The 141,021-nt window shown below is 44.7% G+C and overlaps 6 protein-coding genes across 10 annotated transcripts in view; 4 read left to right on the top strand and 2 right to left on the bottom strand.

Moving 5' to 3' along the window:
• Positions 1 to 2,415: 2,415 nt before the first annotated feature.
• Positions 2,416 to 12,939, top strand: METTL22 (methyltransferase like 22). Its single transcript, XM_039732435.1, has 11 exons — positions 2,416 to 2,546; positions 3,872 to 4,193; positions 6,495 to 6,845; positions 7,218 to 7,258; positions 7,344 to 7,488; positions 7,948 to 8,019; positions 8,115 to 8,168; positions 8,704 to 8,784; positions 9,313 to 9,415; positions 10,171 to 10,339; positions 12,044 to 12,939. Exons 2-11 carry the CDS (start codon positions 3,986 to 3,988, stop codon positions 12,077 to 12,079), a joined length of 1,260 nt encoding a protein of 419 aa, XP_039588369.1. The 5' UTR covers positions 2,416 to 2,546; positions 3,872 to 3,985; the 3' UTR covers positions 12,080 to 12,939.
• An 11,876-nt stretch (positions 12,940 to 24,815) lies between these two features.
• ABAT (4-aminobutyrate aminotransferase) lies at positions 24,816 to 68,289 on the top strand. Of its 2 annotated transcripts, none has more exons than XM_039731944.1 (16): positions 24,816 to 24,839; positions 39,147 to 39,270; positions 47,954 to 48,051; positions 48,883 to 48,912; positions 49,498 to 49,615; positions 53,943 to 53,992; positions 57,085 to 57,165; positions 57,279 to 57,371; positions 57,754 to 57,816; positions 58,327 to 58,390; positions 59,011 to 59,159; positions 60,425 to 60,562; positions 61,811 to 61,978; positions 63,646 to 63,792; positions 64,800 to 64,911; positions 66,170 to 68,289. In XM_039731944.1, the coding sequence occupies exons 2-16, from the start codon at positions 39,201 to 39,203 to the stop codon at positions 66,289 to 66,291; spliced, it is 1,503 nt and encodes a 500-aa protein (XP_039587878.1). In that variant the 5' UTR covers positions 24,816 to 24,839; positions 39,147 to 39,200; the 3' UTR covers positions 66,292 to 68,289. The 2 variants fall into 2 exon arrangements, with proteins under 2 accessions (XP_039587878.1, XP_039587877.1); XM_039731943.1 differs by lacking the exon at positions 24,816 to 24,839 and adding an exon at positions 30,958 to 31,579.
• Positions 68,290 to 68,659: 370 nt separating this feature from the next.
• TMEM186 (transmembrane protein 186) lies at positions 68,660 to 72,871 on the bottom strand. Of its 2 annotated transcripts, none has more exons than XM_039731946.1 (2): positions 72,396 to 72,871; positions 68,660 to 70,307 (listed from the first exon to the last, which is right to left on the bottom strand). In XM_039731946.1, exons 1-2 carry the CDS (start codon positions 72,426 to 72,428, stop codon positions 69,570 to 69,572), a joined length of 771 nt encoding a protein of 256 aa, XP_039587880.1. In that variant the 5' UTR covers positions 72,429 to 72,871; the 3' UTR covers positions 68,660 to 69,569. The 2 variants fall into 2 exon arrangements, with proteins under 2 accessions (XP_039587880.1, XP_039587879.1); XM_039731945.1 differs by lacking the exon at positions 72,396 to 72,871 and adding an exon at positions 70,540 to 70,791.
• PMM2 (phosphomannomutase 2) lies at positions 70,796 to 77,698 on the top strand. Of its 2 annotated transcripts, none has more exons than XM_039731947.1 (8): positions 70,796 to 70,874; positions 71,277 to 71,388; positions 72,232 to 72,308; positions 72,883 to 72,974; positions 73,636 to 73,735; positions 74,186 to 74,261; positions 75,404 to 75,519; positions 76,544 to 77,698. In XM_039731947.1, exons 1-8 carry the CDS (start codon positions 70,809 to 70,811, stop codon positions 76,646 to 76,648), a joined length of 744 nt encoding a protein of 247 aa, XP_039587881.1. In that variant the 5' UTR covers positions 70,796 to 70,808; the 3' UTR covers positions 76,649 to 77,698. The 2 variants fall into 2 exon arrangements, with proteins under 2 accessions (XP_039587881.1, XP_039587882.1); XM_039731948.1 differs by lacking the exon at positions 70,796 to 70,874 and adding an exon at positions 71,012 to 71,028.
• Positions 77,699 to 78,627: 929 nt separating this feature from the next.
• On the bottom strand, positions 78,628 to 112,748 carry CARHSP1 (calcium regulated heat stable protein 1). 2 transcript variants are annotated; one of them, XM_039732274.1, is made up of 4 exons: positions 112,619 to 112,748; positions 95,133 to 95,325; positions 92,017 to 92,139; positions 78,628 to 79,839 (listed from the first exon to the last, which is right to left on the bottom strand). In XM_039732274.1, exons 2-4 carry the CDS (start codon positions 95,303 to 95,305, stop codon positions 79,677 to 79,679), a joined length of 459 nt encoding a protein of 152 aa, XP_039588208.1. In that variant the 5' UTR covers positions 95,306 to 95,325; positions 112,619 to 112,748; the 3' UTR covers positions 78,628 to 79,676. The 2 variants fall into 2 exon arrangements, with proteins under 2 accessions (XP_039588208.1, XP_039588209.1); XM_039732275.1 differs by lacking the exon at positions 112,619 to 112,748 and adding an exon at positions 97,877 to 98,306.
• A 20,972-nt stretch (positions 112,749 to 133,720) lies between these two features.
• Positions 133,721 to 141,021, top strand: part of LITAFD (LITAF domain containing) — a 10,248-nt gene continuing 2,947 nt past the window's right edge. The window contains exons 1-2 of the mRNA XM_039732434.1: positions 133,721 to 133,913; positions 139,934 to 140,037. Coding sequence (XP_039588368.1) covers positions 139,947 to 140,037 — 91 coding nt within the window. The 5' untranslated portion in view covers positions 133,721 to 133,913; positions 139,934 to 139,946. The remainder of the gene's footprint in view (positions 133,914 to 139,933; positions 140,038 to 141,021) is intronic.

The raw sequence follows: 141,021 nt of genomic DNA, 5'->3' as shown, positions 1-141,021 counted from the left end.
AACAAACACACTCAACACATCTAATTTCATTCACAATCCTCTTCCAGGAAATATCACATTTTTTTTTTCTCCTGTTTTTTGTTTTGTTTTGGTTTGGTTTGGTTTTGTTGTTTTTGTTCTTTTTGTTGAAGAATTAAATTCAAAGGCAGTTTTACCATTCAGCCTTCCAGTAAAGCTAATGGGATTCTGGAGTTTATTGTTCTTTTAAACTTACCACAACAACTTCCCCTGTGGCTCAAAAGAGAAAAGCTGTTAGACAATATACACTATTACAATTTTCAGATTCAATGCCCTTGGAAATTAGTAACTATTGCTGGTTGATCTGAGGTTTGGCTATTCCTTCTCAGATTTAATATTTTCATCGTGCACTTGTACACATCCAGTTTTGAAGAGTCACAACCCACAATGAATTTAAAAAAGGACTGACCAGTCATAATTTATCTCTGATGAGAGACTACAAGACATACAATGTCCTGCCTCTTATTCAGTATTACCTGATCTGCCAAAAAAACCCCATGGAGTGTCAGCTCATGACACTGAATTCAAAGGGGGATTGCAGGAGGGACACGCCTGAAGCAATCAGCACAGCCAACTTCTTAGTACTTGGTCAGCGGATTAAACTGGCCCAATTCATCATTCCAAACAAGCAATTAAACCTTGGTAAAGTTGTCTGGCATGTGAGGTAAATTTAAACAAATTTCTAGGTCACATGGCTGTGAGGAAGACAGGAAATGCAACTTAGGTGCATCCTTAAAAAAGAGGTGAATCTTAGGAATTTGCTGCCGAAGCCCTCTTGTGTGTAGTACAGAAACTGCAGCTCCCTAAACAATTTTCATTATCACCCACGTTATAACATCTGTAGCCACAGATCTTCTGCAGCCACGAGATATTCCTGTTTTGCCCAAATATTATGCATATGTGAAATGAGGTATCATTTTTCTCTACTTTTCTTAGAAAAGCAATTGCAGTAGCTCCATTTCTCACGTAATGAAACTTTGTGTTTTAAAGTCCCCATATAATGGACATTTTTAGCTACTCCTCTAATGACACTAAGCCTGTGTACCAGTAAGTGCCTCTTGCTGCAGACCAGTGAGATTTTGTGACAATCACAATCTGCTTTGCCTGCTTAGTACTCCACAGCAGTGAGGAGCATGCCAGCAGAGAGAGACACTGCAGTAATAATTTATGTGGCAGTATATCACCACAGGAAGTAAAATAATGTTCTGCTCTTTCACAGGAGACAGATAAAAGGAGGACAAATCTCCAAAGTATTTTTGTCAGATATCCATCCAATAAAATTCCCTGCAGAAACTGCAATGAGATATTTGGATGGCTTCTGTGTTTTCCATTTCATTGCCACTCAAAACACTTGACCGTAAAAATAGGGAAAGATTATTTAATTATTTTAATAATTATTTAGTAATTCTTAGCCTTTGTTGAGGGAGGCAGATGATGAGACATCTAGAATTAGATACAGACTATGCTACTACATTCCAAGGTTTTTAATCATTGACTAATACTTCCTACTCCTCAAGAAAAATACAAGGATCATCTATAGCAATTGACATTAGCATCGTATTTTAATGAAGTAATTAATGTGTGAATACCCACTGTTGAACAAGATTCTCCTGCTGAAAGATAAAACAACTTCAGCAGCGCCAGCAGACTTGCCAAGGAGGTGAACTAGAACACAGATGGGAGTTTGGAGCACAGCTCTGTCTGTGATTTTGCAGAGGGCTGCTCAGTGTCCAGCTGCTGAGCTGCCCTGTGCCCCCACACCATTGACCACACAGCCCAGGGCCAGACCAGCTGCCAGCTCCCACCGCAGACGAGCTCAGCTGGGAAAAAAAACCTAAACGACCTAAAACACCATGGTCCAAAACGCAGATACTAAAATCTGGTGGTCTAATCCTGTTAGGCAAACTCCTGTTGTTAAAGCCTCCCAAAGACTCTGGTTATGATGTTTCCACTCAATTATTAACTCAGTCTTGTTTATTTCACCTGGTTTATACATAATTAAAAACTCTTCAGAGTTAAGCAACTAAACTCCCTAAACAAGTGAACAGCTGTGCTCCAGCTGATCTTACAGCGGTACTGGAATACTGACATCTCGACTGAGGAAGAAACGCCTATTTGCCTCCGCAGCGGTTTTCCCACTTTGTTTTCAAGCCGTTTGTAGATTTTGCATGGCATTACAGACGAACCGAGAGAGGGCAGTGATGCTAGAATCACTTAACAAGTGAACACGCGAGTAGGAAAGGCGTGTGTAACTCCGAGCAAGTCCCGCGGGTGCCCCAGCGCAAGGCCGGCGCTGCCCTGGCCGCCTCCCCGGCAGGCTCTGAGCGGGGTTTGGAGCCGGGCAGCTCTCTCACACACACACACAGGAGAGCCCCGAGCACCGCGGGCACCGCACGACCCGCAGCCACCGCGGGCGCCGGGCAGCGGCGTCAGCGGAAGGAGCCGGGAGGAGCCGAGCCGGGAGAGCGACACCGGCAGGGCCGGAGCGGCCGGGAGAGGCGGGACCCGAGCCGGGAGCAGCGGGAGAGGTGGGATCTGAGCCGGGGAAGGGGGAGAGCCGCCGGGGGAACGCGGGACCTGAGCGGGGAGAAGCGGGACGGGCATGGTCCGGGCGGGAAGACGCGGATCCTGCCGGGGGACGTGGGTCCTGCCGGGGGACGCGGGACAAGCGTGTCTCACCGTGGGGACACGGGACAGGCAGTGTCCGGAGGGATGCGGGACAGGCGGGTCCCACCATGGGATCAGGAGGGTCCCACCGTGAGGACAGGCGGGTGCCACTGTGGGGACAGGCGGGTGTCCCCCCCGCGCTCCCGCGGCCGCACTGAGCCCCGCGGAGCCCGGCCCGGCCTTGCTGAGCCCCGCGGAGCCCGGCCCGGCCGCGCCGAGCCCCGTGAGGCTCCGGCGGGCCCCGCGGCCCTCCCACAGCGCCGGGCACTGCCGGCAGGGCTCCGCTGGCTCCCGTGCCCAGCCCCGCCGGGACAAGGTGGGTTTGGAGCGGGCAGAGCTCACAGACTGCCCAGCCACAGATGCAGACTGCCTCTGCAGCATGGAGTGTTGTCAGTGTGGGTGGGTGTGATGGTCCGGCAGGCTACTGAGTTACCGCGGGTCTGGAGCGTCTCTCTTAGGAGGAAAGGCTGAAGTTGAGGAGAGATTACTGAGGGGGGCCTTTTTAATGTGTGTAAACATCAAAGGGAGGGCTCAGAGCCGAGGCCGGGCTCTGCTCCCTGGGGCCCAGCAATGGGGCAGGAGCAAAGGGCAGGAGCTGATGCCCAGGAAGCTCCACCTGAACGTGAAAAAGAACTTCCCTGTGAGACACCGAGCCCTGGGACAGATTGCCCACAGAGAGTGTGGAGTCTCCCTCGCTGGAGACACTCCAGAACCATCTGGAGATGATACTGTGCTCCAGAATGACCTGCCTGAGGAGGGAGGTGGGAGCAGATGAGCCACTGTGGTCCCTTCCAGCCTTCTGAACCATTCAGTGATCTTGTTCAAGCACAACTGCACAATAGCAAATTTAGCATAACCATTCAAGACGTTAAGGCTAACATAAGTGGCCTTATTCCCTTTGAAGACCTTGATTAGGCATTGTAATTCTGTGCAGTCATGGTAACATTTGGTTTTTTTCAGGAGAGGTTGTTTGTAACACAAGCAAATGAGAAGCTCTTCCTAAAATACACAGTGGCTGCCACTGAACTACTAACAGTTATGTATTTGAGGATTGTGTAAAAGAGAGCCTTGGAGCATTGCTACTTTATTGAACAGTGTCATCTGACTTTTGTCTTCTGAAATGCTGCTGGAGCAATGTTCAGACAGTGTCAGGCTACCACCAAAGCCTGCCTGTGTTTGGTTTTAGGTTGAATGTCCTGATGTTGTCTTGGAGCGTGGTGGAGCTTGCACGACCACACCTTCTCAGAAATGATATCCTGAGTTTCCCTTGGTGAGCAGAACTGTTACTGGACGCCTGTAAATGGGAGAGAATGGAATCCCTTTGTGGCAGCATCAGGGGCTGTTTGAACACTGCAGGTGTTCCTCTCACCAGCTCCCCATGGTAGATTTAGCAGAGAAGGAGATGGATAACCCCACGTTCAGAAGTGACACTGTGCTGTCTGATGTCCACTTGCACTGCCCAAGCAAAAGACACCTCATGGTACGACTGAATGCAGTTGGACAGCCAGGTAATGGATGCTGCCTGATGGAGGGAGCTGTGTTTTAACTGTACTCAGATCTTTGGGAGGCTGAATCCTCCTCTAAGTGGTTGATATTAATGGTTACATATTTTATGCCAGTTATAAGCAGAATCACCTCCTACTCAGTCTTTAGGAAGAGGGCTAGCTGTGTTCTCCTCCTGAAATTAACTCCAGCAATGAAATCTTGTAGACAGCTTGTCCTAAAAATTAAACAAAAGTAACAAAAAGTAACCAAATTTACTCACTTGCAGGTTTAATTTAAGGGTTCATTGAGCAATATTGTCAATACAGCACATTGGGAATCATGATTTAAAATAAGGTTGTGATGTTTCTTACACACAAAAGGTGAGAACTCAGGGGTTTTAAATAGTGTAACTTCAGCAATTAATGTATCAAGTTTAATTAAATGTTTATGTGATGATTTACTATCAATTCCAGAGGAGCATAACAGCTTGCTTTCTTTAGGCTATGTGGTGGGGTTTCTTTGGTTTTGATTCTTTTCTGTTGGTGGGGTTGATTTTTATTTTTTTTTTGTGGCGCTTCAAAAAAAAATGTCAACAAGAAAACTCAATACAGCAATGGCTTTAACTGACACAGAATTTGAAGAGTCAAGGCTATAGAGGAAATGAGTTGGCAAATGCCCCTGGCTGATTGCCAGCTTGTAGGTTGCTATAAAGTTGTCAAGGGAACTGACCTTGAGGCTGCCAGCAAAATGTTCTGTACAAAAGTCCTGCTGTGACAGAAGTGTTAATTGTTTTTTCAAATCCACTCGTGACATCAAAAGAGTAACTTCTGCAGCTGTTCTGCTGTATGATAATGTGAAAAATTATCAAAGTAGGCCTGACAAGGAAATGAATAATAATTTTGACCCTGTTCAGGTCAAAACGCAGGTAATTAATGCTGTGGTGGGTCTTCATGCTGTTTGATATGTGCTTTCTGTGATTGTGCTTGGTGCAAAGAACCTTTCAGCAGAAGGAAGTGCAGTGTGTTCTGCCTACTTCAGTGAGCTCTGCCTGGGACACTCCTCTGGCTATTGAGACAAGAATTGCATTGTAGCATGACAGCCTTCAATGCCATAACAATCTACTAGGGCCACTTTGCTGTGTTTTGGGGAAGTTTATGAGGATTTAGTCTCTTCCCCTTTAAGTCAGTTTGACTTTCCACCTTTAGAATGCTGTAGAAGTGCAGAGGATCAGAATGGACTTGGAGAACAAAGCATGTCATTCACTGATGGCATCCTCTGTTCCAATTAGTTTCATTTGGTCATTATGCAAACAGCAGAGACCTTAAAAATTTCTCATGCTAGGACAGGCATCGAAGATTTTTTTAGATCTAGCTAAAAATGGTCTCACTAGAGAGGAGCCTCTGTCAGATTTCAGTGGTCCACCTTGGAACATCTAGCCTACTAAAGAAACTGGAATAGAGCTCCATAAATTGTGAAATTGTTGAAAGCAGTGGTGGCAAGCACTTTATCTCTTCCCTTTTCTTGGGAATGAACATAGATGGAAGGACTATGGAATGTCTGTTCTTCCTTATGTGTGGTATTCAGGCAGTACAGATTCTTGTAATTAAAATTGCAAGGTCCATGTTATAATAATTTAAAATTTTAATAGATGCTGATGTCACTGAGTGGTTGTTGTAAAAGATTTTTAATTAATCGGTCATTAAGAATAGCTTCAGTCATTTAATCCCTTTGAATAGTCAGTGTGAACACTTTAAAAAAATTACAGAAGTGTCAGCTTTGCCTCCTGTGCACTTATTTCTGTTCTTATATGCTGAGCCAATTTCAAGGCTTGAAGTTGCTTGAACTCCTAAAGACTTTCAAAGCAACAAACAAAAATTCAACTTGCATTTTACTGGAACATGCTTCTTTCTTGCAAGATAGGAATCTTAACCAAAATAAACAAATTCTAACTTATATTAAATCTGCTTTCAACTTAGTTTGAACTTCTGTGAACAGAACTTTTGGAGGGTGTAAGAAAGCATCCCCTCTGCCAAGAGTTAAAATAAATGTGACTAAATCAGACGAACGTGCCCGTTGTGGCTGTGCAGATGCTGAGTCAGCCAGTGGACTGTGAAAGTGCTTTGTTAGTTTCTGCTGCCAGAACTTAATAACAGAAGTATTTCTTCATAGCAAATAAAACTGTGTCTCAAGTTACTTGTATCATGTTTTACTCTATAGATTTTTCATACATATAATGAATACCAAAATCTCATGCATGTGGAAGTTGTGCACAGGTTCTGCCTCATCTGGTGTTTGACCTTTCCCCCCACACTGTGTTCTTACAGTATTCCTGTCATATTTCAAACTCCTTTGGAGCACAGAAGATTTGGCATCTGGGAAACACGTGAGAGAAATTACCACAGGAAGAGAACATCAGAGCAGAAGTGGAGATCAACTGTGTGACAAGGACAGGAGTAACGTGAAAGAAGAAGGAGAATTAAATAGTGAAGGAGTAGAAGCTCTGCTAGATGATGATGGAGACTTGGAAGTGGTCAGAAGGCCTCGAAGTGCCTCTGATTTGCAAGCAGAGGATCTTTTGAGGGATATAGTGTGCCCTGTAATTCTGATGAAAGGGAAAGAAGATGCTTTTGAAGATGAAGAGCAGGAGTGCACTTGCAGTGATGTTGTTAAAATAGGTAAATAATAAGTTTTCAGCCAGGGAGAAATGTGGCAGATACGTTTCAGTAAAACAAAAGAAAAATAGGTTTGCTTTCAAAATGGAACAGCAGTTTGCTAAGTGAAAGAAAATAATGATCACAATACTGTGATACTGCAAATAAAAATTTACATTTTTTCTCTGGAAGTGATTTGGGCAGTTGTATACCACAGAGAACTCAGTGTTCCTTAGTTAGAGTGGGTGTTTGGCATTAGCCAGCATTCAATAGAATGAAGAGTGTTTAGTTCTGTATTTGAAAGGGAAGCAAAGCCTTAGTTTCAAACCTGCCACTATGGAACTTGATTTGAGCAATTTTGAGATAATTGTTTTCTGTTCTCTCTCATTTCCACAGAACACACCATGGCAACCCCCTTGGAAGACGTTGGTAAACAAGTACGTGTTCTGCCTTGTAGTATCTTGATTTTCATGGAATGTGCTTCAGAGCTGATTCAGTTTTAAGTGCTTCCCTTGTCCCCAGGTCTGGCGTGCTGCCTTCCTTCTGGCTGATTACATTCTCTTTCAAAGGGACACGTTCAGGGGTTGCTCTGTGCTGGAGCTTGGAGGTGGCACTGGAATTACCAGCATTATCATGGGAACAGCTGCCAAGAGAGTTTATTGCACAGGTAAGGCAGTGGCAGTTTTTTCAGTTAAATATTTTCATGAAACTTTACAAAGTCATGCTTTCATCCTGGTATTTTCAGACTCATTTGTTCAGTTATAGTTAATAATTTTTATTAATGCATATCAATTTGTGTTATTTACTGAAAAATAACAGGAACTTTCTCAAGGGGCTGAGAAAGCTCAAGAGTTTAAAAGCAAGATATGTTGCAGTGAAGTCATGATAGTGTGTTCTGATTAAAATAGGTAGTGTATGACTAGATCTTCTTTTTTCAAGGGTTGCTCAGAGAACTGAAAGAGAAAAGGAAGAAGGATACTAGGGGAGCAATCGTCAGTGGACAGAGTTGCTCTGAATTTTCCTGTATCTCATGGGCTTGAGAGAAACTTTGAGTATTAGTCTGAGACGCATACATGGCCCATACAAAATATTCTTGGTTTTAATATCATTATCACTTCTTTTCCAGATGTTGGTGAAGATCTCCTGGCCATGTGTGAGCAAAATGTTGCATTAAACAAACATCTGATGGAGCCAGGAGGTAGGTGTTGTATGGTCAGATTTTGACTCTCTGCTTTAGCCCAGGTGCTGTCTGAAAGGCCATTTGTGACTGATGTAATCTTTGTTCACTCCCAGGAGGGGAAATTAAAGTGAAAGAACTGGATTGGCTGAAAGATGAATTCTGCACTGGTAGGTGCCTATAATGGCTTCTTTTAGGTTGGGTTGGTGTTTGGTGTTACATATTCAAAAGCCTCTCTTGGGCCTCAAAGAAAATTCTGGTTAATGACAATATTTGATACTGCCAGTTGAAAAGGTTTTATGTTTATTAGACTTTCAAATAAAGATTCTTTTAATGAAGAATAAATTTTTTAAAGCATGATAAAAAGGAAGATTAATCAAAACTTATGTAAGGATATAGCTGGGGTTTTGTTTAAAGGTGTGCTTGCTTTAATGTTTTTAAACCTGTGATCTTGCCACAGGATTGTAAATTCTGAAGTGGAAGAAAGCTTTTGCTTGTCAGTCAGCCTTGGGAGGGTTGGACATAACACAAAGAAAGCAGAGGACTGAGACAACTTCAGAAAATGAACAGGGAAAGTTTTGATTTCCGTTGAGTGGTGTGCTCTGTTTATGGAGCAGCAGCTGCCCGCAGGAGCTAGGAAGTTCCTTTTCTCCAGTCATTTGAGACATTTAATCATGTACACCCAATCCATATTCTTTCTTCCAGATCCTGAAGCTCCTTATAGCTGGTCTGAAGAAGAGATTGCTGATTTGCTTGATCACTGTTCTGTGATAATGGCAGCTGATGGTAGGGAAATACAAACAGTAAGCTTTTAAATCAAACACTCAAGCATTGTGAGTAATAATTTAAACATAGCTAGTTTGCTTTTAAAATCTCATAGGTCAGATCATTACCTAATTTGCCAAAACTCTGCCTTAAGTGTTCCTGCCTGTATTTTTCTTTTCTAAACACTTATATTTACATTCTGAATTAGCAATTATGAGAACAGATGTTGCAAGCTGTAGCTCTTCCTTTTCTTTGATGTGTCCTGCTTTCAAAGGAGATCTGGTTATAATGGTAAATTAATTATAGCCTGGTGTGGGTTTTTGAAAGGAAAGAGGCTCTCTACTCTCTATTATCCTGGTTTTTTTAGCTTTGTAGTAAGATTATTTCCAGGCTGAGAGAATTCTTGTCAAAGCTTGTAAATTGTCTGACAAATGATTCCCATTCTGATGAGAGAAAGCTTAAAGAAAGCCTGGCATAAATAGCAGCGGTGGACACTTCAGTAAATTATATCCTTAATTATACATATGCTCCTAATCTTGTTTTTAACAGTGTTCTATGATGATGACCTGACAGATGCCTTGTTCAGAACTCTGTATAGAATCACACACAACTTGAGAAATTCTTGCACAGTTTACTTAGCACTGGAAAAGAGGTGAGTATTACCAAGAACTTAGTATAAAAAGCACTAAAACTTTGTGTGTTTTAATTGAAGGTTGGCTTCTGATTTTCATTGTATCAGATGATCACAGGCTGCAGTATATGCTCAGGATAAGCTCTTATTTTTTTTTACTACATGCTTAATTTTTATCAGTTCAGGATTTGAGTTTAACAGGAGTTTGCCTTTGGTTGTTCTACCTTTGCCTCACCTGAGATACCCTCTGTGCAAACAAGGATAAATAGGTGGCTAGATTGGTATAATGCCTGATAACATTTGCTGTATATTTTTGAGGTCACAGAATGGAATTAAGAGGTTTAGAATTTGGGTATTTATTTCTTAGCTTGAGCAACTCCAGACCAGTTTCTCTTGTTTGCTTTTAAGGAATCAATGAATGTTTCTAAGTAATTGTGTGTTGGAGTCCATTCATAAGCTGATACACAAATAGGCTTTGCTTAAATCTCTAGAGATATGTAAGCAATAACTCTTCCTGTGGTTTGCTGCCAGGTGCTTGTCCAGGAAGCCAAGCCAATGATTCTGTTGTGGCAAAGTGCCCTAAGATCAATGGAAAGGTTCATCCAAGAGTTATTGTGTACTGATGCTGATATAACATCTTTTCTGCTTTTCAGGAATGGGGGGTGTATATTTTTTTGGCTGCTGAAGGGAATGAATTATGCTGAGAAGGGAAGTTACACACCTATATAAGAGGCCAGTATAGGAGAGATGTTCTAAATGAATTACTCTTTTGCCAGGCTGAACTTCACTTTAAGACATATGGATATTACATGTGAAGCTTACAGTCACTTTAGAAATACTCTAAATGATCTAGAGAACCTCCAAGATGGAAAAATGAAATATACAGTGGAGCCCATTAAGCTTGATTTCTGCCAGTTCCTCGTTTATGAACGGATTGAGCAGTTGGTAAGTGGCATTCATGAAAATAAATGTAATGTGTCAGGCTAATCATCTCAAATTAGTTATCAGCTGTTTATGGAACATGAAGGAAGAACAGGAGAATAAGCATTATCTTTCATTTCCACTTAGTTTTTTTTGATTTAAAATGATCCTTGTTTGTGCTTACATAATCTGTACTAGATTGACATGTCCTGGCTTTGGCTGGGACAGAATTGATTTTCTAACAGCAGTAGAGTGGCTGAGATTGCCCTCAGTTCCTCAAAGGATAAGAGACCTTTACTTTGTAAAATGCCATTTTTTGTGACTGTACTGGAAAATGGGACCAATAGCTCTTCTCATTTATTTTCTTGTAGAAGAGCTTTCATTTCACACTTTCAGCAATTCCTTTCCCAGTTCAGAGTTTAGGACATAATGTTCTAATATCTATGAAGAAGTCAATTAGCTGTAAACTTCTGTTATTGAGAAACATGTCAGATATGATATTTCTGGTTATCTAATTACCTCTCAAGAACTTATGGTTCTCATTCTCCATTTTTTTTCCAAATTATCTGCTCTTAGCATTATTATGCAGGATGACTAACAGCTAACAGGCTCCTAGAACAATCCAGTCTAATTAATCTTTTTAGAGGAGATGCAAATCTTGCACTGGATTGCAAATCTGGTACCAAGAAATTGTGTTGTTGTAGTGAACATACTGTGTGTATGTATAGTGAGATGACAGGGGCCACAGTTACTTCATGAGATTGATTTATTTTACTTAATGCTGATACCTTCAGACATAAAACGTGTGTAAAACTTGTTTAAAAGTTTTAAAAGTACACAAAAGTAACCTGGATAATAGATAAATATGTAAACTCATTCCCTGGCTGCTTTGAGGAAAGCTGCTGACCCTTGAAATCTATGCATTTTTAAAATGCTTATGTTTTTATTTATCATTAGGTCTATTGCCACAATTCAACAATGACACGGTGAAGAGTATGTGGTAGTGTGCTTAATCATCCTCTGTGGAGCAGACAAAGCATATGTTAATATATTCTAAAGAAATGAAGTGATTAAGAATTTTTCATCCTTGTTGTCTTTAGGATTGAGAAGGGGGTTTGTGTTTATATAAGCCATGCATTTGTTAGACTTTGATTCCCTAGTAAATTATTTCTTCAGTTGTTTTGGTTTTTTTTTTTACCAGCATTATTGAAACCATTTTTCAACACAGGCTAAGAAAAAGAGCAGGATTATCAGTCAAAATACTTAGGATTAGCAGGATTATCAGTCATGATCATGCAGATCAGTGAAATGACAGAATAACAGAACATTCTGAGTTGGAAGGGGCCCACAAGGACAATTGAATCCAACTCTTAAATTAATGGCCTGATACAGGAATCCAACCCACAACCTTGGCATTATTAGCACCATGCTCTGGCTAACTGAGCTAATTTAAAACTATTTTAAAACAAACCACTTTATACTAAACACACATGATTTTTTTAATCATGCTACAAGAATGAAGCAATCAGCTATAGTGCTCTGTTTCAAATAATTGTTCCAGGAAATTACAGACATGGGTTTGGTATCCATCCACAGATGGATACTATCTATAGATGGAGGTATAGGGTGTGTCTTAAGACTTGTCTTACAGTGAGCATGTGGAATTTTTTCTTATTGCAGCCTACTGGTGTGAGAAAATAGCTGTATGGTTTTTTTCTGCTCCTACAGGAATTGTGGAAGATCATGGCTAACCACCTAACATGACAGACCCACGAGGGAAGAGAAGATCTTTACCTAAGGAGAAGGGCTGTTTTGATGTTCTGTTAAGATAAGGATTTTCATCCCGAGAAAAGCATCTTCCTGGTGGAATTGTGTTCTCAGAAAGTATTGCAATGCAGTTTTGCTTTACTTTTTGTGTTTGGCACCTCATTGCTTGGACTTGTGCACTTGGACATGATTTCTTTGATGTTTCCAAGTACCTGCTGGATGCCAGGTAGTGGCAGTGACTTGCTTTTTGGGATGATGACTTCACTCTTAGAGTTTGGCAAAGAAGAAGAAGAGGTTTGGAAGGTTTGGAAGAACCTTTCCCATGTGGCTGATTTGCATTTCCCTTTTTAGTTTACACAACATGGACACTGTTCTCAGTCTTATCCCAGTTCCACGCATTATTTATATTTATGGACATTTGTGAAACAATGTTCTGGTCAAGGCTTGTTTGTCATTAATGAAATTTGCTTTAAGAAATTTGTTTATGAAACTTGGCCCTTAATTCTCAGTTTGTCCTATACAAATCACTCTAATTTTGGGCCACTGTCTGACTTGAAAGGAAACAAGATGCATTTTGTCTGAGCCTCTAAAAATACTCCACAGAGGTTTTGGAGTACAGGAAGTCAACCCTTTCTTGTCCTGCAGGAATTTTAAGCAATTCTGTCCTGGGCAGGTTGAGGGTGAGAAGGTACCACATGAAGGGAGATGTTGTAGCTTTTGAAATACTTGGAGTTCTACCCTCAGCATATACATGTGAGGCTGAGGGCAGGGAGCTGGCCAAGAATATCTTGCCCAAACAAAAGTGAGCCTCTAATATCTTTCTTCTGGATTAAAATAAAACATATTTATTAAATCTCTCCTGTGTTATTAATGAATCCAAAAATCTGCTTGCACTTTTATAAATGTTATGTGCACTGTTGTTTTTATATCACTTTGCCATATGTACACTGCCATGGGGATCCTTGTGCCCCCTGCATTCCTCAGCACCAGGAGAGTTCAGTGATGGAGCTCTTCCAGCCTGGGACTTGTGGGAGTGTGCAAGAGGTTCATTAGAAGCATCTCATGGACTTCTTGAGAGCCTGTTTCACATTGGTGTAGGTCAGTTATTTCATAACCTGCTTATGTGTCTGAAGACCTATTTTTTGTGTTCTTTAATAGGATGAAAGGTTATTAGATGATGATGGCCATTCCCTGTGAGTACAAAGTAAAAATTACATTATGTTAGCACATATCTGCCTAGATTAATACAAAACTTCTCTCTCAGAACCCTAATTTGAACTTCAAAGATAAAAAACTGTGTTTTAATCCAAAGATTCCCAAACTAATATTTGTTGGTTTGTTATGTAATATTATTAACTTTGGTAGATTCAATTGTTTTTGAATGTAGCTGCTTATTTCAGTAGTGATTTTTGGAAGGCTGTACAAGAATGTACAAGGCTGATGTGAAACAGTGTGATTAGTTAGGGAATCCTGTGGCTTTTTCTCACACAGGATTTCTCAAAGTTTTTGGAATTATCAACAGAAACTCACCTGTAAGTCCTTCATTCCTGTGAAGGAAGAGAAAGTAGGCACTTAATTTAAAACCTATGAATATTTCTGCTCGGCTGGGGAGATTAAATTTTTATTTGGAAAACTGACTTTCATTTTTGCTAAATAAAGTCATCAGGCAATTGGGAGCATTTCTGGATCTCGCTGGCAAATCCAGCAGTCATCCAGATGGATATTTTCTGGAGACAGGAACATAGAGGAAGTGAAGGGGAACCTGTGGAACCCTTGCAGTGCTTAGCTCGGATAAAAGGGAGAAGTGTCCAAATCATGGGAAGTATGGTAATGGATAGACACATGATCTTCCAGTAGGAATCTGGTTTGAAACAAATTATTTTCACTTTTGTCACTGCCACATGATGAAACAAATACCTTTTCTCATTCCCCACCCCTCTCCTGTTTTTATCTCTCTTAAGAGAAACAAAGGTGACACAACTATAGATATTGTTCAGGAGAAGAACTTGAACTTTATATGGCACCCAAATAAGCATTGCAAACTAATTACATTTATTTCTTCTAAATCTTTGTTGATGTCAGACTTGGAGGGTTGCTTCATTTGTTGTGAATGTCTGTGTGTCGTTTTGCAGTAGAAAAAAGTTGAAGACACTCCCTTGATGAGATAGATTCTGTATATTTATCATTGTTGGGTGTTCTCAAGTGTAGGTGGCTATTTGTAGGCCATCCTTGTAGCTCCATCTGCTGTACAACACTTTGAGTCAAAACATTTTACAGTTTGTTCAACACCCTGTTCCCTTCTAGTTTGACAATATTGTATTTTGGAGTAACAGTTTAGGTGGCATGTGTGGTTCTGCACTTCTCACCTAGATTTTCAGATGAAGTTACAGTGGAAATAATCCTGAAAAGAAGGTGGTGTTTAATTGCCTACCTTTTGACAGTAGCTTTGCCTTCAGCAGTTTGGGGTTTTCAGGAGACATTCTGGGAAAAAGTGGATGTACTTTGTGTGTGTGTGTGGTAGGAACTTCTCATTCCTTAGAAGATGAGGACTTAAATTGCATCTCAAAGTTTTATAGCAGATAACTATCATGAGATTGTCTGTTCATTAACTTGACCGTTTGTGGACTTCTACATCCACCACTAGTGCTAGTCCTTTTCCCTTTTAACAGAGAATTAAGGGCTGTGTCCCTGGCAGTTGCATTTCTGGGTTTTGTTTTGTTTGCTTTGTTTTTTCATTCTGATAGACAACATTTTAAAACTTAGAGAAATAATTTTGTCTGAGATTTCTACTTACTGAGCTTATTTTATGTTCCAGTTGTATACTTCCCCCTTTCATAGTGTTGGTTATAGCAATTTTGCAATCTGGATTCTGATGTTTTTGGTTCCCAGGAAACCTAATTGTAAGTGTAGTTTTCCATTGGATCAATGAAACCTAATCCAGCTGACTCCTGTGATCCAGACAGGGCCATCAGTGGGGATCTGCTGCTGGGGCTATAAAGGAGGAGCAGACCAGCTATTTTGATGGCAGTGGATATCTGTATTCACATTGGAGTTTCCCAGGAAACCTAATTGTAAGTGTAGTTTTCCATTGGATCAATGAAACCTAATCCAGCTGACTCCTGTGATCCAGACAGGGGATCTGCTGCTGGGGGTATAAAGGAGGAGCAGACCAGCTATTTAGATGGCAGTGGATATCTGTATTCACATTGGAGTTATGTGTAACTGTGCTCCAATGTGCAGGGCAGGGTGTGTTAGCAAAGCTGACTTTCCTCAGTCCTGTGCCTGAAACCACATTACCCAGAGTCAGACTGCCACGAGTGTGACAGCCAAATGCTGCTGGTGGATTTAAAGACAGTTACTGGTGCTGACTGTTGGGTACAGGAAACTGAAGACTTTCTGAAAAGTGGGTGCTGCATTCCTGTCTGCTTGTTATGGCACGGCAAGGAAAGCTGCCTGTCTCATAAGACAGGCAGAGATTTTTCAATCTGCAAGTAAATTGAGAATTATTCACTTAATGCTCAGTAACTTGTCTTTAAAATGCATTTCACCTCCTGAGTGTTATCATGGCATTTGTAAGCTGAACCCTTTGGAGGTTCAAGTGAAGCAGGATTTGAAAATGAGCCACTTCTTGCTGCCAGGCTGTCATGCATAGGTCAAGAGGTTTGTGGTTTTTACAGACTCATCTTGACCCCGACCTTCTGTGTGTCCTTTGCATCTGTGCTGGAAGTTGATGCATTAACAGAATAAAGCTTCCTCTTGAGAAATAACTGGCTCCTCATGCTGCCAGCAGTGCAGTCAGCTGTGTCAGTACAGCACATCGCCACATTGCCTTGGAGAAAGTTTCCCCCAGCAGATGGCACATGGAATGTCTTTAACAATACCAACACCTAAAAACCGTAACAAAATATCTATATATATATATGTGTGTGTGTGTGTGTGTGTGTGTTTATTAACACATTGCCCAGGCCAGCCCCACTGGTGTGAGCAAGAAGAGATGCAAAGGAACATCTTGTGAACAGCTTGTGAGCAAGCTGAGTGCATTCTTTAAGCTTTTTGAGCAAATATTCAAAAGGGATACTCGTTGGATAGTAAGATAGGAAAGATGTTAGTAATTAGAAGTAACATAATTTCTGCCTCAAAGTTAAGTAAAGATACATATAATAAATTAGGCAAGAAAGTTGATGGGGAGTTGGGCAGAAGATAGCATGAAAAAAGTAAAGTTTACTGCTCTGTTCTTGTCCTGTGGGATATCAGTAGCAGGTTTTTACATTGTAGGATGATCAGAAGGGGCACCAAGAAATTATCTGTTCTGTATTCCTCTCAAAGCAGAATCATATTAATCTGAGAATCTTGATAAGTGTTTACTATCAAAGGCTCTCTTCATAGAGATCCTGTAATCTGTTCTAGTGCTTCCTTGTCCTTTATGATACAAGTGGCTTACTGCCATCTGAACAGCTCAACTGCCGCCTCTCTTGTGATTTTAGACCATTAAATCTTTCTTACTGGAACAGACTGACAGACATAAGGGTTCTGGGCAGGGTAAGTGGAAATGAGGAGGCGTAGATGGCCTAGCCTCCAGTGGTGTGTGCAGGGACAGAAGGATCCTGTAACACCCTCTGCAAACTGATGGTGCTGCGGCACATAAGAGCAGCTCTGGCCTCTGGGAGCCTGCAGCATTCCTGCCTTGCTTGGGTCCTCTCCATCTCTCCTGTCTGATGGCCTTCAGCCACAAAAGCTGCTTCAGGATAGTCCCTGGAGCCTCCCACGGAGGTCCTGGAGGGCTGGGCAGGCTCTGACAGCTCCCCTCTCTGGTGTGCATCCCTGATGGGTCCCAGCTCTGAGAAGTCCCTGGATGGGAAGAGGGTGCCCGTGTGCTGCTCGCAGGAGAGGGACGGAGGTGTGCATTTCTCTCATTGGCCTTCTGTAGCCAGGTCTGAGGTTCTGAAGAAAACCAAGGCTGTGAATGAGACATGAGTTCCGTAAGATGAGAGTCCAGACAGGGTTCAACATTCTTGCCATAGATTCTGTGGATGAGATAGATAATAACCTTTATTATGGGCTGGAGATTCAAGGGCAGCTTTGTGCCTGCAAATACCACCTTGCTGTAGCAGAACCAAGCAGCAGCTGAGCAGAATGTCTCGTATAGGATTTGAGCTGCTTCAGTCCACTACTGTCCACAACAAAAACGGGTTTTTTCTAGGTCAGGCTTAAATGCTGGCAAAAATTTGGTTTTAAATTTGGAATTTGACATCACGCTAGGTTTAATTTGAACTTCTAATCAGAGCTAGAAGACCAAAAGACTTTCTCAATTGCTGCCTTTCCTAAATTACGTATGTCCCAAGTGGCAGCAGGTAAACACGAGGCAATAAGGGCAGGACAGTGGGTCTTTGTGGAGCTGTAACAGTGCAGGCAGGGATTGGCTTCGCGGGTAGGAAAGAGGCTCGGGTGCACGATGGATGGAGGAAACAGGCACTGCTGCCCTTGCCGCGGTGGCCACGGAGCAGGGGCGCGGGGCAGGCTGAGAAGAGGCGGCGGGCAGGCGGGGGGCAGGCGGACAGTCGGAGGGGAGGCGGAGAGGCGGGTGGCAGGCAGAGGGCAAGTGGGCAGGCGGAGGGGAAGCGGGCAGGCGGGCGGCAGGCGAGGGGGAGGCGGAGGGCAGGCAGAGAGCAGGCGGGCAGCCCTTGCTGAGGGGCACGGCCACCCCGGCCCGCCCCGCCGGACCCGACTCCCCGGGGACGCTGGGGACCGCGGAGCGCTGCGGGGTTCGTCGTTCCCCGCGCGTTGGGAGGCGGGTTTGGGATGCTCAGTGTGTGCCCCACGGCGCCGGGTGGGCCCGGCACGGAGCCCGTGAGGGGAGCCGCGCACCGCGGGGAGAGCGGCGCGGCCCCGGCCGAGGTGCTGACGGCAGCTGGGTAATGGTGTTGGGGGAGGCCTGGTGCTGCACCTCAGCTGGGCTTCTCGGCTTCCTGTGCTCCGGCTGGTGATGCAAAACCCAAGCCAGTGCCTCATGCTTTGGTTTGATCCATCCTTAGCATCGCTTCCCTTACAGCGCTGAAAGTAGCGCGGGGCTCTTCACCCTGAGCTCTGCCTGGCTTGGCTTTTGCCTCTGTGGTTCTCCATTTCTGTTTATGAAATAAACAAACAAGGAGATGATATGCAGAGAAACTGAACTACTGTGGGAGGTTTCCAAGTGACCTTGTAATCAGTAATGAATGTTCAGCCTTACAAATACTGGATTTTGCCCTACAGATCAAAGGCACACTTGATGGGTATGGGCTCTTAAAAGGGTCTTTGCTGTTACAGTTTGAAGCAAGGAATTTGGTAAAGGTTGAAAGCCAACTGGTACAAAAGAAGGGTAATAGCAGGGTTACCTTCTGTAAGCTCTGCAGTAAGGAAATTACCAATTGAATCCTGTTATAATCTGGTTATTGTGTTATTAATTCAATTAGCGATTTTGCAGTGCTTGTTGCATTGGTTTTTTTTGTTGTAATTGTCTTTTCTGTAGTGTGAGTATTGTGCAAATTCTGTCTGGGGGCAGTTTGTCTTCTCTGACTGGAGCTGTAAATGCAGATTTGGAGGTCAGTGATTCAAATGCAGGATCACCATACTGAATCACAGCATATGCAAAGAGGGGTAATATCAGGATTTTGAAGTGTTTCTCATCCATGGTGTATAAAGCACTCATCAGACATCCCTGGTCTGACTGTATAGATGGGAAAGCTGTTATTGTCAGCTACGTGCTGGGTAGCCTTGTGGGCTGGGAATCAGTGTTCAGGTCTTCTGTGTCTGCAGTCTGTGTGTGGCTCCTCCTGGACACCCCAAGTGCAGAGGACAGTGATTCAGAGATCTGCAGATAAATGGAGACCTGAGTCAGTACGTGTGTGGTGCTATTAGACAAGCTGACCTCTTGCAAATTATGTGTGGGAAAATGTGATAGAACTGTTTTATTAGTCTTTCATTAGGCCTTTAGTCTCCTGAGGGATGACAGCCTTGGAGGCATACTGTACAGTGAGGTGTCTTGTGCATCCAAACACAAAGTAAAGTCAAATAAGTGGACAAAATTGGATATTTATACCCAGAGGCAGTAAGCAAGCACAGCATGCAAATAAACACCAAGCAAATCAGTAGGTGTCTTGCTGGCAGCTGTGCTGTCATTGGGAAAGGAGAACATCCTGATCTGGATTTTTTCAGAAGCAGGGAGGAATTCAGATTCTTGCCTGCCATGTGTATGTTCATTCAAACCAGCTCTTGCTGCCCCTGCCAGCTCCTTGGGGGTCTCCAGGTGGTTCCCCTTGCCCTGTCTGCCTGGTGTGCTGTGTAACAGCCAGGTTTGAGAGCAATTTATCCAATGCCTTCCTTGCCCAGGGGCACACTGGGCAGCAGCCCGGCTGTAGCTGCCTGTGTGGGCAGGGGCAGCTGTAAGTCTTCCTCTGGGTTTGTGTTCTGAGGGTTGGGCCTGAATTAAAACAGCTCAGTGATGTCATGATGTACCTGTGCTGCTGCTTAGCCTCATAATTTCAGGAATTATTAGGGTTCACAGGATTAGAGTTCACAGCTGCTCTAAGGCAAATTGGATCTGGTTCTTGGCTTACAAGCTTTGTTTCATGAATTCTAGGATTGAGAGTCCCTTCCAGAAACACTGCTGTAATTTTTTTTGTCTGTTTCAATTACAAATGAAATTCCCTTCCTTTCTTACCCAAATGAAAACAGCTTGTGGAAGTGTCTCAGGATTGAGTGGCAGTATGTGTAGGTGCTGTATGAACAGGGTGGCACTCACTGCCGTATCTTTGTTGTAAAGATACAACCCAGTTGTATCTTTAAATCTTGCTGAATTGGCTGTCTACCAGAAACTTTAAATCAAATGGGGACTCTGAACTTGGATGAATCTCCTTTGCTTTTGGCTTTGCCTTTGTCAGAGGGAGCAGGGAGAAGAAAGGAATAGATCTTGAGTAATTCTCAGATTTCATGTAAGACATTTCTCATCATTATTGTTTTCAAATAGGTTTTTGTTCCTCCTTGTATGTTACACCTTGTCCATCTGTGTGCACCACTTTTGTTCCAGCAGGCTTTTCCAGTAGTGCCTGTTCTTCTTTTGCAGTTCTTTTTAAGCTCTTAAGAGTTTTTCAGGTATAGTGATAAGTCTGAATCAAATAGTGAGGTGTCTTATCCCATCTGAAAGAGCTGGGCTCCATCAGAAGGAAAGCTGCTGGTGCTGGTGTGTAGGGAGCTGTGAAAGTACAGGTAGGTAATGCAAAAATGACACATCAGGAGCAGTGAAGCTTAAAGACCAAGAATCCACCACACAGACAATTATTACTGTGGGCCCATTGCCTGTGGAAGGATGGATATGCTTTAAAAGTTATGTAACAGATTTATCTTTCCAGAGGCTGAAAACACCCTATTCTTTTTACAGATGGATCTGCTTTCAAATTTCTCTTCTTTATGTACAGAAGAGGTTGCCTTAGGGGTCAGAGCTGCTACCAACTAAAAGTAGATAATTCTTCCAGCCACTGTTTTGTGGCTTGAAAACCACCTCTGTTCCCTCTTAGTTCTCTGAATGTTGTGATCTGTTTTATCAGATCATGGTCCTGTTGCCTGAAATGACAGCTATGGTCCAGGAAAACAGAGAAAGTTATATTTTCATAGCCATATGGTGTTTGTGCAAAAATAACAGTATTCTGGGGGTTTTCCAAAGCAAGCAAAATGTTTTAAATAGAGAATATTGTTGTAAACTATTTCTGTGGCTTTCAGACTCTCTTCTATCTGTGGGAGTAAGGTTCTGTAGTGTATCCTCGTACTAGATTTTTTTTTTCTTTCACAAATTATTGTACTCTTCATTTTCCACATTTAGCCAGTACTAGAAATTCAGCAGAAGAATGAATTAGGATCCTTGCTTATGTATGGCAGCTCTTGGCTGTGTGGAAGAAGCAGCTTGTCTTTCTTACTGCTCCCTACTTGCAGCAGGGAGAATATTTTTTGGAGGGTATGATTTTCTTGTTGAAAAGAAATCCCACTTTTTGCAGCATGAAGTTTAGTTTCCTTTTCTTAGTTTGTGCATTTGGGGTATTATGAATTTTTTGTGTGACAGCTTCTACAGCCATAAATTCTGTTGTGGAAATGCATGCATGTCCTAGCAAGGGCTGGAATGACTTTATGGCAGCAGCAAGGAGCTGATGTCATTAAGTGCCTTTGTGAAGGGTTAGGGCACCTGCAGTGTCCAGGACACAGGTCTGACCTGCAAATGATAAATTATATCATTTCATAAAATGATAAAGCTGTGCTGTCCTGTTTGGTGTGAGAAAGCACTGAAGTCACACAGCTAAAAGTACTGCCTTCAGTAAGTGAATGCTGTCAGCTTGAAGAAATGTGAACTTCATTTTTCACATTTAAATCCCCTTTGTAATGTTTTCTGCCATTATTTCAGTGAACCTCTCTCAGTTTTTATGCAGGAGATAAAGTATTTGTGTTGTGAGTGCTTGTGTTGTACCAGTCTCCTCCTTGGGGCTCTGGCTGAAAGGCAGAGTACTATAAAACTTCTGTGGCAAGGTGCAAGGCACTTGGAAGGCAATAAAGCTTCAGACTTGGTGAGTTTCCCATTTACATTTTGTAATTTTCCTGAAATGCAACTTGGCATTGCCAGAGAGTGTTTACCTTCTTGTGACTCTTGGGAAACCTGGCAGTTTAAACACTAACATCTAGTTCTGCTGGTGTTCCTGGGGGATGTTCTGCAGCTTGCTAAAGAATTCATGTAAAAAGTCAGTATGTCTCAAATACACTCCAGGTGACAGGATGAAGTGCCAAACTTACTGGTTTAGCTGTAATTCTGAGAGTAGAAAAAACTAAACTTATCTCCAGCTTTCCCTTATCTCAAAAATATATCTTATTCCAGCAGGAATTTCCCTTGCTGTCTCCAAACAAAGCTCAGTTTTAATTTTACAAATGGAAATGCATTGCTTTGCAGCTGTTGTGCCCATATGTACAGTTATGTTTTACTAAGGAATTTTTTAGCAATGGCCTCAAAATGCCTGAAGTTTGAAACCTTGCGAGTTCAAATACCTTGAAAATTGGCTGGATAACAGCAAAGAAATTGGGCAATCCTGACCTGGCACTGCTGGAATACACAAATCAATTTAACCCTGGCCTGCCTGGCAGGTGACAATGTGCCTTTCCCAAGGTGTGGGCAGCGGGTGGAACCCAGACTGTTCTGGGAGTGCGTCCCTGGGATGTCCCCCCAGGCAGAAAGCTGTTCCTTTGCCTCGGGAGGGGGCTGCTGTTGTGGGAGAAGCCCGTACATGCTTCCTTTGGTTTCTGGAGCCTTTGTGTTCTGTGCTGGCTGCCTTAGGGTGCCTTTGCTGGCTCAGTGCAGAGGTTTGGGTTCAGGTTCCTGTCAGTCTGCTCTCTGCTCCCCACAGTCCGTGTCGCTGTCCCAGCTGTATGGGCCGTGTTTGGGACCATGGGTGATCCTGGAATCGGGATCAGAGCTTCTCTCATGCATTTCCTTTCATCTCTTCTGCTGTCTGCATGTCAGGAGCACCACATTTCCTCTCCTGGAGCCTTCCAGCCTGCCAGGGTGTCAGGGTGATGTGCTCTCCATTTGCACTGCTCTTCCCACAGTTTCCAGCCCTTGTGTTTATGGTGTCTCAGATCTGTTTTAAGAGCTCTTAGTCCTACCTGTCAGCTGTAAAAACAGATGCTTCTGCCTAGAGGACCATTACAGCTCTGCAGGAGGCACGGCAGAACATCCTCTGTCCTGCTGGGTGTGGAGAGGAGGCTGGCAGGGGATGGGGTGAACTGAGGGAAGCAGTGGGAGAGGTGCTGCCCTGCCTGTCCACCTTGAGTGTCAATGGACAGCCTGGACCACACAGCCTACCTGGGGGTGGAATGTTTACAGGAAACATGGAAAAATGTTACCCAAGAGTGTGGCTTGCCAGCACAAGGTTTTCTTTCTAGTTGTTTGTTTGGGTATTGGGTTGTATTCAGGGCTTTTTTTTTTCCTCCCCTTGTAACCTTGGTTTCATCACTGGTTTCTCACAGAACAGAACAGTGGGTGTTGGGAAGACACATAAATTAGTGATGATGTTTTTGTGGTGTCCTATTTTTGATGTTTGGCTCAATTTTAAAGCATCCAGACTCCATCAGTAAACCTTGCACTGGGCAAAGCACAGGGCAGCAAGTTCCTCATAGAAATTTCTAACCCAGTGCTGGCTGATTTCATGGTGGCTTTGTTGTCTGTACTCTCAATATAAATCACCCCTTCCTCTTCCTCTTCCTCTTTCCTCTCAGCAAATGAAGAACCCTACAGATTTTTTTTTTTTCACAAGAGATACCACCTCTTGCCCTTCCAGGCCTTTTCCTTTCTGAATTAGTTAGTGCAGGAATACAGGCTTCAAGTGCCACTGAGGAAAACAGGAAAAGAAAATTAGTTTGCAGGGAAAGGAAAGAAGAATATCCCTCAATTGTATTTGTAACTCATCAAGCTCAATTTTGATTAAAGACTTTGAACATCACCACAGCATGCTAATTTTGGCTTCCTCTTTTAGTGAAGGATTGAAGTGCGGAGGTTCTTGGCAGCATCTCTTGACAACAAACTCAACTGAAATCAACTCATATCTTTTAATTGGTCTGGCAATACTACAGAAACATGCATAAGTAACATAAATATAATGAAAATTAAGTATTTTAAATAAACTTGGTGTAACCTAATAGCAGTAATATTTTCTGTTTGTATTATGTTTCCTCCCAGTTTGTCTGTCAGGTTCCTTCTCAAATAATGGGAATCAACCATCTTGTTCTTCTCTGTTATATCTCTGTCCACAACTGTCATGAATCACACCATTTTTTGCAAGGTTCTTGCTTCATATTGATGTTGTGATGTTCACAAAAAAAATAGGACACTGGGAGCAAGATGGAGGTATTAAGTTTGTGCTGAAGCATTATTGACAGCTCTCATTGTATATATCTGATTATATAAATGATTGCCTCAGTGGGAATTAGAGAACATGACAGGTAAAAAAGCTGTTAGAAACAAAAACTGCTTGGAAAGATTTCAGGCATGAGATGCTTTATGGCAACAGGCCAGAGGGTAATCCTGCCACAGAGTGCTGTGGCCAGGCTAAAAGCCATGACTTCTCCATCCTTATCAGCTGCATCACTTCAGGCAAAGCTGAGCACACTGACACTGATGGGCCCCCATGGCAGGTGTGCGGGATGGGATTTACCTGTATGGACCATTATGAGGGTGTGAGGGATGGGATTTACCTGTATGGACCATTATGAGGGTGTGAGGGATGGGATTTACCTGTATGGACCATTATGAGGGTGTGAGGGATGGGATTTACCTGTATGGACCATTATGAGGGTGTGAGGGATGGGATTTACCTGTATGGACCATTATGAGGGTGTGAGGGATGGGATTTACCTGTATGGACCATTATGAGGGTGTGAGGGATGGGATTTACCTGTATGGACCATTATGAGGGTGTGAGGGATGGGATTTACCTGTATGGACCATTATGAGGGTGTGAGGGATGGGATTTACCTGTATGGACTGAGCTGCCATTCCCTATCATGTTCTCCCCTCTCAGCTCCAGTATAAAGCAAGCCTTGTTTTTTGCTCTACAGCTATTGCTGCAATGCAGCTTCCTGGAGAGAGAAATAGGATTACACAATCAGAGTGTGCTGGTGGAGGTAGGAAAGCAGAGGATGAGCTGGGCTCGGATGAACTCCACATTTCTTGTTTGCAGGGTGGTTTTACCAGGTAATGGATCTACAGGGGAGCAGATCTTTGTTTGTTCTGTGGTTTGGGCACTGGGTGTTGGAAGGGGCTGCTGGAACGAGATGCTTCTGCCTTGGCTGTTGTGAAAAGCAGCTGAGGCAAAGCATGGAAGGAGCTGGTTAGTGTCACAAAGGGAGGGAGTAGGGGCAAGTGGAGACAATGACAAGCAGTGCAAGGGGCTGGATTCATGTTATAGGGCCTTTGACTGGGAAGGACTTTACTGATTGCAGCAGCAATCTGTGCATTGCAGTAACTAGCACTGAAAAACCTTGTGATTTTCTTCTTGTAATAGTGAAATTCAAATGCCATTTCCTTTTAGCAGTAACAGGAGACTGCTTGCCTAATTTCTCATCAGTAATTTTTTTCCCTTTGGCCAAGAACGTGATTGGAAAACACCTCTTGTTTCTGATGCAGGCTGTAGGATTCCTGCTGTTCATTTATTCATAAAAATTGGACCATTACCTGATTGTGTATGAGTTTAGAGTTTGTTGTTTTGCTTCTCTGTAGATTTTGGTGTAGTAGGATTTGGTTCAATCAAAAGGGTAGGACTGACTATGGCCATGGGTTCCATGGGTAGGTGATGTTTCAACAGGGAGTCAGCTGTGGTGGCTTCTCAGGGTGGCCTTCTTGTCTTGCTCCTCACATTGCTTAGTTGTTTCCTTGCACTGGTTTGCTCTGAGCTGAACTCGTGAATCCACTGGGCACCAGAAGGGTTTGGTGATTTTTCTTCCTCAGATTAGGAATCTCTCTGGTGTGGATGGGAGCCTGAGTGATGGGAGCAGGTGGCAGGAAAGCCAGCTTAAAGTGGGGTTCTTCAGAAAAGAAGCTCAGAAGGTGCTACTACCCTGCAAACCCAAGGCTGGTTGCATCATTTTGGGATACAACACTTGCATAAAGCATCTTTTTTTCCCAGAAAATATGTAGAGAAAATGAGTTTCCAGAGTGATCTGATAAATGGTAGGAAATGGCTCACAGCTTCTCTTTTGTTGTTCCAAATGGCAAAGAGAGGAGAAAGGAACTGTTTGTTATATCTGGTCAAAATCCACATGCAGCCTTGCATAACTGATCCTCTGCTCTGGCTGGTGGAGCACGATTAGCAGGCTTGCAGCCACATTTCTCTCATCTCTTGTGAAACTCCAGCCTCTGAATATCATTTATTTATTGTCACTAGTTAACAGCAGAGAGGGAAAAGGGGCAGCTTAAGATGATACTCACACTAACAAAGCACGTGATGTATCTTTTGTGAACCTGATTACTGATGAATCCTGCAGTTGCATCCATTTAGTGAAACCCTGATTTTATGAAGGAGAAGGGAAATTTGCTGTTGTTCTTTTCCTCAGCTTTTGTGACAGAGCCCTCTTGGGTTAAGTACCAATGAGGGCAGCACTCTGAAGGTAGCCTCACTGTCCCATTGTGCTAATGCTGCTTACTTTTTAAACATCTCCCATAAAAAGTTTTTGTTAAATATGCTGTTCAACCTAACTACTAGCTCATTATTCCATACTGATTGTACTCATCCTGGATTTGTTATGCTGGATTTTCCCACTGTTCATGCAGCCTCTCTAAACATCACAGTAATACAAGGCATCCTTCATCAGTTTCTTGAATCTGGGTCCCTCTTCTCTTACCCCACCAAGTAAACTGGACTTGCTTAACTTGTATTAGAGCTCCTATAAAGATTTGTCCAAATCTTTATGGAAGTTTTCCCAAAACTGGTCAACACTTTTTAACTAGCTGAATGTGGTGCATAAAATGTCCCCTTGGATGTGCCAGACTGAAGAGCAGAGCCCAGTTTCTTGTGGGTGTCAGTGTTACCATGAGAGCTGAGGGTGCAGTAGAGATGTACCTTGATGAGCCTTCACCAGTGAGTTTAGCCATTAACACACTTAGTAAGCTCCAATTTATCTCCTCAAATTCCTATCCAGGTATTTAGTACCTGTGTGATAATGCAGCAGACTCATTCATTTGGTTAAACAGGCAATATATAAGGAGTAAATAAGCACAGTTCATGCAGCAGCCTTGTGGATTTTTCCCTAGTGGGTAACTTCCAGGTTTTGATCACCAGAGAGTCTTCCAGTTCCCAGTTTTTCTACCTTGCCTTCTATTCTGCAAAGTTCTTTGCTCTTTCCCAACTCTAGTTTTGTGAATGGACCCAGAGAAGTAAAAGGGACCACTCGAGAAACACGTTTCTTGCTGAATCAGATTGGCACTTGTTTCTTTCTCCATCTGGAGCCCAAAAATAATGTTCTAAACATACTAGGGAATTCAGTAACAGAGTCTTTTTAACACCGTGTACATATCTGTGTTTCCTGAACTGTTTTGAAAACTCCCCAACTGCTGTTCCTTTTTACCTATTGCCTGAATAAACAGGAAATAAGAGGACTTCTGAACAGTAGAATTTCATAGTAATTGTGCTTAATTCCTATATCCCCTTCCTTCTGAATGTGAAGTTCTCAGGTTTAATGGGAATTAAAGCAGTTGACATGTGAAGAGCAGAGGGGGTGATCCCCCAGTGCCTGGGTCAGTGTGAGTTACAGCAGTCACTGATTAGTGAGTAGTGCAGGGGCAGTTCAGGTGTGCCCTGCACACGTGCAACCTCTGGCTTTTCCAACCTCAACATCTGCCCACCAAATGAAATCCCTGCAGTTAGTGCTATTGATTGTGCTGAATTCCACTCTGTTCATGAGCCTTTTAACTTCTTTCACAAAAGCAAAACTGCCTCTGTGCACAGAGTGTAAAGTTACTGGATGTGCTAGGGTAGGAAGCAGCCTTCTGGCGAGCCACAGGCTGGAAAGCTGCACTGTGCTGGCTTTCCCACAAAGCTAAGCAGTCCCAGTTGTCCTTTTTATTTTGATTTGCCCTTCATGGTAATCCTCTTCAGCCAAATAAGACCCTTATCCTACTGTCTGCAAATGGTTTGCTCAGATTTTTGTAATTAACTTGGGGTCACCATTTATATAGTGTTATTTTGTTTCCTTCCAACTGTATTGAAATACCTTTTAATATATTTTAAGGTGAACCTAGTGATTACTGCTCACAGTACCTAAAAGTTGATCTGACACTCCAGCTTGTGCTCTATTCCTTCTCCAAACACAACAAGCCCTTAAGAGAGGCATTGATTTCCCTCTTCATGCAGGTCTGGGGTCCTGAGACCCTGCTCCTGAGTCTTGTGCAGCTCTGTTTTTTGAAGGAGGACCATGTGCTCTATTCCTTCTCCAAACACAACAAGCCCTTAAGAGAGGCATTGCTTTCCCTCTTCATGCAGGTCTGGGGTTCTGATGTTGAGTCTCGTGCAGCTTTGTTTTTTGAAGGAGGACCGAGACTTGGTGCTGAGTGTCCTGCATGCTTTGCTCTCTGCTTTGTGATACTGATGTGTTTTGTTCCCATTTCTTGCAGATGTGTCTGACATTTAGGATTTTGACGTCTTGTCTCTACCCCGGAGCTGCTATTTCTGAATACTGAATTCTCTTCAAATACTGTAGCTGCGTTGTTTGAAATGCTTTGTTTTTCTTAACAAAGTGTAGCAGATGCTTTCTAGGGTGTGAGGCAGGGGTTAAGGAGGGCTGTAGAGCTGCTTCTGGAGGAATTTGCCATGATTTGCATGAAATACACTGGTAACACAGTAAACATTCCAATATTTTCCATTAAAACAGAACATCTTTGATACTAACCATGTGCTTTTCTTGGTGTTATGGACCAGCCTGGCCAGAATCTGATCCCTGTTTTGCCTTGTATCATCATTGTATATTTCAGAAGGATGTTTGTAGCATTGATACAGGGAAATATACCAACAGTTGTTTCTGCTGAAGCCGGACATTACTTCCTAGCAGTGAAGGATTGTGTACTGAGTGAATCTGCCTTTGACAACTGCAAATCAGAGCAGAACATGACCTTAGTGCAGGTGGTTGGCCACATCCCTTCCAATAACAGACTGTTTAAACAGATTTCTTCACCAATGTTCTCTTGATTAAATCAAATGCAAATCCACGGAGTTTTGGTTACAGCTCCCACTTTCATGAACTGCACATTTTTAATACATCTTAAATGGATTTTTAATAGTTATAGTTGCATCAAACCAAGTTTTTTGCCCTGCAACAGGACTTAAATAGTCATTGTCATTCTCTTTGTGCATCCAACCTGCCAGGCAGGGTAATTGTGGGTATGGGGGGATGAAAGCAGCCATACAGAACAACAAGAATTCAGGCTTTACTCAGGAAGTGGCAGTTTGGTGTTAAGCCATTTGATGCAAGGGTTAAAGCAAAAGAAATCCACTACAAATAAAAGTCTACAATAGAGCTGTTGTCTCTCTTCAGGATGGGTTTCCAAGCAGTTGGACACAACATGACTCAGCATGAAGGGGCACAGTGCTGACTGGAGTCTCTAGATGGTGTTGCCATTTAACTTGTTAGCACTTTGCAGCACCAAGAACTTTTCATCCAGCATCATTTTGGTTAATAAGTTTAGCCTCACATCATCCAGGGCAACACTCAGCAGAGGCACAAGGACCTCAGTCTTCCTCAGAAGCTGTAATCCTGAATATTACTGCACTGAATAAGTGTAGTAATAAATCACTGACACAATGAATTGCTCTTGAATTTAGTGTTTTATACATGGTGAGTCTAAGCCCCTGTAGCTTTTCTCAGTCCTTGCCCCTCTGCTTTGTGATGTGTACCTGCATTAACCATCTGTCTGAATAGGACTGTGGCACTTTCTGTGGTAGATTGTCTGGCTGACAGGTTCAGTTTAGAGCCACCAGTTTGTTCTAATGACTGGTAACCAGTACAGGCCAGTTTAAATGTGCTGTTTACAGTCTGAGTATGTAGTTAATAACAGATTTTAAATTATGAAGGTGAGGGGTGAGGTTCAGTTCTAACTTTGGATCAAATCAACTGCTTGTTATGGGATCTGTCTTACAAATAACTGCAGTCAGGGCTTCTTTCTTGGCAGTTGCTCACAGTGCTCACTTGAGATCCCAGGCTACAGTCTCCAGCAGAGGAGAAGGGAACCAGAACAGAATTAAACATGTTGGATTCTCTTCCTCATTGGTGTTAGTGGCATTTGGATTGGCAGTTTGTCTGGATGCTGATCAATTGTCCATTTCGTGTAGAAAAGCTCTGGAAAACAACATGGTTACTTTAAAACTCGAACTCCCCCATTAATGGGTTGTGTGGATGCTGGTGTGACACTGTGCTGCTCCTGTGTTAGCACAGTGACCATCACATCACTGGCTGTCCCTCACTGCCCTGTGTTAGCACAGTGACCATCACTGACTGTCCCTCACTGCCCTGTGTTAGCACAGTGACTGTCACACCACCCACCCCAGCTGAGCCAATGCTGCTGCTGTGGCTGCTCTGAGAGAAGGGGGACAGGGAAGGTGGTGCTGCAGGAGCAGCACAAACTGGAGTCATGCAATTTCCAGAGACCTTATCAGCCTCCTGCAAGCATTGCATCTTCCATCTTTGTCCCTTGCTGCTGGTATCTGTCCTTGCCTCTGCCTGCCTCGGGCCCTTCCTTGTGCCCAGCTCTGCCCATGCTGAACCAGCAGCACAGGTCTGGGGCTCGCTCTGGCTGCTCCCTCATCTCCCCCCTTGCAGACAGGGTGCAGAGCCCTGTGCTGAGGAAGCATCCTGCCCAAGGGTTGCATCCCATAGCGGAGCCTACAGAGGCTAAAGCAGAAGCCCCTGATTTTTAAAGCAGGAGCCCCAGCCCGGGTGTCCTGCCTGGCTCCCTGCTGCACTGCAGCCCTGCGTCTTGGGGGGCACCAGCTCCCCTCCTCTGCTCGAGCCGCTTTAATGCTCTGATTACTGAAGTGGGTAAGTCACCACCTCGCTTGTAATAATTACAGATTTCCTCTGTGATTTTTCACTCGTCGGTTGCCACAGCAACCGTGCAGTGGCTCGGCCGAAATGCTGTCACAGGGATTTAAATCTGAAGCGGCTCAGCCTCTCTCTGCGTTCTGGTGCCCCCCGGCACCATGGCAACCTGGCCGTGGTAGCCCAGCCTCGGCCGTGGCACCCTGTGCCGCTTTTCCCTGCATCCCTGTGCCTGAAGGGAGGTGCTGGTGTTCTGTGGGTATCCTCATGCCCCATTCCCGTCGGGAGCAGTGTGCGGCGGGAGGTGCCGCTGGATGCGCGCTGCCTGCCACCGCCTGCAGGGAACGAGCCAAAACAAGGTTATTTTGTGCCAGTCGTGTGCCTGGGTGTCACCCTCAGCAGATTCGCAAACCAGAGTCAAATTAAGGGGTTTAGGGACAAAACCTGTTCTTCAACTTCCACAATTATTGGAAACTAAGGAGCCATTTCAAACCTTAACGCAGTCTGGCTCTGCGCCTCGGGATTTGTTTTCAGAGAGCCGCCGAGGAGGCTTTCGGATGAGCTCGGACACCCACGTTCCAGAGCCAGATTCTCTCAGGTCTGGGACGAGTCGAGTGCTCCTCTGTGCTGGCTTTGGCCGGGCGCAGGCTGTAGCTGCCAGGAGCCGGTTCCATTAGCCGTCATTAAGTGGGGCATCCCCGGCCGGGCTGCGGCGCTGGGCTCCCTCTGGGCGATGCCCGTCCCCGCCGCGCGGAGCTGGAAGGAGCTGGCAGCAATGGCAATCCCCACCAGCAGCAGCCTGCGCTGACGGGAAGCAGGCAGTGAAGCAGGGAGCAGCGCTTCCAAGGCAGGAGCTGGCTGTGGGAGCAGCACTTCCAAGGGGAGAGCTGGAGTTTGCATCCGAGTCCTGTAAGTGCCCGGTGTGCCCGCGGGTGGGGTGGGCGCAGAGCTGCACACTCTGTGCCCGGGGGGATTTGGCTTTGGGCAGGGGTGTGTGTGTGTGTTGTTACATGTCCCTGCCATGGATGTGCAGGGATAGCTGCTCCTGGTTTGTTTTCTGGACCCCTCGTACAAGAAATCTCCTGGCTGGCTCTGCTGTTCGTGTCCTCAGCTGGAATGGGGGTCACCTTGAGAAACCACAGCTTGAGATGTTTCCCTTGGTTTGGCGCAGGCTGCCTCCAATGATCTGTTTTATGCCTTATGGCACAGGAAAATAAATTCTGCTGTTATTTGGTGCTATTTATCTATCTATTTTCCTGATCTCTGAGGAGGCAGCTGTAAGATGCTAGGAATAAAATCTTACAAGGAATATAACTGAATTTCCTTGGAAATACCACTTGAGGGTATTTTGCGATACTTTATTTTTTTCAAAACTACAGAATGCTTGTGGAGCAACTAAAATGAAAAACATGGCTGTGCCAAAATTTGTTTAATCCATTGTGAGCTGGGCTGTTTTTGTCTGGGAAATGTGTGGAAATGAACATGGTTTGGATATGTTGTTGCCATCTTCATTTAAAATAATGGATTTAAAATATGCTTGAAGGAATGTTTAATACAGGCTTGAAGAGACGTTTTTATATGTACCTCACTGGTAAAGTTCACTGGAATATCAATGTGCAGGTTTTTTTCAGGGGGAACTACAAAGAAATTCCATTAAAAAATTAGAATTTTTGTAGCTAATGTAAGTTTTGTTGTACTTGGTTTTTATCAGCATTTGTGTAGCATTAGACCATTTGTGTAGATACTGTTGGCTTTGCATCTGGAACTTGCCCCATTTCTAGCAGATGCTTTCTCAATTCCATTTTTTGTTTCCCTGAGACAATGTACTTTCACAGGAAAGGTATAGGCACATCTCATCCCACCTTAGTTGTGCCAATAACTCTTGGATCAAAAATGAGCTGCTCAGGAGTTTAGTGGGGCACCTGGATCCTAGTGTGCCATAATCACAACATTCCTGCCTCTTCTTATTCATTGGTTTAGGGATCAGGAGAGTTTCCTTGGCCCAATATTTTTGGAGAGAGGGTAAACGGAGACAAGGGCAGAAATATTTTATTTTAAGAAAAAAGAAAATAATATTTTCATATCCAGCCACCAAACCCTGATTGGAGGGCACCTGAGGAGGAGAACCTGGACACATGAGTGTAGTCAAACTTTAGACTCCAAATGAGTTTTAAAACTTGATGGAAGGGCTGAACCTGTTCTGGCTGCGCTGCTGGTTCAGCCCTGACCTGAGTGCTGGTGCCATGAAGCAGGTAGGGATTGTCGTGTCCTGGTGGATACTGGACAGTAATTCCAAGCTGTAGGTGTGAGATTTTCATCTTGTGCAGTGCAGCTTGGTTTGTGCTTTTGCTGCAGTGCTCACAGCAGACTGACTTGAATGCCAGCTTCATGTGGAGGGAGAGAAGAGAGATGTGCAAAAAATCCCAGTTTATTATGCTTTTAGTGCAATATTTACTGTTCTGTCAAGACTTGAAGGACAAAACAAGTCTCTCCTTTTCTGTTCTTCTGAGGCCTCGTGAGACTGTCCAGCACTGTTGGTGTCGATAAATAAATAGGCAACCCTGAATAACCAACACTTGAGCTTTACTTGTAACTATGACAACTGTGTCCTTGACAACTTAAGTACAATCATGGAGTTTTCAATTACATCCTGTTCTATGCAAAGCCATTAAGATTATTATAAACAGCCTGTCAGCTTGTGAAGTGGGTTTTGGCAAAATCCATGTAGGTGGTGGATGCACGTTTCCATGTGCAGGTCTGTTCCTGGTGCTCCTGGTGGGAATTGCCTGGGTGCACTCTGCAGGCACAGGCTCACCAGGCCTTGGGGACAGCCACACTGCTGTTGTTTGGCTGCTGCCCATGAAATTGGGCCACATAAGTGTTGAGCTTCGATGTGCTCAGGGCTTTTTTGGCTGGGTCCTGCAGACCCAGCACACCTCTTTCAGAGTGTCCATCTCTGTCCTGACCCTGCTGTGTGAGCTCCATGTTGTGGGGTGCTTGTAACCACCTTCACTTTTGGAGTATGAGGCTGTGGTGGCCTTTGGTGGATCAAGGTGGGGGATGAGCAACTTCTTTTGCTTTGCTGTGCCCTCTCATGAGGATGCTGCCTTTGTACTGATCTTATTAAAATTGAGGGTTCCAGCTCTGTTTTGTTCTGCGTTTGTATAGATACTTAATGAAAAAATCCAATGCTAGCCTTTTATGAACACTAGATGTAAATTTTCTTGAAACTCTTCTTAACAGGACTATTCTATCCTATTTAATTTGAGATAACTTTGGCCTAGCTCTGACTGAATTGCTAAATTCTTGGTGATACCTTTACAGACTTCTCCTGCAAATGCTGCTGTAAACTAATCCAAATTGGTTTCAGAATTATACTTTGGGATAAAACCCCAGCAGAAGTAAAAGGACCTATTGTATTTCATTGTGTGTACTCAGGCTTTGATAAATGCACAGTCTATACTGAACTCTTAACTCTGCTCCTGGGACCAAGTGAACTGCAGTTACATACATCAGCATGCTGCCAGACCTCTTTATTTACATTGTTTACTACATTTAAGGGGCTAAAGCAGCAAGTCAGGATTTCTAATGTCACCTGTGCTCTGTCACTAACTGGTGAACTCATGCAGTTGTTTCCTGCTTTGATCTGCTGGATGTGGACTGCCCAAAGGAGGGTGGGGCTGTGCCATTTTCAAACAGCAAGTGCTGTGTTCTTTGGATCTTTTTATGCATGATGACATTGCATTACCTGATTCTTCCTCAAATGCAGTCTGAGGAAGGACATGATTATGTTTAACAGATGACAGCCTTGACTGTCTTCTGCCTTATCCCTGCTTATATTTCTTTGTGAAATTGTGGGGCTATTCCAGACTCAGATCTCCTTGAGCTGTTTACAGAAGTAAAATACCTGAGCTAAATCACCTATGTCCTGCTTGTTGATGAGATACAAGATAAATAAAGATGCTTGTTCATGAGCACTACAAACCAGGAGATTTGGGCCCCTTTAACAAGTCCAGGATGGACCTGGGTCCTGCCTGACTTTTCAGCATTGTCCTTTTTATTCTCAGGAACCACAGCTGACTTGCTTCTTCTGTTTGCAGTTCCTTCTGCTGTTAAAAGGCAGATGAAGAAAGAGCAGTGTCAAAGCATGCTGAGCTGTGAAGTAAAGACCCTTGGAGGGACTCCCTCCTTGCAGCCTGTCTGTGCCAGCTGACCTGGGGGTGCCAGGGCAGGCTGGCTGTGGGAAGGGAGGGTTGGCATTGCTGTGAGCTCTGAGGCAGGGAGAGGGCTCTGCAGCCTCTGCACCCACCAGAGCCCCTGTACAGCTCAGTGTGTGAGCCCACTACTGGGTTCACATCCAGGTGGATCCAAGAAAACAGGACTAAGAGATAATTAGAGATGCTTGAAATTTCACAATTAGCACTTAGCATGACTGCACCCTTGCTGTGCAGCCTAGAAGAGTCAAGCAAAGGAAAACAGTAAAAAAAAAAAGTAATAAATTTGCCTTTAGGACCCTCCCTGCTCCCCAGCCACCCCAAATCCACTCTTTGGAAGCCTTGTGAAGTAATTGCCCAATGCAGCTTGTGCTGCTGTTTCTAAACCACTTAATTGTTCCTGGTTAAATGGGTTTGGAGCAGCTGAGGGACAGATGAATGTCCCCCATGAATTTCAAACAGATTTCTGTGTCTTTGGCAGAGTTGCAAGAAAGAGATGCAAATGTGCAGAGCTGACTTCTCCTGCCATCCTGCTGGGTCTCAGTTTTGCCTTTACCTGTGCACCTCCCCAGAGGATGTTTTCCAGGGCAGGTTCTGGGAGCTGCAGCCTGGCACTCGATGTCATGCTGCATTAGCTTCTCTGCTAGGGAGTGAGATTGCTGCACAAATCCTAGTTTGTCTATTTTCTCTCTTGTATCAGGATCAAGCCCCCTCTTTCTAAAACTTTTTCCAGAGTTTCCCCCCCAGGAAATACAAGGTCATTCACTCATGGAAACAATACTTCTTTCTGCGTTCCCAGTAGGCTGCTGCTGCTGAATGACTGCTGTTCTCTCTAGTTACTAATTTGTCATAAATAATCTCTTGGTACAGAAATTTAGCAGCTGCTGTTTAAAAAAAAAACCATCCAATTTCACAGCATGAATTTTAAAAATCCATATATCCTTATGCTTCATGTGTGTGGTAAACTGGACTGAGCTTCCTCATTGAAAATGAAAATATTTTTTCTTACTAGAAGAATGTGGCTGTGACTTAAACACATGCAGTGGCAAACACAGTTTATATAATGCAAAATTACTGACAAAATTATGCAAATGTATTTGGAAAATGAAGGTACTGAGATTCACTTCAGAATAGCAGTTCTGTGGAGTCATCTGCACTGATGGCCTGCTCCTGCTCAGACAGCTCTCAAAATTACTGACAAAATTATGCAAATGTATTTGGAAAATGAAGGTGCTGAGATTCACTTCAGAATAGCATTTCTGTGGAGTCATCTGCACCGATGCCTGCTCCAGCTCAGACAGCTCCCAGTAGGGGAAAAATGTTTAGGGAAGACTTATGAATCTTTTTCTGGAAGGCTGTCACATCTTTGTGTTCTGATGGTCCTTCCCATCCCCTTTCCTGTCAGATATCTGAAATTGGTGCTGTGTTTTGCCTGGGTTTTGGGAATTTGTGTGGCTGCAGTGGCTCGGGAGCAGCAGGGTGATGGAGCGTGGCAGCACTGCAGCTCTGACACGTGCAGGAGCTGATTCTGCTGGATTGCAAACTGCTGCTGCTCACAGTGCTGGATCAGGCTGGGTGGGAATCCATCAGGAGATGGGCTATGGAGGCAAAATTCAGTTAGTTATTGTGGTAACCAAATAATGTGTGCTTAGACTAAGATCCCAATCACATCAGCTGATTTCCTGTGAGAGCCTGTGTGTCTAATGGAGATGGAAAAGACGCTGGGTTTAGTTATAGTCACATGTGATGTTGCGTGATTTATTCTGACTCTGGACTAGAAAATGATAAAACTTTTTATGTAAGAACTGTCAAGGAAAATTAGGGCTAAGCTACTTTATTTTTAAGCCTCATGCAGTAGTTTTTTTCTACGAGTAGTTCAGAAAGCCAATATAATTTCCAATTCTATTTTTGAGCCTCTAATGAATACTGTAGTTTAACTATTAAAGGACCTGAGATAAACTGTAAATATAATTAGAAATAAGTCACATTCTGGAAGCAGACATAGGTGTGGTTCACCTAGGGAAGGAAGAAGGGAAACCTGGTACAGCTGTGGAAGGGATGTTTGATTTGTAGGTGAAGAGGCATCTCATCCTTGTGGAGAAGGAAAGTTGGGCAGCTGGCAGTAAAACCCCCATGGGAGATGACTGAAGGGCACGAGAACAAGGAGTGAACCTTGGTGGGTTGTTAAGTATGTTTGCACTGCTCCTTTTGTGAGTTCCTGCAAAGCTGTGTTCACTTTTTGACAGCTTCCTAAAGACTCTAAAAAAGTAACACTTTGCAGAGGAAACTTACAGAGGGAGTTGGAGGTTAGAGTAGTATAGAGCAGATAAACAGCTTTGAGCTTAGGACATCAATCGAGGTGCTGGGCATTTTCTTACTGACTTAGGCTGGCATTTGTTTTTTGTTAGAGGGTGGCCATGAGATAAGAAATCCATGGTGTTGGGATATTTCTTCACACATTGATTATGCAAAAGTTAGCACAAGTAAAGAAAGAAGCTGAGAAAGAAAACATAATGAATTAATTAAACTAATCTTGTCTTATAAGTGAAGTTATGCTTTACTGAAAACAAAATTAACTAGTTCCCTCTGCAGTTGCAACCCAAAGTCTTAGGAAGGTAATCTTGCTTTTCCAGTGTGTGCACAAGTGTTGTGCAAGTGTTTGCTCATCTTGGCACATTGCAAACTACCTTGAATTTTAACTTGAACTAAGTGAAACCAAGTGCTATGTCAATTGTCTGGGGAGGCACAGGGAATTGGTTTTGTTCCTGACTCTTAATAGGTCTATGAATTTATAAATCTCTGTAGGCAAGAAGTTTTTTATTTTCTTTTATATATTTTGAAAAAGCCCACATGTGAAGGAGAACAAATAGTGTTTCACATAAAGACAATACAGAAATGAAATCTGTGATAGTTTAGTTCTGGGTATGAGATACTTGCTGTCATGGTAACAATAGTTCAGCTACTTTCCTGCATCTGGTCCTGAACATCTGCTGGCATGTTTTATTGATGGCATAGGACTGATGGAAGCTGTAAACTGTGATCTGCTGGAAGATCAGCTCTACTCTGAGTGTATTTGTTAAATAGAATTTTTTCCGGGTTTATGGATAATAGTGACATTTTGCCACTTGGACTGCAGGCCTCGGTCCACTGCTGCTCCATGGTGTGCATCCAGCAAGGTGCAAATGCCAGGCAAAGGCTCCATGTCCTACACAGAGCACAGGGGCCACGCTGATAAGTGTGCAGTTTGAATTTAACCTGTGTCCTGGATAATAATTCAATGACCTCTTTCATCTATTCCTGACTTCAGCCAGGCTTTCTGCACAAGTGATCCATAGTGAAAAGGGAGGCATGTTGTCTTTCATGCTACTTGACTTTCCAAGGTCATTTACATGTAACCAGCTGAGGTGGAACCACAGAATGGCTGAGCTTGGCAGGGAGCTGAGGGGTCTGGTCCAGCCCTCTGCCCAGGCAGTGGCACCTAAAGCAGTCTGCTCTGGACCATTTGGGTTGTGAATCTCTCCAGGCATGGGGATTCCGTGCCCTCTCTGGGCAACCTGCTGGGAGTTTTCCTGTGTTTAGCTCAGAGTATTTTAGTTTGTGCCCATTGCCTCTTATCCAATCACTGGACACCTCTGAGAAGCCCCTGGCTCCTTTTTTACTCCCTCCCACCAAGTATTTATTACACATTGGTGGGATGCAATCTGAGCCTTCAGGCTGGACAATCTCAGCTCTCACATTCTCTCTTCACAGAGTTGTGATTAATGGGTAAAAAGCTGGGGTTTTTTTTTTTCAGGGGATTTATTTTCTTTTATTTCCTAATGCTTCTCCTGCTGTCTTTAGTTTTAGATGAGGTTTTCCTCATACATTTAGGTGAAATCAAAAACAACAGCTTTGGCGTGAGAGATTGACTGAAAACATTTTTTAAAAAGTTCAACATAGGCTACATATACAGAGAAAGTAGAGGAAGAGCAAGGGCAAATAGATTCTGCCTTTACCCCCTGGCCCTGCTGAAGCTGGGACATACAGCTTTATGCCTTAGCAAGACCAAGCCTTTAATTTGCCTTAGCAAGACCAAGCCAAGAATCAGACGTGTGGCTCAATCCTGAGACTGCTGTGAACATCAGCATTAATCCACCAAACCATGCTCTTGGTGCCTTTGGATGGAAATTAATGAAAGGGGGAGTTGAACAGCACAGTAATAGTGGCTGCATCTATAGGGACATGAATAAGTGTTTTCTTTTCTTTTTTTATTTTTTTTCCAGAACATCAACCAGAAAGAAATCTCTCAAGATTGAGTCTTTTTCAGTAAAGATAAAATGGCGTCAATGTTGCTTAGTCGACAGCTTACCTGTTGCCTGCAGCAAAACTCCAGACTGCTGGTATTTGGTAAGTGTTTCCTTGTGTTTTTCTGCTTTGTACTTGCTAAGTGTTAACTTTATACTGGTGGACAGAATTCCAATTTGAACCTTGCTGGGGTTTATCCTGTGGTGTTGAGTCTTTCAAAACTTGAGGAATATGATGTTCTGCATCTTAGATAATAATGCAATTGTAGTCTAAAGTGGACCACAATTGTAGTCCAAAGTATATCTGATTTTTTTTCATTCTTCAAACAAGAATGTATCAAGTTAATAATTTGCCCTGTAACTATGCTAACTGAAGTAAAGCTCTTCAGCCTTGGAACTCTGCTTTTACTCTCTGGTACTACATGGTGCAGAGATGAGACAATCATCCATCAAAATGAGCTGGGTTTTCTCTTCGTGCTGTGTAGCACAACCTTGCCCATCATCCCTTGTGAAGAGGTTTTGTGTGACTGGCATGAAGGTGTGACCCTCACTGGGGTTGTGTGTTTCTGCCTCGAGTGAGCTCTAGTGTGAAATAAAAACCTGCCACACAGCTCAACCTGCTTCCTCCTGAGTGGCAAGTTTTAGCTTGGCCCTGACTTGAAATTTAGCATGTGTATGTCTATATTAAACCTGCAGTCTCTGTAAAATAGATAAAAAATTGAAACTCCTGTTGGCTGTGTTGGACAAAGGGGTGTGGAGTTTTAAGAATGTACATTCCATGTACTTTTATACTGAATACAGTATGGCTGAATATGAATATGGCTTTTTTTTTGGGACTGAGTAAATCTTAGTGTTTCTCTTGTCCTTCCACCCTCCTTCTGCAATGCCACTGTGCTCCTTCTGCCACTGCCAGGATAAACCAAGCACACCCTTCCATTTGCTCAGAAACTTAAACATCATTGATTTCCTTTTAAATAATACACTTCAGGGAGCAACTGACCTTTGACTAAAGAGCACCAAGTCGGGCGTTACAACTATTAGAAGGTATTAGTGTTTCAGTGCAGGATGTGTGTCTGTTTCTGGGAGTGACACACTGATTGTCCACCCTGGGCAGGAGCAGGGAGCCTTGGGTCCATCGTGGGCAGTGGGAAGTGCTTGCAGCAAGCAGGACTCATTAGCTGGCAGTCCTTTGAGCTAATCTGTCACCTCAGCATCACTTTGTGCTCCCTGTCCCTCCCAGTGTCCTGTACAATTCCTGCTGCTTCCCAAGCACAGAGGTGCAGGTGGGCAGTGGAGGACAGGTGCCCAAACTCCTCTTCCTTTCTCACCATCAGTGAGGGAGTGTAGATCCCCATAAGAAAGGAAGGCAGCTCTGGGCTCCATTAATCCATCCTTGCTTCCAGGAAACTTCCAAGCCTGCTAAAATACTGAAGCAAATAACAGAGGGCCTTGGCTGCAGGCTGTGTCAGGGACCTGTGACCTTTGGATCTGAGCACTTGTGTGAGTGAGCAGAGATCAGGAATGATGGAGCAAGAGGAGAGCCCCTGACAGGAGGAGCTGTGTCCTGTGACCCTGCTGCCTCACAGAACAGGCAGGAGGCTCTAGTGGATGTAGCCAAAGCTGGAGCTCCAGGCCATTTCCCTGAGCCCCAGCTCAGATTGCAGTGCTGCTGGGCTCTGTGGCTTTTAGGGAAGTGCTCAGGGTGATGTCCAGGAGCTCTCTGCTCCAGAGTGCTTGCCTCCAAGGTATTTTTGAGCACTCGAGTTCAGAGATTTACAGGCTAAAAAAGAGACTTACTTGTACATTACTCCCACAGAAATCCTGCAGTGCCATTTGGGCTGATACTTTATTTTTGTGGATAATGAAGTGACAGGGTAGCCACAGGGTGATGGAGGTGGAGAGGAGGGAATAGATTGCCTCTTGGTGGGTCTTTGTGTCTCTAGGCTGTCATTTTTCGGTTGTATGTGTGCATTAAGCAAATCTTCCTGTTCATCTTGAATCTACAACAAATTTATTTACACAAAGAGGTTTTTTTCATCCTTGACTATTTCTGTAGTTAGAAAATCTTTGTTACTTAACCACTGCACACTGTTCTCCTTACACAATGTTAAACCCTGGCAAGCAAACTAGAAATGGAAAATGGAAATTATTTAAGTTGATCAAAATGCAAAAGCTGAGGAAAACACATGATAATAAGTAATAAATGATAAGCAATACCCGGCTTAAATCTTACCCAAAAATGTGAAGCCTGTAAGTATCACACCCTTCTTGAAAAGAAGCCCTTAATCAGGTATGCTTTTGTTTTCCTTCTCTGTTTGATCTGCTTGATAGTTTGCCCTCAAAGATAAAGTTCACTAGAATGTGAAGGGTGGCAGAATGACAACAGAGTGAGTAACTAACCTAATCTTTCTTTTACAAAGCCTCCTGCATTGCGCTCTCTGTGGGAATCAGCCAGGCAGGGCCAGGCTGCTGGTGGAGAATGAGGGTGTATCTTGGTGTTACATCTTACCTGAATTGAGTTCTGTTGTTCCTGTCAGCCTGGTGTGCTGCAAGCTGATCACAACTGGTAGTGTGCATGTCAGTGGTTATTCCCTTTGTGCCAGCTCTGCTTTTATCAGCTGGCACTGCAGCAGGAAAGCTGTTCTGGCTCCATGCTTTGGAGGCAGTTGGTTGTTGGCTGGTAGGGCAGTCCCACAGCTATTAGGACAGGCTGGCACTCCAGAGATGTAGTTCAGTTTCCTGCTGATTACCCAAAGGGGTTGAATTTGTCTTTGAATCCTGCACTGAAAGCATGGCAGAAGGTCAGGCTGCTGCCTGAAGGTAGCATCAGTTTGCATTAGTGCATGGCCATGCCCTTCTAGGATGCTGATCTGTTCTGCAGCTTCTGCAGCCTCCCCAGGCAATTTTCTTATTGCTGGACTGACCTTACCTTTAAAACTTTTTCTCTAATATTTAGCCTAAGTTTCACAACAGGATAAAAATCAAATCCTTACTATTTGTCCTGCCCTCAAAGGACCTGGAGGCTGGAATGTTTATTTTTTCTTTGCAGCAGCCTTTTACATGTTTGATAACTGTTATCTCCCACAAGACCTCATACTTTTCTCTCTGCTGAATACTGATTGAGTCTCTCCTCGGAGGTCCAATTTTTCTCCTCCAGAGTCTGTGCCCTTCCAGTGCAGTGCACTAAGTAGACTAGCACTTGTTGAGGCTGTACCTCACCTAACTCAGCCTGTTTGCTGTCTCTCTGGAGAGGATAATAATGTTTAGCACCTGGGTGCACTGCAGTAAAGTCTGAGAGATGTTCATACTAGTTATTGACTTGTCCCCACCACAGTTACCACAAAGAGGCTGGAAAGCCATGAGAATGATTTATTCTCAGTCACACTTTTGTCTCCAGTATTGATCCTTGCAAAGACATTTTACTTTTTTTATTTGGTTTGTACATTAAGAGCCTCCCTAAGGAAATCAGAGAGAACAGCCTGGATTTGTGTGAGGGATGTGTGGCAGAAGCAGAGAACAATCCCCTTCTTGGGATTGTAGAGGTCAGCTTGAGGTCAGCTTCAACTGAAGCCCTGGAAACTGGAGTGCAACCTCTCCTGCTGGACTGAGGAACCTTTACTTTTCTGTCTGATCACACACTTTCACAAAGCTGAGCTATATAAAAACAATCACATAAAACCTGTTGTTGTAAGCAGGCTCTGGTACAAGGCAGAGTCTGAGCCGGACTGCTGTTCTCAGTTTCTTGAGTGAATGTGATACTCCCATCCAGTTTTCTTGTTCCTTCTGTGCCACAAAGGCTGGCTGCTGGCTGTTTTCCCACCTTGTTTTCCCAAGGGTGTTCCTTGTGGTTGGTTGCTCACCTCCAGAGGTGCCCTGATGAGCTCTGTAGCTGTTGAGCTGTTGGAAGAGAGAGGATGTTACAACTGGTTCAGATCACAAGAACTACAAGAGCAGTGGTTGGATGCTCCTGTAACTCTCCTGAGGAGCTGATTTGGGATTGTGCTGGGATGGTGAAGGGGAATTTCTCTTGTTTTTGATTCCAGGAGTTTCCACTTCTTCATGGCCTGTGTGGTATTAGTTTTTGCCTTCATCTTTGGAGAATCCAAAGTGTGTATGTGGGAGTGCTGAAACACAGACAATCTCATGTGGAAGAGCTTCTGATCTTGCAGCATAAGCACTCTGTAAATAGCAATCTCACTTTTCACAATGTTATGCAATAGTGATGTTCATTTCCCAAACATCTCTAGCTAGTCTGGCCTTTTGCCATTCCCTTTCAAGATCTGTTAGTAACAGATTCTACTTGTAACACATAAAGAGGACTCAGAGGAAATCACAGTCCTCCTACTTTTGGCTGTCAGGGCCTCCATGCTCTAAAAATTCTGTCTGGAAGGTGGTTTGATCGACACTGTGGAGGGGAGGTTGAGGCCATGCAAGGGGGGTTGCCTGTCTGCACGTGCCCAGGGCAGCAGTGGTGTGGCACATGGCATGTGCCTCCCTGGGCACTGCAGGGCTTCCCCTCTGCAGCCCTTCACAGCAAGACTCTTGTGTTTGAGAGCTCTGCTTAGGGGCTTTCATTCCTCTTCTTTTCCTTTCCTTGGAATTGTTCCTTCTCTTCGTTACACCCATGTCCTTTCAGTGCCTCCACTGGAGTTTCTCCCAGCTAATATCCAGTTGCACACTCAGGAACTGTGGTAATGTGAGTGTTATTTTTGGTCAGACACATGAGAGGTTCAGGCTCTTTCTAGCCCTGCCTTGATTGCAGCTCTGTTATCAGAGATCAGCACTCAGCACAGACCTGCCAGCAGTGGTGCTCTTTGTGACTACCAGCATCCCCAAATTAGCAGGGTGCACTTATATTAATTATGTTGCTATAGCAATGTAGCACTTTGTTAAAATTGCTGACTGGGACCCCTGGAGAGAAAGGGGGGCAGCGTGGGGAAGCAAAGTTGGGAAATGAGCTTTTCTGCCTGCTAGCATGTGATGACATCCTGCTGGATGAAAAGGAAGGATGTGATAAATTGGTGATGTTATTCAAGTGTTCAGAAAGATTATGTGTGATGAGAGCTTTGAGAAGTCTGCAAGAAAAATAGAACTTAACTTATTATGCCCACCTTCTTTAAATGGGATGGGTAGAAAATTCTGTGCAAATTGTTCAGCCTGTGTGCTCTCTGAATGAGGTTTATTAACCTGTGCTTGTGTTTTGACTTTTGCCATGATAAAAAAGAGACAGCTTTGTTTATCAGGGGAAAAAAGGGTGCTGTTCTTGGTCATGTCAGCTAAATGTAATTTAAGAGCTGTGGTAATGCTTCTTTAGAGAAGGACACTTGGTCAGAGCCCATTAGCTCTACACATTTGGAACATGAGAACTGAGGTTCTGTCATTTGCTCCTGTTCTTAAGATAATATAACACAAAATCCTCTTTTTCTAAGGTAGTTTGTTCAGATGCCAACAGAAAATCAAGGGATTACCTTTTATTACAAAGTTAATGCTGTTAGTTAGGAACCAGCTACCAGGGATTCTCAATTCTTGAAAACACCTTGCTTGGTCATAGTGACAATCTCAGTTTTTACCTATCCCTTCTCCACTGTCTTTTTGGGAGGCAAAAACCCAGTCCTGGCCTGCAAACGTCTATAACTCCCAAATATCCAGTTGGAGTAGCCTGAATTACATTGTGTCTTCTGTCTTCAGGGTTTCTGTTGCAGGGTAAGTTGATATTAAAAAGTTAAACAGTAAAAATATGGGCTGAGTTGCAAAGCTCATTGAGTACCTTCAAGATAGAAATGCCAGCTGAGCAGAGCCTGCTGCAGTTTCCCAGGGGATGAAGCACTACAGTGAGTGACCTGATTTATTTGCATTTTCTTGCACCATTAGGAGACTGTGGTGCTGATGCTGGGGCTGGGGGGAAGCAAGGGAGACAGAGCATGGCCTGAAAAATCCTCCTCCAGGCTAAACAAAGCAGGTATTGATGCAGCCATCCATCACCCTGTCCAAGTGCCTGGAAAAGCCTTTACAGGAGAGCAGCCACGTCCCAGAGCTGTGCTGTGAGCAGGGCCACAGGCACTGGAGAGAGGAGGCAGCACCCGTGTCCTGCTGTTCTCTGGGCCTGCAGAACAAAGCATTGCAGGGGTGCAGGAGAGAGGGCTGCCAGAAAGCCATGAGTGCCCAGGCAGGGGTGCCCAGGCTGCCTTTGGCAGGGCTCTGACCTCCTCTGTGCCTTTGGAGAGTGGCCCGAGCTCCTGTTTGGCCTGCAGAGCAAGGGCAGTGTGAGGCTGGAAATGAGGAAATGGGCTGTAAAGGGAGCAGGGCTGGGGCCATACCCTGTGCTCAGAAAACTGCTGCCCTCAGCTGAGCTGCGGTTCTCAGCTACTCCAAACTGCTGGGCTTCTTTACCTTTGTCACCACACGGCTTTGGACACGTCCCTGAGCACCAAGGGAGCATTGGGCTGCAAAAGTCTTGGGCCATATGGCAGTGAGAGGCTGTGTCTGTGCTGTTTGGGTGCCCTTAGCCAGGAGAGCTCCTTGTGTGTCAGTGCTGTGCCTGGCACAGCCTGGGTGTGCCCCCAACATCCCCTGGGTGTGCCAAGAGTCACCTTTTGATCTTTTACAAGCAGTAGCTTTTCCCCCCTCAGTGGAGCAGTTGCCATGCAGTCTCCAAATTTACATGAATGTTAAACAGAATGCCACAAAAATGGTGTTGCTGTAACAAAACCTATTAATAGCCCTGAGCACCAAGGGAGCATTGGGCTGCAAAAGTCTTGGGCCATATGGCAGTGAGAGGCTGTGTCTGTGCTGTTTGGGTGCCCTTAGCCAGGAGAGCTCCTTGTGTGTCAGTGCTGTGCCTGGCACAGCCTGGGTGTGCCCCCAACATCCCCCCTGCCAAGAGTCACCTTTTGATCTTTTACAAGCAGTAGCTTTTCCCCCCTCAGTGGAGCAGTTGCCATGCAGTCTCCAAATTTACATGAATGTTAAACAGAATGCCACAAAAATGGTGTTGCTGTAACAAAACCTATTAATAGCTTTGCAGAGAGGCACTGACGCATCTGAATTAAAGCTGGGGAGAATAATCATCTTTGCAGACTAAGTTTTCCCAAGATGAGCAGTGACTTTAAGTACTCAAAGATGCTTTCAAAGCGCGGTGATTTTCCAAATAGTTTCTTGAAATCAGGCTTGCTTGAGACATCCCAGCTTGGGCTGACACAAGCTGAGGCAAATGTCTCGAGTCACTGTTGGAAATTTTGGCTGAATGCTGTGCTCGGAGCACTGCCGAGCAGTATCACAGGATACCTTCTGTTTTCCTTGATAAATATTTGGTTTATTTAACAACTGTTACCTCCAAACACAAAACATTTTCAGTACATTGCTGGAACAGAGCTCTGGCAGTGAGAGGTGGGTATGGATGGAAGTGGTGCTGTCAGGGTTTCTTGGGCAGTGCTGCACCCCAGGTGTTTCCCTGTGTTTGACTGCTGGCCTGGCTGCCCAGGCATCTCCCTCCCTGCACCTCTGCCAAACTGGGGTGCAGTTTATTGGTTTAGCACATGGCAGCATGGCCCTGGCACAGCAGGATGTGGTGAGTGGCACCTTCAGACCCTGCTGCTCCAAGTGCCCAGGCAAGAGCTGGTGCTGCCTGACTTGCCAGGCTGAGCCTGGATCTGAGCTGCAGCTGGTGACAAGGAGAGCTAAGGATCTTCATTTTGGGCCATCCAGATTACACCAGCTTAAAAATGTCTACCACAGATATTAAAAAAGTCATGCCCTCTTCTTTCAGGTCTGAGTGTGATTCCCCCAAGTTAAGAGTATAAAGATCAGTTTGTTGTTGATACCGTGCTGGGTAGAGGTTTGCAGATTCTCCATGACAAAAATGTAATTGCCAAGAATGTTTGTTTAGTTCAATATGTAACCAGAGCAAGCTCATAGTCTCTGCTGATCTCCTTGGTAGAGCTTTGGTGTCTGTATTTCCTTTTTTTGCAAATGTGCAATCCCCATATTATCCCATAATCCCCTTAATGGAATATGTACATATTTGGAATATATGCTTACCAGAACTGTCTCTGTCATATGAAGTTTGCCTGAACTCTGGGTTTTAAAACAGTTATTTCAGAAAGGGAAGGAGAACCTGTTGTTGGTAAAGCACAGGAGATTTTTGCCTTTTGTTTTCATTAAGGTGTCACGTTTATTATGATTCCCTACACGTGTGGATAAAAACCAGCAAGATCAGAAAGAAAACTGGCAGTGACTGGACTCAGGTTTCAGAGCTGCACTGCAGGATGCTGGTTTATGTGAGACAAGGCCATTTACTTTCCTGAGAGAAAACTTTCCCAAAGAGTGTTCTTTGGGCTATTGAAAAGCATCATACTGGATTTTTCCTGTGGACTCCATCAGGCTTTTTGGTTATTACTGGTAGTTGTCCATCTCTGTGTAGGAGTGGGGAATTTATGGCAAAAGCTTGCACGGGGCATAATGGGCAGACTCAACAAAAGAGATGGAAAGAGATATGCTCTCAATACTCCTGTGCTTTACTGGAAGATTTGCCTCTCTTTCTCTGGGGTTGCCTTGTGATTTCACTTGGGATTTTTTGGTTTGTTGTTTGGTTTTTTTTAATGCCGCCTCACTGGTATTGGTTTTATTTTAAGACTGGTCAAAGATGAGATACATAGTTCACTTCAGACAGCTCAGTGTAATTGGTCTCATCTGTCAAGTGTTTTCAGTCAGGCAAAGTATGGATGTATCTTCTAAAAGGAGAGCACAGAAAATACGGTCTGTACTCAGGTTTTCATTATTTCTTACAGGACACAGGCATATCAGTCAAGCTGCAGCTAAAATTGACGTGGATTTTGATTATGATGGACCTCTGATGAAGACAGAAGTTCCTGGACCACGATCTAGAGTAAGTTTCCAAAGTATAGTAACTTGGTTTTTTTTATCTTTAGCTGTGTTTAACTTGCTGGAAAACAGATTTATTTCAAACCTTAAATCTGATATGAATAAATATAATTCCATAAGTCTATGCCCACTTTTATCAGGAGGTTGAGAATGAGAAGCTCATGAATAAAATGCCCCTCTCTAAGAGGCAGATCTGAGTCTCAGCTACCAAGTTCCCATATAATACTAATAATAATTATTCCCACAGAATAATTCAAAGCAAAAGAGCATCATTTTAATAAAACATCTGATCAGGCTTGGTCACTCGTCCTCCTGCTGAAATAGAAACTTTTCATTATATTAAATAATGCTTAGGTTTTGAAATGAAGCAAGAGTTTGAATTTGCTGGATATTGACAGAATCAGCATTTGTGCATGTGGTGGGTTTTGGTTTTTTGTGAGGTTTTTATGTTGTTTTTAACAAAAAGGAGCTGTCTTTCTAGAACCAATATACCAGTATCCCTTCTGTGTGACTCTGGCTTCTCTTATTTTCTGATTTCTCTCTTGTTTTCTCAGTTCAGTTGGTCAATATAGAAGAGGCAGCTTTCCCTTTTTGGAGATTTACAGTTAAACTGTGTTTGCAGCCCGTTTAGCTCTGCATGCCACAGGTCATAGTTTTGACTGTAATATTTGCAAGATGCACCATGAAAGTTCCTGTGGCAGGTAGAGTTGCCTGGTAAGCACACAGGACTACAAAGTTTGCATATGATTTATGGGATCAGGAAAAAGAAATAAACATTCTCCATTAGTATTTGCCAAATTACACACCTGAGACTGTGACATTTGTTTTTCTACAGGAATTAATGAAGAAGCTGAATGGCATTCAGGTAATTTGTCAAGTTTTCTGTTTTGGAGGGTGTTAACTTTGATTTCAGAACTTGTTTTAAAATCCTGGTTTGTATGTTTGTGCCACAGAGAAAGGTGAAACAGTGACTCAGGGTTTCCACTCTGAGTACATTATGTGTGGTTTATATATGCATTTGAATAAAATCTTTTGTAGTATATATTTTGAATACTGCAGGATCATTTTGCTAGCATCAGGGATTTTTCTTTCAACGTATGTGTTTAAACTATGTGTGTCTAAAGAAAAACTTCAGAGTTGTTACAGAGTGGCCAATGAAAACAAGGTATATTATAGCTTGAGTTTAAAAGTATGTCAGCCTAAGTACATATTGCCTTCCTAAGATGAGCAATTTCTCCACGTCTGTGCTTCATTTCTGTAGAAAAAGTAAAGACTTACCCTTTTAACAGTCAGTATAAAAATAGCTGTACAGATATTCCCATGCAGTGAATATAATGTGCTTTTTTATCCTAGCATCAGATATTTTTATCAGATTTGGCTGTATAACCATTAGTTGCACCTTCCTACGTACTGCCACTTTTGAAAGCACTAATTGTTTTTTTCCTTGAAGAATGCAGAAGCTGTGCACTTCTTTTGCAATTATGAAGAGAGCCGAGGGAATTACCTCGTAGATGTAGATGGCAATCGTATGTTGGACCTCTACTCTCAGATTTCTTCCATCCCAATAGGTAGGAGACAGTTGTACCAAAATGTTTTGTTTTGTCCTCAACCTGTCATTTTCTTATCTCAGGCACTACCGGGGAAATTGGTTGATTAATTTTAAAAAACAGAAGTGACATAATGAACACCTTGTTGTGATCAGGGACAGCTCACTGCTGTGTACTGTGTAGTGGTGGGTTTGGATAGCTGGAGGAACTACAAATTCTATACCTAAAGCTCTCTTAAAGTGCATAGTGGTGCCAGGAAGAAGCTCTAGTATTAATCTCAATTTGAATGTGCAAGTTTCACAATTCAGGTTGTATTTTTTGGCTTGGATCTGTGACTTTGTGATTCTGTAACAGTACGTTACTATTTTAAATATTAATAAGCATAATGTGGACATTTTAACATGAAATTATATGGTTTAGTTAATGTTTCTATCTCAAAATAAGTGGGGGAAAAAAAGAGTGAGCCATGTGGACTGCAGCAGGATGAAACAAGCCCAGCACTGAGCTGTGGCACTGACTGAAGGCAAAGGTGGCAGCTCATTTGTCTGGGAGAGCAGGCACAGGGCCTGGCAAGTGCCTGGGAGAGTCAGCTGATTGCTTTGGGAAGCCTTGCAAGCAGAAGCAAGGCAGAAATGTGAGCCCCAGCTGCAAGGCATACAGGTTTTGGTGGAGTTCAGTCCAGTTTGTTTGCTCCTCATCCATGGTTCCTCTCAGCTGCTCAAAAATACACTACTGCAGAAGCAAAAAGAGCAGAAGTGCTGGTATAATTTAAAAGGTAGATTTTGTACTATGTATAGAAACTGTGATGACTCAAAATCATCCCTACAGGCCTCCTTTCCTGGGAAACAGAATTTGATGATGTTCAGGTTGTTACCAAACTTCTGGCATCTAAGACCTTGTGACTGCTATGGGTGTTCACATACCCCAGCCTTCTTTGCAGCCAGTGCTGTTGGTGTCCTGCAGCACTCAGTCAGTGAAATCATTCCTGAGCCTGCAATGTCTGTAGCTTCTTTCCTCCATCACAAGCTCTCACTGCTTTGTATCTTTCAGGCTGCACTGAGATAATTTTGGCCTCCACTCATGAGGAAATAGGGGTGAGACCCAGGATTGCTTGGATACCAATGAGGTTGGATTTTAGGTTCTAGGAAAGGAGATGTGTTTACATGGCTTCCCATTCTCCACACAAGAAATTGATTTGGAGAAACAAGTCTCAGTCATGTAGTCAAATGCACACTCCAAAGTATGAAAGTCAGTGCATACCCCAAAAGAATGAAACTGTACAGACAGTGCACTGAGGCTTTCTGACCTTCTGGAGCTGGATGGTGCAAGCATACCTCTTTTAATACAGTTTTGTGTAAAGAATATTGAAGTATTATGGAGGAAATATTTTCTTAATGGGCAGAAATGGGCAGGGGCTCTGCAATTTACTTTCTCTGGTTGGTGACATAAGACAAGACTCCACTGCTGTGACTGACCTAAGCCATGTAGTTCCTCCTTCTCATGAGGCAATGCCCTCCCAAGAACAAGCTGGGTTTTATGCTAGGGAACACATTTCTCAGTCCCAAAGGAGCTGCAGTACAGTGTTTCTTGAACATTCTCAAATTATGGCTCTAAGATGTGCAGCAACAAAGAGTAAGTGGAAATTTCATACTTACAGGCTGACCTAAGCCCAACACACAACATTCATTTAAGTGTTTCAGTTGTACTGAATGACAAGATTATCTGAAGTTGCCCAGGTTACTAATAATGTCCCTCTTGGTGACAGAGGTAGGGCCTGGATTGGGAGAGCAAAACAAGATCACAAGGTGCTTGTTAGTCATCTGTGCTTATCTCTCTGCAAGTAAATCCAATAAAACCTTTCATGAATCTGTCAGGACTCCCCAAGATTTAATATTGATCTGTTACACTAGAATATATTTATCAGCAGAGGTTGAGAAGTAATAAGTGCCTGTGTGGAGAGATAAGAAATAAAGTATAAAAAACCTCTAGGCAAAGATGCTCTAGGCTGTCTCTTGCCGAAAAACAAAAACTGAAATAGTTTTTACCACACTTTTAAGGGCAGTTGTAGCACAGCTGTCCTTTCATCCTGCATCTATTCTGTCTAATAGAGTTAGAAACCCCATGGAGCCAATTGCAAGAAGGATGTTATTGACATGTTTGCCAGCAAACATCCTGGAATAGCAAATGAAACAATGTGTTTTTCAGTGCTGGGAAGGTCTGTTGTGTTTGGGGAGATGCAGAGAGGTGTAGTTTGATATTATTGACAGGAGCCTGCTGCTCAGTTCAAAGGATTCTTTGGGCTTTCTCCATCTCATTATTTTAGCAGGCTCGAGTTGTTTTTCCTTTTGCAGACAGGCACATTCATGAGCCTGGAGGACATGTACGTTCCTGTCACGCTGATCCAGACACCCAGCAAGAGAGATGGAGCAGGTGCCCTTCCTCAGAGCCAGCTCTGGGAGCAGATTTGTAACACTGCAAACCCTTGTGCTGGTCACGGCACCGAAATGAGTTAGTGCCTGTTTGCCATGCCAGCCTGGAGCTGTTTGACTTGTCTACCACAGTTATATAATGGTTATTCAAGCATTTACTTCTTCCTGGTGTTAGTTCCTGCCTGTGAACCCACATGCCAGCTCAGCTCCTGTCACACAGCCCGACCTGTCACAGCAGCTGGGCTTTCAGGATCCTCTCCTGTGGCATTCACATTCTCTTCAAAAATCTCTTTGCCCAGGATTTTTCTCCTGGGAAGCTGAGAAGCCTCAGAGAAAAGGAAAACAATTCTTATCTCATTTGCTTCTCCTCTGTTTTGCTCATGTGGAATGTGTTTGCAGATTGTTTACCCACAGGTGATTGTTTCATTGGGTTCTGCTGTGAGTTGTTTTCACTCTTTGGCCAATTGGTGCCAAGCTGTGTTGAGACTCTGGAGAGAGTCACGAGTTTTTATTACTATCTTTTTAGCATTCTGTAAATATTTTTTCTGTATTCTTTAGTATAGTTTAGTATTCTTTAATATAATACAGTATTATAAGTAATAAATTAGCCTTCTGAGAACATGGAGTCAGATGCATCATTCCTCCCTGCCACGGGGTGCCCTGCAAATACAACACTCTCCTCCTTGGGGCCCCTCTGAGGAGGCACAAGGATGAGGGAGTGCTAGGAGAAGACCAGACCCTTTGGCCTGAAGTGAAGAGAAGGAGAGAGAAATTCTGTGTGGGTGCAAAAGGGTAAATCAGGGGTGGCAGAGGTTTGTGTTATGCAGGAGAATGGTATCTCTGATACAATGGCACGTGTGGGAACACCAGCAGCAGGATTGCCAGTTCTTACAGGCAGCACCAGAGCTGATCCTTGAGCTTCCTGAACAGTAGTAGCTGTGCTTTGGAGATTTCTAAAGTAAAATCACTTGATTTACTCTCAAAGGGGCTCTCAGTGGCAGCCACAGGTGCAGCTCTTAAGGACACAGCTCTCAATGTGTCATTGCCTCTAGCTGAACAGCTCTTCCCATCACAGCAGATGCCATGCAGATTTAGTTGTTCTGTGTCCCAAATAGCCTCTATTATTATCTTCATAATAATTTTAACAGATTTATCATCATGACATGCTGATAAAACAATATGGATATTCTTTTGTTTTCAGCTAAAGTATTCAAAATTGAATTTATAATTGTTTTGTTAACATAGTCTCCTAATGCTCCATTGCTCAAACAGGATAATCAGGGCTGTTGTCATTCCACTGGAATGGGGATTCAGAAGCACAATAAGCTTTTGTAACAAAATTACCATTGTCTGACTTCTTGAGCAGTAGGGAAGATGAGGTTTCCAACTGTTTCTACAAGGAAATTTAAAAGATGATGTTAATCTCTGGCGTTGGTATTTCATACATTAGAGATCAGGCTTAAAATGAAATTTCTGGCCTCCTTTGAAGATTATTTTTCTTAACACCAGATAAATTGGTTTTGCCTGTAAGCAAGCAAGTTATCCTTTAGACTATCAATGGGTATAAATTAAGCACCTCCAATGTGTTCAAACTGAAGCTATCTTAGTTTCTTGGTAAGAAGGATAAACTGTTGCATCTTTTTCCAAGCAAAACTCTGTCAAAGTAAGGAAATGGGTGTGCCACAGCTCCCAACAGCAGTGCTGTGCTGTGCCCTGCACCCAGACAGGCTGCTGAGGGACAAAGAGCCCAGAGGTTTCTCCTACTTCAAAAGAAGTCCCATTATTAGTAGTTAAAAATATACAAGTTACACATAAACAGTCAAGCATGAAGTTATGGTTATTCTCTAGATTATGCTTTACATTACTTCATTGAAACCAGATAAAAAGAACTGCTTTCTTTCTTTGTTCTTTTTAATTAGGTTACAGCCATCCCTCTCTGATAAAGCTTTTACAGCAGCCACAGAACCTGGTAAGTGAATTAGAACATGAAGGACGTGAAGGAGTTCTCTCTCTCCTTGTTGTGGGCTTTCTCTTTTTCCCTCAGACTGATAGGGAATGCTAATGATTCAATTTAATTTATGATAGGATCTGCTTGCTTTACTTCTCACTGGATGAAAAGAGCTTTGTAGTGTTTAAGAAAACACCAAAACCTCTGGGAAGTTTTACAAAAAGTAAACATTTGGGTGTTGCAAGCACCTGATATAGTTGCAGCCACATTTAAATCCTAGTTCAAACTTACTCTCTCAAATTAATATTTTTAATATTGTTTTCTGAAGATTTTTTGAGCCTGAAAGCAAGTCCAAAACCTTGAGAGATAATATAATATCTTGGACATGGTTCCCTACATCTGGAATGCTGTGGGAAGTTTAGGGGGTTTTTTGAAGTTGGGGATAATGGCTGATTCCCATCTCCTAAGTGCACTCCAGCAGGACAAAGAAATGCAGACATTTGAGTTCCCTGAGCTGATTTCCTTTATGGAGTACTCATGTCTTCAGGTGAGAAATTCTGCCTTTCCCAGGACTAAAATACCTCAAGTTGTTAAAAAAGAAAACAAAAAACCCCAAACAAACGAAAAAACCAACCCACAAAAAAAAAAAAAGTCAACCAACCAACCAAAAAAAACCCCGAAAAAACCCCAAAAAAACGAAAAAACCACCCCCCAAAAAAAAAAAAATAAACCAACCAACAAAAAAAAACCCACAAAAAACCCCAAACAAACGAAAAAACCAACCCACAAAAAAAAAAAAAGTCAACCAACCAACCAAAAAAAACCCCGAAAAAACCCCAAAAAAACGAAAAAACCACCCCCCAAAAAAAAAAAAATAAACCAACCAACAAAAAAAAACCCACAAAAAACCCCAAACAAACGAAAAAACCAACCCACAAAAAAAAAAAAAGTCAACCAACCAACCAAAAAAAACCCCGAAAAAACCCCAAAAAATAAGACTAGACCCACAAAAAAAAAAAAATCAACCAACCAACCAAAAAAACCCCAAAAAATAAGACTATAAATGCTGGAGTTATCAAAGGCAGATCTGAATATTTTGTAAATACCAATATTTATGAATACTTCTATTAACTCATAAGGTTGATTTCTGAGAGTAATATCTTCTCTATAATGCAGCAGTAAGCAAAGCCTGATTTAAAAAATAAACAAACAAAAATCCCCAAACCAGTTAAAAAACCAAAAAGCCCAGTTGCTGGTGGCAGTTGCTGATTTGCCCACTGGGAAAGGGCAGGTGACACTCCTGGGAGCCTGCAGTGAAGGAACTCCTCCAAAGTCCCAACGAGTGGCACAACTTCCATTAGTGTTGGCAAAGGGGTTGGTGTTTTCCTGGAGGGACCTTTCCTTTGGTTTGTCTGTAATGCTCCACATACCCTCTCTACCAGCTATAAACACAGAATGTGCATCTGTTTATTGGAGTCCACAGCAGCTTGATGGCAATGTTCTATTTTTCTCAGTTCTGGGTATCTCATTAACTACAAAAGAAAAATACTCTTTTCTGCTTAATGGCAAATGTTGTCAATTGCCTGTGACAACCCATAATCAAGTTCACCACAAATTTGTGCTCTTCTCTTTTGAACGTGATATGAAAATTTACTTCTGAACTGAGATAAAAAGTCAAGTGTGATTTCTTAGCTACTAAACAAACACTTTGTGTTAACCTGTCATTAGCATCCTTGCTTAGCTTTTCTTTTAAGCTTGAGTCTGTTGTAACAGTGTTTTGGAAGCGAGACACTTAAACAATCTACAAAGTCCTAGCAAATCCAGTGTTCTGTCTTGTGTGATACTTGGTTTTCCCTAGGAATCCTGATGGAATGTCCTTACAGGTGCAGTGTGACCACTTACAGCCCTTGCTGTGCCTCACACCTCTTGGAATGAATATTTGTCTTGAGGAGGACTGAAGGATGCTGATAAATGTGCAAGCTTGAGCTGCATTGAAAATATGAGTGTTTGGGGGGAGGCTGTGTGTCCCCTCTGGAGACCCATTGAGACTTAACTTATCAAAGCTCAGCCTTTAATTTCAGCCATTACTTGTTCAACAAGAAAAGCAACAAACAAAAGAAAAGGGCAAATAAAGCTGCTTGGCAGTTGGCAAATTTATTGAGCTTGTCCTTCTCTGAGAAAATTTAATTTAAAATAAAGAGTAGCACAGTATGAATCAAATAAGATTACCCACAAAGACCAAGAGCAGCAATGAATCAATTTTAATCCATGACACAATTTAAATTAATTGCATAAATGTGACATTCATCTGCATTAGTGCACCAGGGAGGCTGAGGGGCTTTTTCCAGAGCTGCTCCTTAGAAACCCCTGTGTGGGCTGCAGGCTGCTGTTCCCTGACACCAAAATGACCTTTCCCAAAGGTGGGAATCCTGATGTGGCCAGTTCACAGCCCCACTGACACTGGAAGGACCTCAGGTGGTGTCCTGGCCAACGTCCTGCTCCAAGATGGATGGCTGTGAGATAACACCAGGGTGCTCAGGGTTTTATCTGGGACCTTGAAGACCTCCAAAAAACCAGCCTGTTTCACTGCTTCACTGTTCTCTTCCTGCAAAACCTTTTCCCTGTACCCAAATCAGTACTTGTCATGCTTTGATCCATGCCCATGGCTTCTCATCTTCCACCAAAGAGCCTGGCTGCACCTTCCAGTGTTCCAAAATGGTCTGTCTTGAAGCTCACTAAGGATGAAAATGCTGCTATCCTAACTGAATTTAGCTTCTCAAACTGAAAGCAAGTCATAAAGATTTTAAAGCATTATTTTCTGTGTGTAAGGAAAATTGAGATTGAGCAGCTAAAATGGCAACATTGAAGAGGAAATGTCAATGTGAGTTAGCATGCATCTTTCCTAAGGTGTCCTGCAAGAATAAAGTAGTAAGGATTAGACAGAACAACCTATGCTAAGGCAGGAATAGCAATCTCTACCTTAAAACTACTTGTGCCATGATACAGATTTCTGCCTGGAATTTAAAATTAGAATAAAATGTAACTTCTTTGATACCAACATATTTTCCATGTGATACTAAGACCTAACAATTCCTCTTCCTTTGTCTTTTTAGAGCACTTTTATCAACAGACCTGCCCTAGGAATTTTACCTCCAGAGAACTTTACAGAAAAACTGGAGGAGTCTTTGCTATCAGTAAGTTTGAGATACCTGTGGACTGATCACTATTATTATCACCACTGTTATTATCATTTTGCACTGTACTTGTGTTCAATTTGTCAAGAGTAATTTTCTGTCTTTGCTGACAGGTGGCTCCTAAGGGTTTGTCACAGGTGGTGACCATGTCTTGTGGATCCTGCTCTAATGAGAATGCCTTTAAAGCAATATTCATGTGGTACAGAGTAAGTAAAACATTACGGTATTTTTGTAGGTTTAGAGGTAAAAATGAGTACTTACTCATAATTAGAATTGTTATTACAAAACAAAGTGAGGCTTGGAGGTTGTGTTGCTCATGGTGTTGTTTATATTCTAAAATCTAGTGTAAAATCTTTATTAAAACCTCTTCGTCTAAGCTTTTACTTTATATTGACACAACTTTAGAAGTTATAAAGTAAAGGAAATAAAGAAAATGAAGATTGTAGTCAGCATGTGAAAGCCACAGATAGGGTATTCCTTGACTCCAGTCCTGAATACCAGCATTCCTGGTTTGTGGTTCAGCCACAATGTGGTACATTGGTTACAACTACAGGGACACTTATGTTGGGTTGTTTGGGTTTTTTGCAGAACAAGGAGAGGGGCCATAATAATGTCACAAAAGAAGAACTGGAATCTTGCATGATTAACCAGGTAACATTTGTTCTTTACCACACCTATAGATGTACCAATGGTTTGGGCTTGGAAGGGAAGATTGGGAGGATAAGTTTGGTTTGCTACATGTAAAGTGGAATCTGGGCTTTGTACATTTAGGAAATGGTGAAATAGAGACTGCTCCCCACAAAGATCAGGGAGTCATCAGGAATGCAGGGGGTGCAGCACAGGGGAGCCCCAGCCTGTGCTCACTGAGCCCCCACAGCCCCAGCCACCCCATAACTTGGTGCTCCTAACTTATGCACAAAGGGGGGACTGTGCTGAGGGCTCAGCCCTGCCTGAGCTCTCTGTGCAGTGATGTCAGGCCACAACAGCCACACCAAGGGTTCATCCATGGTGACACCGGGCTCTGGGAGCTGGGGCAGGGCTGGGGTGACCTGTGTACTTGCTGAAGGGGAGGCTGTAACAACTGGTGGTGCCTGATGGAAGAGGAGCTCAGGGGGCAGTGGGGGGGATGTTTTCTGACCCCACTGTGTGCTCTGCTTGCAGCCCCCTGGCTGCCCTGACTACGCCATGCTCTCCTTCATGGGTGGCTTCCACGGCAGGACCCTGGGTAAGCTGTCCCTTGTGCCCCCTCAGCTCAGTGTGCTTGTCCTTGCATACACAGTACCAGTGGAAAAGCTGGAGGTTCATTAAGGTTTGCCTTGGGAGCCCCACCAGCAGTGGAGTGGTTGTGTGACAGTAGGAATTGATTATATGGTTTTTGAAAAATTCTTCTCAGACAGACTCTTATCTTCATTCTGAATCTGCAGTTTCCTGTCTGTACTCATGAAAATCTAACTCCTGGGGTAAAATAACCACAAACATGCTGTCACTCACTTTTACTGGTTTATATCAGCTCAGTCCCTGTTTTAAGCATGTTACCTGAGAGTGCTGTAGCTGTGAGCTATGTGTCTTTGGAGGGATGAAACCCACCTTGTCTGAGCAACCTGTTCAGACTGACAGAGGTTCTCCTGCTCTTCTGGAGCAGAGCATGTGGAATCTGATGCTTAAGATCTACAGCAATCCATTTAGGCCTGACTAAATCCAATTACCCAGTATTTCAGAAGACAGTAAAAACACAGAGCAGTTAAGAGAATTCTACAGTCAGGCCATTTTTCACCTCTTGGTGGCTTTTTTTCTTGTATTGATCCTAGATGGGTATTATTTTAATTTTTCCCTCTCTGGGCTTAGGTTGCTTAGCTACAACTCACTCTAAAGCAATTCACAAACTGGACATTCCCTCACTGGACTGGCCTATTGCTCCATTTCCAAGGCTAAAGTATCCCCTGGAAGACTTTGTGAAAGAAAATCAACAGGAAGAAGCCCGTTGTTTAGAGGAGGTAAAAAATTCCCTGGCAGCTTTCTGTTGTTTTTGATTTGAAATAATGAATAGTGTTGGTAGGATTAGTGCTTTTCACTAAAAGAATGTTTTCAGGGATTGGAACAGCCTGTGATTGGAGCAGCATTCAGTGTTGTTTACAGTCAGACCTTTCTCCCTGCCAGCTCCCTGGGAATTCAGGGCTGCATGAGTGACACCAAAGTGAAATTTCACCCCCAGAACTTGGTTGGATCACAGTGAACTCACCTGCCAGCTCTTGCCAAAGGGCCATGGGCTGAGAGAGAGCACAGTGTGGGTGACTGTGGATAACCCTCTCTGCAGAGATGACCTCTAAGAGTATTTCAGCCTTTCCAGCTTCTCCATGGCAGCTTCTGGTGTGCAGAGATGGACCTGCCAGTCCACTTGGCCAAACCTGCCTCACTTCAGAGAGCACAGCACAGCAAGTGAACTCCCTGGGCTGCCCCAGGGTGGCTTTGGTGGGAGAAGTGGAATGCTGAATGCTGTTATTTTAGAAACAAATAAGCCAAAAAAGCCAAATATTTTCTTAGCAAGTCTGTGCTGGGCTTACTGCCCCCCTTTGGAAACCACTGCTTTGCACAGCCTGCAGGGGCCATGGCCCTGAGGGCTGTGAGAGGGATTTCAAGCACAAACACACCATTAATTGCAGCAGCTGGCACCAGGAGGTTGAGAATTATCTGTCAGCCCCTTACAACAGGTTTTTTGCACTATTTCATCTGATTAATTTTAATATATCTGAAGTGGGTGACTGGGAAAAGTGAATTTTCCAGATTACTTTTTCTAATGCATTAGCAGAGTTTTGGTTTCTGACACAAAATCTATCTCCTTCCATATCACTGAAGTGGAATGACAGCAGTGGCCCAGTGAGCTGCAGTGGTGCACAGAACACGGCCAGCTGAACCTGGCTAGTAAATAAGTGTGCAGCTAGTTACAGTGTAATTAGGACATGGTTTAAACCTGTTCAGGAGCAAGAAGGCAGTGGTAAATGCTGGAGGAACTACTTATTCTTTTGTGCCTCCTGATACCTTTGTAGCCAGGAATGTCCATGCAAAGTTGCTAAACCTGTTCAGGAGCAAGAAGGCAGTGGTAAATGCTGGAGGAACTACATGTTATTCTTTTGTGCCTCCTGATACCTTTATAGCCAGGAATGTCCATGCAAAGTTGAAGTTCTGATGAGATTTCATCTAGCTGGGAGGAAATGTACAAATGTTCTGGAAGGAGGATGTGCCATAAGTGTTTGATTTGCAGGTGGAAGACCTGATTGTAAAGTACAGGAAAAAGAAGAAGATTGTGGCTGGAATCATTGTGGAACCAATACAGTCAGAGGGTGGGGACAATCATGCTTCAGATGACTTCTTCAGAAAGCTGCGAGATATTGCCAGAAAGGTAAGAAAACATTTTTCTGGGCACTCAGGAGTAGCTAAAACATGCACCCACACACTGTGGGTGTCTCCAGAGGCTTTGCCCTGCCCCAGGCTCTTGGAGGGTTTCACAGGCCTCCTTAGCAGCAGTCAGGGTAGGTATGTACACATAGCAGCAATCCCTGCTCTCTTCCATTTGATTCACACTAAATAAATAATCTTCTATTTTTAAAGTTAGAGAGAAATTACTCTGATTCATTAGCTGTGAATTCTGCAGGTGTGTTCTTTAAATGATCATGCTTGTTCATTGAGGAGGTTCTGCTTCTGAAGAAGCGGGTTGTGAAAAGTATAAATGTTTAATGACACGTTGTCTGAAAAGGCAGCTTTTCATGCCCCCTAAAATGACCAGTTCATGCTGCTGCTGCTGCCTCTGTGCCACGTTGTGAAAAGTATAAATGTTTAATGACATGTTTTTAATTGAAAAAAAAAATGCTGAAACACAGCTTGAGTCCAGCCACAGTGCTGATGTTACAATAAAGCAATGAAATGGACAGATGTCTTCATATTTGGAATGTAAAGTTACCTATTTAGAAGCTATGACCCTCAGTAATATTTACTCCATGCTTTTTTTCACCCTCAAAATATCTGTGTGCTGAAGAGATGCTGCCAAAAGCACTTACCTATTGTTTTTAAATACAGAATTATGACATACCTTGCTGTCCCTATCACAAAGTTTGGACAAAATAGTCCTTCACATAAAAACCCCACATTGCCAGCTCACAAGTAGCTCTTTCAGCAGAGTTGTCTGAAAAGGCAGCTTTTCATGCCCCCCTAAAATGACCAGCTCATGCTCCTGGTACTACCTGTGTGCCACAGAATGCCCAACTCTGACTGGGGGAGAGACTTTGTATTTCTAACAAACAAAGCCCCTAGAAATGACACTCTGCTTCCCTCAGGGGCTTTGGAAATGTCACCTCTGCTCCTCCCAGATGTTTTCAGGTATCCTCTAGAAATGCTCAAGACTATATAAAAACATGATGATGTTACTTGATAAATATGGGTAGAAAACAAGTTTCTAGTGCCTTCCTGAAAAAAGAGCTGAAATTTCAATTATGAAATCTGACACATGAGTGGCATTGGTGGAGGGGTTGAGGAGGGGAGTGAAGGGAGAGGAAGGAGGGGTTGATGGCTTGTGTTGATGTGCTCACTAAGGGAGGTGTTTCTGCTTTGGGAAGGAGGGCTCACACTCCCTGCTCCTCACGTGTCTCTGCAGCATGGCTGTGCTTTCCTGGTGGACGAGGTGCAGACAGGAGGTGGCTGCACAGGAAAGTTCTGGGCACACGAGCACTGGGGCCTGGATGACCCAGCTGATGTGGTAACATTCAGTAAGAAGATGATGACAGGAGGATTTTTCCACAAAGAGGAGTTCAGGCCAAACGCGGTAAGATTTTTAATGAAACTTGGACTCTGTGCTGGTTGGTGACCCCTGAGGAGTGACTGTGACATCCAAGGAAGGGACAAAGTTTCCTCCAGCAGTGCAGGTTCAGCTGGATGGGGCTGCTGTTTTACAGAAACTTGCTGTGTGCCCACACAACAGTTGTCATCACCTATTCACTTTTCAGTTGTTGTCAGTCACCAAGGTCATAAAGCTGGTGGGGGGGAGAGGAGAGCTGGGTCAAGCCTAATGGAATAAACCTTCAGTACAAAATCCAGCCACAAACTGACACCTTCTCCTGTAGGGCAACTTGGGAATTTCAGAGCTTGTATGTCAGCATTACAGATTCTGTCAGCAAAATTTCTTCTTTGCACTAATGACATTTTAGATGTAATAAATGAAAAGTCATATTAAGGGGAAGAGCATAAAGCTTGATGTAAAGCCTGTATAGATGATGCTGATTTCCTGTCATCTCTAGCTGTGTTTCAATGAGACATCAGAGTAGCAAGGCAGACTGCACTAAATGAGAAGCATGAAGTGATCACCCTGTGTTTCAGCTCAGCAATGGGATTTTGCTTTACAACATAAATAAGGGTGGTTGGTGAGATTAGTGCATGCCTTTTCATACACCATATTTGCACTGCCAGTGTGATGCTTTGCTTTTCTTAATTTATAGTGATTTGCCTGTTAACATGTTCCCCAACTCTTTTTCCCCTCTTTCTCACTAAGGGAGGTGTTTCTGCTTTGGGAAGGAGGGCTCACACTCCCTGCTCCTCACGTGTCTCTGCAGCATGGCTGTGCTTTCCTGGTGGACGAGGTGCAGACAGGAGGTGGCTGCACAGGAAAGTTCTGGGCACACGAGCACTGGGGCCTGGATGACCCAGCTGATGTGGTAACATTCAGTAAGAAGATGATGACAGGAGGATTTTTCCACAAAGAGGAGTTCAGGCCAAACGCGGTAAGATTTTTAATGAAACTTGGACTCTGTGCTGGTTGGTGACCCCTGAGGAGTGACTGTGACATCCAAGGAAGGGACAAAGTTTCCTCCAGCAGTGCAGGTTCAGCTGGATGGGGCTGCTGTTTTACAGAAACTTGCTGTGTGCCCACACAACAGTTGTCATCACCTATTCACTTTTCAGTTGTTGTCAGTCACCAAGGTCATAAAGCTGGTGGGGGGGAGAGGAGAACTGGGTCAAGCCCAATGGAATAAAACTTCAGTACAAAATCCAGCCACAAACTGACACCTTCTCCTGTAGGGCAACTTGGGAATTTCAGAGCTTGTATGTCAGCATTACAGATTCTGTCAGCAAAATTTCTTCTTTGCACTAATGACATTTTAGATGTAATAAAAGTCAAATTAAGGGGAAGCGCATAAAGCTTGCTGTAAAGCCTGTATAGATGATGCTGATTTCCTGTCATCTCTAGCTGTGTTTCAATGAGACATCAGAGTAGCAAGGCAGACTGCACTAAATGAGAAGCATGAAGTGATCACCCTGTGTTTCAGCTCAGCAATGGGATTTTGCTTTACAACATAAATAAGGGTGGTTGGTGAGATTAGTGCATGCCTTTTCATACACCATATTTGCACTGCCAGTGTGATGCTTTGCTTTTCTTAATTTATAGTGATTTGCCTGTTAACATGTTCCACAACTCTTTTTCCACTCTTTCCCAAGCCCTACCGGATTTTTAACACCTGGCTTGGAGATCCATCCAAGAACCTTATGCTTGCTGAAGTCATCAAGGTTATTAAAACAGAAGACCTTCTAAACAATGCCACCCATGCTGGGAAAGCACTGCTGACTGGGCTGCTGGATTTGCAGGTAAACATCTGGAAGGATTGTGGATAAGAAGGAGAAACTGGTGCTGAAGCAGGATCTGACCTGATCCAGTTTAAACACTTGGGCTGAGGAGATAGAACTGGGGTCTAGACCATTATTGTGACTTCAACACAGGCCTGAATAACTGTGTCCCATTTGGAAATATTGAAGAAAACTTTCTTTTACTAACTTAAAATGCTGGGTTTATATAGCTTTATCCAATATAAAGGGTGATCCCCAAAATATCTCAAGATACATACTGCAGCTAATTAAATTACTTTGCTAGAAGATTTTGTTATCATAACCCATCGGTATTTCCTTATCCTAAAGTTCTTTTCAAAGGAAGGTCCTTGCATATTTTTTTCCAATTCTGCAATGGGCTGTTGAAATAAGAAAATTGTATCTTTCCCTCCTTTGTTTAAGGGAAATTCCTTACAGCTTCTACTGTGGAGCTCTACAGACAGGCATTTAAAGATAGGCTTGCAGGTGCTCACCTCCCAAAGGCATTTTGTATAGAATAATCCCAGACACAGTCTCTGCTCTCTCCACACCTTTAAGACATAGCAGGCAGGAGAACAGAGAATACTATATGCTCATACTTTGGAGGGCCAGAATACAACTAGTCCTATCCAAAAGATGGGGACTGTGATTGAGAATAAGTGATGCAGATACTACTGGCAAGTGTCTCAGTGCAGGGGAAGAATGAGCTGGTTTCCAGCCCCAGTGCAGATGGTTTATGCTCAGGTTTTCCTGGAGTCCACTGTAGATACAAATAAAGTGTGTTATGCTCGTTCCAAAGAATATTTTGCTTGACCCAGCTCATGGGTCAGACTCATTGTTCCTCCCTGCTGTGTGTGGGGCTCTGCAGGCTGAGCAGAGCACGGTGTGAGCCTCGCTGCGCTCCAGCGGAGCGAGGAGGCAGCAGGGTGCCCACCTGGCAGAGCCAGCCTTGCCACCAGGTGCCCTCTGTTGCAGCACCTGCCATGTGCTTGTCTCTCCTCCCTCTGCAGGCTCGTTACCCCCATCTCATCAGCAGAGTGAGAGGAAGAGGAACATTCTGTTCGTTTGACACTCCAAATGATGCAACTAGAAACAAGTTAATTACAATAGCCAGAAACAAAGGTAAGAAACTTTGTGTGTGTGGATGAGCTTCACGTGTAGCATTCACATGGGAAGGTAATGCTTCACATTTTCCTTTTCATATCATGCATGAGTATTTCAGTATTAGAGGACAGTAGTGAAATGACAAGGTTGGATTTAGACTTTTCTGGAAATGTTGTCAGAGACCTCAGAGCAGTCTGTTGCACGGTGTGTACATTTACCAGCAGGTCTGAGGTTACTGGAAGAGGTCTGTGTAGGGGATGAGTTTTTGTGACATCAGGTTCAGTGACTTTAGGTGCCCATGGACATGGCTTACTTCTAGAAACAGGAAAGTTAGAAGAAAGTCAGTGTCACTCAGGAAAACACAGAGAGAAGAACGATGAGTTTTGTAAATACATAATTCCTATACCTAGGAATACCTAATGATTAAATACAAGTGCCTAAAATGGGCCCAGATCTACAGTGACATGCCTCTTTTCCCACAGAACTGTTCACAGCTGCAGGCCCAGGTATCCAGAGGGGAAGCTTGAGATCCACACCTAACATTCTCTTTGAATTTAACTGTGTGGGTCCTGTGTTTGCTGCTGTCTGTTTTTGCTGTTACTCCTATCTCTTGAAAGAAGCAGGCAGGGTTTGTCTAAACTGTGGTGAAACCAAACTTTTATAGTGTAAAAGACACCATTTTTTGTTCTTGGAAACTAAGCCAGCAGGGAAAGAAGGCAAGTGGTTTGTTTCATGGTAAACCAAGGTTCTGCTTTGAGGTGGGTAAGCTCAGCTTAGTAATATGTGTTCCCATTCAAACATTTCTAAAAATTTATTTTGGCCTAAAAAGTGCATTTAAAGCACCGCAGGGAGAGTTTTTCAGGCACTGAGACATTTTAACTTGTCATTAAAAACAAATCAGTTTAAAAACCAATGCAAAGAAACTTCCTGTGTCTTGTGGCACCAGGACACTTGACCAGGAGAGTACTGCAGCTCTGAAAGCTCAGATGCTGTTTGAGCTCTGTGCTGGATGGATTCTTTCCATTGCTGTCAGGATGAGTCCCAATACTCCAAGTGTTTTATAGAACAGCTCCAGGCACCCACAGTGTTCTTCTAAGCTGCTGTGAAGCTTGAGGCCATTCACACCACAATGTCTGGATCATGGTGTGGCTAGCAGGATTTGGGGAGCTTCTGTTGGCCTTCCACAGTGAGGGTATCCCCATTCAGAGACCTGAATTTTTCTGGATATTTGGCAAAGATGGAAATGACTAGAGGACCTATTCTGTTCTCATTTCAGGTGTTGTCCTGGGAGGCTGTGGAGACAGATCCATCCGTTTTCGTCCCACGCTGATCTTCAAGGACCACCACGCGCACCTCTTCCTGAACATTTTCAGTGACATCTTAGCAAACTTCAAGTAAAAAGCAGTTCCCTTGCACTGAACAGCTGATTATGAAATTAGTTTGCATTAATTCATGTCTTCTCTACTTACAAGATAAGTGTAAAGTCATAAACTGAGGTTTGTGTTCTGTCTGTAATCCTGCCCAAGGCAAGCTGCTCCATGCACACGCGCCCCAGGCAGAGCATTGGCACTGGTCACCAGCAGGTACATGCAGCTGTCCCTCACTGTGCACCCCTAGAACCTCCCTCTTCTGGCCTGGGCCATGGTAACTGCAGAGTCCTCCCTACAGCCACGTCCCTGACTCTGCACTGTCTGAGCATCCAGAAGCTCAGCAACGAGCGTGGCCACTCGGAGCCACACGGCTGCCGCACAGAGTGCCGCTCTCCAATGGCAGCTGGGATCCAATCAGTGTTCCAAGGAAAGCTCTGCTTTCCACCACTGCCAAGCACAGTATTTTACAGAGTAATTTCCAGCTTTATTCCCTCGAGTACAGGCATCTGCCACACCAACTGCATCAGGGCAGCTCTGCCCAGCCTGCACTCACTGCTTCACGGGGCACTGGTGCCCTCAGCCACCCCTACAGCGCTGCAAGTGGCACTGAAGCCCTTGTCCTTCTGTCCTCATCATGGATGGGTTTTAAAACTTTTGACTTCTCTTACAAGCAGACTTGTACAGAGAAAACTCTACCCTGAAGTATGTAATCTGACAAAGCTTAGAGAACCATGCAAAGCACATTCTTCCACTTCTGCCAGCAGTCTAGAATGATTCCAGATTATTTTCCCATTTGCCCACAACACACAATAGCCATTAATTTACCTATAACTTCTACACGAATACTTGAGGTATTTTGTAAAACTAAAGCAGTAATGCCATTATCTGGTATTAGAGCCACTACAGTGAGGGCCTACTCCTGACTGCACATTTATAATGCAAAGTAATTCTATTTTTGTTCTAATAGTATATTCTAAGTCATTGATATTTCAGAGTTCTTCTAGAAAGCCACAGGATCAAAAAAAATGTGTCAACAGTTCATTAATTTGTTTTTCTTCAGAGAATTGTTTTGGATGTCTCTTTACTGTTTGCTGAAGGCTGACTTGAACTAGATCTGGTGCCTTTCTTTTTCTTTTTTTTGGTGAGCATCTGGATTTTGTTTACTAGGTTTAACTTTTTGTTGTGCACCAAAAAACAGGGACCACAATGGACTTTTACAGTTGCCCTTTCAGGACCTGACCACCATTTTTAAGTGCATAATAAGAAACAGAGAAGTTAAAAGATTTACATGTTTAATACAGCTACCAAAATGTGAAAAGGTTCCTTACCTGCTTTGAGAAGTGTTAATCATGGTTTTCCCATTTTAAAGTACTGCTATTGGGAAACTCAAGCACAGTCACTTCTGCCAGCTTAAACCCAGTGGGATTTCTGTAAACATCTGCAGAAAGCAGAATTCTGGTGCCAGCTGGGCAGAACCTGAGCAGGTTTTTGAACAGAGGTTGTAGAAATCTGGGGAAAGGACTGGTAAAAATTGGTGTTCAACAAAACTTCATTGTCATCGCTGTCCTCGTAAGCGTGTTATCAGCAAAAGGAAAGTCAAACCAAGAACTGGATTTGACAGCATTTTGGGAATTAGTTTGTTCAACATATCAGTGCAGTAGTTTTAGTGAATGTCTCTAGCAAGTCTTGTACTTTTACAGAAGCAAAGGTCCAGTAATTTGAAGTCTTACACATCTTCACTTTTATTATGACTACTCTAGGTGTTTTTATAATTTTTACTGACACTCAGTAACTGTATAATTGTGTACAACATGTTGATGAAATCGTTAGAGAATACATAGAAAGCACTGCAGCTGAAGCATATAAAGTTAATATTGTTTACAGCATACTGTAGACAGTGCCAAATAAATGTTTAAATAAATACTTAAGTACACTTCATGGTGTAACTAGTAACTGTACACAGATTCATAACAAATTACATCAATCATGTGTAATCAATATTCTTAAATAAAATATTTATAATTGAGCTTCTCCAGGACTTTTCATTTTACACACGGTACATGCCTGAACTGAACCATTAGTGCATTATAAAATACATTTTGATGAAGATAAACCTCCAAAAAATGCAGTATACCTGTACAGCCCACTGTATTTTGCTGCCATGATATTTACACCAAGGAACATTTGCATTTCTTCTGATATTGCTGTGCTACACAGTGTCAGCCAAAATTTAAACTCACAGAACCCCATTAGGAAAAGTTAAATATGAGAAATAGTATTTCAGGGTTACTCTGTGCACTTAAATGGCAATTTACTTAACTGATCCTTTGCTGATCCATGAAGAAATGGGTTTCACTTCACATGAGGAAGAAATAAGGAAAGAACACTCCAGATTATTGGTGAGAGTCAGTTTATTTGCCAGTTTCAAATGAAGCTAGAACTAGGAGGGGTGTAAGGACTTATCTTGCTTCTGACAATTCAAAAGATGTATTATATGTTATAGGTGATATATTTGGTTGTTTTTTGGGTTTAAATTCCTCATTTCTAGCAAGGTTTTGGAAAAGGAGAAATCATACCAGCACCATGGAATAAGACCACAGTCCTTCATGGAGACAGGTGCTGCTTTTCCCATTCCAATGAAGAATGGCAATTTCTGCAAGAGACTCCTGAAATATTGTCCCAGCCTTTAACTTAACAGCTGAGCAGCCAGTGTCTCTTTTGCCCAGTTCCACTCCCATCGTGGAGGATCCTCCTGAGGCCAGGACAGCCCACACACCTTCCCAGTTCCCTCAACTGCACTGACACATGTTAATCAAGTTCCTCTCTCACATTCAGCAGTACCACCAATGGATGTACCAGACCAGCTTTAATTTCCAGAGGCTTCCCAGCCAAACCTGAAATTAGCTAAAAGAAACACTGAGTTGGAAGTGAGGATGCTCTGGCAGCTCCTGCATTTCATTTAAAGAGATTTTTCGTGTTTCATGACCACCAAAGAGGCCAACAGAAACAAACAGCCAGGGCCAACCCCAGTAATTTGGCCTCCTACAGCACATTCCAAGAACAGTTCAGGCTTGGAATGCTGTGACATTACTGAATCCCACATGGAACAGACACTCCTCACACCACACACAAGCTGCAAGACCTTTAATCCAGTGGCTGTGCCTTACCACTGTGACTCTACACTGGGTGCACTTACAGCAGGCTTTACACAGGAAAAGGACAGGGATGTGTAGTTTGGTGAACTACTTAAACCTCATGGACCAATAAGCACAAAGAACATGGAAAGCCATTGGAAATGCTGCTGTATCACACAAATTCTCCAAATATTTGAGTAAATTTCTGTCTGTCTACAATCTGGCCATACTTAATTGTAAAATACAAAGTATCTGTACTGTTGTACCGCTTGAACTGGTGGAGTAGCTCATCCTTGCTGTCTCCAACTTCATCCAAAGTCACCACTGTCTCTATGGGACAGTAAATATCATTACGTCTTCCCCAAAATGTCAAGTGGGCCACTCTGACAGTTTGTCCAGTTTCACTTAAGTAGATGAATCCAATAATCCTTCTGAAGAAGTAGCTCATGCCATACAGCATTGCCCCAGCAAAGACAGCAATGCCAGTTGTATAGAGGAGGACATTCTGGGACACCTGGCCCTGCAGGTAGAGGTAGCACATGGGAGGCAGCATGACCATGGAGGTGGCAGTCTGCAGCAGCTTCAGTCTCGACAGGACTCTGCAGTATTTTATCCCTGGGAACCTGTAGACCAGTTTGAACTCTTCTGTCCTCCCGTCCACAGCCTTCTGCTGGACCACGGCAGCAGGGGCCAGGTGGGACAGACACACAGACGGCTCCCGTGGTCTCCTGAGGTAACTCCTGACACCATGAACCCGCTGGGCTTGCGACTGCAAACACTCCCACGAACCAAAATTCCAGGGCAGGCGAGCAGCTTCCCTTCTCCAGGACCTTGTGCAGAGCTCCTTCTGCAGAGATCTCCCGAAAGCTGCCGCTGTGCAGGCTGCAGTGCGAACAGTGCAGAGCCAAGCCTGTAAGGCAACATTGCCGCGGGTCACCACTGAGTCTCTAAAACCCATCAGTGAGCTCAGAGTCGGTCCCTTGGGTGTCTACAAACGATAAAGCACAAGTAAAGCGACAGTAAAGCCACTGTAACCTTAAACCAGTGTTCTGGTAAGAAACTGGTGTTTGTGCTCGCATCCCTGGCTGCAGACAGAGGGAAAGCTTTGCTGACAGGGCTGGTGTCAGAGAGCTGTGACCGGCCTGCACACCCCCGCCTCCCGCTGTGAGCCACATCCCAGCAAAGCTGCTGAAACCGCTAAACAACCCCTTAAACAGCAGGGCAGGGAAACAGAAAAGTGGACTAAGCAAAGGGGAGGAGAGCACGATCAGGCCGGAGCAGGGAGCAGACGCCGGGACGCGCAGAACTGCGGAGCAAAGGCAGGAGGGAAGCTCCGCGGGCACGTGGCTGTGCAAGGACCCGACACCGAGCGACGGGATGGCGACAGGGAAAGGCAAGGACCGCCGCAGCCATGGCGCCGCCGCCCGCCGCGCTCTGCCTGTTCGACGTGGATGGCACCCTCACGGCCCCGCGGCAGGCGAGTGCGGGGCGGGGCACGTGGCTGTGCAAGGACCCGACGACAGGGAAAGGCAAGGAGACGGGGAAAGGCAAGGAGACGGGGAAAGGGCAGAAGGAGGACGAGGGACGAGGAAAGAGCAGAAGGAGGACGCACCCTCACGGCCCCGCGGCAGGCGAGTGCGGGGCGGGCTGCGGGCCCGCGGGGAGCGGGGCGGGTGGCACGGCCCTGTGCCGCGGGCTCCCTGGGCACGCTTAACTCATTTAGCGCTGCTTGTTGCGGGGTGGAGGGCCCTGTGCCGCGGGCTCCCTGGGCACGCTTAACTCATTTAGCGCTGCTCGAAGCGCTGCGCCCTTGGGCTGCTTGTTGCGGGGTGGAGACGCTGGCCTCTGGCAAATCTGACGGCTCTGTTTCGGACCCCAGAAAATCTCGGCGGAGATGGCGGCGTTCCTGCAGCGGCTGCGGCAGAAGCTGAAGGTGGGGGTGGTGGGCGGCTCGGACCTGGCCAAGATCCGCGAGCAGCTGGGCGAGGACGGTAAGGGCCGCCTGAGGGGCGCGGGGCTCCAGCCCCCTCAGACCTCTTCCCTTTTATTAATGCTCCCTGCTTTTAATCGTCTTCCTGGCCGTGTGGTGTTGCACTCAGGCTGCTGCCTGGCATTCGGAAATCGCAGCCTGTTTGCGTTGTGCAGGTATCTCGATATCAGACTTAGAGGTTGTTACTGATGGTGCAATCCTGCCCTGGTGGCAGAGCCTTGCGAGGCCCTTTTCACCCTGCCGTGTGTGTGACACACGTGTCACACGTGTGTGGGCTGCTCAGCTGTCCAGCACAGCCCTGAGGACCTGGTTGTGTTCACTGTAGCTATGCACTCTTGCCTTAGTACTTTATTCTTAATGGTCTTTACTTAATTGATGCCACTGGTAGCCTCCTGTAGTGCTTCGTTCCAAGAGTTTGTTTGTGTTCCAAATGGTCTCCAGTAAACCATATCATCCTGTGTGGTGCTGAGACTCACAGCTCCCAGGCATCTGCTGAAGGTCAGTGACACTGAGGAAACAAACTTAAAAAGCCAGTATTGGACTTGCTCTCAAGCCAGGCCATGTGCTAGTTGTTTGGTCATTCCTTTACATTTAATGCAAAGAGTTATATCCCTCTAAGTAAAACCACAGGTAAGTCAAACAATTGACTTCACATGATTTGAGGTGTGTTAATCATAGTGAGAAATGGGACTAACATTAATCTTATGCTTGATGCTGTGCTGCTGAAACTTTCATGCTTTAGGAGCTAATGTTTGCTGTATTTTAAGCTAATTAACATTTAAGACAATTCTGCATTAACCATTGAGGGGAAATGATGACTTACTGTCTTTTTACTTGTTTGCAGTGATTGAAAAATATGACTATGTGTTCTCAGAAAATGGTCTGGTAGCATACAAAGATGGGCAATTCCTGAGCAAGCAGGTAAGTGTGAAATTTCCAACAGTGAGAAACAGAAATTTTCTAAACAAGATTTTGATTTATTTGTACAGTGCAGCCCTCTGTACTCACCCTTTCAAAGACCAAAGTTGCCGCTGCTTTCATACGTTAGTCCTGTTAATGGATCATTCATTTGGCATGTAATGTTTAACATAAATAATGGAGAGCAAACACTTGGAGATCCTGGCTGAATTTGCTGCCTTGACCAGTGGTTCCAGTTTACTGCAGGAACAAGCTCCATTTCTTCATGCTTGGCTGTAGCAGACATTAAATGCAGCTTTTTGTTTAGGGCTGCTGCCTGTGGCACAGTTTCCTTCTGAAGCAGGTACAACTAGGAATCCTATTAAAGAACAATTTGGTGTTACAAAGTGAACAAAAAGAAAAGTGAGAGCCTTTAGTTAGTACCATGTGAGCATCAGCTGATGTTACTGCTTGAAGGCGTGTTTGTTTCTCTGTGGTATTAACCATGCCTGATTACCCAGTGTCTGTGTTTTCCATGTGACTTGCTTTTAGAATCTCAAATTCTGGACCCTTGGTTGAATGGTGTTTGTTTTGTTAGAGCATTCAGGGCCACCTGGGCGAGGACATCCTTCAAGATGTCATCAACTACTGCCTGAGTTACATTGCAAAGATTAAACTGCCAAAGAAGAGGTATGTGCACACAGACATCTCAGTGTGGCCCTGTTCTCATTGGGGGCTATAAAGCTCAGCAAAAAAAAGATAATTTCTGCTTAGGGAACAGCACTGTGTGTGTGAAACAGAGCTCTGTCCATGCATACAAAGACAGCTTCCCAGCTGGAGCACAGGGCTTGAAATACTGATTCTGCACTTGGATGTCAGAGGGAAGGAGACTCAGTTTTGAAGTAGGAGTGTTCCCCTGCCATGTTTGTGTTAGTATTTTCAGCAGCTTAGTGCTTTCCAGAGGTGAGAAGTGCAGCCAGAGCAGCTCTGTGTGATGTGTGAGGTGAAATGTGCTGTGTGAGGCAGGGCAGGACACTGCCCCCATTGCTGGGAATTCTGCAGCTTCACCCCAAACTCACAGCCTGGCCTGTCAGGCTCTGAGCTTGATGGGATGCTCCAGGCACACTTGTCAAACCAAATGGTACTTTGAAAAGCCACTCAGGATGATGAGGATGATGATGAGGTTGCCAGATTCCAAGTCCAAAAGACTTACTGGTGCCAGAGGTACCTCCATGTAGTGAGACAGCTGATTCCCACTGCCTTTAGAATTAAATGGAAATTTACTGTGATATTTAGTGTTTTGAGCAGCTTTCTCATCTATTTTCTGTCTGGTTGATCAATTCCCTTGCAGAGGCACTTTCATTGAGTTCAGAAATGGGATGTTAAATGTGTCTCCCATTGGAAGGAGCTGCAGCCAGGAAGAACGACTTGAGTTCTATGAACTTGATAAAGTGAGTTACAACTCCTGAAAAATACCCAGCTCTCCTGGAGGAGGCACTTTTAAAAACTTCTATAATTTGTGCAATTTTTGTTTAAATTTTAATTGTTTTCGTTTTTTTTAAGTAATGTCCTCATTCAGACCTCAGAAAGTAGACAGTGAGGGATTTTTTGGTTGGAATAGCAAGGATTACTTGCAGAAAGGTGGGTTTGGCTCATGTTTTTAATGCAATACCCAGACTACTGAACATCCTGCTTCTATAAATGGGGTGTCTAAAAAACCCTCTCTTAGGTAAAACCATACTTTCTCAGTGTCCTGTGTAGTTTAACCAGCCTGGGTCCATTCAAATCAATAAAACCATTCTTTTTTAGAGGTGTTTTTGGGTTATCTTTTCATTGGTAAATCAGCACAGTTACAGCATATAACTGTTGTTGGGTTTTGGGTTTTTTTTTTCCCTTAACAGAAGGAGCATATAAGAGAGAAATTTGTAGCTGATCTACAAAGAGAATTTGCAGGCAAAGGCCTCACGTTTTCAATAGGTAAGACTTTTGCCATTTAAAACATCAATTAATTTAAATTTCATTTAAGTCATACTCTCTTATGGCTGTGACATCCCATGTCATTTGTGTGACAGGTTTCTCTGGGGGTGGTTGCAGGCAAGACTGAGCCTCTTTTTCCTCTCAGGCTTTTATTGGGACATTTTAATTGAAATCCATCAACAAAGAGAACTTCATTTCTTGTCATCAGTTCATTGTCTTTTAATGTCAGTTGTGTGACTGATTCTGCTCATTTTGGAGCATATTAGATGCTTCAGATTAGTCAGAGTTGTTTCTGTGAATCAGTTTTGATCAGAGCTACTCCCTCAGTGCTGTTCCAGTTGCCCTTGGTTCTTCGCTGTACCTGCATTGTGTGGGAGGAAGGAAAGAATCCAAAAGCAATGCAAGCTTAAGGAAAAAAAAATTATCATAAGGGGGAATTAAGTTTTGATGCATTTTTATTTTACCTTCTCTCCTAATGCATTACCACACTCCTGCCTTTTATTATTTTTCAGAATTGCAAAGTATGGTTGGCATTAGTGCTGAAGCACTAAGGCAGAAGTGATCTGCAGTGCAGTTCTCCTCTCTCCTTTATGTTGTAAATACCTTTTGTAAGATATTTATGTTGTAAATACACCTGCTTCAGCTGGGAATCATGCTCTTAGTACTGGTGAGGGCCAGGGGCTCAGAACTGGAACAGCTCTTGTCCTGTTAGGGTGTGCTGAAAGGGCTGATTTCTCCCTTTTCCTACTCTGAAAGCCTTGGAAAATCTTTTGCCTACAATTTTATGGCTGTAAATATATCAGTGGCTGTGTTCATGTGTCCTTCCTTTCTAAAAGTAAAGAGGTCAAATGTAATTCTTGTAAAAGGTTCATTAGGATAGCAGTGAGTATTTGGGAACGTGCTCAGACACGGATGAGCATGAATGGATAAATAATATCTGGATCACATCTTTAATAACTGATACCCTATAAAACACTTTCTCTACTTGCAGGACTTAACTCCAGTATCTCACAACATTTCTGTGTCTTCTGCAAAGCTCCCTCTGTCTAAAATCTTACCCAGTTTAGGTATTTTTTTCTCTTCCTCTCCCTTCAGAAATACATTGTTAAAATGACACAAGTCTTGGTTCCTCTCTCTCCTAGGAGGGCAGATAAGCATCGATGTGTTCCCAGATGGCTGGGACAAAAGGTACTGCTTAGGAATTGTTGCCAAGGATGGATACAAGACTATTTATTTCTTTGGAGACAAGACCATGCCAGTGAGTACATTAGTTTGATATACTAATTTGAGAGCTGCTGTAATTAAACCTCAAGGAGTGCAGGTTCTAACCTTGTAACCTTGATCCTGACAAGAGCTGAAGTCAGGGTATAAACATGTGTCTGTGTTTACCTGGCTGCAGATGGGAGGTTTTCCTTTTTTCCTGAATTGAACACAGGGTTCTTGCTTTAACAGAGGTTGTTTTAAAATTGAACTTTTGTAATTGTGTTAAACACCTAGGTGACATGGCTGTGTGAAACTGATTGTCCAGCTTGGTCAGTGTAGATTGATTTTTGTTGGCTGGTGTTTATTAAACATATTTATTTCCTGTTTTATTTATCACTGTGCCTCTGCCCACTACTCTGTCTCCACTTTGGGGAACTGAACAGAGTCCCTTGTCCCTCATCATGGGGCAGAGCTCTGCAGGGCAATTCAGAGGCTTTTAAAAATCCTGAACAGAGACCTGACAGGAGCTTGTGAGGGCACTGGCAAGAACAAGGACTTGCTTGAAATTAAAGCTGTCTGGATATGGCCAAGGGACAGTGTCAGGCTAAGTTTTATAAGGAAAGGCTTGGTTTGATAAGAACTCACAGTTATAAAACTCTTAAATTCCACAGAACTTTATAAATTTTAAAAGATAAAGCTTTATAAGAAAAAGACAAGCTTGAAATTAAAGTTTTTTTCCCCTGACATCAGCTGCAAAAGTAATCACCTGTCCCTCTGGCACAGAGCTCACAGACAGTTCATTTTAAACCCTCTAAGTGGCAGTGCAGCATTTGCAGAGAGTTGAAGTATGGAGAGCTGATGCTGACCCCGTGGAAACAGTGTGGCAAACAGAAATTTGGGAATGAAGCTATGGATGGATTTTGGGCATCTGTGCTCATACAGGGGCAGTGCTGTTGTTTACTGAGCCTAATCACTGCAGGCCCTTGGAAAAAGTCCATTCTTTCCCTGTTTCCTTTCATGTGTCCCTTTTTGTGACTGTGTTTTATGTTAAATAAAATTAAATCCTCTTCTGCTTCCAGGGAGGGAATGACTATGAAATTTTCACAGACTCCAGAACAGAAGGCTACAGTGTCACATCCCCACAGGATACAAGAAGAATCTGTGAAGAGCTATTTTTTAAATAAAAGACTTCCAGAATTCACACTTCCAGGACAGTTAGAACAGCAAAATAACTTGAAACATCATCTTCATTCTGTATTGGTTTTTGTAATTGGTCATGAATAGCAGGTGCTTTGCAGGTCAGTCATTACTAAAGGGAAATGTTTTAATTGAAGACCCCTTGCTGAGTGGGGGAACACAGCAGAGCTCATTTAGCAGAGCTGATTTAGCACCATCCTCTCAGTTTCCAATCATATAAATTGTTTTCTTTTTGCTTGATTGTGGGGTTTGGGTTGGGTTAAATTTTGGGTTGGTTTTTAAGATACCTGTAAACTTCCTTAACTAATTAATTACAGTTTAGGGAGTGAAGGGGAGGCATAATCTGCCTCTAGTTGATTCATGGTCTCAAAATTGGCCTGCAAGGCTTAATCCCTAGTTTATGTTAAGGCAGCTGTTTAAAAGATGCAGTTGGGTTTTTTTTAAATACTTACCTTACCTTACCTATATGAATTAACATGAATTGTAAGACAGTTTCTTGTCTAAAACTGAAAGATGAGTAAAAGGGAAAGGTTTATTTCTTTCTGGGGTTGGGAGGATGGCACTGAACCAGAAGTCCCTGTCTGCCATCCCTGGGAATGCTGGACCAGCTGGTGCCAAAGTTCCCTCCTCAGGATGGATGTGGTGCCAAGGCACAAGTCAGGTCATGGTACCTACACTCTGTGCAGACCAAATCTAAAAAAATATTTTAATTAATTTTTACAAATTAACTTCAGCACATTGGTAAAATATATTTCTGTCACTTTCTGATAATTTTCTGAGAGTCCTGGTTAAGGCATTAATGGTAGGTGAGATTTTTCATACTACAAAAATGACCTAAATTATGTTTCTATTAAAATTCAAGCCCCTGCCTGACACTCTGTGTAACTATGAGTATTACTTTTCTCATCTGGCATTAGGAAAGTAATCTCGAGTATAAACGGTTTGATTTAGTAAAGGAGAATAAAATCTGATTTTATCACGAAAAATATTGTTTTGATTTGTCATTATGGAAAATAAAATACTTGAAGCAGACCTGTTGCACGCTGCCTGTCTGTACAAAGAAATGAGTGATTTGAATCTTTTCAGGTTTATGGGATATTTGCAGTAAAAAAGCAGAGAACAGAACCTTTTTGTACCACCTGAAATCCCCAAAAGGGCTTACAAAAACAGAGGGGGAGTGCACTGCACCTCTTGCACCAAAACTGTTTTGTTTCCCAGCTCACTTCCCCAGCTAATTCCTGTTCTAGTGGGAGCTGCCCTGGGACCAGGACCTTCCCTAGTGTAGGAATGCTCTTTAAGGACAGACTATTTAAGAGCTGCTGCTTTCATTGTTTTCAGCCCCAAACACAACGTTTCTGGCTGCTGTGTCCTGGGAGCCTCCTCTGACGTTTGCTGGCCTTGCTATTTCCTAATTGTTTCTGTGAAAACATTTCCTTAAATTAAACTGAAGTCACCACACAGGGGTGCATGTGCAGGTCTTGTCCCCTTTAAAGCTGATCCTCTTCAGCACCAGGTACCCAGGGAGCAGACTGGAAACACATTCAAGCACTGAAATAGTTGCATTTATTGTAAAGAAAGCAGGGGGTGATATTCCAACAAGCTGCACGGTGATAAACCCACCACTACCAAGGCTTATGGGTCATGAAAAACCAAACCAAACCAAACCCCCACTACAGCATGGTGTAAAACAGACAGCTAAGGGAAAACAAGCCAGCACAGCAGTTCCTGACCCCACCCCACACCTGGGAGCAGATCAGCTGCTGTGAAAGGCTCAGGACAGCCAGCACCTCTTGGTGAAGCTCCAAATACACAGCTGAAGCTACACTCTTTTATACAACTAACAAGAGTTGTGCCTTTTTTTTTCTTTTTTATTTGCAAAGTCAATACAAATCCACTGTTAGGAAAATAACAGAGAAAAATGCTTCATTTGAAAAAAAAAATATGTGGAAGGCAAATAGGAACAAAACCAATTTAGTAGCACGACAATTACGTGAAGAGTCTGGGGAAGGTTGGCCCTGTCACATCTACCAAGCGAGTTTGCCAGGGAAACAGATGCAGAATGGACTCCACCAGGACAGCTGAGCCTGCTGAGGAACCCACAGAGTGTTTAACACACAGGCAGCTGGGCAGCACACGCTGCTGTGCAGAAGTGCAGGTGTCCTGCCTGCCCCCTGCACACCACAGCAGTCAGCTGGATGCAGTCCAGAAGGCAAATCTTCAGCCTGGTCAAAATTCAGACACATTCAAGGTATGAAGTATCCACTACTCTATGGTTTTCTATCACTTACCTCGAAGCAAATTTAAATTTGGGATGGATTTTTTTTTTTTAATACTGGCCTATAAAATCTGTTGCTAATCAACCATCAAGGCACCTAAGTAAATTCACAAACAACCCCAGCTTTACCAGTACAAGTTTCCACACCATGCAGCCACACCATTTGCAGTGCTGCAGCTGATGGGCACTGGAGCACAACCACCTGATGGAGATTTTCCACCCTGTGGCAGCTGCTCTGTTTGTGAACTTCCTTCCATGAGGAAAACTAATCAGCAATGAACACCTCTGTCAGTCAGGCCAAGGCGTTCAGGCACTGTTATCAGCAGTAAAGGTACTGCAGCCTGGGAGAGCAGCCCAGGGCTCACCCAGCACCCAGGGCTCAGGGCTGTGCTGGACCATCTGCACTAGAAGAGCTCTCCTTGAAACCTCTCCCCCCTCCCCTGGGCATTTCCTGGAATCAGTTCACAAGACAAAAGAAAACCCAAACCTCCCCTCCTCCACCAAGCACACAAACTAGGTCTCTTTAAATACGTTTCTTGTAAACACATTACGCTAGATATTTTTTCATTAGCATTTGAGTTGCCTTTTTTTTTTTTTTTAAATCAGGCCAGCTGTAAAAAATGGTAATTTGGGCCTGCTTCTGCTTTATTGACAATGCAGTATTTCCTCACACACAGTATTCTTCAGCCAGGTCCTGCAGGCAGTGGTTGAGCAGAGCCCAGCCACGCTCCAGGGACACCTCAGGAGCTGATGACGTGCCCTGACCACGTCTCGTGCTTGGTGCCAGGGGCCAGGTGAGTGATCACCACCTCCACTGCCTGCAGCTTCTCGTTCTTGGGAGGGATGGTGCACATCTTGTAGGTGACCTCGTCGCCTGCCACGGGAACGTACTCGCCCTCAATGCTGTGGAGGGAAGCACCAGTTAGTCAGGAATCACAGAAACACTTGTTCTCTTTTGCAGCTGACTGAATTTTTTACCATAATTGTTATCTTAGATGCACAAAGTACTTCAGGGATTTTATAGAGCCTGTCATCCATCAAAGTCTGAGGCTGATTTTGGTTGTCTTGCAGTGAAATCCTATGAAAATACTATAAACCTAAAAAGTCAACCAACCACATGAAGTACAAAATAAAACCCAATAAAACGCACAGAAATTCCCACTCTAATCTGCCTTAAAGAATACCCAGGTGAGCCCAGGCTTGGGCTGAGAACCGTGCACCAACACCTCACTTGGAACAGCACTAGAGGGCAGGGCTGCCACTGGCTGCCACTTACTTTGGGGATATGGTTTTTAAACTGAAGAAAATTGATCTCTTTTTGGTTGTTTTTCCCCCCTTCTCACTTAAGCTTTTGAAGTTTCAGTTTGGTGGAGTTTTTTTCATTTTTTCTTAAAAAGAATTGTACCGTGTAATGGCAAAATTTTCCCTTTTAGATTATTCCACCATAACACACTTTGTGGTATAATATAAAAGAGGAGCCCAGGTGAGATATGGTATCAAATATTTCAAAATGACTTGCTGTGAGAAAAGAGAGCTCTGCTCTCCTGATGTGTTAGCCTGCAGAAACACCCACCCAGCACTCAGGGAGATTTCCAGGAGGCTGTGATGCCAGGGGATGCTGCAGGACCTGCACTGTGCATTTGCTACTGCACCTGAGCCCCTGATGGAATCACTGGGAGATGCCAAAAGGGCTTCACCTTCTGTTCAGAGCAAGGTGCTGATGACACAGAGAGCTGCAAACAGCCCTCCTCACCTCCACCCTGTGTTTGAGATCAGAGCTTTGTAATAGAAGTCCCAGCACGTGCCACTGAATGCTGGCAGAGATTCCTCTCTGTGGATTGCCATGAGGCTCTGACAGAACAGGAGATGCCACTTCACCTTTCCTTAAATGTACCTACACCTACAAGCTCAGCTTCCCCTGCCCTGACAGCCCAGGCTCTACATTTCTCAGTGAAGGTTTTCAGCATTTCTCAGCAGTATCTGTATTTGGGAACAGATCAACACTAATAACAAATTCTACTGGATGCCTGATTGGTGTGACTTGCTTGGGAGCTCCTGTTACACTGGAGTCCAGATTTGGGTCCAGGAAAGAAAAAAAGAGTGGTCTAGGTCAGAAGTTTGTAGTGCACCAATGAATTTGGTATTTGCCTTCTCTGAGAGCACACTGGGAGCATGCTCACCCCACCCAGGAATTTTATCCCATGTTTTGTTAACAGCAGGGATCTCAGATTTTAGCAGTGCCCTTTATATCCACTCTCATTTTGTGATCTATTGATCTTAGGGCTTTTCTATTGCAGGAAAGGCTGGCAGGACTGATAGGAGGTAAATACACTACAGCCAGTTCTAACCTCACATCAGAGTTTGCTTCTCCTCAGAGCTCTGCAAAACTTCTCCAGCTTCATCCCCAGCACTGCCTCTCCCCAGCCCTTCTCCTTTTGAGGGCTCCTGGGTGAGCCCTGCACTGCAGGTGCTGCTCAGGAGCTGTGCCAGGCTGGGGTGAAGCAGCAGCAGCCCAAGCCAGACAGGACAGGGTAACCAGGCATGGACCAAAGAAGCTAAAAATGGCCTCTAAATCAAGACTCTCCCATGGGAAATTCAAAAGAAAAGTCATTGTTTGCTAGCTGATTGTATCAACATGATATTGAAAACGCTCCTGTATCTAAATATGAATCTAAAACCTGCTTGAGGAGTTAAAGGCATTCCCAAGGCCTGGGTTTGAAATGCATGTCCTTCAAACTTTATTTTCCTGGAAATATCTCTACTCCAGAGCTGCCCCTGACTGAGGCAATCAGACCCAGGAGGGCACGTCCTAAGCTGAACCCTTCAGAGCAGTGCCTGGGAAAATGGGACTAAATTGAAGGCAGAAGAAACATTTACAGAAAAATCAAGATAAAGCCTCCTTCATCAGACCTGACAGCCCCTTCCAGCCCATGCAGGCTGATCCAGCTGACCTTTATTTACTTCCAAAGTCTCCAGGCCACCCTGTCAGCCCAGCCCAGTGTCACTGGACAGGCTCCCACGTCTGACCTTTGCTTGGCTGTCCTCTCCAGTCACTGCCTCTGTTTACACCCCACTTCCCCCAGTTCCAATAGGTTTAAGGTCCTTTCAGGTGTGAAGGATTGCACACCCAACCCTTACTGTCCTTCCAGGAACAGAAACTAATTCACCTTTCTAGTGCCAAAAAGGAATTTGCCAGCAAAGACCCAGAAGTTTATCCTGACCTTGAAACAGCAGTTTTGCAGCAAGGATGTACTGGAACCTGATGAGGGGACATAAAACCCCAAGAAGAGACACAGGAAAGGGTTGAAAGAGTCAAACCAAAAGTGAAAATAAAAATTGTATATAAAGAAATTACATCACCTTTCCTACTTAAACGTCTTGAATCTAGAGGAACCTTGATCCTTTGTTGCAAAAAAAAAAAAAAAAAAAAAGACAGAGAGGAATCTTGCTATATAAAACTAAAATCAGTAAAACTAAAGCAGCATCTCCCCTTGGTGCAGGAGCCACCCACTGCAGAGCCCCAGACCCTGCAGGGAGCAGGAGCTCCTCACCACTGCACAGCCTCCCAACCAAACGGATGCCCTGCCCAGGAAGGGATCTCAGGTTTGGCTGAAACATCTTTTTTTTTTAACAAACAGGAACCTTACATGTTTTTTAAAAGCTCCTGTAAAACAGGATAAGCCCGGTTAGTAAAATAAACGTTTGAAATCTGCAGAGGTAGGTAAATATGGTTAATGCAAAAGGAAAGTGGATTCACAGTTTCCTGAAGCACCAATATAAAAAAGCTTTAAGCTCCTGAAAAATGGAGGTAAATTAGGTATCTCTTGAATACTCAAAATCAATTGAGGAAGAAGTACAGCTTGAGCATTAAAAAGGATGGGTGAATATGAATATGAGTATGTACCTGGACGGGTTCTGGTAAGATGTGTGTTGCAGGTACACTGGTAACAGTGATTCTGCTTTTCCAAGAAACAAGCCCAAGTGAATCAGTACAGACACACAGAACATGGCTAGCACACCCCACGCTGCACCAGGGAGAGCAGAAGCCAAGGCCCAGACTGCAGGACACACTCAGGTGTCACTGGAAGCCACCACGTCCCTCAGGCCTTGGGAGGGGACTCTTTGGGGCACTGCCTATGTCAGCCCTGGTCTGCCAAGGAAAAAGAAGAAAAAAACCAAAATATTTGCTGACCCACATTTCTTATACTGAATCATAGGTTAAATACTCGTCTTCCTTCTGCTGAAGGGATCAGATTATGCCCAGAGCCTGCAGAGCCCCAGGCATCACCCAGACCAGGCAGGGGCACTTTTCTCTGCCAGAGAGCATTTCTTGCAGGGCTCGGCATTATGCTGACAGCATCAGATCCTTTCTTGGTTTCACTGCTTATCCAAGCTGACACTACAGGTGATTGGAGCTGGTGATAAAACCTCATTCAACCCCAGGACAGCTTCATCTGATCCCTACTTTGCTGTCTTTCCTCACTTGTTGAGGTGACCCTTCCCCACCAAGGCCAGGCCCATTCTTTGCACAGCTGTGTGTAAAGGTTGTGGCCACACAAACATCTCCAATTTCATTTTCTGCTTTTGGCCTTTAAACTTTCCTCCCACAGATCAGATATTCTTTTGTGTCCTGCAGGTTTGTGCTCCCTAGTTATTTTTGGTGCCTAACAAATGTGAGATCATCAGCTCATTGCCCCCGGTGCACACGGAAAGCAAGAGGACAAAGGTCTGCAGCCTGAGCAGAGCTGAGAGTGAACAGTGTCCCCTGGGCAGTGTTTGCCACCAAAAGCTGCTTCTGGGACAGCCACAGACCCACTCCAGCCCTGCTATCACTACTTGTGATGCTTGGAAGGAGAAGCAAACCACAACCAGATTGTGCAGTGCTTGTGGTGGCACACAGAAAGGAAAGATGATGTGAGAGGGTGGCAGTGCAGGCAGAGCCCCAGACAGAGCTGGGGGAAGATCCTCCAGCAGGAAGCAAACCTCAAGCACTGGGCAGGAAACAAACTGGAAAAGATCAGAGCGAATAAGCAGAGTTCTTGGAACAGACTCAGCCTGCAACAGGCATTCTGTAAACAATGTAAGTTACCTGGAAAATTTGCTAAAGGAAGTTAAACATGGATTTTTTTTGATGTTACATATTGATTTAGATCTGTGGTTTCTTACTTTCACCCTCCATACATATTAAATGTTGATCTAGAGGAATGTGGAGGTTTCCACTGCTGTTTGAGGTATTGGAGTGCACTTTCAATTCAGAATAATGAATATCTACATACCCAGGAATCTTAAGACACTTCAACAACTTCAAATTCAAGCTAAAAATAGGAAATGCTTCCCTGATGTTAGAGTCAGAGAGAGACACAATAGTTTTAGATTATCCAGCACCTCCCATTTCCCAGCTCAGTGCCAGTCTGGTATGGTGGAGCATTTTATCCTGCACTATTTTTAGGGAACTGGGAGGTCATTAGGAAATTACCTAAATAAGGAATGTTCTAGTTCTTCCTTCTCACAGCTGCTATTCATATTCCAGGACTCTAGTTAAACCTCTTGGGACAAAGCCAAAGTCACGTGGAACCATTTTGGAACAAGAGTTTTCAGTGAACTCCAAGCCTTGCTGGTCACCACAGAGCACTTCCATGGGCTCTGTTACCTCCTGGGCTTCTTGAACTTCATTTAACACCTCAGCACTTGTCTCAAGAAACCTGAGGTGTTTTTAACAACAAGATGCAACAGAATAATGAACCATTGTGAGTTACTAATCCCAAGTGCCCTCCCATGCATTCCCTGTGCAAGCCAAGGGTCCCAGCAGCCTCCAGAGCCAGCAGTGACCTTAGGGACCTTAGGCAGGGCTGCCTGTCCCCAGCAGTCACACCAGTGACTGGGACAGACAAGTGTGAAGAGGCTCAGACACTGAAGAATCCCAGCAGTTAATATCCAAAGTCTCTGCTCCAGGATCCCCTGAGCTGTTCCAGAGAAACTTCCCAGGAGCTGCACTTCTCTCTGAGTGCAGTGGATGCACCATCCTCGTGCCCAGCTCTCCACTGGGCCATGGGGCTTCAATCCCCATTCAGGGATGGTTATGGCTCCAAATCCACTTCCAGCAGCTAATTCAAGCCCAGGCAGCACAGACACCCTGTGAGGAAGGAACAGGAGAGAGCTTTCCAGGGCAAAGACAAAGCCACCTGCTCCTGCAGACAGCCAGCCTGGATCCTGCCACAGTCCCACCTGCTGTGTGCATCTGGGAACCACAGCAGGGGCAGCCACAGCCTGTGCTCACTGAGCACAGAGCCCATCCTCCAGCAGCCTGCAGTGCCACCTTGGCTCTCACCTGGCACAGTCTGCATCGTTGAGGGGAAGATTCTGGGAAGACTCTGCTGCAATAATGACCACAGCAACCTGACTCTCCTGCATGCACCACTGCAAAGTGAGTTTCCTGAGCCAGCTGGGGGGGTGAAGAACCCTTAGGAAAAAGATTATTCTATTCATTTCCAAACCCCTCTCAAGAAAGATCTGGAATTCTGCTGCCTCTCCTTCCTGCCCCAGATAATTTACCTATTTCAGACACTTCACCCTGCAGCAAAGCATCAGAAGACACCCCATCAGGAAGGATGTGTGCTGTCCAAAGCATGTAAGTCATCCAGTATTTTGAAAGCAATCAGAAAGCTGATATTTGGCTTCCCAGCCCCCAGAGCAGTTGGTTGCAGTCAGCAGAAACCATTTTGCTGGTAGTTCACAGAAAAGCCAGAGAAGTTTGTTCTCGCAGCTCAGATTCAGCTCTCAGATCATTTAGAATTATCAGGTAATTTCCAACCCATATTGCTCCACTCCAGCAGAGGAACAGCACCACAGAGAAGCCAGGAGATGTGGCACTAATGCTTTGCACAAACAGTGATGTGGCAGGACATGAGAGGAAAGGAAGGAGCATGAAAAGATGATCTCTCCATGGGCACAAGCAGCTCGGAGCCAGCTCCTCGGTGCAGCAGGGACACAGCTGGGCTCTCCCTGCAGGAAGGTGCAGCTGACAGAGCATCTCCAGCACAGCCAGCAGCTGGAATGCAACAGCAGAAAGGGACCATCCCCAGCTGGGAGCCCAGCCAGAGCCCTCGAGTGCTCAGCCCTGCTGAGTCACAGACACTGGAGGCAAAACCTGAGATCACACCACCATGGGGATGTAAAGCTCAGCAAGCACAGGATGTCCCTGGGGCCTGGGGTACTGTGTACCAGTGTCCCTGGAGAGGCACAGCATCAATTCTCCAGAGCCATCACTACCCACGGGTCAGGAATCCAGCCTGAAGGACAGCCTGAAGGCCTCTCTGCAATGCAGCATTTTCCCCTTCAGAGCCAAGTGCTGGCAAACTGCAGAAAACCCACAAGCACTGCATGGTTGGTTTTTGTTTTTTTTTTTTCCTTTTTCATTAAATATGCTGCTTTTGCAAAATAAATCCTTTAAAAAACCAAGAGTGTGGTCATTCATCCATCAGTGCTCTCTGGTGAGCCACCTCCTTGCCTTGCCCTTGCAGGTACACAGGCTTCAGGCCAAGTCCCAGATAAATGCAAAAGCCTGGAGCACAAACCATCCCCATCATGTGCCCACTCCCAGATGCTCTGGAAGCAGAAGAGTGGGTGCAGTGCTCTAAGGCACAACACTTGATCTGCTCCCCCAGGTTCCCCATCCCTCAGCAGTCCAGCTGGGAGGGGAAGCTGATGTGAACCTGTCTGCACAGCAGCTGGCAGGGGACAGCAACAGGGAGTCCTGTCTGCGCCCTGGGAACATGCCACAGCTGCAGGTACAACAGCAAGAGGGTCAGAGGGAGGCCACCAGAGCCACTGTGTGTGGTGACAACCACACCAGGGAGTGTGACTTACTCCTAGGAGGGAGCAGGAGCCAAGGAGGTGACACACAGGAGGATAAAGCTCTCACACTGGTGCTGTAACACCAACATCAGTTTGGTGACAGTGATCATCTACAGGCTGGTGGAAATGGAAGAAGTGACAGTACACGTCACTATTAAAAATGCAATTATGGGCTTTTTAAAATTGGCACTCTAGGCAAATGAATTTGCCTTTGCTTCCTGCGTTCCAGAGATTTTATCTGAATTACTATCTCAGCAACTCCTCTGCCTCCATGCTTGCCAGCTAGGGGTTTATATTCACTACAGCAAGCATGTTTTGTGTCTGTTCTAGAGACGGGTGAAGCATGAATCTGGGAAAAACAAAACCTCATCACACCAAAGAGCCATGACATTTCCCTAGCACAACTATTTATACCAAGTTGAGAACTGTCTCCAGCAAGCACAGGGGAGCAGGACTCACTTGTACCCAATCAGCTGAAAAAGAGAAGTGGCTCCACACAAGTGTTATCAAACACCAAAACAAATCATCTCTGCAGCCTTCAGAGCCACTCACTGAAACAAAACCAGGCAGACAAAAAGCACCTTTCAGAGCCTGTGCTGCCATGCAGCCAGACCCTGGCAGGCTGGAGACCTGGGCAGGGAGCAGCTCCTGAGGCTCAGCACAGGCCAGTGCAGGGTCCTGCAGCTGGGGAGGGATAACCCCAACACCAGCACAGGCTGGGATGACCCACTCTGAGCAGCTCTGCAGAGGGACCTGGGGTGCTGGTGGGTGACAAGCTGACCACGAGCCAGCAGTGAGTCCTGGGAGGGCCACTGGGACCCTGGGATGCACTGGGAGGAGTGTGGCCAGCAGGACAGGGAGGTGAGCCTGCAGTAATTCCCCTCAGAAAAATGACAAGGAGCTGCCAGAGAGGGCCCAGCAGAGGCCACAAAGATGTTGAGGGGTCTCAGCATCTCCTGTGAGGAGAGACTGCAGGAGCTGGGCCCGTTCAGTTTGGAGGAGAGAGGACTGAGAGGGGATCTCATCAGATTTAATTCTCCCAAAGGCAGCTGCCAAGAGGATGGTGCCAAGCTCTTTCCAGTGGTGCCCAGCAACAGGACAAGGAGCAATGGCCATAAACTAAACACAAGAAGTTCCACCTCATCATGAGGAAGGGGTGAACTCTCCCTGTCTGGGGACATTCCAAACCCACCTGGATGCATTCCTATGTAACCTGCTCTAGCTGACCCTGCCTTGGCAGGGGCATTGGACTAGATGTTCTCCACAGGTTCCTACCAACCCTATCAATTCTGTGATCCAATTCTGTGATCCCATATTTCTACCCACATCTCACAAGTCCAACACAATAAAGCAGCTTTGGTGCTCATAACACTCATAAAACATGTCTACACGTCCACATTCCTGCACAGATACACAGAAAATTTTGCAGACATCAAGTGAAGCTTTTGAATGCCACATACATTTGACTTTCTTTTTGGGCTAATGCTCACTTATAGAAAGGAAATGCCAACCCAAATGTTGTTATTATGTTACAAAAAATAAAGCAACTTACAGGAAACAGACAACCCATCCTATGGAAGACATTTTCACTAAAGTATAACCTCACAGCTTAGCAAAGAAAATAATTTAATTCCTCAAATTAAAAGTTTATGTTGAAAATCATAATAATCTACAAGATAGGCAGCTGGTCCCTATGCTTAAAACTTTCACTAATCATCACAGCTTAGTGATGAGCACAGAGGATCAGTCTATCTTGGTGAATCCAAACTGACATAACCATTTTATCCAAGCTCCTGAAATCCCAGCTTCTGGGAAGAATTCAGGAGAAACAATCTGCTTTCATTTCAGGAGAAGATGCCTGTACCACACTGAGACAGTGAACAGACTAACACCTCTCTCACATTCAGATTTAACTGAATAAATAGATGGAAAAGAATCACTTGATAAACATGAGGAGGATCTCAAAACTCTGTGCAAACCAGAGCCAGTGGAGTCCCCTGAACCACAGGCCTGCTTACAGAAGGCTGCCACAAAAAGCAATTCCAGTTAATAAAGAGCAATCTATCAAATTCACTGTGAAATAAACTGAAACGAAAGGCATTACTAATTCGTCCTTCCAGTGTTGCCTTGCATCAGAATTAAGACAGTGACACCATCACCCTCCAGCACTAAAAGCTGTTTCCAGCAACTCAAATATACTCTGAGTAATTAAAGAACACAATGTGCTGAAACCTTCAGTACTTCAATAATAGCACTTTTCACTAACAGGTTGAGGCAGAAACATCAGCTATTTTTGAACTGAAGCTCTGAGACAGTACCTAATGTGAAACATTTAAAAGAGTGGCCCATTCCTGGCACAACAGAAAAGCTGCTGTTGACTTCAAGAGAGCAGAATTGACTAGAGAAGCTGTAAAAACACAAAACACTTCAGTCCTACAAAATCTATATGAACTAACCTTGCTTAGATGTTTCTGAAAGAGCAAGGAAAAGAGTCTTTAAACACGGTTTCTACCAGAAGAAGGGCATGGTTTGCCTGCTGTGAGATGGGAGAAGTGGAGGTCCATGTTGGAAGCCAAGTCAGGCAAACACCAAAGGGCTCAGAGCCTGTTCGTGGCAGGAGGAGATGGCCCAGGAGGGAGAGGACTCAGCACTGGAACTGCAGCCATGGCTGGGCAAAGCCTCTGCCATAAGGCACAGGTGCCTCCCAGCAGTGGAGGGGGTGCAGGAGGTGCCCTGCAGCCTCCTCCTGCTGCACTGCAGGGACACCACAGCACTCTGCAGCACAGCATGGAGCCTGGTCCTGGTGTGAGAGCTGCGCTGAAATGACACGGCTGAGAACAGAGAGCCAGGCTGGTGCTCTGGCTGAGGGGCCAGAGCCTCTCACCCTGCCCACAGAGCAGCTCTGCCCCTCTCAGCCCTGCCCTGCTCCAGCCTCCCCAGACAAGGCTGGTGTGAGGCTGGAGGAGCAGAGAACCTCCTGTGGCAGCCAAACAAACACACTGAAAACACCTCTGGAAGTGAGGCTGGCCATAAACTTTTACAGCCCTTAGGCTCCTTGAGTGGTGCTTTAGGATGGAGGGAGTGGGTGGCAGGAAGGGGAGGGTGGCACAGCACACTGAGGGCACGGTTACCCCAATGCAGTTTATTGATGGCTCCCTGTCAAAGCAGCCTGAGAGCAGATGGGATCAAAGCACCAACAGCACAGCCCACCAGAGGGGATCCTGTCACAGGGGCCTCGCACAGAGCACCACACAGCACAGCACACAAAGCTATTTCTGTAATGTCACTTGGGACCTCAGCATAGCAGACATATGGGAGTCTCAAACAGGGAAACAGAAAAACCATCTCTGGAGTTTCTGCTGAGTGGAGGGCAATTGAGGGCAGGAGCAACTTGTGCATCCAGAATCAAGTCCAGGACAGAAAGATGTGTGGGGTTGTAGGATAGGAACCTGAAAGAGCAGTTCACATTTTGTACAGACAAAACAGCAACCCCAATCAAAAAGTAATCTCCAGGGTTTTAAAAGGAATAATTTCACATAACTGAAGAAAATTTTACTGAACTAGTTGGAAGAGAAAATGTACAGGGAAAAAAAAAAACACAGGACTGAAAATAGACAGTTCTTTAAAAGGAATTCATTAGAAGGCTGAAAATTCATGTTTCTGCAAGAAGGCTGTTGTAACTAAACCCCTGCTGATCAGTGACTCTATAGGTCAGACTAGATGTTCACAGTTAAATTTTTTAAATTGTGGCATAGGAAATGCTATTTTTAAGTTATTCAGGAAATGAGGAGAAATAGTGCATTTGCATTAGACAAAAGAGAAAGGAGATATTAAATGTCACTTCCTTGGGTTGAACACAAGTCAGAGACTATTTGCACCCATGTGCCCTATAAAGCTTTGGGTTGTCAACACCCATGATGCAGTAACATTCCAGGAACCTGGAGGAAAGCCACGTGCTCCTTCTCCAAGGACACATGCTGCACACACCACCAGGAAAGACAGCTGGGGCAATGGGAGTGGGTTTGGTAAGGCTTTTGTTGACTTACCCCTGGATAACCACTCTGAACAACAAATAAGGATTATACAGCTTCACTACTGTGAGCAATAGGTAAAATAAAACTGGTGGTAGATCTAGAAGAGGTTACAGGAGAATAAACATCATTCTTAACACACACGCCCTCAGAGACCAACAGCCCCAACTCTGGTCAACATCTCAGCCTAGGAACAAATATTAAAATTGCCCATTAAACCCTGCAGATTAGCCAGGCCATAAACACCAAGGGCAGTGCAGGCATGGGTGTGCTGGGCAGCCCTGAGCAGGCAGGGTCTGTCCCAGGGGGATGTGCTGCTCTGCAGCCAAACCAGGAGCTGCACATCCAGGAACCAGGAATGGGCCTGGGACTGCACCAGACTTTGACACTGCAGAGGATGCTGAGGTCACAGCAGGTAAGCAAAGACTGGGGATAAAGGGCTAATGTGATTATGGGATGTACAGAAAGAGAAACAGAGCAGAACTGGAGGAGATTTTATCTCCTTACACTGAAAGTGTGTGTACAGTGTATAGTCTTAAAATTATACTTAAATTCTTCAGTCTCTTTTCTAAGCATGCAAAGACTGGCTTAGACTGGAGAAAAATTCTCAGCAAGGGACTTAGAAAGCTTTATCTGCTTATTCTATCAAAAGGTAAATTCAGAGGGGGTGGTTCTCAGTGTGCTCAGGACAAAAGGGGTTCAAGTACTAATGAACCCTTTAACAGAGAAAGCTTTAACTATAAATTGCTTACAACCTAAGCTAGATAAATTCAAGGAAGTAATAAAGTGTGACTTTTCTCAACAGTAAAGGCAATTAACCTTTAGTTTAATAATGGTACAAGCAGTGCAAAGTAAAAGTAATGAATTTTCAGTGTTATAAATCTTTATATTAAAACTAGACACTGCATGGAATATTTGCTACAGGTGAATGCAAGTTTCTGGGTCTGGGCAAAACTCATAGCTTATTCTGAGAGATTTAAGGATCATCTTCTAGTTTTTAACTCAACAGATTTATAGTAATAACAGGAAAAGAACTGCATAATCTATTGCTGCCAGTAACATCTGCATAACCCCTCTTTGCTGGAGCAAGCATGACAGATTATAAAGCAGATTGTGTCTGAAACATCGAGAGCAGTTGGCAAAGAAGGCACAGCAGAGCTGCAGCCCCCAGGGCACAGGCAGACACAGAACTCACTCGGAGATGTGCACGAAGATGTCGGGCCCTCCGTCCGCGGGCGTGATGAAGCCGTGGCCCTTGGAGCGGCAGAAGCACTTGCAGACCCCTTTGTAGATGGGCCCCTCCGAGGCTCTCACCGTGCTGCAGGAGGAAGCACAAAGAGCAGCTCAGGGCCGGGCACATCCCACTGGCACCAGGGCACAGCAGCCAAGCCCTCCCTCCCTGCCTGGGAGCACTGAGCTCTGCAGCTCGGCGCTCGCTGCCACACACTGCACTGCCTGGGGCCTCTGGAAGGGACACTCGATGAAGAGGATGTCTGCTAGCACTACAATGCATCAATTGCCATCTTGAATTCAACTGCTCCATCACTGGGCCAAGTTTTCCTCCAGACACCACACTAAATGTGAGAATCTTCCACCTCCAGACACCACGCTAAATGTAAGACTCTTCTACCTTTGATGAGTTTGGGAGCACCAGTGTCCAGCTAAGTGTTGTGATTTCACAGCTTTCACAGGAAGGGTGAAGCCCAGCTGCAGTGTGTAACAGCCAGCCTCATGCCTGAACTCCTCCTCCACTGCCAAGGGACCTGTATTTTAAAATTAGACACATTTGCAGAGCCTGCAATCAGCAATACTGCCATCAAAAAGATTGCTTGTCCAGAAAACTGTGTGTGGTTAAATCCTTTTCTGCATCTAATACATTGATCCAGGGTTTGGCTCCAGGGATCCAAACTCACTCAAACACTTCCATTAATGAAAACCAGCTGGTTCAGACATATTATGGGGTTTACTCTGAGCATTGCTAGGTCAGAACCTTCTTCTTGCCAGGAGTATCCAGTGGGTTCCATGTTAGAAGAGGATTTTGGTGCAATTCTTCAAACACAATGACTGTGCAGCCATTTGGTTACACATATCATGGCAACTTGGACATCATTGTCCCAAATGTTTACATTTTACTGAAGTCTAAATAACATTGCTTTTTAAAAATGGTAACAGCTTTGTTCCTTAAATCAAACTAACAAAAAAAATGCAGTTGAAAGTGCTAAAGAAAGAAATCTCCATTAAATCACTTCATTTCCAGCTCTATAAAGCTGTCAACACACCTGACCCCACAAGTGCTTGTTACACAGAAAAGCACTCACTGCCCTAAACAAGCTATTAAAGTTCAATTGCATCTTTCAAAGAGATAAGGCACTGTAGGGGATGAGGCTCCTCCACTCCCAGTGAACCAAAATTAAATAATCCCAGTGAATAATAAGCCACTGCCTGTCACATTCATCTCTCTATACAACTGCTCACCTAGACCTCTTGTTTAAAGAGGAGACACACACACAAAATTCAGAGCTATTTTGGTTTTCAGGGCAAACAAATACAGCAAGATTCCTACACTAATTAATGATTAAAGAACTGTGGAAGCCAAATAACAAATTCTTTCTTTTTGTAAGAACCAAACTAAGATTAGCAGCTGAGAAGATTTACAAAGAGTTCATTATTAACACAGCACTGAAGCAAGCTAGCTTGGATTTGCTTTTCAAGGGCAACCCCAATTATTAAGTCAATTATGTTCCTTTTAGCAGTCTACTTCCATCAGGAAGTTCAGGGCATTTGAAAGCTTTTGGAACTGACAGAATATAAACTTTTCTTCTGCTTCTGTTCTTTTCTGTCTCATTTAGAATTTAGAAGTAATAATACGAAGCATCAGTGAGACTGTTATTATTTAAATCCTCATGGATAACTCTGGAAGAAAAGAGCTGGATAACACTGCAAGAAGTAAAAAGGGAAAAGCACACAAACCAGAGTGAGTGGCCCAAAAGAGGCTGGCTGTGGGGCTGAGATCTTACTGCCACAGCATCCATTCAGCACTGCCACACCTTCCTCACACAGAAATAAAGGGCTGTGGCAGAAGCTTCACATTGTACCCTGGTTCAAAGGCTCTGAGATGAACAAAGCCCACATTGCCTTCTTCAGGTCAGCCCCTCCCTTCTGTCAGGGAGGCCCCTGACAGGCACTGGGAATTCTTTGCAATGGCCAAACCTGGCCCCACCATCCTCTGCTGCTGCTCTGGGGAGGGGTTCCCTTTGGACAGGGCTCACAGGAGCCTGCACAGCACCACAGGGCCCCAGGAAAGCTCAGGGAAAGCCAGCTCTGCTGAAAGATCACTACCTCAAAGAACTACAAAAAGCAGCAAATATTACCTTGTTTCATGGAAAACCTCATACAAAAAACTTCAGAGAAAGAGATCAGGCATAACTGATCTCCCTGATAACCAGCATATTCTTTAACAGGTATATTTGAGTGAAGGTGTGAAAGCTGAATAAGAAAAGGAAACAAGGAAACACTTTCCTCTGAAAAGTGATGGAGCATCCCTAAAATGTAACTTTGATGACGTTAGCACAGGCGTCAAGAGAAAAAAACTTAAAACTTCCAGGGGGGTTTTGTCCAGTGCTTCAGGGGCAGTGAGAAGAGAGACCATGCCAAAAAAAATCTGGATCTGAGAAGGAAGCACCAACACAAACTGGTCCTGGAAGTCACAACTCAATGTCTGAAGTGAAGCAAAGCTTCAGACAACAAACTCTATTTTAAAAAAACTCTGTGTATTTTCCTCTCCCTCTAAAACTCTTGTCTTAAAGAGCCAAGACAATTCAAACACCCATTACTAAAACAGAGAATTGAAAAACTATAGGACATTTGGAGTGAAAGTCTAAAGGCATCAGAACTTCTTGGAAAAGAGTATCACAAAGCCTCTTCCAACACAAGGCCCCCTCCAGCCCAGAGCTCCCTGTGCCCATGCAGGGGCTGCTGGCTGTGCCCTGTTACTGTTGAGTAAGAAAAGATACAGCTTTATTAGAAGGCTGGTTTATAGTAGCTTTAATATGAAAATTCTCTTATTTTATAGATAGGTTTGACTATTCTATTGACTGGTAATTAATAAAAACATTTTTCCTACAGACAGTTTTTGAGAAGAGAAGAAAAGCAGAGTAGGAAAACACCACTTGTAGGTTGTTTACACTAATAGGTTATCACTGTTTCTCTACAACTCTCTAAAAAGTCTCACAGATCCACTGTGAGAAAGCGATTTTTCGCGCTGTCTGCCCAGGCTGTGGCACGGCCAGGGGCAGGCAGGGCAGTACTCACGCCGAGAAGGTCCTGGTGCGGCGGGTGGGCAGCGGGCTGGGGATCAGGTACCCCCGCAGCGGCGACGGCGAGCGCTCCCGCGGCCTCCGGCTCTCCGGCAGGTGCAGCGAGCTGGGCGGCGGGGGAGAGCCGGGGGCCTGCTGCGAGGAGGATGAGGAGGGCTCAGAAGACATCCCTGAAGCCTGAGGAGAGCCTGGAGAGAGGAAGAGATCTGATTTAGCGCGAAACGGGAATTGTCACAAATGCCACAAATGCTTGCGGATGCTGATTTTGTAAGAACGTGACTCACTTCCTGCAGACGTACACACGGACACAGCTCCACCACCAGCTCTGCTCTGGATCAGTGAGTGGATGTTTTGTAAAGTTTATTTCTTTTGAAATGTCAGTTTTGTCAGCTGTACTAGGAAGCTCCTCTGCAAACAGATTACTCCACAACTAACGTATTTGCTCACTCACAGGATCCTGAGGCACAGCTGAGCCCCAGCTCTTGGTCTTGGTGTGCCCCACACACCTCCCAGACTGATGGGCTTTGACCACAGGCAGCACAGAGGAGCTGCACACATCTGCACACAAACACACATCACAAGAAAGAAGCCCTTGAAGAAGAAATGCTGAGACAAAGCTGCACCTCCAGTGCTGCAGGTTGGTTTTGCTGTGTGATCACCGTGATAACCTCATTGCTGCTGCTGCTTTCTTATTTATTAACACAGCTCTGTCAGCTCATAACACCTCCAGCTTGACTTGAGAAGAGAATCAGAGGAGTGCTCCTTAACCCCTTCAGACAGCTGATTTACTCTGCCTGGGACAGGAGCACAGGCAAACCTGGAGGCAGTGCCAGCCCCCAGGAGGTGACCCCTCCTGCCTGGGGAGGTCTGGCAGACCAGCAATCCCCTTTGGGGATTGTCTGCCACAATCTCCCAGCAGCTAGGAAGCCAATAGTCCACACCTTCATTCACCCCAGCAGGCTCAGGTTTGTTCTTGCTCAGGTCCTACAGCAGAGAAGGGAGAAGATCCCCTTCTCAGCACACCTTCTCATCACCAACAGCAATACATCTCATAACACGACAGGCAGAACTCCCAGAGTCCATGCAAAGAGCAGGATCAGGAACAGCAGCACTTCTACACACACAAAAGCAGAGCTTACAGCAGCAGTGGCAGAAATAAGAGGAAATAACCAGCACTGCTCTGATATTACTATGCAAGTCCCCATCCACACTGAAAGAGGAAGGCGATTTGCAAAAATAACCAATAACCCACTACAGTCTTACTTAGGAAGATAAAAATATCTGGTTATCTGGATGAGTTAGCAAAAAATGTGGCGATCTGAGTCAAGAAAACATCACAAAGGCAAGAAAAACTGCCTTTAAGACCAATAGTTTAATTGAACTGAAATCTCTCATATCCATTATGCACCCTCCTCTTGACACCCACACTCCCCAGCCCATGAATTATGGAGTGGATCCTTGACATGACATTTGAGAGATGCAGCCTTCTTGTCAATGACAAATCCATATTATTTCTTCCTGAAAATAAAGACTAAAATTAAAAAGGCTTCTTAAGAATGAAGTCACCAGGGAACAAAGGCTTTTGTCTTTAATTGCTCAGGGTGCTCAGAAGATAGAAGTGAATAGTCAGTCATACTCCCTCCTCTACCAGCTTGAGCTTTCCTCACTGTTCTCAAGAACAACTCAGCTGAGAACAAAACCCCAGCTTTAGGGATGGAATTTCAAATATGGATGGTATCTGTCACCCATGAGCTAATGCCCTGCCCAGTGTCACAGAACAGTATTCAGCTCAGACCAAGATGATAACACCAAAGGGTCAGGATTTTCCAAACTTCCTCCTCCTCAAAATAAACCTGCTGTGCTGGCTGGTACAGAGGAAGTCTCAATTTTCTAAAGCCCTCTCCTCTGGACACCTTGCTTTCAAGGAATGTGTTTGACATGGCAGGATCATAGCCCTAGTAAGTCACAGGAAAAATAAGAGCAAACAATTAAAACCTGATTCTGATAACTCAGCACACACGGGCTGGCACAAGTGAAAACACAGCTTTTAGAATCACATGCTTTCTCTCCTCTTCTGAATATAAACCAGCTTGTCAGGTGACAAGCAAAATGCAGAGAATTCACCCAGCCACAGAGTGCTGCCCGTCCCCTTCCTCAAACAAGGCTAGAGAGGTAGAATTTTCCCTCCTTTCTTTAAATCACAGACAAACCACAAAATTATTTACAAATAAAGAAGACTAAATGGAGTTAGAAGTGTGCTACTGTACGTTATTGTTCCCATTTATATTATTTTGGTGCCCTCTGCTCCGCACACATAAAATAAAACAGCGATGTAGAACGCTCAGTACCTTGTCACTGTACAAATGTCCTTTTTGTTCTCTGCCCACGGCAAAGGTGGGTGAATAGCCTCGACTCTCATCACTTCTATTACATGAGCCCTGCATTGTGCTCAGAGCTGGGTGAGAGCTGACCCAAAACCACAGAGCTGAAGGCAGAGAGCAGAGCCACACTTGGCTTCACCGCCACCACAACCAGTGGGGACATGGGGGATGCTGAGCCCGTGCTGCAGCTCAGTCTCTACAGGCAGTGTGGTGCATCTCTGCCCAGGAGAGCTCACTGACATCCCTCTGCCTCTTGGGCTTCTCTGCCAGCTGTGCAAACCAGGCACAATGGAAGGGATGGGAGCCTGACCGAGCAAGCTGAACCGTGTGCGTTCAGCAGGGTGGCAGCAGCTCCTACCTCCCACAACCCTCGGCAGAAGCTCAGCTCCTCTGGACCTTTACAGAGACAAAGGTGCAGCTGGGCTGTTTCAGTTCATGCTGGAGTGGCCATTTGTTGACGTTGTTCATGCAGGGATTAGCTCATTTCCCTTGGCAGCCCTCCTGCAGGAGCAGAGACGCTCTCCCCACTCACAGGCGCAGCTGGAGGCCGGGCAGTGTTGACACAGGAAGCCTACAGCAAAAACTCAAAACAAAACAAAACCCACACCCCAGCCCTCCCAGCCGCCTCCTCACAAATGCTTTGCCTTCCTAAGGCAGTTACCAGCAGTCTGCAGAGATGTTTCCCAGATGTTATCCTGGGTTCTAAACTGACTCCTGTAAATCAAGGATCACCCCTGGAACTTCGATGGCCGCCTACCAGCCCCTCCTCAGCACCCACAAATTCCTTCCTCTTTTTTTGACTCTGTGACTAGCTGAACAAACACACTTACCTGCATCTTTCAGAACCCCCCTGCATCTCCCAACCCACATCTGTTTTCCCCTAATTTTCCCCTAAAACCAGGGAAAAGCCCTGGTTTTCCTCCAGCCCAGGCAGCACTCTCCCTTTGGCCATGGCAAGGACATCATCCCACAAAGCCCAAGAGCACCAGCGGTGCATCCACCCCGAGCTGCCAGGAGCACCCATCCCCCTGTGCCAGCACTGCAGAAAGCCCAGCCGTGAGATCCCAGCCCGGCCAGGGAGCAGGGACAGCACAGCCAGCAGCTCTCTTCTGCTTGAGCCAGCAAAACATGTGCCTGGGGATTTACAGAGTGAATGCAACGTGACGTAGGGTGGTGATGTTTTCAGGCTCTTTAGGAAACTCCAGCCACGTGCCACATTACCCTGAAATTGCCCCATATTTCAACATGCATCGTTCATCTTGCTGCAACAGGATTTTTTTTTAATATTTATGTTTAGGAATGCACCAAACTGGAATATAAATAAAATAAATTACAGTAGTTCCATGGCAAAAATAGACTAGTTTAACATTTCAAAGCAAAAATATTTTTTTTACCATACCTTTTTTTAGAAAAATTGGCCAATGTGTGTAGAAAGAGACCCCAAAATGTCACCTGCAACAAGTGACCTACAAAGCACCTGGAACAAGTGAACTACAAAGAGCACAATACATGCAGGAGAAATTTCTGAAATTCCCCATGAAAAATAATTTTAAAAAGCTGTTGAAGTGATAAGATTGGGAGTATATAGATGTCACCATAACTTCTCTATATATCTATTCATCCTATTTCTCTTAAAGTCTGTACCATACCTCCAAGAATATCCTAAAAATAGCAGGTTTGGGGAAGTTATCAATTTTGACCAGCACAACACTATCACAGAAATCTTATCTCACTTTTAATTCATGTAAATGCCTGGAAATAGTCCAAATTGATGTGGCAGGGTGACAGCCTCCATGAAATCTCTCCACCTATGAATGGTTTCTTTCTCTCATCACAGGCTGCAACACCTCCAGTGAACAGGCACAGGGAACATCCCCAGGGAACGTTGCTCTGCATCCTTCAGTGCTCCAGCATGGAGAAAATGCTCTTTCTGGCCTCCTTAGTCTGGAAATGATCCTGCCTGGAGGAGCTGCTTTCAGATGGTACCACAATGGTCCAAGAAAGGATAGCACTGGCTACGTTTGCCTGGAAAATGAGGGTTTTTCTCAAAGACAGAACAAAACTGTTGCTTTCAGATGCAGGTTCTGCAAGATCTCATTAATTTCAATCTCTAAAAGGAATCTGAAAAATATGTCTAAAAGACATCTGAAAATTAGATTGTTTTCTGGACTTTTCCTGGACTTAGAAACAACACCAGAAACTCTTCTTGCTTTTTTTAAAATTTTCATTTCAAACATCCTGGTTTCCAAATTTATTCTGCGCAGCTGCATTCCTTTCCTTCTCCAAGGAAGCTGTGCAGATCAACTCCCCAGCTCCACCTGCTCTTCTGCTGACACCCATAAAACCTCTTCTCAGCAAGAAAATCCACAGCCCCTTGCTCCCATCTCTGAGGGAGTGAAAGCACCAGGACTCCCTGCTCTGTGCCCTGACAGAGGTGAGGGACTGAAGGTTCCCAGCCCTACAGCAGCTCCCAGCTCCCTGTCCGAGTGCCTGAGCACCAGCCACAGCACTGCTCCTCCCTGGAGCTCCTTCCAAAGCCCTATGTGGCACTGGGACCCCGAGCACACAAGGATCCCAGCACTGTGAGCCTCCAGCACTGCCCCTGCACCACAGGGTAAAGCATTTGCAAAACACAAACAGTTACGAAACAGCTTCCAAGAGCTTCCCCTTCCAGCTTAGGCTGCATGACTAACTTTCCACAATTAATACTGGTATTTCAATTAGCACAGAAACTCAGAGGAGTTGCAACATGCATGTGACATGTCACAGAGGGTTATGGTATAAGCACGATGCTCTTGGAGGCTGCAGAGTGCCCACACACTGGAGTGATTTGTCAGTTAATGGAGACAAGAACATGTCCAGTAAAAGCCTAATTATAAGGTAAGCAAAATACAACAAGGACAATTTCTATAGCTTGTTTGGGTGTGCAAATTCATTCAGATTAAAACAGGGTTTAGTTTACAAACAGTAGCAGCTATTTCCAAGCAATCTCAGCACTGAACACTTTGTCTCCAGATGCTGGGGGTGCCCTTCTGCTCCTGCAGTGAGCAGTGTCTGTGTCTGAAGGAAACACTGCTCAGGCAGCACAAACCCACACTGCACAGCAGTGATCACAAAGAGGGGTGGGGAGGAACTCAGGCATCAGCACATTGATAGAGATGAGGAGTGTCTGCAGTCCCATGTTTTCCACTGTTCATGAAAGCTGATAGGTACACTCAAAAAAAAAAGTTTAGGTGAAGGAACTGAGCGGTTAGTCAGACGAAGTACATGTTTCAACTTATTTAGGATACTAAGGATATATGGTGATACCCTGTGGTTCATTTTATCAAAAATACAGAGGAATCAGGATCCTCTCTCGCTGGAAATCCAGTATTTGCCATGATTGATGATGCACAAACTTGTTGCTCCAAGCTGAGCAGAGCTAGCCAGGGTCCTCCACTGCTAAGTGAGCACAGGAGGCTGTTACAGATGTACTGTCAGCTGCCATGGGGACAGTGTGCACAATCACACAGGAAGGACCAGCTTCCATCCTGCCCCTTGCAAAAAGGTACTTCAGAGGGAGCAGAGCACACCAGCAGCCAGTGCTAAGGCAGGTTATTCAGGACAGTGCTGGGAATGGCACAGAGCTGTCCCAAGACCAGCACACCTTCCCTCACACTTTCTCACAGGAGAAGCCCAAGCCTTCAGTTTGCTTATAAAATCTCATATCCAGCTCCTTTTGTTTAAAGACCAGATTGCAAGAGGTGGAAAACTCTCCCCAGCTCATGGCAAGCCTGGACAAGCAGCGACAGGTTCCAGACAAGCACCCTCCTCTGGGAGCTCTTCCAAGCAAGGATGAAGATGGTGGTTGAAGATGATGGTGGTAATTAGGTGCAAGTGTTGCCCAGTGACTTAATTTGCTGTGCACCAATAGTATTGGCTAATGTAATCAAGTATTTAAATGACAGCAGGAAAAGAGGGGTTCTCACCTGGGCAGGACACCACAGCCTGTCACAAACAGGCAGGTGGCAGTGCCCTGTGGGATGGGCTGTCACACCCATCCCCGTGCCCACAGCACACCCAGAGGCACTGAGCCAGCACCAGCCTGGGGTGAGATGCCCAGCACCTTGCCTTGCTCTTGGTCTGCCAGCTGCTTGCTGTGTGGCTGCCAGGCTCCAGCCCTGGCTGTTTCAGTGGCAGCAGAGACACCATGTCACACCAGTGCCCAGCTTGTCCCAAAGCCACTGCCAGCTGGGACACCAGGTCACAGCAGTGCCCAGCTGCTCCCAAAGGCCCAGCTGCTCCCAAAGCCACTACCAGCTGGGACACCAGGTCACAGCAATGCCCAGCTGCTCCCAAAGCCACTACCAGCTGCCCCCACAGTGCCAGAAGCCAGGGCAGAAACACAGACACCAACTCCCAATGCCCAGCCCCAACCCAGGACTCCTTCCCTGAAGCCAAGGACACAACAGGTCACCCCCAGGTCACCAGTGTTGGTGTCTCCAGTCTCCACAGAGCTGTGGTAAGGGCAGTGTGAAGGGAGATCACAAAGGATCCTTGCAGTAAAGCTGGGGAACATCAGGATGACTTTACTTGACCCAACACTGGTAGCCAGGTGTGGCTGCCCAGGTCAGAGTTAAATACAAGGTGAGTGCAGTGTGGTGCTTACTCTCAACACCTTTCCTGCATCCTCATTTAAAGAAATGGCAAACTAAAGGTTGCATAGTGGTATTTAATAACCCCCTATGAGATTTTTCAGGCCCTTTCTGAGCTCATATAATCTTTTAACCTCTGCAGTACCTCGTGGCAAGGAATCCCACAGCTTAACTGTCTGTGAAAAAAAGGCTTCCACTCTTTTTAGTGGACTGTGAGGAGAGGCCCTTTTTACAGGGAAATTAACAAAGGACAGTGACACCAAAAGGCAACAGCAAATTAGAGAAGAAACAAAGAAACAAATGGGAAAAAACCATTAGCTTAGAGGAACACACAAGAAAGGGTGTACAGACTTATTCATAAATCAAACATTAAATTTTCTAGCAGAAGTGACATAAAGAGGGTAGAGAGCAAGAATAGCTACAAGCTGTTTCTGGTGATCTTGCCCCCTCCCTTTTAAATATCCAAGCACAAATGAAAAACCTTGTGCCTTTTTAAAACAAAACACTCCCCACTTGAATGGCTGCCATGACTCTTTCTTAGACAATGAACCCCACTGAAGATTTCACTTTGTCAACAAGTTAGCTGGTTTGGGCCAGAAAGCAGATATCATCTATTCAATGTTTTATGGTCCCCAGCACAGAACCATTGTGCTGGTCACTCCAAGTTCCTGCTGCCTTCATCACTCCTCCATTAGCCAGGGCTGGGAACTGTGCTCTGGCAGAGCAGAGCCAACACTTCATATATCTCATCCTAAACTTGTTAACATGCTCAGTCACAGTGAGCTGATGTATTTCCCAGACAAAATACAATATATGGCTGAAAAAATGAACTTTCTGTCCCTTCCAGTGCTTGCTCTCCAGCTTTGGAACCCAGCTCCTCCTTCAGTGTTTTCGCAAGTCTGAAGATTTCCCTCTGCCATTGCTTCCATGATGGAGCATCCTCTGTGAATTTATTCCAGGATTTATTTCATATTGGTAGAAAATATTTATACCAGAACATGAAAATCTCTCATGTGTCTTGTGTCTAAGCATCTTAAAGCTTATCTACAAGGCAAATGGGTTATACAGTGTCATACCATTACAAAGAAGTTATACATATGTAAATCCCCAGGCACTTTTGAAAAGTTCTCCCCTTTTCAGCCTCTTCTGACATCACAAAACTTTAGGCACAATTGCGGTTAAGTTTGTTCATGTGCAACTTTGAGCCTTTTAAGGCTACTGAAATCCCCTGAAATATTTATGTGGCTCAAGTGTTACTCAGAACAATTAGCTCACTGTGTTTCCTCCCTAATCAACATTTTCAACAGGGAAAAACAGTTCACATTACAGAGATCTATAACCATGGAAATTTATGAGGCATATGTGTATTGGCAAAGAAAAAAACAAATCCTCTGAGGGTATTTCATCTGCCAGCATTCCAGCAAGATGCAGTTGGCAGGGTACAGAGTCAGAAACCACTTAAATCCAGACTGATCCTCACGCCACCTCTGTGAGGCACCCAGAGACCCCAAATGCCTTTTGGACAGGCCAGGCTCTAATTTCTGGTTATCCCAATGCACAGGCCACGTCCCAGTCTCACTACCTGACACTTTCTATGCATATTTTTAAGCATCTCAGGCTAATAACTGGTGTCCATTTCAAATAGATCACTCAGAAATCAATTAAACAAAATGTTTGTGAGGGAGACAGAATTATGAACCTACATCAATATCAAGTAATGACCAAAAGATAGAAAATTGACTGAAATACTTTAAGAAACAGAAAATGCTCTGCATCTGATGGGATGATAGACAATGAAGAGATAGATAGATAGATAGATAGATAGATAGATAGATAGATAGATAGACAGATATTTAAAGATCACAGGCCCACTTAACAATTGCATTTCTGTTTTTTCTTCCCTCCACTGCATCCCTCAACACAATTTCCAGTATATCTTACCATGCTGTACACAAGTTTGTTCTTGCAACCCTGAGACCCCTCTCAGAGTCCTCATGCTCCAGCAGGAGGCAAGTGCTCCATCAATACTGTAAAACTGATGGTTACCTCTTAACTCTCAGCTGAAACTGCCTTCATATGTTTAACTGAAGTCTGTAGGATAAGAACTACATAAATATACATGATGCACAGGTCCGGGTTTGCTTACATAACCAAACAACTTGTGGAACAGAGAATATGTAAGAAAACACAGCTAACCAAACTCCTTGGCTGAACAGAAAATGTTGCATTCTACCTCACAGAGCTGCTCAGTCCTGGCAGCACAACTATCCCCAGTGCCAGCTGCTGCTTTACAGAGCTCTGTGTGATCTGCTGCACTGACAGGCAGCCCCCTGTGATGCATCCAGAGCACACTCCACAACTCACAGCCTCCAGAGCTGCTCCAGGGACACCAGCCACCCCAATAAACACCCCAAATCCTCTGGCAGCTACATGCTACACACCCTCCATCACATGCTCTCATGTGGCAGCTTGGAAAACACCACTGATGATGCACTTTAGAGTTCCAGGGAAAAAAATCTTTTTTAAGTCTCAAAAATGCTTACAGTATCCCTAATCCAGCCAGCCTACTGCAGGCAACACATGGGGAAATGGACCTGTGGGGAGTGTGACTGCCCTCCCTGGTTATCCTGCGTGCACAAACCAGTCTTTCTGGCTCAGCACATCCACCCTGGGCTCTCAGCAATGGCAGAAGGAGTCACACTGTGCTGTGGTGGCTGCAAAACCGCAGAGCCAGCACGGGCACGTGTGCTGGGCTGCATTTCATGCCTACTTACACATCAACAGGACTGTTTACTGTGCTGTGATTTCCAGAGCCACGGCCCCAGAGCTGTGCTGAGCAGGACAGAGCTGTCCAGAACCACAGGCACTGCTGTGTTATTTGTGGCTGCTGTGTTAGTGCTCAAAAGCCAACACAGACCACAGCAAGGGAACGGGCAACTCAAGCTTTTCAGGCAAGGTAAAAATCAAGTGTTATAGTTGAAAAAAAAGCAGGCAAATCTTGAGGCATGTACACTCTTCAGGTATAAAACTAAACCTCCATATAGAAGTACATGTTTAATAGAAAATTGTACTAAAGTTTTGTGTTAGAGCAATCACTACGCCAAAAAACTGCATTCACTTCAACTGCAATCACAGAGGGAATGGGACACAAAAGCAGAGCAAACACTGCACACAGGAGCAGCAGTGAATGCCTTTATGAAGGATTGTTTTGATTCAATTTACCTGTTTAGCCACATGCTAATAGCTACATGGCCTTACCAAACTGGGCCAGAGCCACTACCAACAGAGATGTGAGATCAGTAAAGAAACAAAGACAGGGGTATGTTTAACAGTGCCTTTGTTGTTTTTATCTAGAGCAATGTTTTGTGTGAAACCTGGTGCTACACATCTAAGAATCCTCAGGGTCTGCCTGCCTCAGGAACAAGCCCCAAGTCCAGAACAAGCCATGTCACGGTACTGCATGCACATCTTGTGGGTTCACCCTGGTCCTGGTGGCCAGGAGAGCCCAGAGTGCACAGCTCCACATCACAGAGAACCAGAGAGAGCTCCTCCTCAGGATCCATGCCAGGGAAGAGGCAATGCAGCCACACTGCAATGTTCAAGAACAAATTTGATTAGAAACCCAGACCCCAGCTGTACCAGTCTAGTGAGTGTCCAGCAAAACCACTTTTGTCCCCATGGGGCTGTGGTAAGTGCTGAGACAGCTCTGCACTACCTTTGTTTCTTATTTTATTCCTCTGGGATGCTTTCCAGGTGAGGTTTGTCTACCTGAAAAGCCTGAGGGATGGAAGGGAAGGTGAGCATGTGAAAAACGGGTAGTGCAGACAGCAGCATGGTGACATCATGATACTGGGATGCTGCTGGCAGTGCCTGGGCAGCAGCTCTGCCGGATCCAGCCTGGACTGGGGTGCAGCAGTGAGCTCCTGTCCTCAAATCCCTGCTGCCATGGGTAAAAGAACTGCAGTGGATCACACATCCCCAGGGACAGAGACCATTTTTGTCCAAGCCTGGCACAGGGAGAAAAGAAAAAAAAAACAGTGTAAAAAAAGAATTATCAGAAAACAGTGGAACTGCACGAATATTTAAGTATATCAAGATACTCCTTCTACTTCTGATGTCCTAAATATGGGTGAGAATAATTTCTGGGACTGACACAGTTCCTAGGATAGGGAAAAAACACCCTTCTGCATAGAAAAAAAAAAAAAAAAAGAAAACATGTTTATTCAGAAACTGAGACCTGTGTAAGTTTCAAACACACTTCTGGAACACTGTACAGGAGAAAACTGACATTCACTCTATTTACTGTCTCACCTACCTGTAAAATGAAAACCCCACTACTTTAAATAGTTTGAAATAACTTTAAGAACTCCTCCTACCAGTCTCCATCATAAAGAGACTTTGTGAAAAGGCTATCACCACGTTTCATAATTCTCATTGCTAGATTTTCTTCAAATATTGGAGAAAATGAAGTCACAGTCTTCACAGCTGAGTAAATTTTGCCTCTCCCGGCTGAGATCAACAGAGGTAGGTCCTGCTCTGGACCTGCCACTGCACAGAAAGGCACTGCCTTGATGAGCTGGGTGAGATCCAAATCTCCAAATCATGCATTTAATGTATATTTACATTCCAGCAACAAGCATAAATTTTGTAAACAGGAAATTGACGTTGCTTTCTGGCAGTTTCATTTACCCTTTTAAGAAATTGTCAAGAAGTTGAAATCACGACCAAGACTTACTTTTATCAAATGACTGATGTAAATGAAAACAAGCAAATGCCTTTGACCAGCCTTCTGAAATCATATCATGAAGAGAAAGCAGGAGACAAGAAGCAGTGAGAAGGCAGGAGCTCATAAAACAATATAGTCCATTTTGCCAGAGGGCCTCCATCAGCGTGACTGGCTGTGCAACGTAAACAAACCAAACATTAAACCAGGACTGACATAAAAAGAAAATTCCTCCCTCACTGGACAGGCAAGATTAAATGTTTATTTCCTGGACACAGTCTAGTCTTTGTTTGGGCATTCTCTTAAATAGCAAATGGCAAAGAATTTGAAACCTTGGGAAAAGCAGTTCTCCTGGAAAAGAGTTGTGCCTGGAGGAACACCCCATGGCAGAGAACTCACCATGCCTCCTACCCTGCTCAAAAGCAGCTCTGGGAAGACAAAGTGAGCATCAGATGCTGAATGGGCTGCAAACCTCCTGCAAACAGCCAACTGATAAACAGTCTTTGGAAGCAGAGGTTCCCACTCCAATTCTCAGCAATTTTATGTTTTGGTTTCGCTGTTAGTCACCAAGATCTGCAGTCACAGCAGGCAGCTGCAGCCTGTCCTCCACCATGGGACAAGTACCCCATGGCTGATGTGACAAGGGGCTGAGCAGGACAGACCCTTTGCTGAGGCTCTGTCTGTGCTGTGGGAGCTCTACCCACGCTGGCCGTGCTGCTCTGGAACCTCCTGGCTGCAGCCCCATCAGTGCCCCATCCAGCCTGGCTTCCAGCTCCCAGGCAGACCCCGGCGTTTTGGCACACAAGCTGCCACCCGGATAACACCAGCACACACTTTGCTTCCCTCCTCCAGCCTTAACTCTTAATGCTCTGTCACTTCCCCAGTCATGTGCTGCTCATGAGGCATGGCAAAGGACCAGCAAGGTTTAATATTCCAGAAACCACCAGGTCAGGGCTCTCTGTTTTCCTTGGTCCTGCACAAAGTGCTCTGTGATCAGATCAGGCATGGAACCATCGGGGTAAGGAACACAGGGTGCACACAGGCCTGCTTCCTTTTTCCAGAGAAAGGTAATAGAGCCCTCCCCTGCAGTTCACAACCCCCCGGGGATTTAACTGGGGGTTGTTTTGTTCTCTCTGTGCCTTCACCCCTCTGCTGTCTGATCACTTCGAGGCTGCAGCTCAAGCCCAGGTTTACCTTCCCAGATCCCAGTGCCGGGCAAGAAGTGTGGTCACAGGCCACCAGTTATTGCCCAAACAGCTGGGCAAGCACCCAAAAGCCAAATTCAGAACTGCTGTCCTTGAAACAGCTCTATTTAAACATCTGTTGAGACCTTGACCCTATCACCAACTCCTCCCTGCAGAAATACACAATTCAAGGTGAGCAGAGCCGAACACTCACACCATGGGTCAAAAATTTAATGTTCATTTTCTTTAGACTTCTATTCAGTTTCCAAATTGCATTAATAATGCAAGAACCTCAACGCGAGTGTCATTACGCCCAAGACAATCATTATTTTTTAAAGATTGGATAGGTTACTTTGTTATATATGTATTTATCTATCTATATTTTAAATCGACCCAAAGAAAAAAAAAGGCTGCTGTGCAAACCAATGGCAAATAAAGAACCAGCAAAGCTCTGGAATCCATCAGTAGGATTGTAGCATGGGAGGAACCACACGGATGAAGCTGATTCCAGGAAGCAGGAGGGGTTTCCAGGCTGCTGGAGCCTGGTCCATTAGAGCGAGCTCGGGCTCCCGGGCAGCACCCACGCCCACCTACCCCGAGGCACCACAGCCAAGCCTGGGCAGATGGATCTGACTCACATGGAGTTTCACAGCTTCCCTCAGGGGGGGCAAACACACCACTTTAGTGTGCTCCACATGCCCCAAAAATGACACAAACGAAAGCTGAGAGTCTTTCTGCACAATGCAGAGACAAAGAAAGTGTCAGTTTGGTTCCTTTCCCAGCTGCCATCGAGGCGCGGACGATGCTCCGAGGTGTCACCTCCTGTCAGAGGGGATCCCATCTCTGCATCTTCTGTACCTTAGCCTTTTTCTCAGCCACTAGCTGAGGGGATCTCGGCAGAAAATGATCCCACTCTGCTTGTTTACAAAAGCCAGGAGGCTGTTTGTTCTGTTTACTCTCGGGAAGAGCAGGCTGCAGGGAGCGCCGGGGAGCTGGGGCACAGCGCTGGCTGCTCACCCCGCTCGCCGGGCTCTGCCTGCCAGCGTGGGCTCCAGCAGGCCAGCCACGGCCACACACGGCGAGAGGACAGCAGGCAGGCACACAGACCCGGGAGCAGGGCCTGCCAGCTGAGGGTGGCTCACACAGACCCTGAGAGAGGCCTGGCAGCTGAGGGTGGCTCGGGCAGACCCCAGGAGCCCAGACAGACCCTGGGAGCTGCCTGCCAGCTGAGCCTGGCTCAGGAGCGCGGCCTGGCCGGCTGAGGGTGGCTCACACAGACCCTGGGAGCTGCCTGGCTGACTGAAGGTGGCTCGGACAGACCCTGGGAGATGCCTGCCAGCTGAGGGTGGCTCAGACAGATCCCGGGAGTGTGGCCTGGCAGCCGAGGGTGGCTCGGACAGACCCTGGGAGCCCAGACAGACCCTGGAGCTGCCTGCCAGCTGAGCCTGGCTCAGGAGCGCTCCTCAGGCGTGGCCGGCTGAGGGTGGCTCACACAGACCCTGGGAGCTCAGAGTGGCTCACACAGACCCTGGGAGCTCACACAGGCCCTGGGAGCTCACACAGGCCCTGGGAGCCGAGAGTGGCTCACACAGACCCTGGGAGCTCACACAGGCCCTGGGAGCTCACACAGGCCCTGGGAGCCGAGAGTGGCTCACACAGGCCCTGGGAGCTCACACAGGCCCTGGGAGCTCACACAGGCCCTGGGAGCTGCCCGGCAGCCCAGGGTGACCCGGAGCAGCAGCGGCGGTGCCGGGAGCAGGGGCGAGGCCTCTCCAGCCGCGCTCAGAGCCCCCGCAGCTCACACAGACCCTGGGAGCTCACACAGACCCTGGGAGCTCACACAGACTCTGGGAGCTCAGAAAGACCCTGGGAGCTGCCCGGCAGCTGTGGGTGGCTCAGACAGACCCTGGGAGCTCACGCCCCCGAGCGGAAAGGAGCCGCAGTCAGTGCTGGAGGAGAGGAAACAGAGATCACTGATCCCACATGGAAGTTGCCTCAGAAACGAGGAAAAGACACAGTGAGAGAAGGAAGCAGAACAATTGTCTCTGCCCTGCTTGGAGAGAAAAGGCAAAGCAGTTAGTCAGATGAACGCTTTCTGGTTTTCATTTTGACTGGACAGTGCTGGGGACTGATGCATCATGCAAACCCAAATCACCTCTCTGCATCTATCCTTTTTTTACAGTGTTTCAGCTGGGGTTTTTGTTTGGTTTTCCATATCAACCTGTTGCAAAAAGCAGTATCTGAGTTTTTAAAACTGTTGTGCAGAAAGAAAAACAAACATTTCATTCTTTTTTTTTTCCCCTCTTCAAATACTGCTACCCCTCTGCTGTGCACAATGCTGTTCCCAGCCTACTGGCCCCCAGGAGATGGCAGCTGCCGCCCCAGAGAAGGGACGTGATCCCCACTCATTCTTCTCCTTGATGTTGATGGGGTTTACACTTTGCAAGCTGAATTCTTCTCCTTAGTCTCTGCCAGAAACCTTCCAGATGAGGGGCAGATTAACCAACAACTTTCACCACCGACATCCAGAATATTTATCAGCCTAGACCTGAACAGTTACAGTATCAATGCATTTTGCTAATGCTGATCTCCATCAGTCTTTTCCCAAGTTTCAAGCAGTTACTATCAATCCCTGCCAACTCTACTCCATGCCTAGTGATTCAAAAATGGTTCCTTACAGAAACTCGAGACAAAAAATAGACAAAAAGATGCAATAAACAACTTCAGCTTTCACCCTGAAGACAACCCAGCCACCATAAAAGAGACCCCAACTCCTTCTGCACCCCACAGCCCACTCAGGGTGAAATGGAAGCAGGAAAAGGATTTATTCACTTCTGTCACTGTCAGGCTTGACACCAAGAACAAAGTTGGCACAGCCTGCTGGTCCTGTCACCTAGAAAGAACCCTACACACCACATTTCCTCCCAGGAACCACATCTGGTGTGGTGCACGAACAGGGTTCGGCAGTTTGTTGTAAGAGAGCTCTACTGAAGCAGACACCTTCATGTTCATGGTGGGTTTCATTCTACAGCTGAATATAAAACCTGGATTCACCAGGACAGCACTACCCAGAAAGCCACAGTGGTAAGAGGAGACAGAAGGCAGCGTTACCTGGCCTTATCTGGCTAATTTCTAATTACTTGCAGATAAGCATTTCTGCACTTACACGCATGTAAGTAAAGGAGAGGATGGTGCTGGTCAGAACGTGTACAACCCTGGGCACAGCAGAGAGGCAGAAGCTCAGGGCAGTGCGGGGTCACTGCAGCCAGCAGCAGGTGCCCAGGACAGGGGGGGACAGGGCAGCAGCCCAGCCACGCACTGGGTCACAGCACATGTGGGTGTCACAGCACACGTGGGTGTCACAGCACACACAGGTGTCACAGCACACACCCTGCCTCAGCTCTGCCCCTGCAAAGGGCCACTTGGAAAAAACGTGTTTTCTCTCCTTTACACCCCCACGTAGGATGTGAAAATAAACCCATTGTCATAGAACAGGCTCATCTTTCCTACAGTTTCTTTGGCACACACAACTTTTTTCCTGTAAACACGCAAAGCCTTCATATGAGTTAGGGCTTTTTTTTTAAAAAACTTTTCTGCCGTATGTTAGTTAAACCTCTTTAGATTTAATGACATACTAAGATGTATTTGTGAAAGCCCAAGCCCTCTGCAGCTACATTAACAGGCCTTGCTATCGTCCATTATTAATAATCAACAGAAGGAAAGAAATTATGTTTGCCAAACATAAGATAATAGTCAGAAAGTAAAGGTTAAGAACAGCAGTCAAAAAAACCCTTTCAACCTCACAGAAATTACAACTAGAAGAGTCACGTCAAAGCAGCCTGAAAGTTTTCTGAGACTCTCTAAGAAATCCAATCTAACACCACAAAAGGTTTTGCAAACATTTCTCAGAAGTAGCTCGACAGGGCCAGCAAAAACAGCATCAGAAAAGAGCTCCAAATCCCCTCCTTGAAAGCCAAAATCAGAGGCACAGATCCAAAATCAGCCCCGGAGGCTTCTCTACAAGAGCAAGAAGTGACACGCACACACATCCAACATGCCAAGGGAGCACGATAAAAGGGTTGCTTCCCGGATTTTTTTGCTTTCCCCGTTCTCCTGAACAGAAGTGCTGACTATAAGAGCGGGCAGTTCACGCTACAGCAACAGAGTCTTTAACGAGGCTCCGAGTTCTGCAGTGCCCCTCTGAGCAGCCAGCACCGAGCCCTTTCTCTTCCCAGTGCTCGAAATCTCTTGTTTAGCTCTCTTTGTCTCGCTCGTCGTTTCTAAAGCGAGCCATTCCCCGAGTAACAATGTCACACTCCCCGTTCCAAAGCGCAGCAAGAAGGCGAAAGTGTTAAAAAACGCAACAAACAAACAAACCAAAACAAAGGAAACTGGCCCTGATCTCTCAGGCGAAATCAATCCACCGCCCCGCAGGAGGAGAAGGCGGCACCGACACCTCCCGGGGGCTCTCCGATCCCGCTCCCCAATCCCCCAATCCCCAATGCCCCAATCCCCGCAGGGGATGCTCCCTCCTCGCCTCTCGGAGAGACCCCGCTCACCTGGGCAGGGCTGGGCAGGACGGGCTGGCGGCGGCCCCGCTGCCCGGGCGGCTGTCGGGCTGGCCCGGTGGCTGTGCCGGGGAGGGAGGGAGGGAGGGCCGGGAGCCCCGCTCCGCCCGCTCCGCCCCGCACCTGGCCCGGCCGACAGCGCCGCGGCTCGTCCGGGGAGCTGCGGGCACGGAACGCCGGCCCGGCAATGAAACCGCAGCAGCCGAGGGGAAACGGTGCTATGGGAAGGGTGGCACGGCCGGAGAGCTCGATGGAACTGCAGAGTTCCAGATGGATAATCCGGGTGAATCCTCCCGAACTGCGGTGGGGACGAGGAACGGGGCTGCGGTGTGCGCTGCCGAGACAGAGCACGGTGTGCTCGGAACTGCCGTCACTTGGGTGTGCTGGGCATCTCCTGCATGAGCAGAGCTGTCACACAGCGCCTGCAGCAGGACAGCTGATGGCACGGTCCAGGGCAGCAGTGACAACAGGCTCCCAGTTAATGGCCACGGACTTCATTGGGAGCACAAAAATCCCTGAGACCTTGGGACAAAGAGTGCTGTCTTCATCCGGTTTCAGCAATGCTTTCATTTGTGCATTATTTCCCTGGCTGATAATAACCCACAGTGCTTTAAAAGATGGTTTTACAAAGAGAGCTTAGAAAGTGAATCCATTCTAGTTCTTTTCCACTTGTAGAGGCCAGACAAAGCATGCCCTCGTACCATTACAAAGGTAAGACTGAGGAGACAGAAATATACACTCTTTTAGCTGGCCATAATCACACAAGAAACAGCACTGGGCAATTTGTGATAAAACTGCCAGACACAAATCTTATCAGGGCATTTAATTTTTTTTTTTCCATGAGGAAAAGCAAACAGCAGACCCATAACAGAGTGTGTTTGATCTAGACAGGGCATCTAGAAGAGGCCTCACCATGTGCAGCAACCAGCTTCCTATGTCAACCACATGGTTGTCTTCTAGAGTACTTTGCCTCTCCATCCCATTCTGTTCCACACAAGATCTCACCTCTTTCTAAGATACAGTTACAGGACTGATGACTTCTTTTGCTTAAAATATTAATTAAAGCTACAATTAAATATTTATTCCTGGAAGTCTTTTCTCCTTTGTTTTGTGTGCCAAAACTGCTTTTTCCAAGGTGGAGGAGGATGAATGCACTGCATGAGCAAGCACTGTTCAGAGCAGTCCCCCCAGCCACACAATCTGGGATTACAGCTGTGCTTTCCTCGAAGGTTCAGCACTCCTGAGTCATCCCTCTTTCTTCCCTCTCTCCCTCTGCTTCCCAGGCAGAGACACAGAGCCCATGGGAGCTCATGGCAATGGATACCCCCAGCCTCAGGGTGGTTTCCAACAACGGGGGGGGTTTGAGGGACCCTCCTGTGGGTGTGAGTGCGTGTGTACCTCCAGCTACCACAGATAGGAAATGAGATTTTTCCTGCCTCTTTTTTTCAACAACTGCTGGAGACAGGAGAGGTTCCAGCTTCCCCCAAACTCCAACTTGTCTCCCTCCCCTTCTCCTTTCTCTCAGCACAATTACTGACCATCAGTTAATCATTTCCAGCCCAGGTGCCTACCTTGCTCCTTCTGTCCCTGGTGTGGGGGGGCCGGCAGCAGGGCAGCTCTTCCCAGGATGCAGACAGGGCTGGGAATCTTCCCTAAAGCCAGTGCTGCTGGGCTGGGCTAGCAAGGAGAACCTCACACTGGGAGGAGGGCAGGAGGAGGAGGTCCAGAGCTGCAGGACTCACCTGCCTCTCTCTTTCCTGCTGGATGATCCCCTGCTTACTCAGACTCAGCTCTGGGCTGTTGCAGGGACTGAGCACTCCCCTCAATAGTCCTGACAGGGAAAAAAAAAAAAAAAAAAAACAACAAAAAACCACCAGAAGGATTGCTTGATAGCATAGCATCATTATACCCTTTTTCATTCATTTAAAGTATTCAAAGTGCAATTACTTACACAATTTGAGTCGAGGAAATGAGTGTGTAGGGGGAAGATGTATCAGGTAATGTGATTCATTAGTAATGGTGGGTGATACATGTCCCTGTGCTGCTGCAAGGATGAGGAGGCTTGAACAACTCTTAAATAATTAGATGGATGCTGCTTGTCAACATAGGGCAAATATTCCCACCTCTATATAAAAAGGCATGAATTGGTCTAGGATTGCTCCACACATCACAAAGGCAATCCTGATTTCCAGTTGGGCTTCAGAACTATTTCATCTAAGAGCTATGGTTGGCACAAGCACAGAGAGTGTAGGCTGGTCATGAATGGACTGTGCCTGGAAATTAGGAACAGGCTCTTAAAGATTAGAGCAATAAGATTGTAATAGAGAATAATAGGAGGAAAAGTACCCTTAACTCCTTGAATATGTGTCATATTAAGTATGCTTCAGTCCAGATTGCTCTATTGCACTTCATGTTCCCATGTCCAGTCCCAAGGCTGGCTGGCACCCACATTGTGCCAGCCCCAAGAGTGGGATCTGCCTTTCCCTTAGGCTGTTTACTACATAATGGGATACACTCATTCTATTTTACCAGATCCATTTTTTCTTACCAGGCATCTGACAAGTTATTGTGTGCTCTCACTATCTTAATCATCTGTAATTCTGAATCATACTTCAGATGAGCTCTGTTCAGTTTGCAAAGCGTAGGAACTGAGGATGTCTTTGCTTTTCTCAGATAAATCATAGCAGCAAGACCCAGGGAAAAAATCCTCATAAAGAAACAAACCTCCCTCTGTGATTAGGGTTAAAATTCAATTCACATTAACAAAATGTACAAATAACCTTGTAAATAGTTTACAGAGATTTGAAATAATAAAAACAAAGACCCAGATTGCCATATAGTCGTCAATAACACAGTGTACTAAATGTATCACTAACACAACCTTCTCAAAAAGAATTAAGCAAACATCTTTCCACCTTTCCCTCAGGGAAGGATTTAGCCCCCACACTTAGTTATCAAATCCAGAGCACTCCTAATAATAGGGTGAGAAATTAGTTCCTGAGCCCCACAGCCAAGACTGGGACACAATGTCATGGACAAGGAGTAGGTCAGCTCCAGGTTGTAATCACCTCCCGTTTTGTCATCCTGGAAGGTGTAGCAAAGCCCTACCAAACAGGTATTGCTTAACTCCTAATCTGGCCAGCTGGCTATTTCATTTGGCTAGTGAAACAGTGACAACTGGCACAAACTTGCCTTGAGCAAGGATATCTTCTTATGTTCCTTTTTCCTTTTCTTCCAGCAAAACAGTTCCAGGTTCTTTATCAGGAAACAAGGGACTCCATACCAGTACAGAAGTCATCAGTGAGCAGGTTGGCAGGTGGCACAACCCACCCAGTCGCTGCAGATTATTTTTTCTCTTTGCTACCTTTTTTTTAGGTTCCACTCCTTCTAAAGAAGAATTATGTTTATCATTAGCAGAGGAATCTTTTGATGCTTCAAATCAGTCAGAAGCTACACAGCTACCAAAGATTTTAAGGTCATTCAGGCTCTCTCTCTGTTGGTCCTGGTACAGTCATCTAATATTCAGCTCTCAAATCTGATTTTTCAGATAATTTGTCTTTACAGTCAAAAGGATAAGTTTTTTACTTCAGGAAAAAATAACACTTATGGATTTTACTGAAGTAGAAACACAGAAAATCTGAGCTTTTCAGCAAGGTGAGCTCCAGGGAAATTGGGATGTTTTAAGACTATGTCTTGCCTTTTTTGGTGGTTTTACTTTTCATGCAAAAGCCTTCCTTAAAATAACCCAAACCGATTCTAATAGAAAACCACGGCCTTAAAGGAGAACCTTTTCTGTCATTTGCCTTTTATTTCGTTCATATTGACTGCCTGACACAAATAAAATACTGTCCCCTGCTCTTCAGCTGCCATCTTCCACCCTTACTCTCTGTGGTTATCACCAGCTGCCTTACTGGCCACTCTGCTTGCCCTGTGGAGACTGACATCCCTCAGCCTCTGCCCTTCCTGACAGCTTCTCCTGCACTTCTCCTGCTGGCCCACTCAGCACTGCACCCACCCTCAGACCTGTTTTTCATGGACTCAACACCAGATGCCAAGCAGCTTGCTTTCCATTCTTCCCTGGGACTCCAGGGTTTGCATTCTGCATGCAGGAGGGCAGGCAGGAGCTGATAGGCAAAGGCATTAACATTTGAAGGGAGATGCAGCAGCACAGCTGAAGTTCCCTTTCCAGTAGAGAGTGTTACCAAGGGGTTAATCTACAAGTGCAGTGCGAGGCACAAAGCAGCCACAAGCACTGAGGAGGGGTGAACCTTCTGAGTGTTCTCACTGTGCACAGCACTGAATCAGGCAGCTGCTTTTTGGAATACAAAATAAAAAAGCAGCTGCTCAGCAAACGCATTGCTATGGCCTCCATACGAGTTTACAAATTTGAACTGAAGCAAAGGTCAAACTGACTCATATTTAACTAGTTCTGACAGTTGTCATGATCCAAAGATGGCAGCAAGTCAGACTGCTGAGCCACTCTGACAAAATTGCACATATATATCATGTTGTTCTCTGCAGTCATTTAAGTACATTTGTTTTACCACACATTGGACGACAATATTCATAATACACAATGATGAAGAATTATGATAATGATCACATAATTTGTGATCATGACATGCTGAGAAGAAAAGAAAAAGAAAAAAGAAAAGAGAAGAGGAAAAGGAAAGGAAAGGAAAGGAAAGGAAAGGAAAGGAAAGGAAAGGAAAGGAAAGGAAAGGAAAGGAAAGAAAAGAAAAGAAAAGAAAAGAAAAGAAAAGAAAAGAAAAGAAAAGAAAAGAGGAAAGAAAAGAAAAGAAGAAAAGAAAAGAAAAGAAAAGAAAAGAAAAGAAAAGAAAAGAAAAGAAAAGAAAAGAAAAGAAAAGAAAAGAAAAGAAAAGAAAAGAAAAGAAAAGAAAAGAAGCAGCTATACTCTGTCCAAATGAACATACAGGAAAATCTTTGTGGTGAAAAAGAGCCAACAAAACAATCCTCTCCCGCACTGTGGTTTGGGTTGTTGTTGTGAGCTGCCTTGAGAGATGGCAACTGCCTGGGGGAGTTACCTGGGGCAATTTCCACTTTTCTTCTTCCCTCACTACCTGTCCATCCTCAGATTATGCACTATTCTCCTCTTTTCCCAACCTGTCTATTCTGTTTAGATCCCAAATTGCACACAGAGGTCACATCTGCACTTAAACTGTGTATCCTGCAAAGAGCTCTGTTCATTACCAATTGACATTCTGTCATAGCTGTGATCAAACTGATACAAATATCTTTCCCTCCCTTTTGGTGAAATACTGGCTCACATTAGCAATAGGAATTGACTGGACAAATAGATTGTTCCAAAACACTTGAAAATATAATGCATTACACAGCAAGAAAAAAATATCAACAACTGGAATTTTTTTCCCTGAGAAAAGGCTTAGATAAAAATTCCCATGGTGCTAAAACTATCAAGTGAATGAAAACAGAGATGGAAAATAATACGGTGGGGAGAGAGCAGTACCAGGCTCCAATGTCCCAGCATCCAGAAGATTCTGTGCTCTCTTGTTTCCAGAAGTTTGGAGCAGAAACCACAGTCACACTCCATGTAACAAGATGCTATTTCCTGTGTAAGTGATCAATGTGATATATGGGTTAGAGTATTTGTGTTTGTTTAATTTTGGGCAATGATCCCATCAGCATTTTCACTCCCACACGAGGGAAGGAGAAATGCATTCTCCTAGCTACATTTTGTAATGTATGGGTACTTGTTTCAATCTACAAGACGCAATTAAAGGCACAGTCTCTGTCTTCTTTTTTCCCTTAAAAAACTCTGGATATTAAATCTCATATGCACATTACCTCAAGCCTTCTGAAAATTGACAACAGCAAGTTAGATCTGGCAAAACAAGGGTGTTTTCACAGGCTGGCAAGCCTGCCACTCTTGAAAGCCTACCAGGTTTAAATATTTAATGATCAGTGTTAGCATTCATTGTCCTAATCAATTCTTTTTTTAGCTACGAGTCTGTAGAGTCTCAGAAAGTGCAATGAGGCTGTGCTGGAGACCTGTAGAGGCTTCTCACACCAAACAGCCCATGGCTACACTTGGCAGGAAAAGAGATGGGAGGCAGGTTCTCTGCCCTGTTCCATTAGAGGCACACCGAAGCCTAAAAGGGGCAGATTGCCTTGAGATAAATTGGCTTTGACAAAGCCTTTTCTTTATATCCTTCATGTTGGTGGCATTTTTTCTTAGAATTAAATGAAATGGAAACTTATACAATGTTGAAATAAGGACAATTCTTTCTTGGAAAGGCGGTGGACAGATGTAGGCCCCTCACATGCAGAGGAACTGTGCAGTGGGTGCATGTGAGCACAGACATGGGCTGGGTTCAGCCAGGCAGTGGGACTCACCATTTGTTCTAGAACCCCATGGAGCACACGTGGGGCTGATGGAATATAAGAAATAAAACTGACAAATAGTCAGAAAAGAGTGTCTGAAGTCATATTTTGGAAAGAACTGAGGAACTTTCAGCCATATGCTCCTCCTCCTCTGATTTGCATTCCCAATTCTCCCTCCCTTCTGGAGCCAAATATTTACCCCATTCCTTTCTGCAGAGGGGGATTGGTGCTTTTCCCCATTTTCAGTGTTTTCCTGACCCATCCCAATGCATGTGGGAATCTCCAGCAAGGACAGTTCCTGGGGAAGAGAAGACTGCTGCAGTCTCTCAGCAGGTCTCTGTTGGCCCAAATGTACAAATCATCTGGGGAGGGGCTTGAATTCTGGACTCTTTTCATCCAGAAGATTCCTCTCATCAGGAGGTGATCCTGTAATTCCTTCACCATTGGATTAATAAACCTTGTTCTTAGCAAAAACAACTGCACTGACCAAGAGCTTCAAGACTGAGGACCACACAGATCCCCAAGAGATTCCCATTCCAGAGGTAGACTCACATCAATTCAGACAGAAGAACAGACTAAACCTCTCCACAAGTCCACAACTTCAGTGAAGTGCTGAGGTTTATGACATCTTGCACTGCAGAGAATAGTCCCTAGGAAATTATTTTGCTCTAACTGAAGCAAATGAAGCAAAGCGAAAAGTGTCCCCTACCCTGGAATTTCTCTCACAGCCCCATGGACAGAAGCTGAACTGTGAGAGCTCATTAGCACAGCTTTCCTTTGGGCCCAGGGTTTTACACCCTGCATTTGATGCTCAGATTATGATGCACCATGAATACTCATATCTAAACAACAGAAATCAAAATTGGTTTGAAAGAGATTTAGTGAGAATTCTGGTTGGCAGGAAAAGGGGAATTATGTATGCAAGGATAAAATCTCTCTTTACAGAGCAACAGGATTGATCTGGCTTGTTAAAGCCACCCAATAAACAGTGGGGCTGTTGTTTTTTTAACTGCAGCTTGTCCTTAAGAAAGAAGCTTGTTTATGCTTTCCACAATGTTCACAGGTTCTTTTTATGGCACTTCATATTTCTCTACTGCACAACTTGAATAGAGGTTAGGAGAAAATGTAGCTGTGCTTTATTTCAAAGGGCAATGACAATTGTACAGTCCTTTGGGTGAAGTCTAGGACAGCCACAACTGATGGCATCTTACAAACTGATGGAAAGGATGAGCTGATAAAGGTAAACATGTTTAAATATGATTGTAACATTCTCAGAGAGTACTTTTCTAGATCAGATGAGTGGTAAGAAAATTGGTGTATTGGGGTGGGAAATGCATGGGAATATTTTCACTCATTCTCTTGCAGAGCTGCACACTTCTCCATTTAAATTGCTGCTGCATTCCACCTCAGAGGAAATGCCGCCAAACACATAAAGGGGGTCCTAATACAACAATCCATTTAATCCTGTAAATCAACATTTGGTTGAATGCACAGAAACTGCACAGTTTGGGTAGAGCTGTTGCTCACTCTGTATTTTATATTGACAGAAACATTCACATGTGGTACAGGCAAACATAAACAACCTTTGATGCAAGGAGTTCAATGTACTTTCTGCAAGTCTGTGTGCAAGGAAAGACAAAACGGTGACAAAAAACATGACAATTAAGAAAATGAATAGAAATGGTTCATCTAAATTTGAATCTTCATCAGGAGCTCAGTATCAGAAAAAAACTGCTCAAAAATGTGTGTGTATGTGTGGAGGGAGTCAAGGACAGGTCAAATCCTCTGTACAAATTTGATGGAGTAAGGGAGTAAATGTATTAAGTCAACAAGTAAATAAGATTTAAAATCTCCAGGCAGCACCATGTCCATTAGATGGATGAGTATTGAGGCTCCCTGCAGCCATTCTGGGGGAGGGATCTGGAACAAGGGTGCTGCACTCCTGCAGGAAACCCTCAGTGCCTTGCAGTGCTGCCTGCAAAGGTCGGTGCTCACTCCATCCCTCCGTGTCCCTGTGACCTTGTTTGTGCAGCACTGAGCCTCCAGAACGTTCTGCAGCACAGAGGGTGCTGAGTTATCCTCAGCTGGGGCTGGCCATGGCTCTGGAGATGTCACACACATATTTCCCACACTGACCCTGCTCCCATCACCAAGGGGAAATGCTTCCCAGCCCTTTTGTTTCAGATAAAGCAAACAGGAAATACTCAGCTACCTTGCTCCATCCCCTTCACTGCTTCCTGCCTCTGCCTGTTTTGGGAGAGAAGTGTTTAAGAAAATTGCTTCTTCCACAGTTCAGGTTTCTCTTGTGGAGGCAGATTGCCTTCAGTGTCTCGTGGGTTCTCCCTCCTGCTGCCCTCAGGGTGGGGAAGGGCAGGAGCAAAAGGAGGATGAGAGCAGGAGGGCTCACAACATCTGCTTTTAGTTTTAGCCTTTCCTTCCTTTCAGCTGAGGGCTGTTCTCATAGCATGGAGAAATTGTTCACCAATATTCTCTGTAGTGACAGGCTGGGATCCTTTGGCAGTGGGAACTGGCCATGCAGGGGCAGGCATCACAGTTTGTTGGGTTTTTTTTAACTGTTAAAACTGACAGTCCCAGGTGTTTGATTTCATCAGTTATTTCAGCAGAGTCAACCACTGGCTCTATATTCTTGGAAAAAAAACAAACAAAAAACACCCAAAAAACCCCACAAAAAACAACCAAAACAAAACAAAAACAACCAAAGAATTTAATGCAGCCCAACAATTTCTTGTTGTTTCCAGAAAATTTTGAGGCATTAATGCAACACTAAAAAAATGAATTCCTCTTTGTATATCAAAAGCAATGACAGAAGGATTTTATATTTGCATCACACTAGAGTATGAAGCAGGGGAAGATTGGAAACATAAGAGAAGTGTTTGCACAAAGATGGCAGCTTCAAGTCCTTCTGCTTATGATGAGCTTCAGTGGTGCAGAAATGTCACATCTGCGTTGGTTTTTTAGGGAATATTAAAAATTATTTTATGCCAACACCACGGCAGCTGACAAGGAGAAAGCCAAAATAAGAGTGGTCTGATCAGGGAATTTTTTATACCTATTCTCTTTCCATCAGCTATATTTCCTCAAGATGAAACAAGTCATTGGAAAATACTAAAATTCCCAGAGACATTGTTTGAATTAAACTGTATCTTTAAGAAGAAATCAATATAACACTTCCTACTACTTCATCAGGTCAGTTTGCACCTCATCCTTCTCTCCAGATTTGCAGCTGCAGAGCTCTGTGTGTGTTTAATTCCTTTCTGCTGATCTCTAATTATCTTTTGACCCTAGAAAAGATTTCACAGTCTGCCTGTGGAAAGTCACTCCTGCACAGTGTTGTTTAAGAAGAATAACCCCAATACATGCTCGGTTTTATAGGGGTTAGTGACAGCTTTGGGATGTGTCTCACATCCTTTAACCTTTGGGAAAACAGCACACACAAGGCAGAAGCCCTTAGCAGCTCTGATTTTTTTCAGGATGACATTGAATCAGTATTTGGTTCAATTAAACATTCAGATGATGCCATGACTACCTCCAGTTTCTGCTGAAGTAAAGAGGAGTAAATAGGAATAAACAGGAATCAACATCCCAGATCATAAACACTAAAGAAAGAAGAGGGCTCCTGTTCTTTAGGGTTTTTCCAGGTATAACTTGTATCCAACAGCATTTTAGCACTGCTCTTTGTTTCTTTTTACAATTTTCTCCTATAACTTTGTGCTTTTCCATTAATCCTCCACCTGCACTCTCAAATTCCAGACCAATGCCCCAGAATTTGCTGCATAAAGGTTGATTTTATTAATCATATATATTTTTGTATGTGGTGCAATACTTAACCTAGACACATAAGTGTTTCAGCGGACATGAGAGGAATAAAATCTCCTGGCTGACTTGGAAAGAAGTGCTCACTAAATTAATTCTGTGAGCAATGAGGTGATTCCCCATTCTGATGCTAAATCTGCTGCAACTCCACCACTGCTATCACACTACAGCCTCTGGAAATACCACCTCAGTAATAGGTTTAGACAGTTGTTGTTGTTGTTGTTATTATTACTATTATTTTGCAAATGTTGCAAATATCTTAAATGCTGCATCATGGCAGAGATGCTTTATGCCAAATACAAGGTTCCGTTTAGTGCAACCTGTATTTTCCAGTTCAGTCCATGTTTTGTTTTGAGCTGATTCAGAGTGAAATTGCTTTCTATTTTTCACTTCAGCCAGGCAATCGAAGAAGCAGCCGTGCAGCCTCACCATTGTGCTGCCACCAGGTACCCAATTGTTCAGGAAGGACTTGCTTTTCTTTTGAAAAAATTGGTCAGTCCTAGATCTCCCTTTTGTCTGAGACTCTCATGATCTATGCATGTGAAAAAGAAAAGAAAAAAAAAAACCAAAACCAAAAATCAAACAACAACAACAAAACCCCAAACAAAACAAAAAATCCCCAACAAAACCAAACCAAACCAGATATTATTCATCTTTTCAAGTTCCTCATTATGTACTCAGGTGCTTTCATAACAAAGGAAAATGTGCTGATAAAACAGACTTGAAAATAAAGAGATTTAATCTTATTGAGTTTCAACTACCCCAGCAACACCTGGTTTTTCAAACTAGGAGTCAGCAGGAGCACCCTCTGCCCATGGCTTGCAGCATTCACTCTCTGAATTTTCCTTAATTTGGTGAAGGTAAGCAGCTGCATCCCAGCTTTTCAGAGCATCTCAAGGGAGCTCAGGAGGAGGATCTGAGCAGCAGCCTGCTGAACACACAGGACTCCCTCCCCTCCCATCCAGGCCACAGCCTGGTGCAGTTTTTCCATCTTTTCAAGCTGCACACATTTGTCAGCTCTTTAAACACTCTGCTGTCTCTCAAGCATAAAATCTGGGGGCAGGCAGTTGTTTGGCACAGAGAGGAAAAGTGTCAGAGGAAAAAGCACAGAAGCAATGGCCCTTGGACAAAGCAGCTTCACAGCTTTGATGTTTCCTCTCTCTCCTTTTCCCTAATTAACTCCATGGCTGCTCTCTGCACAGAACCCAAAAAAATCTTGCATTGGAGCAATCTTGGTATTATTTTTGGGCTTCTCATCTTGCCATGTGTGTCCAGTCCGTACCAGTGTTTCACAGCCCATGGTCTGCAAGGATAATATGAACTCTGTCTTAATTTGGGGTGTTGGAATAGGGACTATTTGAGACACTATGGACTATTTCTTGTGGTAACACGGAAACGTATTATCAGTTATTCCAAATCCATTGTCCCAGGGCCAAAAACTCAGCTATTTCCCAGTCACAGGAACCAGGAAGCTGCCAAGCCAGGATGTCTCCATTTCTGCCATTGTCAGGGTTTTAGCAGTCAGCATCACCCTGACAGGCAAATATTTACCCTGCAACTATCGTTCCACCTTCCAAAAATTTGAAACTCACTAGCAGGAAGTGGATTTTATTTTAAACAATGTGCCTGTCTTGTGCCTCCATTCTTGACTGAGAAACTGCTTATATTGGTTTTCCCTCAAGGGCCTCACTTACGGTAAACACAATTAGGGCTAAGGATATTATCCATCATAAATCATCATTAGAAACTGCCTGTTGCTTTTAGCTTTGCTTTGGGTGTAGTCTGCTCTAGACACAAGCCATCCCTCAGTGATTAGGATGCTGCAGCTTCACATCTTAAAACCCTTCTTGACTTTAAGGGGTGGGCAGCATTAGATGCTGCAGACTCTAAGTCATAGGATAATGATTTTACTCAAAAAATGCTGCAAAAGGTTTATAAATCTGGTTATAAATTTAAGCTGGAAAGGCTGTGCTACTGCTGGCTGGAGCACCAAGCTGGCTAAGGAAGGGGAACAGGGTACAGGGTTCCCAGGAATGTGGAAACACATCTTGGCATTGTCCTTGTGCATCAGCTTTGGTTTTATGTGAGTGACTGATGAGTGACTCTGTCAGGAGTAAGTGTAAGAGGCCTAAATCAACATTTCCTGCCTTTGTCCTGGAAGTGACTTTATTCCCAGAGGATGCCAGCTGGACAGGGTACTGATAACCAATCCTTCCAGACCAGCTGGGAGGGATAGAATTTTTCACACTTTTTGTGTGCTTGAGTGTTTGATGCTTTAGTTTCAGTAATTCCCCTGCACAAAGCACATCACAGCCAGGCACAGGCCAGGGACACTCCTGCCAGCAGATCCTGGTGCAGTCCCTCCCCACGAGACACTGAGAGCCCAGACCTGAGCTGGCTCTGTGCTCCCAGGGAACACCCAGGAGAGTTTCAGAGCAGAGCAGGAAGCTGACAGATCGGGCAGAACGTGACTGATCAGCCCCTGCAAAAGCATTGATGAGGCAGCTCTGGGTCTTTCTCTGTCATTTGGGTTTTGTCAACAATGCTGATTAATGCTGTTACAACAATCCAGAGACTTGCAAAGGCAGATGGCAAAGTGCCACAGCTGACAGACAAAAAAGGAAAATAAAAATAGTATTTCTGAGCTTCTTAATGCACTGGTCTGTCTGACTGCTCCAGGAAACTGAGCCCTTTTACCATGAGCCACTGAGGGCAGCTCTCAACCAACAGCGCAGCAAGAGAAATATTCCATTTGCTCTGCAGAAAAATTTCTGTATTTCACAGTGATGCCACTGGCTGATCAATTAGTCAGTGACTTGACCCTTTTCTGAGAAATAAAATGAAGTGGATGCCAGGATAAAAGGGGTCAAGGAAAAAGACTAGGTTCAGCCATGAAAGGTTTTATCATCTTTTAATTTCTTGCATAATGTCATTGCTCCTAATTGATAGAGGCACCACGAAACAGATGTGTTATAATATATTTCTCTGACCAGTAATTTTGCAAGAGTTAATGAGAGACAAAGCAGTGCAAAGCATATCCAGAGGTACATAATCTAACTCACTCTTGTTTAATTATTATTTTTTGAGAAGTAACACTTCCACTCCAAGCAGGGCTGCTCAAGAGAAGCACACTGTGTTCAAATTAATCTGCTCTCTGACCTGTCACTTGCATGAGTTCCTCATGCTCTGAAAGTGAAATCACTTGGTTAGGAGCACCAGTGTGTCTCTTGATCTTTCACTACATAATCATTGGGCATCTTGCCTGGCAAAATATCTGAGAAGCAAATAGAGCACCTCAAGTGCAGCAGTGAAATCTTCCTGAAACCAGTAAAATACAGTGATCCATGTCAGAGTTTTGTGCTGAAGGAGTTCTCTGTATCTTCTCTTTCAACTAACATACTCAAAGCCACTTAAAAATTAAAAATGGCATTACAGAGCTTGAGACACTTCAAAACTAAGCCAAACTCACAAGTGAAGCACTCGGCTGGTGCTCAAGATACCCTGTGCTGGCACAAAGTCATCATCTCCCACAGTGCCTCCTGACAGCACTCACACAAATTAGCCTTGGATGTGCTCTGCTGGAGTTATCCCATCTTCTTGGGTCAGGATTTAAGGACCTTCCACAAGAACAACCCAAGGAGTTTAGAGCACAATAACTCTTTCTTTGATGTATTCTTTTGTCTTATTCTTTTTTCTTTCTGCACAGGCTCACACACATAGCCAGGACAATCCACACAAGGACTGCATTAAAAAGGGTGGAATTTCAGCAGTTTTTTGGAACTGAAACCAGAAATAGCAGAAAATGGCTTTAAACTGAGCAAAACTGACTTGTAAATTAGAGGGGACATACCCCAACATAAAGATGTGGTTTCACAGCCTGACAGGAGAGCATTAGGCAAGTTCTACAGTACAGTAAGTACCTTAACAATCATCCTGCTTACAGCTGATTTCAGGATAATTCCCTCCCTGATCTCCTGTACTGCTTGTGCACACCTTTAACTCTCTGCAAGTCCCTCTTGACATAGTTTCAGACACAGACTGATAAACATTTGGACATTGCTGGACAAGCTTCAGAGAATTGTTCCAGCCACAAGACTGACTTCCTGCTGCATCTTAGTTTCCATCAAGGAAAGCACTGCATATGAAGTAGAAGGGATCATTTTAATTAGTAAGGTCTTGATACCTCAGCTGCTGCTCAAGGCTCAGCAACAGGGTCATTCACATATGAGATGCTCCTGGAGCAAGTCCAAAAATAACTTTAAAGGTGCCTAAACTGTGAGGAAGGGATTATGGACGACTGCAGGTTCTGGCCCCAACTTCAGCTACAGAAGAAAATCCCATTATCCTGTCCCCACACAGATCTTTGAGTGGCCTACTTTGAACTTAGTGAGGGAAAGGATTCATTGCTTTTAAGCTGTAATCTTCATGCAAGAGATGAGATACTGGGCTACAGACCTTGTGAGTGACCATTAATAGGCAATACTATTTCTTGGTTTATTTCTGATGGACTAGATGATAAAAAGATCTAAGTAGATGGCTCTGGGTTTTTCATTACTTGTTTGCTTTTGTAATTCCCTAATTTTGTTAAATACCCTGTAAAACTACTTGGAAGCAGATATTTTGGGATATCAAATACGAGTACATTCTAACCTGAGGCTTCTAAAAGCAAGAAGCAGATGGGACAGAGGTGTCCTGGTTCTGTCGGTGCCACAGTCACGGAGCTCTGCAGGCTGCAGAGGGCAGCAGCCTCTCACCAACCCCGGACAAAGCCGTGAGTGCTCCCGGGCTGGAATCCACTCCTGCACACCGAGTGCTGGGCTCTCTGTGCAATTCCAACCAAAGTTTTCCATCTTAATACAATATTGGTTCCACTTGCTAATGGAACACTAATGTGCATTTTACTTTTTGATTATGACATTGTTTTCTACATATCACAGTCACAATCTCAACAACTGAAGTTGTATATAGTTAAATTTGCATGTAACTTGTGTAAATTACTCTTTGGCCAGCAGCATCTTCATCAAGACACCAGGCACACAGAAAAGCTGCTTTGTCCTTTGTGCAAGTCAGAGCACAGGGAATGCTGCTCTCCCTAAGTGGAACCTCTTTTCTGGCAGGTTTTTTGTTAAGTGCTCTAGAAGTTCAATCAAGGGAAAGAGCTAAGAAAAGACATGATTATGAACTGTAAAAGAGGAATATATGTTCTCTTTTAAAATGTCATTCTTTACCTAACAGGCAGGTGAAGTAACCTTCCAAGAAACTCTCAGCATGGAAATTCCAAGAACACTTTGCATTTCTAGGGATTTACTGGCTGGGATTTGTATCTTTGATCATGGCAGTAATTCAGCCACTAACCTGCCACAGCTAACAGCAGCTGTGCTGAGCTCTTTCCATCCTTTCTCTTACAGGAATGATGCTCTAACCTGCTGCTTCTTTCAAGTGAGGAAATTGAAGGACGGTCCAGGTGTTCAAGATTTAAATTTAATTCTCTTGGAAAGAAAAAGAAAAAAAAAACCCATAATTTTCAGATAATTTTGTTTGCTTCCAGAAGCTGACACAGAATATTGCAGGTTGGAAGTGACCTATAAGGATCATCAAATCCAGCTCCCTGCTCTTCACAGGGCCACCTAAAATGAAACTTAGGAATCAGAGACCTAAAAAACCAAACCAAACTGAAAATGTCCATCTAAACTCATGAAGCATGGATGCTCAAAATTAACAAAAGGCTGCATTTGCCAGTGCAGGGCCCCATGCAGGGACTAAGGTTCATTACTGCCCCCGTTAATTAGAGCACTCCAGAGCCTTCGGGAGCCTCCCCAGGCTGAACCTGAACTCCCTTGGCTCAGGCTCCTCCTGGCTGCAGGAATTGCAGCCCCTCTGATGAGAGGCTCGGGCACTGGCAGTCTGTGGTTTTGTGCCTTTTGCATCCTTGGACCTTGTGGTGCAAGACAGGAGTGCACTCGCCCCTCTGTGTACAGCAGGATTCCCTGGGGGAAGCAGCTTTTAAAGCATTTGGATTGCACTTGCAACAAGTCTTTGCAAAGCCTGTGCAAAGTCAGCACAGTCATATCTTGGCCTTTTTAAACTGTGTTCAATCTCCTTTCCACGTTGTCCACTCGTATAATTAAAATAAAATAAGAGTTCTAGGGACAGCAGGAATCCTGAGATGCTTATTCCTGTGGTGCGCCAAAGCGTGCAATTAGACAATAATTCAGGCATCTGACCACACTCTGTTTCTTACATCAGAAACATCCCAGACTTGCAAGCCAGCTCTGCTGGTCAGTTCTTTCCAGCATCTCAGTCCTCACCACTGAAGATAATTACCTGGATGTGGATAAGGAACTTCCCAAATGACCCTGAAGGTTAAGGGTCCACTCCTCTTCCTTCCCAGATCAGCATGATGATCTATAAGGTGTTTTTGTGTCATGTGCATCATGTAGGTGGCAATCCTGCTGATTCCCATTGTTAGAAAAGCCTGAAATCCCTTTAATTCAAGCAGAAAATGTGACACCTCTTGGACATGCCAAGCACAGCCCAACTGTATAATCAGCACTGTCAGCACCACAGTCAAGTCAGAGGAGCAGGCTTTGTTCTCCCTGCATGAAATTTCACAATTCCCTTTTTTTTTTTTTTTTTTCCCAGTCTGTGAGTCTAATCCTTCACGGTTCTGGCTCTGGCAATTGTTAAGGTGTGATAATAAGCAGGAGATGCAATTCCACTGCTGTAGGAAGGTGTCTGCTCTGGGTTTCACACTGTGCTCCATCACTCCCAGGCACCAAGGGCTCAGCAGTGACCTCCAGCTCCCTGCAGCTCTGCCTGCCCTGCCCAAGCCACTCTGCTCCAGGCTGGAAGCACAAGAATTTCTGTCAGTGGCAGGGATGTGTTTGCATCAAATTAGAATTTGTTGTGAGTGCAAGGGCTTCTCACCTAACAGGACAGTCGCCCCTTGAAAACCATTAACAGCCACGGTGGTAAAAAACGGCAAAATTTTTAAAAAATGAATTAATTTTGAAATGTTCTCACTGACTTTTCCCATGTGTTGTTTCAAAACTTTTCAAATACCAAGTTAGGATTGTGGATTTTTTTTCAAAATCCAAAAAAAAAAAAAAACAATAAAATACTTTTCATGAAGGTATTCCTTGCAAACCAAGAGGGGCATTCACTCATCTTTCTTTGATTCAATGATTAATTTTGAATTAAACTGTTAAGTGCTTTCTGCCTCACATCAGCAATGAGTAAGACTACATGGATGTATAACCATCTTTCTGACACCAAGCTCAGAGCTTTTAAAGCTGTTATTTTAAAAGGAACAAAAAGAAAAGGGAAAACCTATGCCTGTTGTGCTGTTAACAAAACTAGCTAATGGCTGAGGGCTCAGATCAGATGAGTTGCAGAGGGTACAGTGACTTTTCAGATTCCTGCATGATGTGCTGTTGGTGCTCTTTCTACATCTTATTTCAGTAAGCAAATTAGCAGAAAAAGCCAGTGTCCAATTTGTCATACTGGATATAATTTTTCGTGTGGAAAGCATTGCACAGAGGTGGTTTCTGCTTTAAGCTTGTGCCACGTGTCACCCAAATATTTACTTTGCACATGAAAGCGACTCATCTCCAGATCTTATCAGAGAAGAATGGTGTTTCATATTTGAGTCACTCTTACCCTTCTTGTGCAATCAGTGTTCCAACAAAATGCTGCATTCAGATACTGAGCAGGACAGGTGAGTTCCAGCCAGGAGGAGCTGGGTTCACCTGTAGTGAACTAGCATTTTACCTGGGAAGGGAATTCTTCCCCCCTGCACTGTATTTATGGCAGACAATAGCAGGGATATTCACAGACACTGAATTTCCTGAATTACAAAACACAGCTCCAGATCCCACTGGCTGCACACAAATACCTGCTGGTGTAAACAGGGGGGAAATGCACAAGGGCTCTGCTTTCTGTAGTTAAAAAAATGGTTCAGATCTTTCTCCAAGCTTTATTAGCAAAGGACCTGTACCCATTGTTAGTTTTCCAGTAGCAGAGAAACCATATCAAAATATGAGTTATCTCTAATAAGATCTCAATTCAGCTTGATTTTTGTCATGCTTTAACAGAGGTTGCAGTCAGCTGGGTTAGACCTGAACACAAAAGAGCAAGCAAGAGGCAATCTCACTTCAAAGAACATATGAACTATTTAATAGAGTCAAAGAGAGAATTAAATCTCAGTTTCACCCACCTACAAGTCAGGGGCACAGCTCTCCTCCTAAAAGTCATGAGCCACTTGTCTGAGGCCCCCCTAAAGTCAGTGGAGAGCCACAAAAATCTCCTTTGTGCCCCATTCCACCTGCACAGGGGGGTGAACAAGACCTGTTCACTGCTCTGATGGGTGCTCTGTCCTGTCCCAGGCCAGGTTCCAAACCTCCCAGAGCTTCCCCAGGGACAGCTGCCCCTACCTGGGGCACGTAGGGCTTGAAATCCAGCAGTGCTCTGCAGAAATCCCCAGGTGAGAATTGACAGTCTTTATCTCACACGAAGATCCTTCTGATCTTAACTCCACAGTTACAACATCCACAGAAAGAAACAGGGCTACAAACTTTATGCAGGAAAAAAAAACCACATAAAATTCTTGAATCCAGTACTCCCATCCTATGAGAAACCGTAAGCAAAAATGGGAAAGAAACCACCAATAACAGTGAACAGCTCCTAGATGCAGCAGGTGGCTATTTTTTACAAGGATAGGAAAAGCAGTCATCACTTGATGGACTAATTTACAATGATTATTGCACCTTGTTTGTCCCTGATAGCATACACGACATTCAGGGGGCTGATACCATCTCTCTCCTCCCAAGCACCACACTGTTTCTCCTAGAGCAAGCACAGTAATTAAGGTTGGGAAACAAAGCCAGTTTACACGTGTAAACCAAAGTTTAGAGCCACCGACTTCCCCCACAGGCTGGGAGTCACTGGCAGGGCAGCATGAGGGACAGAAGCAGTCTGGAGGAGCAGGGGGGTCTTTGTACCCCCAGCCCAGCTGCAGCAGAGGCTGGAGCTGACAGGGCACCAGGGCCACTGGGGCTGCAGGTGGGCAGGGCCTTGCCCAGGGCCAGCTGAGTGCATTAAAGCTGCTGTAAATATTGAGGCACTGAAGCTATCCTGCATCACAGCCAGAATTTTTGTGCACGAGTACTTCAGGGTGCACTCGTGGTTCCATCACTTCTCCTCTGCTGTTCAAGGACAAGGAAAGACAACCATCCCCTAAGCAATGGCCCCTTTTCCTGATATATTTATATATAAAAGGACTATCCTTAAACCCTTTTTTTTCTACAGATATTACTATGTTGACACTCACTTCCCCCTTTTTTTTTTTTCTTCCACAGTGTTTTCTCTAGACCTTAAAGCACCTCTATAAGAAATAGTATATTGCAATATGAACATGCAGTGGCTTTCCAAAGAAAATACTGTCAAAATTAAGTCCACAAAGAGTTTGAGTTTCAATAATGCAGCATCTTAACATTTATATTGAAACTGATTTATTGCAGTCTATTATTTTTCTTTACATGAAGACAACACAGAGGAGTGAATAACTTGCCCAAAATCACACAAGAAACCTGTGAAAAAGCAAGGATTTGAAAGGCAGAAATGGGATCAGCCACAGCTAGTGTCAGCCATTCTTTCATACTTTAGTTTAGCCTGGAGATGTGACTCTTGAGAGGTGAGTCTGCAGCTGCTCTGATGATGTGTGTCGAGCCCTGAGTGCTGAGCCTCCACTTTGGCAGTGAAGCAAACCTGAGTAAGTGCCCTGTACGTGTCCTTCATGTCTGGAGGAGAGGCAGGTGATGTGCTGTCACCATTAACAGCGTCCAAACCCACCAAAACATCCATTAACAACAACAAATAATCTGTTTCCAGAGTTTGCAAGTTGTGGTGACAAAAGGGGCATGAAAACTTGGAGTGCACAACAATTCCCTCCCTTCTTCCTTTTCCCATGGCTGCACTGGGAAATATAAAATTCTATTTTGCTAATTATTGTGGAATCCTGGCTTTCCAAGCTCAGGGGCTTCCTGCACTGCTGCAGCCCTTTCTTAGAGAAGATTTTGCCCAGGAGCTGAACCAGCAGCCTGTTCTGTGCTGGAGATGTGAGTCTGCCAGACAAACCCTGGGCATCCTGCTCCATCCTTGTGGGAAGCTCTGGGAATGGGCTCCTGCTGTGGAGGAAGAACTTTGTGCAAAACAGTTCTGCAGGAGGTTCAGATGAACAAAAACAATTCTTACTGAGAGGGTCACAGGGCCACTGTTATACTTGGAGGTGCCAAATGTGGGGCATCTGAGGGAGATGGTTTTGTCTGTTTCTTGCCTTGCCAATATATTTTAATTGGCAGTAAATTCAGTTCGTTTTCTCCAAGTCTGTTTTGCCTGGGATGGTGATTGGCATGCGATTTCATCTCACCTGAAGAATATTTCCATGTTATTTTCACTGTTGAAGAGGAGAACAGGAGCATCTGGGTGGGCATCTGGCAACCCACCACAAAGCATCTATTTAACAAAAATCCAGCTCAGCCACAGGCCTGGTTACCAAGAAGATCCCAGCTGAAATATCAATAGTTACCCACCTGCACTGAGATCTTTGGTGATCTAAGCACACCTAATTGGTCAGAAATTTAAAGTGATCACTGATCTCAGTGATAAAATATCAGAGCCCCAGATACACCTGTACCTGTGGTTTCTCATCCTTTTCTCACAGAGAAGCACAGTGGGTGAGGATACACACGTTTCTCTCCATTCCCTCCAGTTATTCCTGTGCTGCTTCTCATCATCTCCCTTAGCATTCAGCTTAGCACAAAGGAGAATTTCTGGGATACTGGGAACAAAACCAAGCGACAAAAACAACCTCTGGTGCGAGCCAGTCCCGCAGCATTCCAGGTGTGACAGAGCCGAGCCGGGCTGTGACAAAGCGGGCTAATTACAGCCTGTGCTGCTCGGGTGTCACGGCAGAGCCGGGCCGTGTCCCTGCCCAGCTGTGCCTCTGTCCCCACGCACAGTGGGGCACAGGCATGGCTGTGATCCCCTTCTGAAGCTTTCCTGCTCCCGGGTGTGCCAGAGCTGCAGAAAGGTAAGAGACTCAAACCTCCTGGGGTCAAGGCTGTGTTTGCTCCTCGGGGAGCAGAGAAAGGGAGGGCACAGAGTGAGCTCGGGGACTGTGGGACTGTGGCAGCTCTGGCTCTCTGCTGTCACTGTCAACTTCTCCTCATTCAATTGGCAAGCTCTGAGGATCTGCAAGCCTCTCTCTTGGTCCTAAAATCCAGGGGCAAAGATTTTTCTCAGGATATTTTCTCTTTTCCCTAGAACAGATCAGGGATGGAAGAGAGGAAAAGGAGCTTTCTGAGAAGGTGGAAATGAGCTGTAATTAGGATAGAAATTCAAACTAATGCACCATAGCTCACACCTAAAAGCAGGGCACATACCTGCTTGGTTTGAGTGGATTTATTCATAATAACTTTTAAAGAGTTGCTAAACCAGCTCCAGGTGCTGTAGGACACATTACTTGAGCTGCTCTATCAGCTTTCGTTTGAAGGACAAGTTATGGACTTTATTTTTAAAAGAGTGTAAATGAAATGCTGCCTACCCATGAGTCAATGCTGTTGGTGAGGGAATGTTCATCTATACAGGAATTAAATTAAAAGTTGGCAAACATCAATTTTTAAAGTAATGATTAAGTGCTGGGAACAACTGTGTAAGGCTGCCTTCAATTTTGAAAGCTAAAGGGAATGTGAAAGAAAAAATTGTGTTCATAGAGGACAAAGGCTGAATCTAAACTCAGCATTTCCCATCTTCTCTTTGGTCCAGCTGTAAGGCATAACCAAATGTGACCATGTCACAGCAGAACTGATGTAGTATCTCCCCAGAACAATATTTCTGTCCACAACAGAGCTAAGGAAAACCAAGATTAATTAACTGTTAAACGTCATTGTGGCAGAACAGGAACTGAGCCCATTTTTTTCCCCCAGTCCAGGTTAATGCACAAACCACTGGACAATATTTCCCTTTGGTGGCTATTACTCTATTTTTGGAATGGTAATTAGGGTGGGACCAGTTCTAATGCAATCCCAGGGCTCAGCTGTGCTCACCCTCCACAGCAAGTGCCCTTTAAATGGGAATCAAGATGGTCATCTCAAGGGAACAAGGGATTATACTTCAAACAGTAAATTAAGGAACAAGGTTTAATAGATAAACCTGGTTTGAATCAAAGGTTAGCACAGAAAGCAGTGATGGATCTTATTCAGTATTTTAATTAATAACCTTGGCAGAAATATAGGAGTGGCTAATAAAATGTATGACTTAAGAAACAAATTATGGAAGCAGAAAATCTATTACGTGGAATAAGAAAAGTTAGAGACCTGCTGTGGCAGTATTTGTGAGCATTACAATGCGACAAAGCAGCCCACTTAAAAAACTACCCAAAATTCCAGCTGCAAGCTGGGAGTTCATTAGTACAGAATGACATTGGAGGAGAAAGACCTGCTGCTGGTTAATGACAACTTAAATACAAACCACCAGCGTGAGGTGGCTGGGAAAAGGAAATTAGTGCTGCTGGATTATTCTGCAGACAACTTTTCCATTAAATATAAGATGACATTCATACCATTCCCTAGGCTGAGGACAGAGGTCACTGACCACTCGTGGGGAAGAAGGATGAATTCACTGTACAGAAATGAAAGGGACTCAAACCTTGCTTAGTCCTGTGAAGGGAAGGCTGCAAAGGGACAGGGATGTTCCCTGGGCTGTTTCCTGGGAGAAGGTTTTCTGTAAAAGCATGATGCTGGCACAGCAGCACACAGCAAGAAACTGCTGTTAATAATTCCAGACTAGAAGGTTTGTGAAAGCTTACAGTGTTTTGAATGGCTCTACAGTGAGAGCACCAGTAAATGCACTGAATTATAGACCAGGGCTCCCTTCATGAAGGACTAACCCAACACAAACATCTGATGTGGGACAGGAAAACCCAGGCAGTGCCTGCCTTTCCAGAGCCTTGTGAGTGGAGTGAGCCAAGGCACTCAAGAGACAAGAAAAGGGAAGCAGGTGAAGAGTTTGCAAGAGGAAATAGGGTGCATTTTCAGTCAGTCCCCCTCAGCTACATCCTCTCCTTTTGATTAGGCTGGTAACCTGATTCAGGCTTAAAAGCCAGAGTAATTGTGATATTTAAAAATTAATTTCATGAGTAAAGAATGTGGAATTGGCAGAGCATTCTTCATCTCCTTGAAAAGGTTGTCTACTCCAGATATAATGAATACTTTCTAAAGTCCAGCTTCTCATTTGCTGCCAGCACTCCTCTCTTTTAGCTTCTATTTAAGCACAAGAATAGGCAAATACCTGAGTGCTGCTACCCAATTATGTTTGTCTGTATTAGAGCTGGAACAATTCCTTTTTGAACATCTGAAAACTCTCAGCACATTGTGAATGTTACCTGAAATGACCAACTCTGGACTAAAGGGAAAAGATCTCTCCACTGAGGAATTCAGTGTTTCATTGCTAGGCAAAAACTGGAATTAACTGCTTCAATCAAGTGAAACAGGCTCTTGATATTGTTCAAGTCCTAGATGCAATTTCATGCCAGCAATGGCATTTTATGGCCACTCTTCAAAATATCAGAAATTTAAATTGCCTCATAAACACAGCTGGAAGGGCTAAATGCCCAGGAAAACATTAAACTAGAGTGACAGGAGAACCAGAACACATTGCAGCAAAAGCCTGAGAGCCTTTGGGCCAGTGTCCTAGAAGCCAACAGGCCACTGGAGAAAACTGCTATTCCTCCATGTGTCCATGAGATGTGGAGATAATTTACATAATGTTTTAATGCAAACCTTCCAAAATACCAAAATTTTTAATCTAATACCCTATATTCTTCAAACACCCGAATCTTAGAGTTTCCTCCCAAATTCCTGTTCTCTTTTTTCCGTCTCTGAGCACACCCTCACTGAATGACAAATCCCACACTGACAGCAGATGAGGCTGGAAAGGAGATCAAGCAGTTCTTATAAAGTCACTGCTTGCTGAGATGCCATGCTTGAGAGCCAGGCATGAACCTGGAAGAAGCATTAGTACTGCAGGGAACTTTGGTTTTCACTTGAAATGCCTTTCCAAGCGGAGATGACTTCGAATGACCCCCACCTGTGGGGTTATCAGCCAGCAGGGACCTTCAGGAGGGACGAGGTGCAGAGCTGTGGGTGGGAGGGCAGAGTGGGGCTGTGCCCTGGAATTTCACAGCTCAGCAGCTTTGCTTGCCAGCCCCAGGCTGCTCTGCACACCCAAACACAAGGTCCTGGAGCAAGTCAGAGGAAGATGATGGAAACTGCCTGCCCACCCTTGCCTGGGGTCTCTCCCTGGAGCAGAAAGGAGAGATCAGTGCCTGCTTGCACTGAGCTGGCTCCTTGTGCATGTGCCTCAGGGTGTGATTTACTTCTTGTTTTAAATACTGATTTCCACAGGACTTCAAAACAGCTCTATTTTCCCGTGCAAACCGGTTTATATCCATGTGTAGACGAGACTAAAACTTGAGAGAAGACAGGGAATTGTTTCAATGCCCCTGGGACTATGCAGTTCATCCTGCAAATCAAGCAGTTTGCTGTAGTTGAGCCAATCTGCCTGGACAAACCCAGCCCACCCCGGGAGAGCCCCAGGAGCTCTGCCCTTGCTCTGTTTGCTCAGGATGACTGCAGAGGACAGCTCACATCACTCCTGAGCCATTCCTTGTGACCCTCCTGGCTGTCACTGCAGGCAAGCTTACAGGGCATTTTTCTGCTCTTCAGGAACTGCTTCCTGATATTTCTCCTTATGAGCTTTTCCTCCGGGGCTACTCACACTCTTCTCTACCCTGTCTTCCTCTCCAACATCTGAAAAAGAGGGGAATGGCTTGCTCTAATTTATGGCAACAACACCTGCAGGTTTGGGGGTCAGAGCCCTAAAGGCTGAGTGTGCACCTCACTCAGGGCTGGAGCCAAGAGCTGAGAGTGAGCGCCCCTAGGCCAGATTAAAGGGTCTGCAGAGCTGCATAAACACCCCTAGAAAATGCCTTTTCTGGCCCTCTGGACGCTCAGCATTGAGGCCCAGAGGGTACCCGAGCCCCTGGAGCTGAGCCCTCCCAGCCCTGGGGCATCCCCCCCATCCCAGCGCACACAGCCGCTGCAGGCGGAGCAAGGCACCCAAAGGGAGAGAATTCAGACTTTATCAGCCTCAGCCCGCAGCTCCCGTGCTCCAACAGATCCAACACAAACCCGGCATCCCACACCATTCCCTCTCTGCTGATTCCCCTTGCCCCTCGTGTCCTGCACATTCGCCGGTGATGCTATCCCGATCCCTCCCGGGCGGGGCCGGGATTAGTCAGAGTGTGCTTGCAGGTACCTCGGCAAGTTCTCACTGTTAGCCATCATTATTGCCTCCTACCCCTGCCTCTTGCAGGCGCCTGCCTGGCCTTACAGGCACTGGATGGAATTCAAAAGCTCTTTCCTCTTTTTCCTGTTTCGCAGCGAGATGGGTTCTGCAGAAGTGTCACCCAAATGGAACCACCCAGTGTTTACTGCAGCAAGATAGGAATAACACAAAAACTTGGAGACTCCCTGTAATTTTCCCCACTAATCCCTGTCCCAGGGAAGCAGCTCTTGGCCAACACCAGCTAATGTAACATCATCTATCACCTCACTCCTGGCCCACAGTCACTACTGACAAACTCCATTTCTTCTCCCTTGCTTCTCACAGCTCCATCCTGCCCAAATTCTCTTGACTCATCTTTTTTCTTCTCAGTGGGATCCTCATGAATCTTCTGCAATGGCCTGTTAACACCTCTGCCATTCCCAATCCCCTGGTTTAGCTCCTTTATAACAATTACAGAGATGTACCTTTCTCCAGCCATCCTCTCCAATCCATGTATTTTCAATTTCCTTTGGTATTTTCGGCTTTAACATGGCCAAAGCTGTATTTCCGATTTTTATTCCACGCCATCCTATTCCCTCAATGATTCATTCTGCTACCATTTTTCATATCACCTGACGTTCATCCAGATTTGTGAAAATTACAACACATCTTCCCTGGTGATATTTTCAAATTCCTTTTTTTTTTTTCTCCCTGAGGGACTGATGCTTTAACTCAGCACTACTGATCCTCCCTCTTTTGTCCTCCCCCTCAACACCCCTTGCAAACAGACTTGTTTGGGCCATCCTGCCTCCCCCAGCAATTCCTCTGCTGCTTTTCTTTGACCTCACACATTCGGGCAGTTTGTGCATCTGTGCTCCTTTTTTCCCAAAAACTTCCCTTTCCCCCCAAAACCTGTGCAAAAAGGCTGTCCCTTTCTTCTGCAAAGGACTCCCCCAGTAAATGTCGGCAGGAAATCAATCAGTTAATGCCGGTTCGAGGGGCAGCTAGGAATAATTATCGCCTTTGCACGGGCAGTGGTACAAACACACATCCCCATCCTGGGCTCTTCCTCCCGCGAGGATCAGCTCCTGCCAGCCCCTGCAAAACACACATTTTGTGGCCTCATCTTGCTCGGGGCCTCAGGCAGCGCAGTCACCCATAATAAGGATGTTTCCCAACAAAAGCCTGTCACCTACCGATGAGACAACAGTTTCACAGGACAAATCTGGCCACGATAACAACGCTGATAAGTTTGCACAATAACGCGAAGAAAGACAGATCCGAATTGCGCTGATTACACTGACTCAATCACACGGGAAGGTTTTTCACTGGGGCTCCAAGTGGGCTCTTCCTTTATCTGTTTATTTTGAAAACCCATAGGAAAAAAAAAAAAATTAAAAAATAAAAAAAATTGCACAATTAACTCTTTCAGTCCCGAGTCTGCACACTTTGAATAGTGTTTTCTGGGGAAACATCTTTAGCTTCCCAGCACAAAGAAATACCGGCATTTCTTTTACTAAGATGGTATTTTCTGCCCTCCACCTTCCTCACCATGAAGCGCGACAGGACCTGACTGCTCTCCACCCTACAAAAAACCAGTGTGAGAACTGCTCATTTCCCTCTGAGCACACCCGAGCGTGAGAAGCAGCAGCTACAGAAGCCCTGGCAAGCCCAGGGCAGGGAGAGCCACGCAGGGAAGGATTTATTTTGCCCTTCTTTCGGCAGGTGAGGCGCAGAGATGTCCGGGGAGAAGCAGCGGCCGCAGGTGCCCATGGTGATGTACGAGCCGCAGCGGCCCGAGCCCTCGGCCCCGCCGCTGGGCCAGGACGGTGAGCGGGGGTCCGGGGCTCCAGGGGCTCCAGGGGCTGCCAGGGGCTCGCTGGGGGTTGGTTTCCAGCACATCACCCAGCACATCTGGGACCCCTGCCAGGATGTGATGGGTTTAGAAAATCTGTGCCAGCATGTAAACCCCGGGCTGGGATGGGATCTCCTCATAGAAACATCATTAAAATGTTTAAAATTCTCAGCATCCACTATAATAATTATTTATTATTAATAATTATTATTATTAATAATAATTTTTTGTTGATTTATTTAATTTTTTTTAATCCACGTGCTTTATTGTAGCTGTATCGCTACAATAACTTCATATTCCTAGCGTGCAAGTCTTCAGCCAGCAAAGTCTGTACGTGGATGGGCTCTGTCCTGCTTTAATTGTCATTAGTTTTGCAGAGTTCAGGCTTTTCCCACCATCCCTGCTGGCCCAGCTGCCCTCCCCAGGCTCTGCAGGGATGAATGCCCCACTGGCAGTGCTGACAATTCAGCTCCAGGGCTGCAGGAGGGTGCCAGGAGCTGCTGCTCTCCTGGGTGGGCTTTTCCTTCTGGACACAGGCACTGCTCTCACACTACACAAGCACCTCACAGCACTCCCCATCCTCAGTGATTGTACCTGTGTTACCTTCCTGCTGCTGAGGAAATTGCCATTTACTGGACAGGGCTGGAGAAAAAACCCAAAAGTGAGATCAGGCAGTAACTAACAGCTGGATGTGTCAGCCGTGGGCCTCCAAACCTGACTCATTTTCAGAGCACCTCACTCTGATCAGCTCTCTCTGTAAATATTTTTGTCCTCAAAGATCTCTCTGGCCTCTTTCTAAGCTCAGCAGAGCTTGCAACAGGCTGTGGAGAGGGAGTCTCACTTGGAGCCACTCGGGCAAGGCACAGGCACTGCCCACACCCAGCACTGAGCTGCAGGGTCTTGTCCTTGTGTGGGAACTCACTTGCACTAAGCACATTCCTTTTCTAAATCAGAAGGA

This window comes from Passer montanus, unplaced genomic scaffold (assembly GCF_014805655.1).
Source record: "Passer montanus isolate IOZ18808 unplaced genomic scaffold, ASM1480565v1 scaffold8, whole genome shotgun sequence".
NCBI lineage: Eukaryota > Metazoa > Chordata > Aves > Passeriformes > Passeridae > Passer > Passer montanus.
Note: the sequence above shows the minus strand (reverse complement) of the source record. Positions and strands in the feature narration are given on the sequence as shown.

What these genes read in the sequence shown, in the direction of transcription:
- METTL22 (XM_039732435.1), top strand. Translation starts at nt 3,986, where the DNA reads ATGGGAGAGAATGGAATCCCTTTGTGGCAGCATCAGGGGCTGTTTGAA. An exon ending in GAAAGATGAATTCTGCACTG is followed by an intron (nt 8,169 to 8,703) that starts GTAGGTGCCTAT and finishes TCTTTCTTCCAG; the next exon opens with ATCCTGAAGCTCCTTATAGC. An exon ending in ATGAACGGATTGAGCAGTTG is followed by an intron (nt 10,340 to 12,043) that starts GTAAGTGGCATT and finishes CTGCTCCTACAG; the next exon opens with GAATTGTGGAAGATCATGGC.
- ABAT (XM_039731944.1), top strand. Translation starts at nt 39,201, where the DNA reads ATGGCGTCAATGTTGCTTAGTCGACAGCTTACCTGTTGCCTGCAGCAA. An exon ending in CAATATTCATGTGGTACAGA is followed by an intron (nt 57,372 to 57,753) that starts GTAAGTAAAACA and finishes GGTTTTTTGCAG; the next exon opens with AACAAGGAGAGGGGCCATAA. An exon ending in CTGGGCTGCTGGATTTGCAG is followed by an intron (nt 63,793 to 64,799) that starts GTAAACATCTGG and finishes CTCCCTCTGCAG; the next exon opens with GCTCGTTACCCCCATCTCAT.
- PMM2 (XM_039731947.1), top strand. Translation starts at nt 70,809, where the DNA reads ATGGCGCCGCCGCCCGCCGCGCTCTGCCTGTTCGACGTGGATGGCACC. An exon ending in AGTTCTATGAACTTGATAAA is followed by an intron (nt 73,736 to 74,185) that starts GTGAGTTACAAC and finishes TTCCCTTAACAG; the next exon opens with AAGGAGCATATAAGAGAGAA. An exon ending in AGGCCTCACGTTTTCAATAG is followed by an intron (nt 74,262 to 75,403) that starts GTAAGACTTTTG and finishes TCTCTCTCCTAG; the next exon opens with GAGGGCAGATAAGCATCGAT.
- TMEM186 (XM_039731946.1), bottom strand. Translation starts at nt 72,428, where the DNA reads ATGAAAGCAGCGGCAACTTTGGTCTTTGAAAGG. An exon ending in CAACTTTGGTCTTTGAAAGG is followed by an intron (nt 70,308 to 72,395) that starts GTGAGTACAGAG and finishes GTTGCCTTACAG; the next exon opens with GCTTGGCTCTGCACTGTTCG.
- CARHSP1 (XM_039732274.1), bottom strand. Translation starts at nt 95,305, where the DNA reads ATGTCTTCTGAGCCCTCCTCATCCTCCTCGCAGCAGGCCCCCGGCTCT. An exon ending in CGCACCAGGACCTTCTCGGC is followed by an intron (nt 92,140 to 95,132) that starts GTGAGTACTGCC and finishes TTCCTCCTGCAG; the next exon opens with CACGGTGAGAGCCTCGGAGG. An exon ending in ATCTTCGTGCACATCTCCGA is followed by an intron (nt 79,840 to 92,016) that starts GTGAGTTCTGTG and finishes TTCCCTCCACAG; the next exon opens with CATTGAGGGCGAGTACGTTC.